Source organism: Anomaloglossus baeobatrachus, chromosome 2 (genome assembly GCF_048569485.1).
Source record: "Anomaloglossus baeobatrachus isolate aAnoBae1 chromosome 2, aAnoBae1.hap1, whole genome shotgun sequence".
NCBI lineage: Eukaryota > Metazoa > Chordata > Amphibia > Anura > Aromobatidae > Anomaloglossus > Anomaloglossus baeobatrachus.
This window is the reverse complement of record NC_134354.1, coordinates 258018220-258162398: the sequence shown is the minus strand read 5'-3', so window position 1 is coordinate 258162398 and position 144179 is coordinate 258018220. Positions and strand designations below refer to the sequence as shown.

Sequence of the window (144179 nt, the reverse complement as noted above, 5' to 3'; positions counted from 1 at the left end):
ATCCATATCCTGCTGAGGACACCTTTAGCTACTGTGTCAGACCCTTGTTTTCTGCTCATTCCCTGATTTTGAAATAAAGGTTTCTTCTCGCATAGTTGTTACAGAATCAGTAAAGCTCATTTTGGCCAACAAACTCCAAAATTATGTCTGAAGGGAAAGTTCACCTAAAACTTAGTTGGGTTTCTGCTTTATTGGGGGTTTTCTGTTGTCTTTCTGGATCAGCACACCATCTAATACAGTAGATTGACTTAATCCTTAACACTGCCACCTCATCATTTCATGGTGGGATTTATTAAAATGCCAGTTAGAAAAATCTCACCGCTGAGATGTATAAAATAATTGTGTAGGGTGCAATCCTATATGGTTTTAATTTTTAACTTGTATCATGGTATTTCTACTAAAGCATTTTCCCTGGACTCATTGGATTGTATCGTTTTTGCCTTATTTTACTCACGGTTGGTGAAGTCCGTGCTCCGATGCGCCATTACTGTACATCCTCTGACACCACCTGCCAATCAGCACCTATGGATTTTGCTCTCTGCCAATAAATTGCTTTCAATCCACCTGGCCATCCACAGAGAAAGTACTCCAGACTTTACTGTCATCACCTTGGTGCCCACTGTTGGTGGTGGACTTAATCATTTTATTAGAGACCCCCCCCTTCTTGACCGTTGGGTGCACTTCCCAGATGTTCTGTACTGTAAAATTCTGTTATTCATGTGTGCATCTACTCACAATGCCGCTTGTTGTGTGCATCTACTCACAATGCCGCTTTTATAATCTGTTTTACTATTTTAATTTTTTTTCCCATTTACCTTTTCCACAAAAGCCACCAGAGGGTGCTGCTTGTATTAAAGAAATACTGAAGGAAGCACATTGGCTTATTTATTCTATGTAAACATGACAATTTGTGTTCAAGTTTTATGCATACATGCATTTCTGTTTTTTAATCTATAGGGTAATATGAAACATGGTGTTTAAAGGGATTGTCCACTTCAAATAATAAAGCTTAAATGTTTCACCCATGTAAATTTATGGAACGTGCCTATATATTTTATATTTCCTATGGTTTCCCAATAGTTCTAGCATCTCCATTCAGCTTGTGCTCAACAGAAGAGAACGTTACTCTCCGAACAATCTATACTGTAAGAGGAGGATTGCTGTCTCTTACTTTTGACTATATCTCTATAGAAATAAGTATGTGGACACCTCTAGATGTTTCCTCCTGGTACATAAACTGCACAGCCATGGGCAATAATTGGTAGTAGAGGATAGATGCGATGTTCCCAGATGTTGGTGTGCTCGTAAAATCTCAGCATGCTAAATCTGCCTTTATCACCTGTAATGGCTAAAACTGTGAGGTGCAAGCATCTAAGTAGTTATAGCTCAGCCAAAACGTGTCAATCATCGAGATTCACAGAGCAGTGTCCAAGTCATCCAAATTGTCTATCGTCCGGTACATCGTTACGTAGTAGTTTCCATGGTCATACAGCTGCTCACAAGCTTGGGGTCACCATGCCCAGTGCAAAGTATTGACTAGAGTATTAGACACCTGTTCTCTAGTCTAGAGTAATCTGGTTTCGGCAGTCTGATGGATGATTCTGGGTTCGGTGCATGAATGGGAAATGCTAACTACAAGAACACATTGTAAAATTTTTGTATATTGGAATAGAGTTTAATTTTGTACCGTTTGTAATCTTTCAGCTTGACACACTATGCACCAAGTATAGTTCATAAGAATTTGATGTGGAGGATCTAGAGTGGCTTCACCAAGCCCTGACCTCCCCCAACCCCAATTAAACACCTTTTGAAATCATTGAAAACCTGTGAGTGAGCACAGGACATCATCTTCTCAAATCTTACGGAAATCTTGGTTGCAGACATAAAAAAGGACCCCCTCCCAAAAAATGCCCATGGTTCTGAACTGGTTTGCACAGCAAGCTAATAAACATGTTACTGGTCATTGGTCTGCATAATTTTAGTCATATGGTGTAAATGTATATCTGTGTATCACGTGCATTTAGATACTGCACCTACAGCTTCATATTAAAACCTCCTTCAGATGTCATTGATTTCACGGCCATACCACATACTCAATATAATCTAATCTATGGTGGTGGTCACATTGCGGACACTGACAAAACATCAGTTTTTGATCTGCGTCACCATTCCAAATTACCCATACATGTCTATGGACTGCTCTACCTAACTAGCACCCTGATTAGACTATAAAAATTGTATTAAGAGGCCCATATCTAAGTAACCAAATGGTGGATTAAAAACAAATAAACCCTGAATAATCTGGAGAAACAGAAATAAAACGAGTCAAAATTGACCTAAGTACAATAAATTACCATATTTTTCCCTTTGTAAGACGCACCGGATTATAAGACGCACCCCAAATTTAGACATAAAAAAAAGGTTAAAAAATAAAAATGGGGTCCGTCTTATACTCCGGTGTTGTCTTACCGGAGGGGGGCAGCAGTGGTGGTGAAGCAGGGTCACGGGAGGCAGAGGTTCTGCTGGCAGGTGTGGCGGGTCAGTGGCGGCGGCGTTCGTGGTGGCAGGTGCCACGGCGTCTGTGATGGCAGATGTGGTGTGGCAGGTGCGGCGGGTCAGTAGTGGCGGCAGCAGCGGCGGTGGGTGAGTGGTGCAGCAAGCCGGTGCGGTGAGTGTCCACGGTCCCGGTTCAAATGATGGCACCTGGAGCGGTGCATGCGCAGATGGAGCTCAAGTCCAAGGGCAAAATCTGCGCACGCGCTGACTCCTGGAGCAGCGCGTGCGCAGATGGCGCTCTCATCCAAGAGCTCCATCTGCGCACGAGCCCGCTCCTGGCGCCATTATTTGACACTGGGACCACGGACACATTGAGTAACCTGCTGCACAGCCGCCCGCACGCATAGAGTAGCAGCCAGGAGGCTGCCCGCCCACCCGCACAGAGGCGGCCGGCACTGACAGCCACCCGGCTGCCACCCGCACGCAAGCACAGGTACCCGGCCGCTTGCACGCAGCCACAGGCACCCGGCCGTCCGATCGCCGCATAGACAGGACCCCCAGGTAAAGCTATATTCGGATTTTAAGTCTATGTGCGCACTTTGCGTTTTTGTTTTTTGTTTTTTTTGTTTTTTTTGTGTTTCTGCAGCGTTTTCAACTGCAGCGTTTAAATGCAAAAATGCATTCGTTTTGATTTTCCAGCAAAGTCAATGTGAAATTGGGATTTCTTGTGCGCACTTTGCTTTTCGAAACGCAGCGTTTTTGTTGCAGAAATTTTTTTCAAAATCTCTGCGTTTAAAGAAGCAGCATGTCAATTATTTTTGCCATTTGGCAGCATTTTGGAAACATTAGAGTCAGTGAGAAATTTCAAAACGCATCCTAAATCAAAATTCCAGCGTTTTACATGCTTTTTTGATGCAGAAAACATGCTTTTTTGGCAAAATAAATGCATGCGTTTTTGACTTTATAATAAGGGCATGATATGTCTCTTTACACACACACATAGTCCGACAATTAAATTAATGAAAATCCATAATTTAATATTTTAAGCATGAGTATTAAAATATAGTTGTATTAATATAAATGGCTATTTTGTGTATGATTTTTCATCATGATATTTATTATCATTTTTTCCCCGTTTTTTTAAGTGTTTGAATGTTTAAACTTTATTTAGTAGGATATTTTGTATTCAAAACGCATCTGACTTTATGCAATGAAAAAGCATGTAAATCGCGGGTAAAACGCGGTAAAAACGCAAGCGTGTATATAGCGTTCTTGTGGTCGAAATCAAATTTGACAGACAATTTCTGCCAGAGGATGCGTTTAGAACTGCAACTACCTCGACGCAAAGTGCGCACATAGCCTAAGAGCACCCCTCATTTTCCTCCCAAATTTTTGGGAGGAAAAGTGCGTCTTATAATCTGAAAAATACGGTGTATAACAGTCTTAAAGATGATGGTGAAGTACATTAAGAAAAAAATGGGTTAACTTTAGTCGGGGACAAAGTAGAGCAACAAATCTGATTACAAATCTCATTTTTCAGACTCTTCAAAAAGGTCTATGAAACTTCTTCCCACGCTTCATACATAAGTAGACAGACCTATTAGCACATCTGTCACTAGGTCTGTGCTTCCCAATTAGCATGTTGTAGGGACAGAGACTCTGATTCCAGTGATGTATCACTTTAGAACATGTTGTGTGCACATACCCAGACACTAGTGTACACGCATCGTTTTTATACAGAAGACAATCTAGGATAATGTTGACATTCTGTTTTGTGTTTTGTTTTTGTTTTTTTTATAAAACGTTCCAGGGGAAATTTACCTTTTTAAAACGCTGTTGTGACGACTTCCTGGGCTGCTTGCTGCTGTCTTACTAAAATCACTGTTATATTATCTACTGCCGATCTCTGTATAACTCCGCCCCCACTATTGATTGACAGCTTTCTCTGTACACTGCGCATAGGCAGAAAGCTGCTAATCCTAGCTGGGGGTGGAATAATAAAGAGCTCATGAATATAGAAGACTGCATGGATTTCCTGCAGATACTGGAGTGATTTTATCAAAACTACAGCAAGCAGCCCAGTAAGTGACACATCAATGGATTCTGTGTCTTTGTCTCTACATCATACCACTCTCAGATTAGGTGAAAAAATCCTGATGTCATATTTCTTTTTAATGGCAGTCCTTATTTCTGAAGCACAGACAGCCCTGATGCCTATTCTTGCAACTGACTATAGCTCCAGTAGCAGAGCCCGGTGCTCCATAGTCTTCTAGACATCCTTATCCAGCAGCAAGATACTGTATCTAGCTGAATACATCCGTCTAGGAAACGAAACATGAGACTGTCTGCCACTGGAGAAACTTTTACAGCCTGATGCTGATATGTGCACCATGGTCTGAAACCTGGAAAGAAGGACTCAGCATATGATTTGAGAGTAACCGTCACTTTTGGATTCCCCCCCCCCCCTCTCTTTTAAGACTGTAGTGCACAAAAAAAGTAATATCTATTTAACTCTTTCACCCCCAGGATAATTTTCCATTTTTAATTTTTTCTTCCTCCTTTTATCAAGAGCCATAACTTTTTTTTTTTTATTTCCCTCCCCCATCAGTATAGCCATATGAGGGTTTTTTTGCAGGACAAGCTTGTACATTTGAATGACACCATTCATTTTGCCACATACTGTGCTGGAAAACAGGAAAAAAAATCCAAGTGTGGTGGAATTGCAAGAGAAAAAAAAAAGGGGGGGGGGGCGGTGGCAATTGTTCAATTTGTTTTGGGATTTATTATTTACCGTGTTTACTATATAGTAAAACTGACATGGCAATATGATTCCCCAGATCAGTGCGAGTTCATAGCTACACAACATTTATAGCTAAGTGGTGAGGAAAAGAAAATCAGGCGTTTGTAAAAAATAATTAATTAAAAATTGCCCTTTTGTCGCTGTTTTCCGAGACCTGTAACGTTCTCGTTTTTTCAGGATCTGGAGATCAATGACTGATTGATTACTTTTTGGGTCTTGAGCTGACTTTTTTAATTATACTATTTTTCTGTAGATACAATGTTTTGATCGCCTATTCTCCCCTTAGGGGACTTTATGCCTGCACTGTCCGATCGTTTCTGCTGTTCAGAGTGATGCTTCAACTTCACTCTTATCAGCAAAAATGCTCTTCTGTGAATGCTGGTGCTCTGAGGCATGAGTCATGTAAGTCATGAGAGCGATGGGTCATCAGCTGACCCCATGCTGTAATGGCAAGCCATTGGCACCCCGTGATCGTGTCACGGGGTCACCAATGGCAGCGAGGAACGGTGCGATTTTCCCACCAGAGCACATTAGATCAAACTGTCCGACTTTGACAGCGCGATGCAAAGGGTTAACAGGTGCTGGTGGATCTCAGATCCATCTGCACCTTAGCTGCAGTGCACATCTCTGCTGATCAGCCCATATTAAAGGGAGGGACGCGACCAAGACATATAGGTTGGTCGTAAAGGAGACTGCTAACTCATTCTCATAACTGACAGGTACAGTCTTTCTCATAACTGACAGGTACAGATTTTCCAGTTACGGAAATGGGAGATGACAGTTGGTATTTATAAAGTTCTATGGAGAGATGGAACCGTTTTTGAAGTCGCAGCCAAATGTCTGTGTCTGACTAGTTTCTTCTTCCCCTTTGAAAGAATTTTGAAAGCACCTCCTATCCCTTTAAAGAGAAAATCTGTCTTTACTGAAAGGGGTGGTTCACCCATTTTTTTTTATTTTCTGTAGGAGTTCTACTTGCCTTTCTAGGCGTTTTCTCCATTGGCTTCTGTTTCCAGTTCTGGCACTGAGCGGCGCTATCCTGCACGCTCAGTGCCGGTCACATGACCCCCTGGAGCTGTGGCCGCCAGCATCCTTTGACGTCCGGCATTTCCGGGCTCTCAAACAAGACGGGTACGTCAGAGGAGGCTGGCACCACTCACACTGAGTGACAGGGCTGTGGTCGGTGACTACCTCACATCACAGCCCAGTATCGAGGGGAGGATCCGGAGGACGTCAGTGTGGAGCCGGCGTCCTGCAGATGGTGAGGCACGGGGTGCCAGTGTGCAGTACGGGGGGGGGGGTGGTTCTTCAGCTGAATCCCCCCCCCTGCACGTAAGTATGTGCTCACACTTTCCACCCGCCCGCTCTGCTGCGATGTCAGGAGAGCGGCCGGTGTCGGGCAGTGTGATCATCTGCTCCTCCCAGCAGCAAGACACTGACAGGCATGTCACCGCTGTGCTCTGCCACCTGTCCTGCTGCATGGGACCAACTGTCTGCACACTGTCACCTGCACCACAAGTCACAGAGTGGAGACAGTTGGTGACATGTAGCATCCGGTCACCTGCACAACAAGTCCCAGAGTGGAGACCGTGACATGCTCTGCTCTGACACATAGTGTGCTGCATGTCACTATCTTTCTCCACTCTGGGACTTGTTGTGCAGGTGACCGGATGCTACATGTCACTAACTGTCTCCACTCTGGGACTTGTTGTGCAGGTGAGAGTGTATACAGTTGGTACTATGCAGCAGAAATCACAGAGTGGGGCAGTTAGTGACATGTATCATCCGGTCACCTGCACAACAAGTTCCAGAGTGGAGACAGTGACATGTAGCATCCGGTCACCTGCACAACAAGTCCCTGAGTGGAGACAGTGACATGCTCTGCTCTGACACATAGTGTGCTGCATGTCACTATCTGTCTCCACTCTGGGACTTGTTGTGCAGGTGACCGGATGATACATGTCAATAACTGCCCCACTCTGAGACTTGTTCAGGTGAGAGTGTATACAGTTGGAACAATGCAGCAGAAGTCACAGAGTGGAGCAAGTTAGTGACATCTATCATCCGGTCACCTGCACAACAAGTCCCAGAGTGGATACAGTGACATGCAGCACACTATGTGTCAGAGCAGAGCATGTCACCAACTTGCTCTGCTCTGTCATCTGCGGTGCTGCATGTCATGTTTTTGCCGCGATTTGGTGCGTTTTTTGCTGCGTTTTTGCTCACTGCGTTTTTAATCAGTGCACAATGCCATTAAAGATTGTTGATGAAAAAAAAAAAAAAGGTCTGATGTCATTTCTTTATTCAAAATGTTCATTGTATGCAGGAGAGCAGACAGCAGCTGCAGAACTACAAGGCTCAGCATCCTCCATTCACTAGTGTATGCAGGAGAGCAGACAGCAGCTGCAGAACGACAAGGCTCAGCATCCTCCATTCACTAGTGTATGCAGGAGAGCAGACAGCAGCTGCAGAACTACTTGGCTCAGCATCCTCCATTCACTAGTGTATGCAGGAGAGCAGACAGAAGCTGCAGAACTACAAGGCTCAGCATCCTCCATCCAGGACTGTATGCAGTTTTTTACCCAAAAAGAAAAAAAAAATGACATGGGCTTCGCCATATTTTTGTGTGCTAGCCGGGTACAGCAGGCAGGTACGGGCTGCCCCCAACCCCCAGCTGCCTATTTGTACCCGGCTGGGAACCAAAAATATAGAGAAGCCCTTTTTTTTTTAATTATTTCATGAATTTCATGAAATAATTTTAAAAAAAAAATGACGTGAGCTTTGCCTTATTTTGGTGTCCAGCCGGGTACAACTAGGCAGCTGGGGATTGGAATCCACAGTGAAGGGTGCCCAAGCTTTCTGGGCACCCCCACTGCGAATTGCAGTCTGCAGCCACCCCAGAAAATGGCGCTTTCATAGAAGCGCCATCTTCTGGCGCTGTATCCAACTCCTCCAGCTGCCCTGATGCCGGGTGGCTAGCTGGGTAATAATGGAGTTAGGGCTAGCTGTATATTATCAGCTAGCCCTAAGCCCGAAATTCATGGTGTCACGCCAATATTAGACATGGCCATCATGAATTTCTAGTAATGATAAAAAAAAAACACAACACACAGAAAAATATTTTTATTAGAAATAAAACACAACACAATTAGTGACTCCATCTTTATTGAAATAAACCTCCCTCCGCAGTAATCCTAGGTTAGGGTCCCGCGCCATCCAATCCGGATCCAATATCATCTGATCGGTTAGCTGGAAGGCAAAGCGATCAGATGATGTGTCAGGTTCTAGGGGCTGAATCACATCACACATCAGCTGATTGTATAAAAGCCGATTATACAATCAGCAGATGCATCGGTGCAAAAAAAAAAAAAAAAAAATACTCACTTATGTGCTGATTACCGGCAGCTCCTGCAGCGGAGTCTGATCCTGGCCCATCACTGCAGGAGTTGCCGGTAATCAGCTGATGAAGTCCCCTGACGGCAGGATCAGCTGATAGCTGGCCGCCGGTACCGCGAGAATCGATCAGCTGATGCGTCAGGTGACTGCATCAGGTGATCCACCGCCAGGTCCTGCAAGCTTCGTACGTGCCCCGGGGAGACTGCACACAGCCGAAGCGGCGGTACCGAGACAGGGGCTGGAAGCAGGCATGGCACCGGGACCCTGCAGACAGGTGAGTATGACATACACACACACTGTATATACGCACACACACTGTATATATGCACACACACTGTATATATACACACACACATACAAACACACTGTATATACGCGCACACACACTTTCTTCCCCTGGCTGTGTAGAGCTGTTGCTGTCTCTGTGTGATTGCTCTGTGCACATCCACTGGGAAGAGGCAGGGAGGAGGGTTTGGGTGGGAGCAGAGTGGGTGTATTAGACACAGTGGGTGTGTTAGATAAGCTAGACACCGCCCTAGAGCCACAAAGAATTCTGGGACTTGTAGGAACTGAACACAGGAAGTCAGAGGAGAGATTAACCACATCAGAGCTGGAGCCAGCAATGAGCATGTGCTGCTAGTGCACAATAAAAGGTAATTTTGCTGAAAAAACATAATAGATGTGTTGAGGGGCACATATTAGCAAGATTTATCAGAAAAAAAAAAATCAGTTTTGGTAACTGGACAACTTCTTGAATACAGTGAATTGAGAGAAAAAAAATCCAACCTAGGAGAAGAAACAGATTTATCTGATAAAATAACTCTGGAACGATTCAGATTTTTTTTTTTCTTCTACACATATTACACTTCATGTTGCAGTCTTGCAGCGCTGGGGTCCTGGGTTCAAATCCCACCAAGGACACCATCTGCAAGGAGTTTGTATGTTCTCCCTGTGTTTGCGTGGGTTTCCTCCGGGTTCTCCAGTTTCCTCCCACACTACAAAGACATACTAATAGGGACTCTAGATTGTGAGCCCCAATGGGGACAGTGTTGCCAATGTATGTAAAGCGCTGTGGAATTAATAGCGCTATATAAATGAATAAAATTATTATTATGTTAGTGGTACATTTTTGGCAAAGTAATTTACCTTTATAAAAATATTTTAAATTTGACAAATTTAAAAATTTCACAAATTTTGAATTTTTTTATGCACATAACTCTGGTTTATGTCAGACAAAATTATTAATAACATTTCCCACATGTCTACTTTATTAGAATACATTTTGAAACACAAACTTTAACCCCTTATAACGTTCTAACAAAAAAAAAAACTAGCAATTTCAAATTTTTCCAACAAAATTTACAAAACTTTTTTTTTTTTTTGGCACCACATCACATTAGAAGTGAGTTTGAGAGGCCTAGGTGACAGAAAATACCTAAAGTGAGACCAGTTTAAAAACTGCACCCCTCACACTGCTCAAAACTACATCCAAGATGTTTGTTAACCCTTTGAGTCCTGTGAAGCACCTAAAGCAATGTGGAAGGGAAGAAATGAATATTTTTAATTTTTCCCCACAAAAATGTTTTTTGGCCCTCATTTTTTTTTTCATTTTCACAAGGGTAACCAGAGAAAATGCACAGTACGATGTTTTTACACAATGTCTCCTGAATACGCTGATATCTCATACAGTTAGGTCCAGAAATATTTGGACAGTGACACAATTTTCGCGAGTTGGGCTCTGCATGCCACCACATTGGATTTGAAATGAAACCTCTACAACAGAATTCAAGTGCAGATTGTAACGTTTAATTTGAAGGTTTGAACAAAAATATCTGATAGAAATTGTAGGAATTGTACACATTTCTTTACAAACACTCCACATTTTAGGAGGTCAAAAGTAATTGGACAAATAAACCAAACCCAAACAAAATATTTTTATTTTCAATATTTTGTTGCGAATCCTTTGGAGGCAATCACTGCCTTAAGTCTGCAACCCATGGACATCACCAAACGCTGTGTTTCCTCCTGCTTAATGCTTTGCCAGGCCTTTACAGCCGCAGCCTTCAGGTCTTGCTTGTTTGTGGGTCTTTCCGTCTTAAGTCTGGATTTGAGCAAGTGAAATGCATGCTCAATTGGGTTAAGATCTGGTGATTGACTTGGCCATTGCAGAATGTTCCACTTTTTTGCACTCATGAACTCCTGGGTAGCTTTGGCTGTATGCTTGGGGTCATTGTCCATCTGTACTATGAAGCGCCGTCCGATCAACTTTGCGGCATTTGGCTGAATCTGGGCTGAAAGTATATCCCGGTACACTTCAGAATTCATCCGGCTACTCTTGTCTGCTGTTATGTCATCAATAAACACAAGTGACCCAGTGCCATTGAAAGCCATGCATGCCCATGCCATCACGTTGCCTCCACCATGTTTTACAGAGGATGTGGTGTGCCTTGGATCATGTGCCGTTCCCTTTCTTCTCCAAACTTTTTTCTTCCCATCATTCTGGTACAGGTTGATCTTTGTCTCATCTGTCCATAGAATACTTTTCCAGAACTGAGCTGGCTTCATGAGGTGTTTTTCAGCAAATTTAACTCTGGCCTGTCTATTTTTGGAATTGATGAATGGTTTGCATCTAGATGTGAACCCTTTGTATTTACTTTCATGGAGTCTTCTCTTTACTGTTGACTTAGAGACAGATACACCTACTTCACTGAGAGTGTTCTGGACTTCAGTTGATGTTGTGAATGGGTTCTTCTTCACCAAAGAAAGTATGCGGCGATCATCCACCACTGTTGTCATCCGTGGACGCCCAGGCTTTTTTGAGTTCCCAAGCTCGCCAGTCAATTCCTTTTTTCTCAGAATGTACCCGACTTTTTATTTCGCTACTCCAAGCATGTCTGCTATCTCTCTGATGGATTTTTTCTTTTTTTTCAGCCTCAGGAGGTTCTGCTTCACCTCAATTGAGAGTTCCTTAGACCGCATGTTGTCTGGTCACAGCAACAGCTTCCAAATGCAAAACCACACACCTGTAATCAACCCCAGACCTTTTAACTACTTCATTGATTACAGGTTAACGAGGGAGACGCCTTCAGAGTTAATTGCAGCCCTTAGAGTCCCTTGTCCAATTACTTTTGGTCCCTTGAAAAAGAGGAGGCTATGCATTACAGAGCTATGATTCCTAAACCCTTTCTCTGATTTGGATGTGAAAACTCTCATATTGCAGCTGGGAGTGTGCACCTTCAGCCCATATTATATATAATTCTATTTCTGAACATGTTTTTGTAAACAGCTAAAATAACAAAACTTGTGTCACTGTCCAAATATTTCTGGACCTAACTGTATGTGGTGGAAAACTACTGTTTGGGCACACGGTAGGGCTCTGAAGGAAAAGAGCGCCAGACTTTTTGGAACTCAAAATCATCTGGAATTGTTATCCGAAACCATATCGCTTTCGCTGACCCCATTTTGGAAACTACATCCCTCAAGCAATTTATGTGATGGGCACCTTGAACCCGCAGGTGCTTCACAGAACTTTATAATATTGAGCCATGAGAATAAAATATTCTATTTTTCCCAGATACATGTTGCATTGCCCCCCAAAGTTTCATTTTCACAAGGGTAACAAGATAAATTGCATTACAAATTTTACAGTAATTCGGCACTACAGTACATGTAATTGTGAACTACCCTTCCAGGCTCAGCACAGTGCTCACCCCTCATTAAAGTTACCTAGGTGTACAGTAATCATATTGACACCACAGTGTGTAACAGCGGTGAAGAAATAATAATTACATTTTTACCACAAAAATTTAGTTTTAGCTCCAGATTTTACATTTTCCCACAAGAAAATTGGTAAAAATGGCACCAAAATTTGTTACACAACTTCTACTGAATGTGGCCATATCCCATATGTACAGTTCTGCTTAGCCACTCGGCAAGGCTCTTAGAATAGTTTGGGGACTCCATATACAGAGCCCCTAAGTTCCAGAAGAGGAGAATCCCCCCCCCTTAAGTGACCCCATTTTGGATATTACACCCCTCTGAGAATCTATCTACAGATGTAGTTACGATTTTGACTGTTTCTTTTCCAGAAACAAGCAGCATTGGATGTTGCGGAGTGAAAATTGCAATCTGTCATTGTAGTGCTCAGTACATTGTAGTGTCCATAGATTCTGCCCAGCTGATGCTTCTGGAGATGCACACCCCATAAACTGACTACAGAAATGGCAAACGTAGATGCTAAATGTGGTTTAAGCACAGAAGGAGGGGGGCATTTGGGAGCACAGAATATGCTGGATTTATTTTAGGGGAACTATTTCGCTTTTACCAGTGTTATGGAAACACATTATAAGGCCCCCTTCACACATCCGTGCACAAACAAACGTTTTGTATGGTCTGTGGTGTAGGTTCGTATGTCCGTCCATGTTCTGTATGCTGTTTGTGTTACCCAGATAGCACATAGGCAGCACGGACTTGTATACCTGCCTGTCTCACTTGCTTCTGGGCCCAATCATTCTGCTTTTTCACTGCACTGACTGCAGACAAGCAAGTGTGACAGCAGCACCAGAGACAGGTAAGTATGATATATTTATTTCTCAGTCACATGCATTTCCTCCATTACGTATCACACGGATCACATCAGTGAGCGGTCTATGGGACATTCGTGCTGCCAGTAGAAAATGGACATGTTGCCATGTGGAGCACAAGCATGTCCGTGTGCTCCACACGGCAACATGTCCATTTTCATGTCAAAACAAGGACGTGTGCGCAAGCCCATTGATTTTAATGGGTCTACGTGTGTCCATGTCTCTGGCACGTGAAAACAGACGTCACACGTAACGGAGACATAAATGTGTGAATGAAGCTTAATTCTGTTAATACATGATAGACCTGAGTGGAGACTTGTATTTTTTTTGTGGATTGAGTTGAAGCTTTTATTGGGAATATTTCACATAAAATTTTTAATCACATTTATCCTGTCCTCTATAAAGAGCACTTACATTGGAGTTTCCATCTAAATTTCCCAATAACGTGATTCAGATGAAAATCCGGACGGATGCAATCTTTATTTAGGCAGCAGAGTTAGGCTATGTGCCCACTGGCGCTCGTACCTGCGGATGTATCCGCAGGTACGAGCGCATGTTTCCCGCAGCTGCCCGCCGGCGTCCGCAGCTATTTTTAGCTGCTAGATTACAGCGGCGGAATAGCTGTGGGAAACATGCGGAGATTCATGCGGCTTACCTGCGGATGTCCCGGCCTCTTATCTCCATAGTGGAGGGCCGGGACATCCGCAGGTAATTCCGCATGAATAATTGACATGCAATTATACATGCGGATGCCTACATCCGCAGCATGGTCGGCAGCTGCACTTTCCGCAGCGTGGACACAGCACTCCCCATGTCCCATAGGATAACATGGGGAGTGACTGTACATGCTAAAACCTGCGGATTTATCTGGAAAATCCAGAAAAATCCGCAGGTTTTCCGCGGCAAAATCCGCAGAAACAAGGTCCCGTGGGCACATAGCCTTACTGTGGATTGTGGTTGTCCTCACTTCAGTGGTGTCCTTTTCAGAAGTGCACAAATCTCTGGTCGACTGCGCTTTTATGGACGCTTAAAAATACAAACACCAATAGATCATAGGCCAAAGAGAGTCCACAGCATCTCCATCTGCTTCATTATAGGGAATCTTCTTTTCAGGATTCTGTCTGAATCACGTATTTTACAGATTTACACATAAACCTCGATGTAGAGCGCAGGATAAATGTGAGCTTCTCATTATTACAATCTTTGGGAGGAAGAAAAAACAATACAGCAGGTCAAGAATTGTTTTTATTTTTTACAATGTCCTCTGTGCAGAATAAATAACTGCTTTATTCTACAGGTCAGTGAGATTATGGCAATACCAGATTTATTTTGTTTTTTAGGATTTGTTACTATAACACACTAAAAAAACATTTTGTATTTTTAAAAAAAAAAAGTTTTGCATTGCCATATTTTAAGAGCTATAATTTTTCTTCATTGCTTTCGACAGAGTCATGTGGGGGCTTGTTTTTTGGTGGACGAGTTGAAGATATTTTTGGTACAATTTTTGGGCACATAACATTTTTTGATCACTTTCTATTCTGATTTTTGGGTGGCAGAATGAATAATTCATGATTTGTTTTTTATTTTTATATGATTTGCCGTATAGTAAAATTGATGAGAGAGCTTTATTTTTCGGTTTAGTTCGGTTACAATGATACCACATTTATATAATTTTTTATGTTTTGCCTCTTTCACACAAATAAAAGGCAAAACAAAAAGAAAAATAAATGTTTTTGCATCGCATTATTCTGAAAGCTGTAGTTTTTTTGTGTCTCCACTCAAAGAGCTGCGTGGGCCCTTGTTTTAGCGGGAGATGATGACCTTTCCAATGATACAATTTTTATTTACATTTGATTTGTTGATTGTGTTTTATTCCACTTTTTTTTGCCGGTAAGATCAAAAAGCATAAGAACAAAAAACAGCCACATAAGTATTAGCAACAACTCGAAACTGATAATACCCAAAGAGATAGAGTCTTTAAATTTGCCAGATATGAAAGACACTCAACCAAGCCATAGTTATAAATGTATAAAACATTTTATTTACATAATGCTGTGAATGTGTCAATAAGTAAATCAAGGTGATATAGAGAAAGGACCAAGGGGAAGAGGTGCTGAAAGGGGGAACACCCCACGTGTCCCGGATGAAATTAAGAGAGAAAGATCTCCCATGGATCCAAAAACCCCCTCCCAGGGTAATAAGTAACCACACAGAGGATGACAGCCCAAGGATATAGTGAGGCCTGATAAGTCAGATCCGGTCACAGATAAGTGACGTCGGTCCCCACGTGCTACCCCGGTTCTCTGGATCCATCACCCTGGTAAGTGCAGCGCCCTGGGCTTTACTTAGGTTTATCTGACTTATCAGGCCTCACTATATCCTTGGGCTGTCATCTTCTGTGTGAAGTAAAATATATCTTTGTACCGTGTTAGCCAGTAGAGATAAAAAAATTTGTTTAAAAGAACTGAGAGTCCTCAGTGGTTGATACCTTTTAATGGCTAACTGAAAAGATGGTAATAATTGCAAGCATTTGAGACTGAAGAGACCTGAGTAGTCTCGAAAGCTTGCAATTATTACCATCTTTTCAGTTAGCCATTAAAAGGTATTAACCACTGAGGACTCTCAGTTCTTTTAAACAAATTTTTTTATCTTCTGTATGCTTACTTATTACCCTGGGAGGGGGTTTTTGGATCCCTGGGAGATCTTTCTCTCTTAATTTCATCCGGGACACGTGGGGTGTTCTCCCTTTCAGCACCTCTTCCCCTTGGTCCTTTCTCTATATCACCTTGATTTACTTATTGACACATTCACAGCATTATGTAAATAAAATGTTTTAAACATTTATAACTATGGCTTGGTTGAGTGTCTTTCATATCTGGCAAATTTAAAGACTCTATCTCTTTGGGTATTATAAGATCAAAAAGCATAGTTTTTTTTTTTTTTTTTTTTTTTTTACGGTGTTCACTGAAGGGGGAAACTAGTGTGATAGTTTTATAGATTGGATGATTCTGGACGGGATCCTACTGAATATGTGTAGTTTATTTTTTTTTACATATATATATATATATATATACATAATTTAAATACATAATGTATTTATTAGTATAATATTTTTTCATTTTGTTTTTTTTGCTTTTTATTTTCTGATTTTTTTTATATTGTTTCAAATTTTTTTCTTCTTTTCACTGATTTTTTAACTCATGTCAGGATTAGACGTTATCTTTCCCTGGTCTAATCGCTGGTCTAATGCTCTGTAATGTGTAGCTTCGTTCATGCATGGCGGTTTGGAGGAATGCACCTCCCGTAGCGCCGTACATGTATGGCAGATGTCACAAAGGGGTCAATCCTTGTACACGGTGGTGCCAGTCTAACTGTATTCTGAGGGCTGGGGGATCTCATCTTTCCTTTACTTGTCTTAGCTATGAATAAGGAAGAAAGAAAATCAGTGTATAGTTCTTCTTTAGGAAATATATTGGCCTAATGTAGTTGAATGAGAGTGGAAAATGGCAAGTAGCACGATTCTGATACATCTGCGCCATCTTGTACCCGCAATACCATTTTCAACCTATTACAAAGAGGGGTGCTGTTTTTTTGAAAAAAAATAAAGAAATCCTGTTTCCTTATTTTCTAATCTCATGCAACTGCTTTAAGATATGCAATTAAGCTTATTCCGTAGTGGATGAAACTATGTTTCGATATCTTAATTTGTTTTGGTCCTCCAGAGAGGGGCAGATGCCTCAGAACGGCAATATTTACGCCTCAAGGTTCCTTTGAGATTTTATTAGCTCTCGGCCCCATAATAGTTGTTAAGATTTTAAAGGTCAGTAAACGCACAAAAAAATTTTCTGGGCCAGAGGATGATATGGAATATTTTATTAGCAGACAAATTAATTAAAATATTCTAATCGGCCGCTGCGTCTTAGTCCTCGGTGGTTTATATATCTGATTGGGTTTGGGAAAAGCAGAATTCCACCTGTTATCTAGATTTAGATTATCTCCATTTAATTTCCACCACTTGGAGACAAAAAAAAACAAAAAAAAAAACATTTAATGGACTTAATTATTTAAGTAAAGTAGAATGCTCTGAAGAATGTTTACCACGTTGGCGTTATTAGAGGTGAAATCAAATTTGACTCCATGATTAAACATAACTCGGTGCAATATTTGCTGCCAGGCTATTACAAACTGTCCATTATGTAAGTGTTGCCGCCGTGAGGAAATAGCACAATGAACAGACCGCCATGTACAATGAGACCGCTTGTACGGCATTTATTGGATATTGCACAGTATCGGTGTCATTCAGCCCCACATGTATGCAACATTGCATTTTCTATCTTCATAGGGGATGCTAATGAATTCACAGCTTACACTAAGCTAATTAGCTGCTTAATTACTTGGCATAACATAATTAGCAGGGTGCTTAACACTAATTAGTAATTAGCGTAATGAAATCTGTTGCCAGTGTTTAGTCGGTAAAAGCCGTATTGATGCTACATGCTGAGCTTGGTGTTGCTGTCCAGCTACGGTGGAGTAGTTTTTAGTAGCCGAGCGAGCGCAGAAATGGATGTAATAGAGAGGGACAAAGGCTTACTATTAGAATCCATATTGCTCGTTATGTACATGTGTAATGACGGCTTTAGCAGTAGTATCGCTCGCTAAATGCTCACGCATATGGCCATACTATAGCTACAGGCCCTGTAGATTTCTATGGGACTTTACTGTACCACTTTGTTGCCAATGTATGTAAAGCGCTGTGGAATTAATAGCGCTATATAAATGAATAAAATTATTATTATTATTTGATTTTATACAGTCAAGGCCAAAAGTGTTGGTGACCTTGAAATTGTGACTTCACAGTGCAGAAATATATGTTGCTCCTCATGGCTCTGTAATACAGCTTATAATATACAGTCATGGCTCCCTTGAAAAATGTTCCAGAAAATGAAGCATTTTTTCCCATAACATTTTTGAAATAACATATTTTTTTATACACGTTTTTTTCCTTTGTATTGGAGCAACACAAAAAAGAGAAAACAAAAGGGAAATTGGATAATTTCACACAAAATTCCAAAGATGGGCTGGACAAAATTGTTGTCCCCCTCAACTTAATATTTGGTTGCATCTTTGTTAATAAATAACACAACGCAATCGCTTCCTATAATCATTAACAAGATTCTTCCACCTCTCACCTGGAATTTTGGATCACTCTTCTTTTACAAACTGCACCAGGGCTCTCATATTTGAAGGGAGCCTTCTCCTAACAGCAATTTTACAATTTTAAGATCTCCACGTGTTCAATGGGATTTAGGTCCGGACTCATTGCTGGTCACTTCAGAACACTCCAGTGCTTTGTTACCCTCCATTTCTGGGGACTTCTTGAAGTATATTTAGGGTTATTGTGTTGCTGGAAGACCTATGACCTAGGACGCAAACCCAACTTTCTGACACTAGGCACTATATTACAACCCAAAATCCTTTGGAAATCTTCAGACTTTATGATGCTTTGCAGTCAAGGTACCTCCCGCATACTTGACTGTAGGTACTGTGTTCTTTTCTTTGTAGCTTCATTCTGTTTTTGGTAAACAGTAGACTTATGCACTTTACCAAAAAGCTCTATCTTGGTCTGATCTGTCATCAAGACTCTTTCCCAGAAGGATTTTGGCTTACTCATGTACATGTTGGCAAACTACAGTCTAGTTTTTTATGTCTTTGTCAGCAGTGGGGTCCTCCTGGGTCTTCTTCTATAGTGTTTCATTTAATTCAAATGTCGATGGATAGTTTGCACTGACACTGATGCACCCTGAGCCTGCAGGGCAGCTTGAAATTCTTTGGAACTTGATTGGGGCTGCATGCCCACCATCCGGACTATCCTGCATTGCAACCTTTCATCAGTTTTTCTCTGCTGTCTAGGGAGACTAGCTACAGTGCCATGTGTTCTAAAAATCTTAATTATGTTGTGCACTGTGGACAAATAACATCAGGATCTCTGAAGATGGACTTGTAATTGTAAAGTGCCAGGGAAGGGCAGTCGTGGGCGAGGGTCATGGCGGACCTCAACCCACCCCGACACAGTACAGACATGAGGGGGCAGAGTGGAGTACATGGTAAGTGGTGTGGAGGTGGTACCCGCCGACTGCTGCCGTTCGCCTTCTGGGTCCTGTTCACTCCTTTAGACTTTGAGCCTCACTCGGTCAGGAAGGAGACAGACACCGGGTAACATTTGCTTCACTTTAATAAACAGCTTGCAGGCAGACAGTTTCCAACCTTTTACAGCACACTCGTCATCATTATTATCTCTCAAGTACATTAACTTCAACATCCAGCTCGGCTTTGCAGGGACAGCTGTAATGGGGCAACTTAGCCTCCCGCTTCAGACCCACTACCCCAGCATGGTAATGGATCACACAGCTCTGCTCACAGACGGTGACTTACTTGATGCCCACTGCCGCAACTGCTTTCCCTCAGGTACCGGCAGATAATGCCTAAGGTAGGAGCGTTCCACTTTCTCCTTATGGCTCCATGACATTCTGGACTTATGTCCTGCTGTAATAGAGCCCCTTCTAACCACTTTTCTTCTCTCCTTCTTTCTGTTCTATCTCTGTAGCAGGGACCAGGGGATTGCAAAAGTTTGGGCTTCCTGTCAACTCCACCCTTCTGTACTCCACTCTGCTTCTTCTGTCCCTCCTGGACTTCTCTCTCTTGTTCTGCTCTGTCTCACAGTCTTTCCCTATCTGCCTGAACCAGGAAGTTCCTTCCCCTATATCTCCTCCTGTGCTGATGAGCCATCCTCTCAATAAACTCCTGCTGCCCCGTCATCTTCCAGTCCATCCCTTCTTTCTGAGGGACCCGGGACCCATGACCTCTGGTGGCAGCCGGCTGTATTACAGGAGGAAAAATACACATTAATACAAGGCAGTTAATACAAATACAATCCAGTGTCATTCCAACAATCACCACAGGGAAGTGGGTGCGGTAGGCTACTGGTCACCCTATTACATTTCCCCCCCACTTAAATTCGACAGTCCCCTGGTGACGAGACCTGTAAAAAAACAATATGGACAATATGCAGGACCTTCTTTTTCCACTAGATTCCTCTTCAGTGGATGCCTCCCACATCAGACCGGAGCTTTACTGTAGCACCTCTTTCCTCCATGGACAGCACACCTCCAGACCAGGTGCATTTTCATGAGCTCAGGCGCCATTCCCTCCCACGATGGGCTGCATCACCTCTCAGGCCACATGTCGCCGCCATCTTGGGAGTCACGCTGTCCTCCACCATCTTGGCCGCCATCTTTGCTTCTGTTTCACTTACAGTGAAAATGCTCTTCTGTAGCGCCGTTTCGGTCTCTGGTGCTGTCTTTACCTCAGTTTCTTCTGCAGACCCATCTTCCAGCTGCAGTGCCGCTTCAGGCCACTCAGCTTCAGGCGCCATCTTTTCTGCGCCCAGGGACAGAGTCTTCTCCCTGCTTGAATGCCAGATGTCCACATCCTGCCGACTACGCCAAATGTAAAGTGCCAGAGAGTGGCAGTCATGGGCGAGGGTCATGGCAGAACTCAACCCACCCCGGCACAGTACAGACATGGGGGGCAGAGTGGAGTAGGTGGTAACAGGTGTAGAGTTTGTACCCGCTGACTGATGCGGTTCACCTTCAGGGTCCTGTTCACTCCTATAGACCTTGAGCCCCACTCAGTCAGGAAGGAGACAGACCCCGGATAACATTTGCTTCACTTTACTAAACAGCTTGCAGGCAGACAGTTTCCAACCTTTTACAGCAGACTTGTCATACTCATTATCTTTCAAGTACATTAACTCGAACATCCAGTTCGGCTTTGCAGGGGCGACTTAACCTCCTGCTTTGGACCCACAAAGTGGATCACACAGCTCAGCTCACAGACGGTTGGACTCCCTTGATGCCCACTGCTGCAACTGCTTTCCTTCAGGCAGATAATGCCTTAAGGTAGGAGCGTCCCACTTTCTCCTTACGTCTCCATGACATTTTGGACTTTTGTCCTGCTGCAACAGAGCCCCTTCTAACAGCTTGGCTTCTCTCCATCTTCTTTGTCACCAGTCTCTGTAGCAAGGACCAGGGGATGGCGAAGGTTTGGGCTTCCTTCACCCTTGAATTGTGTCCCTGTCACCTCCACCCTTCTGTACTCCACTCTGCTTTTTCTATCCCTCCTGGACTTCTCTCTCTTGTTCTGCTCTGTCTCACAGTCTTTCCCTGAACCAGGAAGTTCCTTCCCCCTTCCAGTACTGATGAGCCATCTTCTCAATTAACTCCTGCTGCCCCGTCATCTCCCAGTCTATCCCTTCTCTCTGAGGAACCCAGAAGCCATGACATCTGGTGGCAGCTGGCCATATTACAGGAGGAAAGATACATATTAATACTAGGCAGTGAATACAAATACAATCCAGTGTCATTCCAAGCATCACCACAGGGAAGTGGGGGCGGTAGGGCACTGGTCACCCTATTACATAACCTTGAGATTGTTGATATTTTTCAACAATTTTGGTGCTCAGGTCCTCTGACAGTTCTCGTCTCCTCTTTCTGTTCTCCATGCTTAATGTGGAACACGCAAACACACAATGCAAAGAGTGAGTCAAGTTCTCCCCTTTTTATCTAGTTTCCGATGTGATTTTCATATTGCCCACACCTATTTGTCACAGGTGAGTCTGAATGAGTATCCCATACTGGAAACAAAGTTGTTTACCCACAATTTTGGAAGAGGTGCCAACAATTTTTTTGTGTTGATAGATGATTTTAAGGATTAAATAAAAATAATCTGTTTTTATTTTAAACTCTCCTGGAGACGCTGGAATTTTTTAATTTCTCCGTGCCAACAATTTTGTCCAGCCTATTTTGGGGGTTTTGTGTGAAATTATGCCCAATTTGCCTTTTTCTCTGTTTTTTGGGGTGTTGCTCCAATACACACTAATGAAATAAAAGTGTAGAACAAAACATAATTATCTTAGAGAAATACTTTATTTTCTGGAACAATTTCTAAGGTGCCATGACTGTATACTTTCAGCCACTTTTTTTGAACACTTTCTGCCATGACTGTATATTATAGCTGTATTACAGAGCCATATGGAGCGCCATAAGTCTCTGTAGTGTGAGGTAATAAAAAAAATCTGTATGCCTCAGTACAGCTGTCTGCACAAAGTCTGCCATGTACATGAGCCATAATAAGGATGATGACTCTTTACTTCCTTTATAGCTATGAACTTGGTAAACTTTAGCTGGCTCATAGAATCAAACACCATATTTATCCTATGCAATTACCTAGGTATGCTTGTTGAAGACATGAATATAATGGATAGTAGCTACTTCTTTTATTATTAAGTGTTTGCAATAAAAAAATACAGTAGTAAATATTTTTTTTTCTGCATCTGTCATAGACATACAGTTACAGCCCAAAGATATGTAATGTACAGTTACTTATAAAAGGTATAACATTCACCAACTATTCAATACTATTAAAGGGGTTGTCCAACTTCTCCTAAAGATTTTGGAAAGGCATGGCAAAAAAAGTAGAAATCATTAGTAGTAACCACCGTTGCAATGCCCTGCACATGAGATAAGCGACATAACTAATCATGAGAACCATACTACATTTCTAATTGAAGGTATTTGCTAATATTATTAATATTATTACACCTACTACATATCGGGATAGGATCTTGGAGATACCCCTATAAAGGGATTGAGTACTGTTATGGATAGGTTATGGATTAGAGCAAAGGTGTGGAACCTTTTTACTGCCGGGGTCCATTTGTAAATTTCTGCCAACCTTCGGGGGCAGCACAAAATTATCAATGTGAAGATTACCCAGCTATATTTGATCAAGCAATTAATTAACTCACCCCTACTGTGGTGGCTGGAGCTGCTTCTCTTTGGTGCAGCGGTTAATTTTCGGTGACATTGATCACGTAATATTGCTTTTCACAACTACTTTTCCAGGTTTGTCTCTTTCTGGAGCACAGTTGACTCTTTGTGATAATAAGATTGGTAAATCATATATATCACATGGGAGACATTGGGACTGGTGTATATGTGGCGCCCCTGAGTGTCAGGTGCCACAGGGTATTGCATCCTGTAGCAGGTGCGGTGCTAACCCCGGGATTCCAGGAAGACCAGTGCCAGTAAATACCATTCAAACCCAATCATCCATGCCCTTTTTCCCCAGACTGGGTAACAGGCTAGAGACGGATCTGATGCATGGCCACCTATTGGTCAGGACTTATCCAATCCGCTAGTCAGAAACCTGGGAGGGGGAGGGGCTAGTCAGGGCAATGGACAAGAGACGGACATCTTGACAGACAGTCAAGCAAGCAGTCAGTGGAAGTCAGTCAGAAGTCGACGTGCAGACTGAGAATGTAAAGTGACTTATTGGTCTAAAGGAGTACGGTTGCCAAGGGAGAGTAGGGTGTGAGTACTCACTGGACCGAGCACCGGCGGGCTGCAGAGCCCTAGTTCAGGAAGACGCTTCAAGCACACCTGATAAATCTGCCCGGTGAGGGATTCATCACGGTTCCTCACTAACGTTAGTGTCCTTGGCACAGCAGCAAAGAGGGAAGTCGGGAATGGGGACAGTGGTCCGACCCAAGAGAGGTTCAAGCTGCCTGCCATACGGGCAAGGACTGTGACAACAGAAGGGGACCCCAAAATGCTCCAGCCACGGGGACCCACCCGCAGAAAGGGTGCATGGATGTAAATCTCACCAGGTCACCACACTGGCACTGGTATCAAAGGAATACCGGATTACCTGAGTCCCAGATTGGTAGAGACCAGCACCAGCCGGGTTGCAGCTACTCAGAACCAGTGAGTAAAGCACAAGTTAAACCACAGCCTCTGTGTTGTCTGAATTCTTCCTACACTTCTACATCACCAACTCCCACCATACTACAACAACCATCATTGTCCTGTGGGGCTTAGTTCTACTTGTGCAGGGCCATAACATCCAAGCTGCTCAATACCACCAGCCCCAGCAGTGAGAGACTTTGCAGCGGCGGCTTTCCTCACATAGACGCATACTGCAAGTGGCGTCACGAAAAACTCTTTATTTTTATTTTTCCCTTTTTTCCCTTTTTTAAAGTGACCCCCAGGGTCACGGAACTGGGCACCGGTCACCCCCGTGACACGTCCCTGTGATTCAAGGCCCGGGACTGAGTACCCCAAGGCCCTGGGGTGTGTCATATACATTACAGGAGACATTGGGGGCACATGAATCACACGAGTGTCTGGGGACATGTACTGTTTATGCCCCAGCCCCCTGCATGGTGTGTATGCCCCAGTCCCTTCTGTGATGTATATGCCCCCAGCCCCTCCTGTGATATACAGTATATGCCCCAGCCGCTTCTATGATCTGTATGATGTGAGCCCCTCCTGTGATATATATTCCCCCAGCTCTTTCTGTGATATACTGTATATGACCACAGCCCCTCCTGTGATATATATGCCCCCAGCCCCTCCTGTGATATATATGATCCCAGCTTCTCCACTGTTATGTATATGTCTCAGCGTCTCCAATGTGATGTATATGCCTCCAGCCCCTCCTGTGATGTATATGTCTCAGCCCCTCCTGTGATGAATATGCCCCAACCCATCTTGTTATATATATGCCCCCAGCCCCTCCTGGAATGTATAAGCCCCAGCCTTTCCTTTGATGTGTATGCCCCCAGCGTTTCCAATGTGATGTATTTGCCCTATCCCCTCCTGTGATGTATATACCCCCAGCATCTCCAGTGTGATGTATATGCCCCAGCCCCTCCTACAATGTATATGCCCCCAGTCCACCCCTGGATTAGATAAATAAAAATATTTCTGGAAACCTGGCTCCTTCTCCTCCGTGAGTCCTAATTAAGTAAGCAAGGAGACAGCTAGATGAGACCAAAGGCTTTTTGTGTGTCATGACACTGGGATAAATGTGCTAAAAAATGCAGGGGGATATAATTGCTCCTGAGATAGACTGGTCATGTCTGGGTCATACCAGGGACACCACATGGCAATTAAAATACAATATTTTCAAGCCATACATATAATAATCTGATCTTGGCATAATTTATGTATCTGCGATCAGGAAACATAATCACTTCTCTGAGTTCAAACACCAGGATGTTTGGCTTTTAGAAAAACTAGAAGTTTAATATCATCTTGAATTATGGATATATCATAGTTATATCTTCTGTGTCTAGAATGGAGAAAGAATGCTTGAAAATGTGGTGGTCATATTATTTCACTAGGTGGCTCTTGTTGGTAAATATCACATAAATTATAATGATGTCCTTGCATCCATCTTTGCTTGCATACAATTAGCCATCGTGTCTTCATCTGACCAGGAGGAGGGGTGTGGATGAGACCCTTTATAACTCATCCAGAAAAGCTGATTGTCCGATCCATGAGAGACAGAATGAATTGTAGGTCTGTTCTAATGTCTGCAGTGATCTCCTCTGCCAAGACTCTCTCCCAGAACTAATTGTAAGAGCCTTCTGTATCTCTTTTTGTTTTATACTTTTTTTGCTGTGTGCATACTGTATATCTTTTTGTTATTTTATCCATTTGTTACGTTTTAAGCACTATACCCTTGTCGTATATTAAATAAAAAAGTTAATGAGTGGATGTGTGAATTGGCTGTGGAGTGCGCTTAGCCCATTGTCAGCCTATTGCAATAGATGAGTGGACAACTGTATGTGGGAAGTAGCTTCCCCTTTATAGTCGCATCTGAGACATTTGTGCAGCGAGTGGGCAGTGTTTAGGATTAAGTGCTTCCCAGAACTTTTAGATATGGCCAGATGCCAAATAATGTCCGCAGCAATTCTCTGGAAGTGCTTATCAAAGATAAGCAAAGGGACTAATGGGGTCTTGGGGATAGGCGCTGATTCCTCCTTCTCCCCCTTTTGCATGTGATACAAGAATTTCAGTAATTTGATATGTTGGTACCTATTATAGGTCAGTAAAAGTTGTAAGTGAGTCTGGGTTTAGTCTCTAGTACCCCTACATGTCCTGGAAGGGGAATCTCATGGGCGACCCTCAGTAGTTTGCCCACAACCTGGTAAGGCACAATGAGTTGCCTTTCTTTTAACCATACTGGTTGGGGGTCACAGTGAATAGTCTCCCAATGCAGCCTTCCTTGATCCTAAAATATACCATACTTTCTTTATGAGACGTGTCAGATTCATGAAAGGTCTTGTTAGCAAGGTCTCGTAGCCTTTCTAAACTGATATCAGCATTTGAAGGGATGATAAACATCTGGCTTTGAGTGACTTTGGGGGAATAAGAGACAGTCTCACTGGACACCTTTTCTTTCCCTGGGGTTTGACATAAGTGTTCATAAGACAGACTGATCTCAGAGGTATGGACGTCTACAGATCAAGAATGATATGTAGATGGATCCTGGCTTTCAAAGTTAGGTGGGTCACCATGAGGGCACACAAATTTACCATCATCCTGACATGTCTCTAGAGCACTCAAAAAGGGCTGGGTTCACGATTATAGTATGGTATAGTTACATGCATATGTGGCGCCCCTGAGGCTTCAGTCACCAAAGAGTACTGTACCTGATTTAGGTGTAGTGCTTAACCCAGATCCGGAGGAGGTCGGTACCGGTTTCACCACTTCAACTCTCAAATACTGATTATCGGTCTCAGGTGGTGAGTGTTGATTTTAATCTCATGTGTTCTATTTAAACAACCTAATGCGTTGTTACCCTACTTACTTTTTGCCCTTGAGAAAGTCACCTTAGTGTGACGATACGCGTCAGATAACGGTGATCCCCTGGACCTCTGATTCAGCCATGTGTTTTGCACCATCATTTTCTAGCCCCAGTTACTATGGTGTGCACGTTTTGTGAGTACAGCCTGGGATATCGGCGTCTGGGTTGAGATTTTCCATGGTCCTCAAATATATCTAGGGCAAGCTATCAGTATGCTCTAAATCCAGCATTCTTGTGCACACTTGCATCAGCACAGCTTGGGATGTTGTCTCCTGGAGACGTTGGGGTCTCTTTATTTTTTACTAGGCTGTTTCATCTTATAACATCATGGTTTATCGTGACCTTATGTTGAGCTGTGACTAGAGCCTAAACACATCGGAACTATTTGGAAAAATCTGAACGCATTTATTGTAATGTATTTTTTGCTAATTCATTGTGTGTTTTGTATTTCCTTAAAACATTTATTGTGTGTTGGTTTTATACACTAGCCAGCTTATTCAATTCTGGTCCATTCTTTATTGGGGATCACCTGGTTTTCTTGTGTGCTTTTGCATGTTTTAAATGTTTTTAATGGTTGGCTATGGTTGTTTCACACCATAGGTGCTGTATGACACAAAAATGTTTTTGAAATGTAATAAACTTATTTATAATTATTGATTTATTTGTTTGGTGATCCCTCATTTATGGCACTTCTTTTCTTCTTATTCTGTGGGTCATCATGAGGGCACACAAATTTACCATCATCCTGACATGTCTCTAGAGCACTCAAAAAGGGCTGGGTTCACGATTATAGTATGGTATAGATACATAAATAAGGACCACAGCCACACCATGATTAACAAGTTGGTATGTAATAAATTAAATAATTTAAATACATGGTGGGGTATAGGACCCAGACAGGTCGCTAATCAATATACATAAAGGAAAGAAAACGCGACCACAATGCCTCAGAGTGCAAGTGATATCTTTATTGAAATCAGGAAAGGTGAATTGCGGCACAATTACAAGTGAGACTGCAGGTAGGAGGAGGTCCAAGGAAATGAATATGGTAACTATTGTCAATCAAATTAAATGTTTAGACATGTAAACATAAATTACACAAGTACCGTCCCACTGGTACAGTGAGCAGATGGAGCGGTACAGTTAACCAACCAGGAAAAGGTGCATGTAAATGAAATGCCAGGAAGACAAGGTATATAGCGATAGGCAATTAGACACCCATAACGGATACAGAGTGAAGGAGCATGACTAAGCCGTAGCTATCCGCATGTAATGGATGAATACTAGCATACCTGGGAGGAAAGAGCCTTGGAGCACACCGTAACCTGCGTCACCCCTGGGTTATGGCTTAGTCATGCTCCTTCACTCTGTATCCGTTATGGGTGTCTAATTGCCTATCGCTATATACCTTGTCTTCCTGGCATTTCATTTACATGCACCTTTTCCTGGTTGGTTAACTGTACCGCTCCATCTGCTCACTGTACCAGTGGGACGGTACTTGTGTAATTTATGTTTACATGTCTAAACATTTAATTTGATTGACAATAGTTACCATATTCATTTCCTTGGACCTCCTCCTACCTGCAGTCTCACTTGTAATTGTGCCGCAATTCACCTTTCCTGATTTCAATAAAGATATCACTTGCACTCTGAGGCGTTGTGGTCGCATTTTCTTTCCTTTTGGTATAGTTACATGCATATGTGGTGCCCCTGAGGCTTCAGTCGCTAAAGAGTACTGCGCCTTATTTAGGTGTAGTGCTTAACCCGTATCCGGAGGAGGTCGGTACCGGTTTCACCACTTACACACTCAAATATACTACTAGGTTGCCTCCCTAATGGGAACTGGGCTAGGGTAGGGTCTTAAGGTAGCCTTCAAACATGGGGGGCACCCCCCCACTAGTGACTGGGACCCTGGGGAGGAGCAGCCACAAGAGGCAGTCAGGAGCCAACACAACAGTTAGGAGTTCTCCAGCAGGAAAGGAAAGGAGTGGACATGTCTTATCGGTGCTCTGGTGGGACATGGGAGTTCATGCGGTTGCCAAAGGGAGAGCGTCATTGCTCTCTCGGAACCAGCGCCATGCAGGGTGCAGGACCCTAGGGAAGATCATTCTTCAAGTTGGTTTTCGAGAATCTGCGCTGGTACGGGGAAGTTTCAAGCTTCCCTGGCCACACAGAGCCCGAAAGCACAGTTCCAGATAGGATCTGGGGCCTTGGAGACAGCCAGGCCCTACTGCAGAGCTGCGGCACCTGAAATAGGGAAAAGTACTACTCGAGAGGGACTGGGGTCCCCAAGTAGCTTTAGGCAATGGAGATCCAACACAAAAGGCGCAAGGAGGAAGGCACCCACCGAGCATTATACCGGACTGACCTCCAAAGGGATTCGGGTTCGATGGAGCCTATCACAGCGAGTGACCAATACTGCCCGGGCGAGCGGCACAAAGAGTGAGTAAAGACACCTGGAACTGCAGCAGAGCATGGGAATGTTGGGTGCTGAGGGAAAGATCCTTTTTCCCTCAGCACAAAAATTCCCATGCCATACTTGTATCTTTGTCCCCCCCTCATATATACCATGTTTTTCCAAAAATAAGCCCTACCTCAAAATAAGCCCAAGCAGGAATTTTAAGCATTTTCAGAGCAAGAAAATAAGTCCTAGTCACGGTTTAATAATGAAGTATCCATGCAGCTAAAAAAGATAAAGAATACAGCAGGACACTTCATTATAGACAGCGGACACTCCGCAATCACACTCACCAGACGCTGAGCAGCAGGACCTGCAGTGATCACACTCCCGCACACATCAGATCACACACACAATCACCCATCATATCACAAACACAATCACCCTTCAGATCGCTCACACACACTCACCACATCCAGCAATTGCAATCGTTCCAATCCTGAGACGCCGTGCGGTGGAGCACAAGGATCTGCGGATGGCATGCTGGCTTACAAGACCTGTGACAGGTGACTTCCTCCCATCCCTGTGGCCGGGGTAGATGCTAGAATGTACAGGCTCCTGACAGGTATGACGTAACGGACGCATTCTGTACCGCTGGATGTAGTGAGTGAGTGTGTGTGTGTGATATCTAATGTGTGTGTATGAGTGTCTGTGTAAATAAGTGTACGCCATGTGGTGGAGCGCAAGGACCTGCGGATGACATGCTTGTTTACAGGACCTGCAACACGTGATTTCCTCCCATCCTTTCGGCCGGGGTAGATGCTAGAATGTACGGGCTCCTGACAGGTATGATGTAATGGATGCATTCTGTACCGCTGGATGTAGTGTATGTGTGTGTGTGTGTGTGTCAGCCAGAAGCAGGGGAGGCAGCGTGCAGCATACCTGCTGGGAGCGCCCACCGGAGGTCATAGGGAGGGCTTGGGAGCCACGCAGATGTCCGGGGTCTGGTAAATATGACTATTCTGGGAAGGGGGCTTCTGTTTTTTTTGGGGGGGGGTAAACCTACCCCTACCTGTGTTTCTCCAAGAATAAGATCTACTCTAAAAATCAGTCCTAGTGCTTTTTTGGGGGCAAAAAAAGTATAAGACAGTGTCTTATTTTTGAAAGAAAAAAAAACAAAAAAAACGGTAGATTTGAATTAAAAAATGTCGTTTGCAGTATTCATAAAAAAGTTCTTGCATGCTAACTCCCCTATCCTGACAGGGCTTTCAAAAGTTCTGTCATCCAGACTTAAAATAACAGACTTATTTAATATAAAAAAGTAAACAAAATATTAACAAATTTATAGAGAAACAGAATAAATTTTAACACATTCTTTCAATGTCCTATACTTGTAAAACAAAATCCACCTGCATTGGGATTTTGGAGTAGGTTACACATCTTTAGTGATATAACCTACGATGAATTTGATGGGCGGACATGACCACACCTGTTCCCGCCCATGCGCTGCGCGTCCTATGCTTGTATTGGTGTAGCTGGCTGATACGGTGGTGTAAATGCCACATATCACAATGTTTTTGCACAACTTCCAAGTTGTGAAAACATTGCAACCTATTAAAGAGAACCAAGTGAAAAGGAGTAAATTTCAGCCTACCATAGCCATGTGATCCAAACTTAAACTTAAAGAGAACCAACCACTAGGATTTTGCTGTATAAAGTAAAGGCAGTGGCATACAGGCAGTAAGATGCTGAATCCAGGCATATCTGTTGTAGAAAGATCCAATGCTCGGTTGCAGAAATATCTTTAATCAGATAATCTTCCAGAAATGCCCTGCACTTTGATTGACATGTGCAACGGGGCGGGCCTTTGTGGGTCGGGTCCTCGGCATTTATTCCTCCTCTGGCATCCTCCTGGCTTTCCCCCTTTTCTTTATTTGAATATCGCACAACACCACCATTGCTGTTGTTGGCGGCATGTGCGCATTACCACAGTATTCTATATTCATTACAATGGCGCTGGAGTCTGCGCATGCGCGTACCGCAATCTCTGGCTCCATTTTATTGAAGACACTGTGGTGAAGACTATGGGCAGCAGGGGCGCATGCGCAGATGTAAAAAAAATAAATAAATTGCGCTCACACCAATGCCTCTCATAGTCTTCACTGCATGGTCTTCAATAAAATGGTGCCGAAGATCGCAGTATGTGCATGCGCAGACTCTGGCGCCTCGTTAATGAAGACAGAATAACTGTGGCAATGCGCACGTGCTGCCAACAGCAGCAATGGTGGCACAATATTCAAATAAAAAAAGGGGGGAAAACCAGGACAACACTGGAGGAGAAATAAACGCCAAGGACCCGACTCACAATGACCAAGTCCCCGCTGCACACAAAGTGCAGGGCATTTCTGCAACTTTGATTAAAGATATTTCATCAGCCAAGCATCCAATCTTTCTACAACAGGTATGCCTGGAATCAGTATCTTACTGTCTGTATTGCACTGCCTTTACTTCATATAGTAAATCCTTGTGGTTTGTGTCGCGCCCAGGGATATGGGGTACTCGGTCCCAGGCAGTGTATATCTTGGGAATGTCACTGTGGTGGCTGTTGCCCGGTTCCGTGCCCTGGGCCCTTTTTGTAATGGGGGTGTATTTACAGGGGAGTAGATTACTGTTCATACGTGACACCACTTGCGGTGTTGTGGCTATTTAGATTGAGCTGATGTTAATTGCAGCCTGGATGGTAGGTGTTGCGGGCGGGGGCTGCTGCCACTTCTCTCGGGGGCCTGCTCGGATCCGGGTTCGCTGCTGCGGCTCGAGTGGTGACTGGACCCGGGCTCGCACGGCCACCCGTTCTCACAACCATTGGAAAGGGGATATTTACAAGGGAGGTGTTGTGTTTGTGACGCCACGCGTGGGTTGCAGTGAGGGATGGTGACACCGCCACTGCCTGATGATGGGGCGCCCGGGGCTGATGGGATCCCCTCCACCCCTCCAAGATGGGATGCTCTCCACGGGTAGGGGAGGTGTAGTCCCGGGGCCCGCGGTCTGAACACGGGAGTAATGGCTGCTGGAGGTGGCGCGCCAGGCTGGACAGGGGGTCAATGGTGTACTCAAAGTTCAGTAATTTCACACAAGTCCAATAGTAAACCAAGTTGCCAGTGGCCGGCTGCCTTTGGTGGGTGTATTCGCATCTTGCACCCAGGTTAATGAACAGGTGTCCCTTCCTCCTGCACTCTGTGTTTGTCTGTTCTTTTCGACGACTTCGCATGAAATGGAGAAGTCCACTCCCGGTTCTGTGTGTATTTGGGAACTGTGGCCCGCGAAATCTGACCCTTGGGATCTCAGTGGGTTCTGACGAACACCCTATCCCCCGCGTTGGGCTTCCGTTTCGCTCCATCTGGGCAGTTAACGGCACAAAGTCGGGAACCTTGTCCCCGGCTGGTTGATTGGAGAGGGGCTTGCAACCTTCCTTGCCCTAGGGTCCAGGGACCCTGACTGTGCACGGCCTCTGGACCGGATTCCCACTGTCGGCACCGGTGGGCTACAACCCTGCCCCGGTCCACTTAAGGTTTCCCGTGACCGGATCTTTGTTCACTGTCTGCCACCTAGCCGGGTAGTTCAAGGGCTCCTACCCCTGACTACACTGCACAGTCTGTACTTGACTTCCACTCACTACTCCACTACAACTGTAAGCTTAAACTGTCAAAACTTCACTCTTGTGTTCTCGCCTCTGACACCTCAGGACCCCTAGGTGGGCGTTCTCATCCACCTGATCCCGCCCACTGGTGTGTCCTTATTATCACGAGGGGGTGGCTACGGTTTAATGGCTGTGTGTTGTACCTGAATGTGGGTTTCTGATGGTAACAAGGAGGATGTACACTTTTGTGACTACCTGGTTTTGCAGGGCGTCACATAGGCCCTCCACAAGCAGGGCCGGGCCCCAGAGGATGGGGGATGTGACGGGTAGTCCACACAGAGGTTTAGTGCAACTGGTTTTTACTCACTGCTGGTTGATGGTAACTGGTTACCCGAGGCCGGCTGGTTTCACCTCCGAGACCCCTTCATTCCAGTGCCAGTGTAGTGATCTGGTACCTTCTTCCCCTGCACCTGTCTCTGGTAAATGGGTCCCCGTGGCGTAGAGCAACTGGGGGTCCCCGTCAGGTGGTTTGTCCACTTCTGTCCACCTGACGGTAGCGTGAACCCTGTGGTGTTGGAGTCTCTGGTCCTGTCCCTGGTTCTCCCTTTGCTACTGACTCTTTGGATTCTTAGGGTCAGCGAGGTACTTGATGGTCCCCTCACTGTGCAGATGTTAACAGGTCGGCTTGGAGCTCTTTCATATCCTAGGGTACTCTACCCCGTCGGTGCGTAGTTCTGGGAGTACTCCACTGGCAACTACTCTCCTGGGTACCAGGTCACTGTTAACCCTGCGTCAGTACATCTCCTCACATCCACCTTTACTCTCCTCAAACTCTCTGCCCACTCTCCACAGTCTGCCCCTCCCACCTGGTCAGCTAGTGCACTGGAGTGGCTCCACCTCTAGGTGGCCATCCATTGGTCCAACCCTAGCTTTGTACCATTGTATGGGGGATTGCTGGGGAATTCTGGGATTATCTGGAGTTTTTGTGTGTTACCGGCACTGGTCTTCCGGGGCCCTAAGGGGTAGGCCCTGCATCCTGGTGAGGATGCAGAACCTTGTAGCACCCTGATGACTTCATGGGCGCTACATTTGCCCTCTTTTATATATATATATATATATATGTATATATATATATATATATATATATATAACTGAAATTTTTGATTAAATTGTTCCAAAGCATACAAAGAAAAAATAACATGGATATGCTCCTCCACAAGCATGTGAGCGATTAGTAGAAAACCATGTATTAGGATACATTAATATAAGAAAGACAAGGACTATAACAAGACAAACATTACAATACTAGACAAGAAGACAAGGGGAAAGGAGGTACAGAGAGTGCAGGTGAGTATATAGGATTTCCGTAAAGCCCATACAGATACATTATTCTCTATTAGCCCAGTAAATATCCCAATGGGGCCAAATACTCGCAAAGTATTTCTATCATGTTATTTGACATAGCCAATAGATACTCCAGTCTCCTCACTTCTTGAATCCGAGAATGGAGATCGTTGAGTGAGGGTGGATGAGCCAACCTCCAGCTATGAGCAATTAAACACCTGGCCGCTGTGGTTATGTGTAACAGTAACCGTTTCACTTTCCTACCCAAAAGAACAGGTGGAATATTTAATAGGTAAAACTTAGGGTCCAGGGGTATCTGGAAATCAGTTACTTTATAAATAACGGATTGTACCAACCTCCAAAAGCACTGGATGTTAGGACCATGGCCGGCTTTAGGCATGTGCGACTTGTGCGGTCGCACAGAGCGCTGACGGCCATGCTTCGGGGGGGGCGCCGCAGAGAGGTAAGAAGTAAATTTCCTGCCTCCAGTGCCAGCACTGCATTTTTATTGTAACCGCCGCTATGCAGGCAGAAGGCTTTGATGGGAGGAGCCGCAGGGAGACCCTCTGTGTGAAGCTAAATGTACTGTCTCCAGCGGCACCTCTCCATCCCTTCCTTGAAGCCTGGCAATCGGGCGCCCGCGCCATGCATTCAAACGGTGTGATTGGCGCAGAGACAGAAAGATGAGTTTTATCTACTGCCCCTGCTCCAATCAGTGAACGTGCGCATCCAGTCGCTCTCCCGTCTAGCTCCGCGGGCTCACCTCATCTCACATCCCCAGACCTCAACAGCAGAGAGAAGATCATGCCCTGTATGTGACCGCAGCGCAGGTGCAGTTTATTGCAGGCAGTCCTACCAGGTGTAGAATTGGCGTGGTAGCTGTCTGTGCGGGCGGCTAGGTGCCTGCCTCTCTGTGCGGGTGGGCGGCTGGCTGCTTCTCTGTGCGTGCGGGCGGCCGGCTGGCTGCCTCTCTGTGTGGGCGGCTGTCTGGCTGCCTCTCTGTGCGGGTGGCCGGCTGGCTGCCTCTCTGTGTGTGCAGGCGGCCGGCTGGCTGCCTCTCTGTGCATGCGGGCGGCTGCCTCTCTGTGCCGGCGGCTGTCTGGCTGCCTCTCTGTGTGGGCGGCCGGCTGGCTGCCTCTCTGTGCGGGCAGCCGGCCGGGTGCCTGCCTCTCTGTGCGGGAGGCCGGCCGGGTGCCTGCCTCTCTGTGCGGGCGGGCGGCAGGGTGCCTGCCTCTCTGTGCGGGCGGCCAGCTGCCTGCCTCTGAGTGGGTGGCTGGCTGTCTGCCTCTGTGTGAGCGGCCGGCTGCCTGCCTCTGAGCGGGCGGCCAGCTGCCTGGCTCTGAGCGGGCGGCCGGCTGCCTGCCTCTAATCGGGCGGCCGGCTGCCTGCCTCTGTGCGAGCGGCTGCCTGCCTCTGTGCGGGCGGCCGGCTGCCTGCCTCTGTGTGGGCAGCCAGGTGCCTGTGCCTCTGTGTGGGCGGCCGGGTGCCTGCACCTCTTTGTGGCTGTCCGGGTGCCTGCGCCGGCGGGTGCCTTCGCTTCTGTGCGGGCGGCCGGGTGCCTGTGCATCTGTGCGGGTGGCCGGGTGCCTGTGCATCTGTGCGGGCGGCCGGGTGCCTTTGCCTCTGTGTGGGCGGCTTGGTGCCTCCCCCTCTGTGCAGGTGGGTGCCTGCGCCTCTGTGCGGGCGGGCGGCTGCCTGCCTCTGAGCAGGCGACTGTCTGCCTGCCTCTGTGCGGGCGGCCGGGTGCCTGCGCCTCTGTGCAGGCGGCCAGGTGCCTGCGCCTGTTTGTGGCCGGCCGGGTGCCTGTGCCGGTGGGTGCCTGCACTTCTGTGCGGGCGGCCGGCCGGGTGCCCGTGCATCTGTGCGGGCGGCCGGGTGCCTGCGCCTCTGTGTGGGCGGCCGGGTGCCTGCGCCTCTGTGCGGGCGGCCGGGTGCCTGCCCTTCTGTGCGGGCGGGTGCCTGCGCCTCTGTGCGGGCAGGCGGGTGCTGTGCCTCTGTGCGGGTGGCGGGGTGCCTGTGCCTCTGTGCGGGCGGCCTGGTGCCTCCCCCTCTGTGCGGGCGGGTGGGTGCCTGCGCCTCTGTTCGGGCAGGTGCTGCGCCTCTGTGCGGGCGGCCGGGTGCCTGCGCCTCTGTGCGGGCGGCCGGGTGCCTGCCCTTCTGTGCGGGCGGGTGCCTGCGCCTCTGTGCGGGCAGGCGGGTGCTGTGCCTCTGTGCGGGTGGCGGGGTGCCTGTGCCTCTTTGCGGGCGGCCTGGTGCCTCCCCCTCTGTGTGGGCGGGTGGGTGCCTGCGCCTCTGTTCGGGCAGGTGCTGCGCCTCTGTGCGGGCGGCCGGGTGCCTGCGCCTCTATGAGGGCGGCCGGCTGCCTGCCTCTGTGTGGGCCTCTGCCGGCTGGATATCTGTCTGTGCGGGCAGCGGTGGCTGATGTCCCACATGCTAGTGGAGCACTGACTGTAAAGCACAGGCGGTTCCTGCACATCTCCTGTGCACAATAACTGATGTATAATTACAGTAGTTTGCAGTAAAGGGGATCTTTGGTGAAAGCAAGTGATCACCGATCCACAGGTTCGGTAGATGATCACTTATTGAATGAATGGATCAGGGGATGTGTCGGACATGAGCTCCACTTTAATGGGGATAAAAGTTGCATGATTGGTGCAGGTCCCAGAAATCGGTCCCCACAGATGAATAAGTTATTATTATTATTTATTATTATTTATTATTATAGCGCCATTTATTCTATGGCGCTTTACAAGTGAAAGAGGGTATACATACAACAATCATTAACAGTACACGACAGACTGGTATAGGAGGAGAGAGTACCCTGCCCGCGAGGGCTCACAGTCTACAGGGAATGGGTGATGGTACAATAGGTGAGGACAGAGCTGGTTGCGCAGTGGTCTACTGGACTGAGGGCTATTGTAGGTTGTAGGCTAAGTTATCACTTTTCCTTAGGCCACGGTCACACATTCAGTATTTGGTCAGAATGTTACATCAGTATTTCTAGGCCATAACTAGGAGTGGGTTAAAAATGCAGAGGTGTTTCTTTTATACCTTTCCTCTAATTTTACCACTCTTGGTTTTAGCTACAAATACTGATGTAACACCTTAATATTACCACATACAAGGGAGAAATATCTCAACCCTATGACCAGACCACATAAATGAAAAAATAATACCGCATACAACAGAGAAATACCACCACACTGTGACCAGACCACATATTACCACCACACAGTGCCCGAATAATACTACAATACTGATCATGAATAAAAACCACAATATTAATATTACCATCAGTGCCATTACACAGGAGCTCTGTATATAGTGTCAGTGTACAGGTAATACAGTGATCACCTGTGACATTAATTAGTGATATTATACACAGGAGCCCTGTATATAGTGTATACATGTAATACACAGACTTATCAGTAACCTCTCTAGATGAAGTTATTCATTTTCTTCTTCATCTGGCACTGACTGCCATCACTTCTTCCTGCCATGACCCGACTCTACAGAAAATAACACAGTCACCTATAGCTGATCACTCCCAGAGCACATTCCCCACTTTTTCCCCAATTTCTACACTACGTCAGACTTTTGTTCCCCCATGGAAGACAGTATCCTCAAAATTAAATTATATTACAGCAGTAATAATGTCCTCTAATTTGCCCCAACAGTAATTATGTCCACCATTTGCCACCATAAACCAATAATGTATGTTCCTCACTCTGTCCCCATATAGTAATAATATTTCCCATCCTGGCCCCCTTTATTTAATAAAGTCTCCCATCCTGGACCCCTATGTTTCCACAAATGATTGTTCATTCCTAAAGTGGGGAGACAGAAGCTTACAGTGATCGGACGTGGGGCTCCCGTGATGTCACAATGTAACGTGAGCCACGAATCGCGATTACTGACAGTACTGGAGGTGAATACAGGGTCTTTTATTTTAGCTGGAGGAAACAAGGGGAATCAGAAGGGGTTAATTGCTTCCTGCATAAAATATTGCTCCACAAAGTGCTCCTTTCCATAATGTCTCCCCAAAACTTGCCCTTTCTATAATATACTACATGCACTGCATAAAGTCCCCCCGCTCCTCATTATACTATGACGCGTTTCACAATCTCCTTCCTAATTGCCTCATTATGTCCGTTATAGCCCATAATGTCCACCAAAGCCCTACAATGTCCCTATTTGCTTCATAATGAAACAGGAGCAAATCCAGCGCCTTAGCAGGGAGACTCAAGTAATACTCCAAATTTTATTTAATCCAAGGTAAAAAGACAAAAATACAGACCACTTTGAGGGGGACAGAAAAAATAAGTGATCCACGAACATAGGAAAAATTCCTACATATTTCGACCAGTAGAGGTCTTAGTCATGGAAACTATCATGTCCCACATTGCCCTATCATGTCCCACATTGCCCAATAATGTTCCAATCAATTTTCTCCATAATGTCCTCCACTGCCCGATAATGTCCTTTATAAAGTAATACCGCTCCTCCCACACCATGGCCCCTGTATCTAAAATGATTCTCCATGTCATGTTCGGCTCCTCAGGAGCGCTTACCCAGTACCTGAGCGTCCTCTTCTTTCGAGCAGCCCCGGTAATTACGGCATTGTGGTGCGGGGCTGAAGAGCTCCTCCGCCTCAGTCCTGGAGCCACACTGTTCAAATGTATGGGTAAGTTCACACTGCGTTTTGTTAAGAGTTCAAATGCGAAAAGTTTTTCCTGTGGAAATCGCTTCCGAAATTGCTCCTTCTACGTAACAATTCTTGGGATTTTTTTGTCCTCGCACTTTTTTTGTTAGCATCTTCTTTACATTTAATGTAGCGTTTTGCTAATGGTTCCTCCAAATCGATGTCCGTTAACTTTTTTTCAACAATTTTTTAAGTGTTTCTTGTGGCTATTTTTTCTCATTTTTTCTCATTTTCTTTTCAATCTGTTAAGTAAGGAATAATACTCTAAAATTAGGCAAAAACACCCAGGCAACTTTGTGATTTTATTGCGTTCTTATTAACTTCTATTGTAAGTATGCTTACGTCTATTCTAAGTATACAGTGACTTCATAGTAGAAAATACCACAAGAATGGTCTGATCACTTCTTTTAAATGCTTGCCACGTATGGAAACCTGAAGATAAAAAAAGATTCAAAAGCCTGAATGTAGGAAATATGAAGTCATTTTAAAATGTAAATGAAAAAGTGTATTTCAAGCATATTATAGCAATTTCACAGGCCTCTATTGGAGCAGAGCTGCTTGATGATTTTAAAAGACTTTCCAAATGGACAACTGCAAACAAATTTGCATGAATCCCAATATTGGGAAACTTGTAATTGCTCAGAAAATATAAATGGGGGGAAAGGAGAGAGAGAACCCCACTGATCAGAAGGGCTTACACTCTACAGAAGACAGACGACCTCGCTGACCATAAGAGCTTACACTCTGCAGTATAGAGAGGACGCTGCTGACCACAAGAGCTTACACTATCAATTACACAGAGGACTCCGCTGACCATAAGAGCTTACACTCTACAGTATAGAGAGGATACTGCTGACCATAAGAGCTTACACTGTACAGGAGAGAGAGGACATTGCTGAACATAAGAGCTTACACTCTACAGCAGGGTTCCCCAACTCCAGTCCTCGAGGGCCGCCAACAGTGCATGTTTTCAGGATTTCCTTAGCATTGCATGGGTGTTGGAATCATCAACTGTGCAGGTGATTAAATTATCACATGTGCAATACTAAGGAAATCCTGAAAACATGCACTGTTGGCGGCCCTTGAGGACTGGAATTGGGGACCCATGCTCTACAGTATAGATAGGACACTGCTGACCATAACCGCTTACAATCTACAGCAGAGGTCCCCAACTCCAGTCCTCAAGGCCCACCAACAGTGCAGGTTTTTGGGATTTCCTTAGTATTGCACAGGTGTTTATGTAATTACCTGCCCAGGTGCTGGTTGCAACAGCAGTGCAATGCTAAGGAAATCCTGAAAACATGCACTGTTGGTGGGCCTTGAGGACTGGAGTTGGGGAACCCTGATCTACAGGACAGAGAGGACCCTGCTGACCATAAGAGCTTACAATTTACAGGACAGAGAGGACCCCGCTGACCATAAGAGCTTACAATTTACAGGACAGAGAGGACCCCGCTGACCATAAGACGTTACACTGTACAGAAGAGAGAGAACTCTGCTCACCATAAGAAGTTACACTCTACAGGAGAGAGACAACCCTGCTGACCATAAGAGTGTACACTCTACAGAAGAAGAAGACTTACCCAGTGACTCTGTACATAGAAAATTACTCTGCTGTAAAAACTGTGCTCCACTGGGAACTGCTGATTAATAATTGCCCAGGTTCTGACCACCACTGTAAAGGGTGTGATAATCCATAGGTGTCATGGAGTGTTGGAGGAAACCCATGCAAACATGGGAGAACATACAGACTCCTCGTAGATGTTGTCCTTGAAGGGATTTGAACCCAGGACTGGAAAGCAGTAGTGCTAACCACTGAGTCACTGTGCTGCCCATAACACTGAATAAGGGATTATGAGGGATTATAGTCCTCACTCAGTTTTTGTCTATTTACTCATACACCTGTATAAGTAAATAGACAAAAACTGGGTGAGGAAAAGCCAAAGTCAACTGCAAAGGTGAGGGTGATGAAGACAATTTCATGTCAAGACAGAGCACAGCAAAAAGTGGCAACAATTTCAAAGCAGACGGGGTTACAAGATTTGTTGTTCAAGTAGTTTTAAAGATGCATCAAGAAGTTGGCAATGTTGAGCACTGTACATACAGTGAAGGAAACAGTGCAGCAGATCCAAAACATAACATGATCACTTCCTTTCTGAATCAGAAAATATCCATCAGCTCCATCAGCTTAGATCTTATTGCAACCAATGGATCCCAGTTATGACACCTCGGCCGCAATCAGCTTCATTAATTTAAATGTCAGTAATGTAGAAATAAACATCAGCTGTGTGATAAAAAGAAAATTTTGTAAAATATCCTGTTCAGGAAGAGGTAATAGGAAATAACATAATTTATAATTAACGCCTTCATGCACCGATACTCTAATACTATGTAGAATATAATGTTCTGACGATATCGATAGTGACATTTGTATTGCTGTATATGAAAACATAAAGCTGTTCCCCCAGATTATCTTCATAGCTTCATATATAAAGCAGAGTTATAGCATATCTATATGAAATGCACTATAAAGAAATAAGAGCGTCCTGTCCCTTTAAATTCTGTGTGTTCCATGACACTGGTCAGAAGCCAATAAGATTGCTGGATTTGAATCTAGAAGAATAAACACTAACAAACTGTCACTCCTCTTCAGTCTGTTGCAGATAGTGACCAGTGGAGGTGGATGTCGGTGAGTAGATGCCATCACATTCCCTGATGACCTGACACTGATTTATCTCATCCTCAATGCTTCTTTCCTGTTATCTGGAATCCGCTGATGATTTTATCATTTCACCTAAACTCCAAATAGGCGAGAACACCGGACAGAGCAGAGAATTCTGCCACAACGGCTGCTGTCACCAGCCACTAGGGGGCGCTGTCAGTGCAATCTATATTTACTAGTGCACTGTGCTCCCCCTAGTGATGCAGGAAAGCAGAATTTTATGTTTAGGTTACACAGGACACTGCTGCTGGTATTATGTATTGGGGCATTATTTACCACTAATGTCAGTGGGATTAGTGTCCTGGCACTGTTATTGGGGGTTCGGCTCTATGTGCTGGTAATAAAGTCACTTTCGCTTTCATTTTTGTGTTGTTACCTGTATTTATTTGCATGAAGAGCATAGAAATCCATGTATGCCATAAATCTTTATTTACAGGCCCCAGTACAATCCAATGTACAATGTTTTCCATGTGGTTTTACCTATACTGGAGACTCTACAAACACTCAGTAAAGATTTTGCTCCATGTGATCATGTTGCCTCCATGTGTGGGTGTAATAGGGTCCGATACCTGGGAGGGACGCTCACTATCAATATGTGTATTAAGCTGCAGTGTTTGTGTCTTTATCAGATATGTGAAGAAAATATAGAGTCTGGCTCACTTTAGAGGGCTTGTGCCACTGAGAAAAAATAGCAATATAGAAGTCACTCGGGCACACATAAAAATGAAGTAAAGTACAAAGGTAATGCTTGAACTTTGGTCTGCTTGTTTTTATTGATGTGAAGATCAACAGAAGGAGTCGAAAAAAAAGGGAGGTACAAAATTCAAATTCTAACGTTTCGGCCCCCAATCTCGGGCCTTCGTCAGAGATAATCTATGTGCAACCGCTAATAGGGTGAATGAGTGTTCCCATATGTATGAGGTCCTGGACTGTATGGTGGATTCCTAGGAAGTGGATGCAGGTGTCAGATGTCTAGTGCCAGCGAGGACTCAATCTGATTCTTTTATTCTTCACCAATATTGATGATATGATGGGGGATCAAAGAATCAGAAATCGTCGGAATTATTCTGACTGACATATCAGAAGACACACTCTGCATGAAAAACACACGTATGCGTGAAAAATATGTATGAGAACAGTGGACAATCGTCCCTTCAGGCTAAAAGTGTACGGCAAGTGTGCTCCTAAAGTATGAATCGGTATGCGTATAAAGCGTAAGGTGAACAGGCAAATTGAACTGTATCATTTCAATACAGAGGCATATTTCAGAAATGTTCCTTAGGTGTGAATCGGTATATATATGTTGAGGAGAGCCATAAAATGAAATACTTAATTAACCTCTGGACATAGAACATTGTGGGAAATATATCGATTTGCCTTACATGATTCAGGTTTCAGATCATATACATGACACAGATATAAAGATGGCCACCATTTCCTGTTATCCACACCTTGCTTGGAATGCAAGGAATGTCCAGATGAAAGAAGACCACCATATAAGGGAAGACCCTTGGTCAAGCTACAAGACATCACAGACCAAACCATCAGCATGGATGCACCAGATGACGTCCCTCCCATCGTCATGGTTTCATCCACTGGAGTCAGACCTGCCCATCAACAGCAACACGGATCTCCCCATTCGCTAGCCCATGAACTGTCCCACTAAATGGGCATATCTGAACTTGTGTACGCCCCTAGCCTATATCAGAGGACGCATGAGTCTCCTCAGTCTGTTTGGTGTCATCTTTACTGTGACCAAGAAGAGACTTCATATCCGACTGTGTCTGGTGTGAATTCTTTTATGCATGCACTTGGCCCATATCAATTCGGCCAGGCAGTAGGCAACTAGTGATCTCTGGTTAAGAGTTCACCTTAACATTATTGGTGCCCAACGTGGAGCCCTTAGACGGAGACACCTGAAATCCTGATGAACCGGCAACTGGAATGGCATGACGTGCTGGACACCCCAGGAAACTGATCACTTCCTAACGAGAGTATGGTAAGTCTGCTGATTTTTTCATAATCTGTAGTCTTCCCGTGGTCTCGGTGGGGTGTGTGGCACTGATTGCCTGACTGTGTCCGGTTTGTTGGGGTATCTGTTGACGGGCAGACAGGTCTCACGGCTATTGGCCATATTAATCTCGGAAGAACCGTCACGTATTCAGTTGCCTGCTGCCTGTTGTGTGTATTTGTGAAGAGGGGAAATTAAGAGAGCATGTGGGTTTGTGAGTGATGTCTGTAAAACGTGTAAAGTATATGGTTTGTGGTTGCCTGTGATACGGTTTGTGGTTTTTGTAGTGCCAAGCTCAGACTGGGTGCAGAGCCTTTTTTGTAGTGCCAAGCTCAGACTTGAGTGCAGAGCTTTTTGTAGTGCCAAGCCTAGACTGAGTGCAGAGCTTTTTGTAGTGCCAAGCTCACTGAGTGCAGAGCCAGATGTAAGTGCCAAGATCAGCTAGACTTAAGTGCAGAGCCATATGTAAGGGCCCAGCTTTAGCTAGACTGAGTGCAGAGCCTTACGTTATACATAAATCTAACCTTTTTAAAGTGTTTTCCTGGAGTGAATCAGCCGGTATAGACTCCTTGTAGTCAGGGGTGATACTAGGTATTTTTTTTGTATATTACGGAACGCAGAAATCAGACAGGGACCACGTGGCAGAATAAGGAAGGATTTGGAAGTGTGTGCTGCAAACTGCAGGTTTTCTTTAGTGTTTCAGTTATTTGTCATCTCCCCTGTCTTTTTGTTTGTCTGTTTTTATCTGGTATGCATAGAGAAAGATTGCTTGTTTGGTGTTGTTTATCTTGAGAGAAAGATGGAAAAATTGATGAAGCGGTGTCTAGTTGTGCCGGAAAGATCCGGATGAAAGTGGACTTTGTTGGGATGTGGGGACTCTAGGCCGCAATCCTGTGATAAACCATGTGCTAGTCATGGAGGCAGACATTTTAGGTAAGATTTTAAAATGGTGGACGAAGCACATGGCTACAGCATGATTGAGACAAAGAAAACAAAGTGAGTCAGGGAATGTGTGAAGAAGACCATGTGCTCTGTAAATGTTTGAGCACTGGATTGGATGGAGTACTATATACTTAGGGTTCCTTCACACTTAGCGATGCAGCAGCGATCCGACCAGCGATCTGACCTGGTCAGGATCGCTGCTGCATCGCTACATGGTCGCTGGTGAGCTGTCAAACAGGCAGATCTCACCAGCGACCAGTGAACAGCCCCCAGCCAGCAGCGACGTGCAAGCGACGCTGCGCTTGCACGGAGCCGCCGTCTGGAAGCTGCGGAGACTGGTAACTAAGGTAAACATCGGGTATGGTTACCCGATGTTTACATTAGTTACCAGCGCACACCGCTTAGCTGTGTGAGCAGGGAGCAGGGAGCCGCGCACACTGAGCGCTGGCTCCTTGCTCTCCTAGCTACAGTACACATCGGGTTAATTAACCCGATGTGTAATGCAGCTACATGTGCAGAGAGCAGGGAGCCGAGCACACTGCTTAGCGCTGGCTCCTTGCTCTACTAGCTGCTGTACACATCGGGTTAATTAACCCGATGTGTACAGCAGCTACATGTGCAGAGAGCCGGAGCCGGCAGCACAGGCAGCGTGAGAGCTGCAGAGGCTGGTAACTAAGGTAAATATCGGGTAACCACCTTGGTTACCCGATGTTTATCTTGGATACAGCTTACCTCAGCTGTCAGACGCCGGCTCCTGCTCCCTGCTCGCTTCATTTGTCGCTCTCCTCGCTGTCACACACAGCGATCTGTGTGTCACAGCGGGAGAGCGGCTTTGAAGAAAACGAACCAGGGCTGTGTGTAACGAGCAGCGATCTCGCAGCAGGGGCCAGATCGTTGCTCATTGTCACACACAGCGAGATCGCTAATGAGGTCACTGCTGCGTCACAAAAAGCGTGACTCAGCAGCGATCTCGGCAGTGAGCTCGCTGTGTGTGAAGCACCCCTTAGACCGAAAAATAAGTGTTTTTATCTATAATTAGACTTAGATCTAGGACATATGTGTGTGTATAAATATATATATATATATATATATATATATATGTATGTATAAGTACAGACTATAGAAAATGGGGAGACAGAGTTTGAGCAGATGTGAGGTTAGTTTTCCCTTTTCTCTGCCACATGTTCCTACAGATTTTAAAATGGTGGATGAAGCACATGGCTGAATGGAGTAGTACATAGTTAGACAGAAAAATTAGTGGTTTTAACTGTAGTTGGACCAGGACTGTGGATATGTAAATCTGTGTGTATATGTATAGAGTATGGAATATAGGCAGGAAGGATAATTGGTTAAACTTGTAAGTTTAGCAGAAGTAAAATCAGTTTCTCCCTTCCCCCTCTCATGTGGTTCGACCGCCCTTACACAAAGAAGCCATGTGCTATTCTGGCAGTGGCCATTTTGTTAGTAAATCTGTATGGAGCCCTTCAGTGGAGCTGACAAAACTGCAGCCACTGAATAACATGAAGTGTTAGTAAATGTTTATAGCACTAAAAGATGGAATATTGTATGATTGGGTAGTTGTGGAAGACACTTAATATAGATCCAGTGTGCAGGTTGGATTGAGTCAGGACAGTCACAAGGAGCAATATCTTATTAATTAATATGCAATAAAAGAATAAGAGAAAAACCTTAAAATAAACGTACCTTTGCGGCAGATGTCATGATAAATAATACATATTCCAATTACGAATGTGGCAAATAATCCTGAGAGTTGAATGTTTTAAAAAAAATAAATAGATAAATATATCCATGGGATATCCATGTCTTGCAGAAAGGAAAATAAATAAATAAATAATAAGAAAATCCTACAATCCTTCGTGTCCAGGGAAAATGAACAGTGTGCTTTTGGCTTTTGGGGGAAGTAGCAACTTTTAGAAAAAAAAAACAAAAACCTGTAGGGCAGGCTTTTCATCTCACCTTCGATCTATTGTGAGAGCAGCCCAAGAGAAAAAAAGGGGGGCTTCCTGCATTTAATTCATTGCAAATTATATTGGAAAAAGGTCATTGACAATAGTTTTATTTTACTAATTTTATCCCAAAGAAATAAAAGTTAACTGTGGACATGTTTAGATTCATTGATAGCTTTTCAAGCATAGAAGTCTGTTAGATAATGTTTCTATGGCAAATCAACATTTTGTTTTCCCACATGGCCAGTTTATTTGTTCTAGATTCTTTTATCCCTTCAAGTTATAGGACAGTATCACAGAGATGCTGATAATCTCCTCAATGTTTCAAAAATTAACACCTCTACATCCAATATCCAGAGGTTGTGCTACGTTATTATTATAGTTATTAATAATAATAATCATAATAATCATTTATTAATAATTACAATAATTTGTTTTAAGGAATGTGGATTATTTATGGAATTCTGTGTTTTATATTTAATGTATTGAATAATCTGCTTTCTTTTTATAGAAAGAATGATTGCAATGCAGATTTCTGTGGTCCAAGCAAAGGTTATAAAAGCCATTGAAAGGGTTTTCCATTATTACGTTACAGATAAAAACAATATTTCTGGTGTTTCCGATTAGGTACAATCTACACAATGTGACTTTTATGCCTAAATGTAGAGCTCCGGGGCCACACACTTTTTGAATCTAATTATGTTTTGGATAATAGATTCAAAAAGGGGGGGAAAGATGATGTGGAAAGTCACACATTATTTAAGGTTTTAATTTGTTCATCGATTGAGTTTTTCTATTAAGTTGTCTTTATATTTTTATCTGTAAGGAGGATACAGCAGACACACATATATCTCATGATTGCTCTGATGTAACAAGAATCGTCAGGTTTTGAACATGTCTCAGATGAGGCCATTGCTAATGCAGATTTTGAGTTTTTCCGTAGATGGATCCAGATACCAAGATGCTGGTTCATTCTGCACTGGATATGCTGAGGTTACGCAACATGAGGTATTAAAAAATCAAACCACTCCTCTCTCATAGGAATAGGAGAACGAGATGAAGATTTGCGATCACTGTGGTTTGTAGAGCGGAAAGGGGTAAGATAGTCAAAATGTGGATATAGGCAGCAGCCGGAGGAGATGCTCGCACAGGTGCACAACAAAGAAGCAGTGAATGGGCCTAGAGTTGAGAGTCCTTATACAAAGCAGACCAGTACCTCGGTGGCTCCTGTCACGTCGTCCGTGACATTGGTCACTCCTTGTATTCTTAAATCCTTACAGGAACAAGCGATTCAGCAAGGAACGGAGTGTGAGGCGCAGGGAGCCAGTGACTGAGGAAGGTCTGTGGATAAAGGGCGGTAAGCTTTCTCTGCCGTGAGCGTTCTACTCAATAATGGCCCAGGTAACCCATGTGACAAAGGTGTTGGGATGGACAAGATATGGGCGGCACCACTGCTCAGTACCCAGGTGGCCAGACACCTCCAGTCTTGTAAGACGTGTGCCTATTAAGGTAGAAAAACTGTAAAGACCTCGTAGCAACACCCCCCTCATCCGCTCTACTGCTCCGGTGATTGCAGATTAGTCATATACATCTACCATGAGTAGGTTTATATGAGTTTTGTGCGTGTTGTGTGAATTTCTTTTCAGGCCTGCTCTGAAACATATCCAGTATGGAAAACATTACTGCTGAAAAACTCATGGTGCTGGTGGTATGTAAAGATGGAGTTCCTAAAAAGCCACTGCGAAGAGGGGAGAAATGCGTTGCGCTTCTTTCATGCTAAGTGTCTGATAAATATGCGTTTATTTTATTAGCCTGAGTGTGAATTGGACAGTGGAGGGTCTGTGATTGGACAAGATCTCCTCATGACTTTACCTGGCCTTATTATTGTATTTATACAGTGGGTACATGTTATACATGTGAGATATTTAATTTATTTTAGGGTTTGGTCCTTCAATTTTGCTGTATCATATTGATTTAAGCTACCAAACAGCTATGTAAATACAGAGTGTGAATATTTAATCTTTTGGAAGGAATTGGATATGTATAATTGCATATAGACGCCTCTTTATCCCCAGTATCTCACGGTTTCTATATTCCCTCACTGACATTAGCAGCACGTATTAGCTTAGCAGTGTAGGGATAGAGAGGGTGAGCCGTCGGTGAGCGGGGGCACCAATTCGCCTTATAGGGTGCCGACCTCTGCTGCGAGGTAGGGAGAGTTTAGGGCTATTGCCCCAATCCCTGCCCCCTCCTTTATTGGAATATTTAATTGTGTCTATAGTCACATGGGTGTATGTTGTTTGGAATTTTAATGATTATAACATAAACATGTAACGATCCACAAGATAATGGCGAACGCTGCAAATCATGTAACAAATGTTCGTTTTCCTTAATAATTCGATCTTTACATAAGGTATTTTTGGTTTAGCACCTACAATGTGATTATATTTCTCACAGATACTGCAGATACAGTGTGATATCCTGACCAGTGATGTATGAGCCGTATACAACTGCCTATATAGTGTGTTAAACATGTGTATCCTCCAATTCTAAATCCTAAATCAGTGTCAGGAGCACGTGGTCTCCAGCCAGGAGACTGGGTGATCCTAAAAAGACAAGTCAGAATGATCCCTGAGTCAGAATCAGGTGGACCGATCCAGCTTATCCCAACCACAGCAACTTCCATGAAGCTTGAGGGAAAACCCATCTGGAGACAACAACCACTGTAAAGAGTCCATCGTACCAGCAGAATGAGGGTCGCAACACACATAGTGCTGGAGTATCTCACATAGAACCTTATGGAGAATTTCTAGATTGGGGATGATACATGGGAAATAACCATAAGGGAACAATGGGTACAGGAACATTACGCAAATAAGGGCTCATGGGGGGAAAAACATTATCTGACCTGAACCAATCAATTATTTTAAGGGTTTAAGTGACTTAAGGATAACATACACTTATAGGTAACTGGTATTTGTTTTATTTGTTGGTATTTGAAGCCGTAAAAGTGCTACTCTGTGTTACTGAAGGTAATCGGATCCATGTGTAAGGGAAATCTTGTTAAAGGCCTCCTGGTGGTAGATTATAGACCCGAGACAAGAAGAGATCCATTAGAGTTGTGATACAATCAGGTGTATTCGGGTAGAAAAGTCTCGAAAACGCGGACAGCACTCGGATACTGACTGAGAATCAGCCTTTCAGAAATAGTAATGCTAAAAGCTGCAGCATAACAGTAAGAAGCTTATTCTTACAATTGCCTTACTCTTTCTAATCGATTAATCTCAAATTCTGAGTAAGCTCTTCAGCATTAAATAGTCTGTTCTAGTTACCTATACCTCTGTGAACTGTGTGTGCGGGATGTGATCAACTCTCTGATCAGCAGTCTGTACCAGCAGGGGTAAAAGCTTAGTATTGCTTGTATAGCAGATAGGAAAAATGAAAAAAAGGTTGCAGTTAATGTCAATAGTCAACAATGTTCAAATAAGCCGTTAGGCGAATCCTACTGTGAACTACGGTATATATAATGTAAGAAAAAGTTGTCCAATAAATAGAGGGGGGGGCAAACCATTTCAGCCTCACATTACCCCTCAATTGGCAACAATCTGACCTGATGTGCTCTTAGACCTCCCAACGCGTTTCATAATTCGGTTTTTCCTCAGGGGACTGTGGTCAAGTAAAAAAGAGCTGAAAAAATGAGCAATATGGTCAGGATGAAACACCTATACACATATAAAGAAAGTCACAATTAGAGATGAGCGAACCGCTCGCGGTTCGGCTCGAGGTTGGTTCGCCGAACGGACCTCCCGTTCGAGTTCGGTTCGTCGAACGTTCGACGAACCGAACTCGAACTGCATAGGAAACAATGGCAGGCAATCACAAACACAGAAAAACACCTAGAAAACACCCTCAAAGGTGTCCTAAAGGTGACAAACAACTCAAACACATTGGAAAGTGACAAGGACATATACTCATGCGAAAACAAAACAGCTGGACAAGGAAAAAGAGGAGGACACACAGATATAGGCATGGCACGCCCTTCTAAAATCATGTAAAACACCGCAAGGTGACTCCAAGCGGAGTCTCCATTTTTTCCAAAAATTGGGCCACACACACACCCACCCCTTCAGTGGCAGCAGTTGTGCCCCAGTTGTACACTTCACAGCTACATTTGCATCAAGCACATTCAAAAATACGCCATTCTTATCCATCCCCAGGATGACACCGGGGTAGGTAGCAAAGTCTTTGCTGACCCATGACTTGTTCATCTTGGCTTCTTTTAAAAACAATGTAAGCAAGGGTTACTCCAAGCGGAGTCTCCCTTTTTTCCAAAAATTGGGCCACACAGACACCCACCCCATCAGTGGCAGCACTTGGGCCCTAGTTGCAAACAGGATGTTTTGATTTGCATCAAGCACATTCAAAAATACGCCATTCTTATCCGTCCCCAGGATGACACCGGGGTAGGTAGCAAAGTCTTTCCTGATCCCAGCTCTGTTCATCTTGGCTTCTTTTAAAAACACATCAAGCAAGGGTTACTCCAAGCGGAGTCTCCCTTTTTTTCCAAAAATTGGGCCACACAGACACCCACCCCATCAGTGGCAGCACTTGGGCCCTAGTTGCAAACAGGATGTTTTGATTTGCATCAAGCACATTCAAAAATACGCCATTCTTATCCGTCCCCAGGATGACACCGGGGTAGGTAGCAAAGTCTTTGCTGATCCCAGCTCTGTTCATCTTGGCTTCTTTTAAAAACACATCAAGCAAGGGTTACTCCAAGCGGAGTCTCCCTTTTTTTCCAAAAATTGGGCCACACAGACACCCACCCCATCAGTGGCAGCACTTGGGCCCTAGTTGCAAACAGGATGTTTTGATTTGCATCAAGCACATTCAAAAATACGCCATTCTTATCCGTCCCCAGGATGACACCGGGGTAGGTAGCAAAGTCTTTGCTGATCCCAGCTCTGTTCATCTTGGCTTCTTTTAAAAACACATCAAGCAAGGGTTACTCCAAGCGGAGTCTCCCTTTTTTTCCAAAAATTGGGCCACACAGACACCCACCCCATCAGTGGCAGCACTTGGGCCCTAGTTGTACACTTCACAGCTACATTTGCATCAATCACATTCAAAAATACCCCATAATTAACCGTCCCCAGGATGACACCGGGGTAGGTAGCAAAGTCTTTGCTGACCCATGACTTGTTCATCTTGGCTTCTTTTAAAAACAATGTAAGCAAGGGTTACTCCAAGCGGAGTCTCCCTTTTTTCCAAAAATTGGGCCACACAGACACCCACCCCATCAGTGGCAGCACTTGGGCCCTAGTTGCAAACAGGATGTTTTGATTTGCATCAAGCACATTCAAAAATACGCCATTCTTATCCGTCCCCAGGATGACACCGGGGTAGGTAGCAAAGTCTTTCCTGATCCCAGCTCTGTTCATCTTGGCTTCTTTTAAAAACACATCAAGCAAGGGTTACTCCAAGCGGAGTCTCCCTTTTTTTCCAAAAATTGGGCCACACAGACACCCACCCCATCAGTGGCAGCACTTGGGCCCTAGTTGCAAACAGGATGTTTTGATTTGCATCAAGCACATTCAAAAATACGCCATTCTTATCCGTCCCCAGGATGACACCGGGGTAGGTAGCAAAGTCTTTGCTGATCCCAGCTCTGTTCATCTTGGCTTCTTTTAAAAACACATCAAGCAAGGGTTACTCCAAGCGGAGTCTCCCTTTTTTTCCAAAAATTGGGCCACACAGACACCCACCCCATCAGTGGCAGCACTTGGGCCCTAGTTGCAAACAGGATGTTTTGATTTGCATCAAGCACATTCAAAAATACGCCATTCTTATCCGTCCCCAGGATGACACCGGGGTAGGTAGCAAAGTCTTTCCTGATCCCAGCTCTGTTCATCTTGGCTTCTTTTAAAAACACATCAAGCAAGGGTTACTCCAAGCGGAGTCTCCCTTTTTTTCCAAAAATTGGGCCACACAGACACCCACCCCATCAGTGGCAGCACTTGGGCCCTAGTTGCAAACAGGATGTTTTGATTTGCATCAAGCACATTCAAAAATACGCCATTCTTATCCGTCCCCAGGATGACACCGGGGTAGGTAGCAAAGTCTTTGCTGATCCCAGCTCTGTTCATCTTGGCTTCTTTTAAAAACACATCAAGCAAGGGTTACTCCAAGCGGAGTCTCCCTTTTTTTCCAAAAATTGGGCCACACAGACACCCACCCCATCAGTGGCAGCACTTGGGCCCTAGTTGCAAACAGGATGTTTTGATTTGCATCAAGCACATTCAAAAATACGCCATTCTTATCCGTCCCCAGGATGACACCGGGGTAGGTAGCAAAGTCTTTCCTGATCCCAGCTCTGTTCATCTTGGCTTCTTTTAAAAACACATCAAGCAAGGGTTACTCCAAGCGGAGTCTCCCTTTTTTTCCAAAAATTGGGCCACACAGACACCCACCCCATCAGTGGCAGCACTTGGGCCCTAGTTGCAAACAGGATGTTTTGATTTGCATCAAGCACATTCAAAAATACGCCATTCTTATCCGTCCCCAGGATGACACCGGGGTAGGTAGCAAAGTCTTTGCTGATCCCAGCTCTGTTCATCTTGGCTTCTTTTAAAAACACATCAAGCAAGGGTTACTCCAAGCGGAGTCTCCCTTTTTTTCCAAAAATTGGGCCACACAGACACCCACCCCATCAGTGGCAGCACTTGGGCCCTAGTTGCAAACAGGATGTTTTGATTTGCATCAAGCACATTCAAAAATACGCCATTCTTATCCGTCCCCAGGATGACACCGGGGTAGGTAGCAAAGTCTTTCCTGATCCCAGCTCTGTTCATCTTGGCTTCTTTTAAAAACACATCAAGCAAGGGTTACTCCAAGCGGAGTCTCCCTTTTTTTCCAAAAATTGGGCCACACAGACACCCACCCCATCAGTGGCAGCACTTGGGCCCTAGTTGCAAACAGGATGTTTTGATTTGCATCAAGCACATTCAAAAATACGCCATTCTTATCCGTCCCCAGGATGACACCGGGGTAGGTAGCAAAGTCTTTGCTGATCCCAGCTCTGTTCATCTTGGCTTCTTTTAAAAACACATCAAGCAAGGGTTACTCCAAGCGGAGTCTCCCTTTTTTTCCAAAAATTGGGCCACACAGACACCCACCCCATCAGTGGCAGCACTTGGGCCCTAGTTGCAAACAGGATGTTTTGATTTGCATCAAGCACATTCAAAAATACGCCATTCTTATCCGTCCCCAGGATGACACCGGGGTAGGTAGCAAAGTCTTTCCTGATCCCAGCTCTGTTCATCTTGGCTTCTTTTAAAAACACATCAAGCAAGGGTTACTCCAAGCGGAGTCTCCCTTTTTTTCCAAAAATTGGGCCACACAGACACCCACCCCATCAGTGGCAGCACTTGGGCCCTAGTTGCAAACAGGATGTTTTGATTTGCATCAAGCACATTCAAAAATACGCCATTCTTATCCGTCCCCAGGATGACACCGGGGTAGGTAGCAAAGTCTTTGCTGATCCCAGCTCTGTTCATCTTGGCTTCTTTTAAAAACACATCAAGCAAGGGTTACTCCAAGCGGAGTCTCCCTTTTTTTCCAAAAATTGGGCCACACAGACACCCACCCCATCAGTGGCAGCACTTGGGCCCTAGTTGCAAACAGGATGTTTTGATTTGCATCAAGCACATTCAAAAATACGCCATTCTTATCCGTCCCCAGGATGACACCGGGGTAGGTAGCAAAGTCTTTCCTGATCCCAGCTCTGTTCATCTTGGCTTCTTTTAAAAACACATCAAGCAAGGGTTACTCCAAGCGGAGTCTCCCTTTTTTTCCAAAAATTGGGCCACACAGACACCCACCCCATCAGTGGCAGCACTTGGGCCCTAGTTGCAAACAGGATGTTTTGATTTGCATCAAGCACATTCAAAAATACGCCATTCTTATCCGTCCCCAGGATGACACCGGGGTAGGTAGCAAAGTATTTCCTGATCCCAGCTCTGTTCATCTTGGCTTCTTTTAAAAACACATCAAGCAAGGGTTACTCCAAGCGGAGTCTCCCTTTTTTCCAAAAATTGGGCCACACAGACACCCACCCCATCAGTGGCAGCACTTGGGCCCTAGTTGCAAACAGGATGTTTTGATTTGCATCAAGCACATTCAAAAATACGCCATTCTTATCCGTCCCCAGGATGACACCGGGGTAGGTAGCAAAGTCTTTGCTGATCCCAGCTCTGTTCATCTTGGCTTCTTTTAAAAACACATCAAGCAAGGGTTACTCCAAGCGGAGTCTCCCTTTTTTTCCAAAAATTGGGCCACACAGACACCCACCCCATCAGTGGCAGCACTTGGGCCCTAGTTGCAAACAGGATGTTTTGATTTGCATCAAGCACATTCAAAAATACACCATTCTTATCCGTCCCCAGGATGACACCGGGGTAGGTAGCAAAGTCTTTCCTGATCCCAGCTCTGTTCATCTTGGCTTCTTTTAAAAACACATCAAGCAAGGGTTACTCCAAGCGGAGTCTCCCTTTTTTTCCAAAAATTGGGCCACACAGACACCCACCCCATCAGTGGCAGCACTTGGGCCCTAGTTGCAAACAGGATGTTTTGATTTGCATCAAGCACATTCAAAAATACGCCATTCTTATCCGTCCCCAGGATGACACGGGGGTAGGTAGCAAAGTATTTCCTGATCCCAGCTCTGTTCATCTTGGCTTCTTTTAAAAACACATCAAGCAAGGGTTACTCCAAGCGGAGTCTCCCTTTTTTCCAAAAATTGGGCCACACAGACACCCACCCCATCAGTGGCAGCACTTGGGCCCTAGTTGCAAACAGGATGTTTTGATTTGCATCAAGCACATTCAAAAATACGCCATTCTTATCCGTCCCCAGGATGACACCGGGGTAGGTAGCAAAGTCTTTCCTGATCCCAGCTCTGTTCATCTTGGCTTCTTTTAAAAACACAGCAAGCAAGGGTTACTCCAAGCGGAGTCTCCCTTTTTTTCCAAAAATTGGGCCACACAGACACCCACCCCATCAGTGGCAGCACTTGGGCCCTAGTTGCAAACAGGATGTTTTGATTTGCATCAAGCACATTCAAAAATACGCCATTCTTATCCGTCCCCAGAATGACACCGGGGTAGGTAGCAAAGTATTTCCTGATCCCAGCTCTGTTCATCTTGGCTTCTTTTAAAAACACATCAAGCAAGGGTTACTCCAAGCGGAGTCTCCCTTTTTTCCAAAAATTGGGCCACACAGACACCCACCCCATCAGTGGCAGCACTTGGGCCCTAGTTGCAAACAGGATGTTTTGATTGGCATCATGCACATTCAAAAATACGCCATTCTTATCCGTCCCCAGGATGACACCGGGGTAGGTAGCAAAGTATTTCCTGATCCCAGCTCTGTTCATCTTGGCTTCTTTTAAAAACACATCAAGCAAGGGTTACTCCAAGCGGAGTCTCCCTTTTTTCCAAAAATTGGGCCACACAGACACCCACCCCATCAGTGGCAGCACTTGGGCCCTAGTTGCAAACAGGATGTTTTGATTTGCATCAAGCACATTCAAAAATACGCCATTCTTATCCGTCCCCAGGATGACACCGGGGTAGGTAGCAAAGTCTTTGCTGATCCCAGCTCTGTTCATCTTGGCTTCTTTTAAAAACACATCAAGCAAGGGTTACTCCAAGCGGAGTCTCCCTTTTTTTCCAAAAATTGGGCCACACAGACACCCACCCCATCAGTGGCAGCACTTGGGCCCTAGTTGCAAACAGGATGTTTTGATTTGCATCAAGCACATTCAAAAATACGCCATTCTTATCCGTCCCCAGAATGACACCGGGGTAGGTAGCAAAGTATTTCCTGATCCCAGCTCTGTTCATCTTGGCTTCTTTTAAAAACACATCAAGCAAGGGTTACTCCAAGCGGAGTCTCCCTTTTTTCCAAAAATTGGGCCACACAGACACCCACCCCATCAGTGGCAGCACTTGGGCCCTAGTTGCAAACAGGATGTTTTGATTTGCATCAAGCACATTCAAAAATACGCCATTCTTATCCGTCCCCAGGATGACACCGGGGTAGGTAGCAAAGTCTTTGCTGATCCCAGCTCTGTTCATCTTGGCTTCTTTTAAAAACACATCAAGCAAGGGTTACTCCAAGCGGAGTCTCCCTTTTTTTCCAAAAATTGGGCCACACAGACACCCACCCCATCAGTGGCAGCACTTGGGCCCTAGTTGTACACTTCACAGCTACATTTGCATCAATCACATTCAAAAATACCCCATAATTAACCGTCCCCAGGATGACACCGGGGTAGGTAGCAAAGTCTTTGCTGACCCATGACTTGTTCATCTTGGCTTCTTTTAAAAACAATGTAAGCAAGGGTTACTCCAAGCGGAGTCTCCCTTTTTTCCAAAAATTGGGCCACACAGACACCCACCCCATCAGTGGCAGCACTTGGGCCCTAGTTGCAAACAGGATGTTTTGATTTGCATCAAGCACATTCCAAATCCACAAGCATTTACTCTCCCCAGGATGACACAGGGGTAGTAAATTCCTTCTGGATCCATGACTTGTTCATTTTGATGAACGTCAGTCTGTCCACATTGTCACTGGACAGACGCGTGCGCTTATCTGTCAGCACACACCCAGCAGCACTGAATACACGTTCAGAGACAACGCTGGCAGCTGGACACGACAAAATCTCCAAGGCGTAACTGGAGAGCTCTGGCCATTTTTCTATGTTTGAAGCCCAAAAGGAGCAAGGCTCCAGTTGCACAGTCATGGCATCGATGTTCATTTGGAGATACTCCTGTATCATCCTCTCCAGCCGTTGAGTATGTGTCAGACTTGTTGTCTCTGGTGGCCTTGCAAAAGAGGGTCTAAAAAAATTATGAAAAGATTCCATAAAATTGCTGTTACCGGCACCAGATACGGTCCTACTGGTACGGGTAGACTGGTGAAGATGACGAGACCGTCCCATGTTTGTCAAGTTACAACTGGGAGATTCCCTCCCTGCACCTGCACGGTTGTTTGGTGGAAAAGCCGAGCTAAGATCGAGTAACAGCTTCTGCTGATACTCCTGCATACGTGCGTCCCTTTCTATGGCTGGAATTATGTCACAAAATTTGGACTTGTACCGGGGATCTAATAGTGTGGCAATCCAGTAGTCATCATCACTTCTAATTTTGACAATACGACTGTCATGTTGGAGGTAGTGCAACAAAAAGGCACTCATGTGTCTTGCGCAGCCATGCGGACCAAGTCCACGCTGTGTTTGTGGCATAGAGGTGCTACCCGTTCTTTCTTCCTCTGACATCTCCCCCCAACCTCTTTCAACTGAAATTTGACCAAGGTCTCCCTCATCCGCTGAGTCTTCCATGTCCATGGACAGTTCGTCCTCCATTTCTTCATGTTCTCCTGCACCTTGCTCAACATTTCGCCTGCTACTATGCGCCCTTGTCGATCCCTGTTCCCCATGGTCCCATGCCTGCTGCGTTGGTGATGATGAACGTCTGGACCTTGGTGATGTTGTTGTCCCTTGCACATATGAATCCTCCTGTAGTTCCTCCCCTTCATGTTGTCCCACCCCCTGACTCCGAATAGTGTTTAGCGTGTGCTCCAGCATGTAAATGACTGGAATCGTCATGCTGATAATGGCATTGTCAGAGCTAAACATATTCGTCGCCATGTCGAAACTGTGCAGAAGGGTGCATAGGTCCTTGATCTGAGACCACTCCATCAGGGTGATCTGCCCCACCTCTGCATCTCGTTGGCCCAGGCTATACGTCATGACGTATTGCACCAGGGCTCTGCGGTGCTGCCACAGTCGCTGTAACATGTGGAGAGTTGAATTCCAGCGTGTCGCCACATCGCATTTCAGGCGATGAACCGGCAGGCCGAAAGACTTCTGTAGCGATGCAAGTCGCTCAGCTGCGGCGCTTGAACGCCGGAAGTGAGCAGACAGTTTTCGTGCCCTGTTCAGAAGGCTATCTAGGCCGGGATAGTGTGTTAAAAATTGCTGCACGACAAGGTTCAACACGTGAGCCATACAAGGTACGTGTGTCACCTTGCCCAGGCGAAGGGCCGCACCCAGGTTTGCAGCATTGTCGCACACGGCCTTACCAGGCTGCAGGTTGAGTGGAGACAACCATTTATTAAACTCGGACCGCAGAGCTGACCACAACTCCTCAGCTGTGTGACTCTTATTACCAAGACATGTCAAGCTAAAGACCGCCTGATGCCGTTGCGCTCGGCTGCCAGCATAGTAATGAGGCGTGCGTGATTCCTTCTGCGCAGTGAGAACGCTGGTGGCCTGACCAGGCAGGCTTGGGGCGGAGGTGGAGGACCCAGATGAGGTGGAGGATGCAGAAGCTGTGGCGGAACTTGGACAGACAGAGGATTGACACACAAGTCGTGGGGACGGCAAGACTTGTGCAGCAGACCCTTCACCATCTATCACCATAGTTACCCAGTGCCCAGTCAGCGACATGTAACGTCCCTGTCCATGCTTACTGGTCCAAGTATCGGTGGTGAAATGCACCCGTTCACACACAGAGTTTCTCAAGGAAGCGGTGATGTTGTGTGCGACATGCTGGTGTAGCACGGGCACACCTTTCTTAGAGAAGTAGTGGCGACTAGGCATCTGGTACTGGGGCACAGTGACAGACATAAGGTCTCTAAAATCCTGTGTGTCCACTAGGCGGAAAGGCAGCATTTCGGTAGCCAACAGCTTACAGAGGGATAGAGTCAACCTCTTAGCTTTGTCATGGGTCGGAGGAAGTGGCCTTTTATTTGACCACATCTGAGGGACAGAGATCTGGCTGCTGTGTGTAGACAGTGTTGAGTAGGGTGTCCCTGGAAAAATGCAGGTTTGTGAGGAAAGTGCAGGCGGAGACATGATGTTGCCTTCATCCAACGTTGGTGCTATCGATGTCTGAGAGAGCTGTACACACTCACTTGTTTCCCCTTCCAAACCAACTGACGACCTTACAAGCAAACTGCCTGTTGCGGTTACAGTGGTGGAAGTTTTGCGTGGAAAAACAGGTGTGACAGCTGTCCCCACAGTCCTAGAAGATGAAGAGCGCGCGGATGCACTGGAAGGGGCGGGCGGTGGATGGTTCGCTCCGCTAGCCGGCATTGCAGCACGGTGAGCTTCCCACCGGGACTTATGATATTTATTCATGTGACGATTCATGGAAGAAGTTGTCAAACTGCTGAGGTTTTGACCTCTACTAACAGAATCATGACAAATGTTACATATCACATGAGTTGGGCGATCTTTTTCGATGTGAAAAAAGGCCCAGGCTAGGCAAGGCTTAGAGGCCATGCGACCTATTGATCCACCCCGAATAATGCTCATAGGCAGAGTGGTGGCTGAGGATGCAGTTGTAGACGTGCTACCAGTGCTCCGACTCTGTCCAGGAAGGCGCAAGGTAACTTCGTCGTCGGTTGCATCCTCCTCCACCGCCTCTGTTGACCTCCTCGAGTGCCTGACTGGGGGTTGACAGTAGGTGGGATCTAGAACGTCATCATCAATTGTTGTGTTCGCACTCCCCTCCCCCTCAGACCGAGCCTCTTCTTGCCCTGACCGAATATTTAAGTTGTCATCCCAATCGGGTATCTGCGTCTCATCTTCATCAGTATGTTCCTCATTGTCTATAACCACAGGTGTTACAGTTTGTGACAAAGGGTCAACATTATGCTCAGAAACTTGGTCCTCACGGCCTGAATCTGAGTCACAAAGGTTCTGGGCATCACTGCAGACCATTTCCTGTTCTGTACTCACTGTAGCTTGGGAGCAGACCTCTGATTCCCAGGCTATAGTGTGACTGAACAGCTCTGCAGACTCAGCCATCTCAGTTCCACCATACCGTGCAGGGCTGATGGAGACTTCAGAGCTGGGAGAAATCAAGTGTGATTGGGATGACAACTCAGAGGAATGGTGTTTTTTGGATGCGGTACTTGAAGTGGCTGAGAGGGCACTTGTTGGACCACTTGAGATCCATTCAAGCATTTTCCTTTTTTGCCCATCATCTACCTTTGTTCCTCTTGTTCGTGTCCGTAAAAAAGGGAGCACATCGGATTGTCCACAATAAGTAGTAGACATCTTACTTTTGCTAGTAGATGGTCTATCTTCAGCAGATGATAATGGAGCTTTGGCACCTTCCCCACTGACAAAACCTTTTTTGCCTTTTCCACCACGCCTCTTCCCCTTTCCACCAGCATCTGTCATTTTGCCACTCATGTTGATTGCGACAAGATTGTGGACTGAAAATGTGGTAGTAAAAATTGAGAGGTGGTGAAGATTGCAGTGGTGGTCTAGCTTTATTAACAGCAGAATAATAAAGAATAAATATCCCTGACAATGTAACTTAGTTATAATTAGTTGGAGTGTGCAACGCAGGCAGACGTGCTGCAAATGTCTTGGCACTAGTGGGACTATAGCAAAGTCCAATAGCCACTTATAGGATGCCACTAGGTACACTGAGTGTGTGCTAGTATAATGGCTTAGTTATAATTAGTTGGAGTGTGCAACGCAGGCAGACGTGCTGCAAATGTCTTGGCACTAGTGGGACTATAGCAAAGTCCAATAGCCACGTATAGGATGCCACTAGGTACACTGAGTGTGTGCTAGTATAATGGCTTAGTTATAATTAGTTGGAGTGTGCAACGCAGGCAGACGTGCTGCAAATGTCTTGGCACTAGTGGGACTATAGCAAAGTCCAATAGCCACGTATAGGATGCCACTAGGTTCACTGAGTGTGTGCTAGTATAATGGCTCAGTTATAATTAGTTGGAGTGTGCAACGCAGGCAGATGCGCTCTGCAAATGTCTTGGCACTAGTAGGACTATAGCAAAGTCCAATAGCCACGTATAGGATGCCACTAAAAAACACTTAGTGTGTGCAAGTATAATGGCTTAGTTATAATTAGTTGGAGTGTGCAACGCAGGCAGATGCGCTCTGCAAATGTCTTGGCACAAGTGGGACTATAGCAAAGTCCAATAGCCACGTATAGGATGCCACTAGGTACACTGAGTGTTTGCTAGTAAAATTGCTTAGTTTAAAAAAGTTGTAGTGTGCAATGCAGGCAGACGTGCTCTGCAAATGTCTTTGCACTAGTGGGACTATAGCAAAGTCCAATAGCCACGTATAGGATGCCACTAGGTACACTGAGTGTGTGCTAGTATAATGGCTTAGTTATAATTAGTTGGAGTGTGCAACGCAGGCAGACGTGCTGCAAATGTCTTGGCAATAGTGGGACTATAGCAAAGTCCAATAGCCACGTATAGGATGCCACTAGGTACACTGAGTGTGTGCTAGTATAATGGCTTAGTTATAATTAGTTGGAGTGTGCAACGCAGGCAGACGTGCTGCAAATGTCTTGGCACTAGTGGGACTATAGCAAAGTCCAATAGCCACGTATAGGATGCCACTAGGTACACTGAGTGTGTGCTAGTATAATGGCTTAGTTATAATTAGTTGGAGTGTGCAACGCAGGCAGACGTGCTGCAAATGTCTTGGCACTAGTGGGACTATAGCAAAGTCCAATAGCCACGTATAGGATGCCACTAGGTACACTGAGTGTGTGCTAGTATAATGGCTTAGTTATAATTAGTTGGAGTGTGCAACGCAGGCAGATGCGCTCTGCAAATGTCTTGGCACTAGTAGGACTATAGCAAAGTCCAATAGCCACGTATAGGATGCCACTAAAAAACACTTAGTGTGTGCAAGTATAATGGCTTAGTTATAATTAGTTGGAGTGTGCAACGCAGGCAGATGCGCTCTGCAAATGTCTTGGCACAAGTGGGACTATAGCAAAGTCCAATAGCCACGTATAGGATGCCACTAGGTACACTGAGTGTTTGCTAGTAAAATTGCTTAGTTTAAAAAAGTTGTAGTGTGCAATGCAGGCAGACGTGCTCTGCAAATGTCTTTGCACTAGTGGGACTATAGCAAAGTCCAATAGCCACGTATAGGATGCCACTAGGTACACTGAGTGTGTGCTAGTATAATGGCTTAGTTATAATTAGTTGGAGTGTGCAACGCAGGCAGACGTGCTGCAAATGTCTTGGCACTAGTGGGACTATAGCAAAGTCCAATAGCCACGTATAGGATGCCACTAGGTACACTGAGTGTGTGCTAGTATAATGGCTTAGTTATAATTAGTTGGAGTGTGCAACGCAGGCAGACGTGCTGCAAATGTCTTGGCACTAGTGGGACTATAGCAAAGTCCAATAGCCACGTATAGGATGCCACTAGGTACACTGAGTGTGTGCTAGTATAATGGCTTAGTTATAATTAGTTGGAGTGTGCAACGCAGGCAGACGTGCTGCAAATGTCTTGGCACTAGTGGGACTATAGCAAAGTCCAATAGCCACGTATAGGATGCCACTAGGTACACTGAGTGTGTGCTAGTATAATGGCTTAGTTATAATTAGTTGGAGTGTGCAACGCAGGCAGACGTGCTGCAAATGTCTTGGCACTAGTGGGACTATAGCAAAGTCCAATAGCCACGTATAGGATGCCACTAGGTACACTGAGTGTGTGCTAGTATAATGGCTTAGTTATAATTAGTTGGAGTGTGCAACGCAGGCAGACGTGCTGCAAATGTCTTGGCACTAGTGGGACTATAGCAAAGTCCAATAGCCACGTATAGGATGCCACTAGGTACACTGAGTGTGTGCTAGTATAATGGCTTAGTTATAATTAGTTGGAGTGTGCAACGCAGGCAGACGTGCTGCAAATGTCTTGGCACTAGTGGGACTATAGCAAAGTCCAATAGCCACGTATAGGATGCCACTAGGTACACTGAGTGTGTGCTAGTATAATGGCTTAGTTATAATTAGTTGGAGTGTGCAACGCAGGCAGACGTGCTGCAAATGTCTTGGCACTAGTGGGACTTTAGCAAAGTCCAATAGCCACGTATAGGATGCCACTAGGTACACTGAGTGTGTGCTAGTATAATGGCTTAGTTATAATTAGTTGGAGTGTGCAACGCAGGCAGACGTGCTGCAAATGTCTTGGCACTAGTGGGACTATAGCAAAGTCCAATAGCCACGTATAGGATGCCACTAGGTACACTGAGTGTGTGCTAGTATAATGGCTTAGTTATAATTAGTTGGAGTGTGCAACGCAGGCAGACGTGCTGCAAATGTCTTGGCACTAGTGGGACTATAGCAAAGTCCAATAGCCACGTATAGGATGCCACTAGGTACACTGAGTGTGTGCTAGTATAATGGCTTAGTTATAATTAGTTGGAGTGTGCAACGCAGGCAGACGTGCTGCAAATGTCTTGGCACTAGTGGGACTATAGCAAAGTCCAATAGCCACGTATAGGATGCCACTAGGTTCACTGAGTGTGTGCTAGTATAATGGCTTAGTTATAATTAGTTGGAGTGTGCAACGCAGGCAGATGCGCTCTGCAAATGTCTTGGCACTAGTAGGACTATAGCAAAGTCCAATAGCCACGTATAGGATGCCACTAGGTACACTGAGTGTGTGCTAGTATAATGGCTTAGTTATAATTAGTTGGAGTGTGCAACGCAGGCAGACGTGCTGCAAATGTCTTGGCACTAGTGGGACTATAGCAAAGTCCAATAGCCACGTATAGGATGCCACTAGGTACACTGAGTGTGTGCTAGTATAATGGCTTAGTTATAATTAGTTGGAGTGTGCAACGCAGGCAGACGTGCTGCAAATGTCTTGGCACTAGTGGGACTATAGCAAAGTCCAATAGCCACGTATAGGATGCCACTAGGTACACTGAGTGTGTGCTAGTATAATGGCTTAGTTATAATTAGTTGGAGTGTGCAACGCAGGCAGACGTGCTGCAAATGTCTTGGCACTAGTGGGACTATAGCAAAGTCCAATAGCCACGTATAGGATGCCACTAGGTACACTGAGTGTGTGCTAGTATAATGGCTTAGTTATAATTAGTTGGAGTGTGCAACGCAGGCAGACGTGCTGCAAATGTCTTGGCACTAGTGGGACTATAGCAAAGTCCAATAGCCACGTATAGGATGCCACTAGGTACACTGAGTGTGTGCTAGTATAATGGCTTAGTTATAATTAGTTGGAGTGTGCAACGCAGGCAGACGTGCTGCAAATGTCTTGGCACTAGTGGGACTATAGCAAAGTCCAATAGCCACGTATAGGATGCCACTAGGTACACTGAGTGTGTGCTAGTATAATGGCTTAGTTATAATTAGTTGGAGTGTGCAACGCAGGCAGACGTGCTGCAAATGTCTTGGCACTAGTGGGACTATAGCAAAGTCCAATAGCCACGTATAGGATGCCACTAGGTACACTGAGTGTGTGCTAGTATAATGGCTTAGTTATAATTAGTTGGAGTGTGCAACGCAGGCAGACGTGCTGCAAATGTCTTGGCACTAGTGGGACTATAGCAAAGTCCAATAGCCACGTATAGGATGCCACTAGGTTCACTGAGTGTGTGCTAGTATAATGGCTTAGTTATAATTAGTTGGAGTGTGCAACGCAGGCAGATGCGCTCTGCAAATGTCTTGGCACTAGTAGGACTATAGCAAAGTCCAATAGCCACGTATAGGATGCCACTAAAAAACACTTAGTGTGTGCAAGTATAATGGCTTAGTTATAATTAGTTGGAGTGTGCAACGCAGGCAGATGCGCTCTGCAAATGTCTTGGCACTAGTGGGACTATAGCAAAGTCCAATAGCCACGTATAGGATGCCACTAGGTACACTGAGTGTTTGCTAGTAAAATTGCTTAGTTTAAAAAACTTGGAGTGTGCAATGCAGGCAGATGTGCTCTGCTAATGTCTTTGCACTAGTGGGACTATAGCAAAGTCCAATAGCCACGTATAGGATGCCACTAGGTACACTGAGTGTTTGCTAGTAAAATTGCTTAGTTTAAAAAAGTTGTAGTGTGCAATGCAGGCAGACGTGCTCTGCAAATGTCTTTGCACTAGTGGGACTATAGCAAAGTCCAATAGCCACGTATAGGATGCCACTAGGTACACTGAATGTTTGCTAGTATAATGGCTTACTTAGAATGAGTTGGAGTGTGCAGAGGACAAGAGGGTACAGTGGCAGGATTGTGGTGCTCTGGGTAGAGGAATGGAAGCCTGCCTTTCTATTCCCTCCTAATGGTGAAATGCAGGGAGGAAATCCCTGACCTGGGCTACACAGACGCTGTTGCTGTTTGCAGGACCTGTCACTTATGGCTCTCTGACCCTGCCGCTTTGAGCCCTTAAAAGGACTGCTAGAATGTGCTCTCCCTAAGCTGTCTAACGCTGTGTATGCAGCGCATACAGCTGTATCGGCTATAGGACTCAGGAAGACGGAGCTGCGACAGTGATGTCTGACACCAAAGACGCAGAAGGCAGATAATGGCGTTCGTGAAGAAAATGTCCGGTTTTATAATGCAGGGACATGTGACATGCAGATCCTATCACACATGCCGTTGCTTCTCTGGCTCAAAGTCCACTTAGGTGTGTGTGTGTCTGTGATTGGCTGACATGCTGGCCCGCCCCACAAGACGCGCGCGCTTAGGGAAGGAAGACAAGAAAAAAAAAATAAAAAATGGCGATCGCCATTATAGAAACAGCAGTGATCTGAAGGCGCTGTTCACGCACACTATACACTGAAATGTGATAATAGTTTGATTCACAGAGTGACTTACACTATTACAGCAGAAACCAAGCTAGGATTTAGCTGTTTTTTGGCTGCTAGAACCGTTCTCGAACGTTTCTAGAACTATCGAGCTTTTGCAAAAAGCTCGAGTTCTAGTTCGATCTAGAACATGCCCCAAAATCACTCGAGCCGCGAACTGGAGACCCACGAACCACGAACCGCGCTCAACTCTAGTCACAATGTATATTCCAGAGAAATGTTTCTACCTTAAGTAAACGGACTCCCAGCATGTAGTGTTCGGGCCTGGCATGGAGCACAGAGCTTTAAAAGTGCCGCCCTTAAATATCCTATGGGTGGTTTAGGGGCCGCCCCCTTAGCATAATGAGGCCGGCTGTAACCACTCATCCCAACAAGGAGATAAATGCCCCCCAGAGTCGGGGGCGGAGGGGAGACACCCACCGCAATGTCACCCAAACCTGAGCAACATACACCCCCTGAACTGATGTCACAGGGATGACACCCCCCATGGCACAACCAAGCTGAGCGACGTATACCAGCGTGCCACTCATCCGGTCGGGCGACCCATCGATGGGCGGTAAACATTATCAGGGCACCGCCCACCATGTTGTTGCCCATCCGGTCACATGATCAGAGCGGCGTACAAACACGCGACGCATTTCCGGTTGCGTCAACAGCACGCTACCCATCATGCAATTGCCCATCCGGCCACACGATCCGAGCGGCGTGCATAACCGTAACCCATATCCGGACATGTGGCTATTCGGAAGGAATTAGATGTCATCCGAGCGCCACCCACCACCGCGTCATGCGTCCAATCACGTGGTCCGCTCTCAACCTGTAGCCCATCCGGCCACGTGATCCGAGCAGCGCGCATAACTGCAACGCATATCCGGTCACGTGGCTGTTTTAAAGGCACTGGACGTCATCCGAGCGCCACCCACCACCGCGTCATGGGTCCGATCACGTGGGCTGCTCTCATCCTGCCCATGACAAACCCATACCAACGTGGGAGTGGGCTGCTCCCAACAAACATCTAAGACGCCCCTAACTACGTGGGGGTCCTGGTCCAGGACTATACTCCCACTAACCATGTAAAGTACGCCCACTTTATGCAAGGGCTAGAAAAATGCCCATTAGTGTATCTCGCATCTGATCACAGATGTGATTAAAGCAATAAGAGTGAACTAGCCAAGACATGAAAAACTATAATAGTGCGCGTTATTTAGTATGTAGGTAGATGTCTAATCAGGCAGGTTTATAGTAGGTTAAACAACCTGCCCTGGGCATTATTGGTAAGAGCAGAATTGGAGGGTGGGGTGGGTGCGGGGGAGGGGTGTGATGTATGGTGATGCCCTATGTATATCCATGTAACATACCAATAAGGGGAGAAGGTTGAATATACACTGGACTAAATTTGTCCTGGAGATTAAACCTATATTGAGAAGACACTCTGATTGGATTGTAGGCAGGCATCCACAAGAGTACAATGATACGGGCACGGGGGAAGGGGGCAAGGGGGGGGACATCCAAGCAGCCCACTCCCACGTTGGTATGGGTGTGTCATGGGCAGGATGAGAGCAGCCCATGTGATCGGACGCATGACGCAGTGGTGGGTGGTGCTTGGATGACGTCCAGTGCCTTTAAAACAGCCACGTGACCGGATATGCGTTGCAGTTATGCGCGCTGCTCGGATCACGTGGCCAGGTGGGCTACAGGTTGAGAGCGGTCCATGTGATCGGATGCATGACGCGGTGGTGGGTGGCGCTCGGATGACGTCTAATGCCTTCCGAATAGCCACATGTCCGGATATGCGTTACGGTTATGCACGCCGCTCCGATCACGTGGCCGGATGGGCAATTGCATGATGGGTAGCGTGCTGTTGACGCGACCGGAAATGCATCACGTGTTTATACGCCGCTCTGATCATGTGACCGGATGGGCAACAACATGGTGGGCAGTGCCCTGATAATGTTTACCGCCCATCGATGGGTCGCCCAACCGGATGAGTGGCACGCTGGTATACGCCGCTCAGCTTGGTTGTGCCATGGGGGGTGTCACCCCTGTGACGTCAGTTCAGGGGGTGTATGTTGCTCAGGTTTGGGTGACATTGCGGTGGGTATCTCCCCTCCACCCCCGACTCTGGGGGGCGTTTATCTCCTTGTTGGGATGGGTAGTTACAGCTGGTCTCATTATGCTAAGGGTGCGGCCCCTAAACCATCCATAGGATATTTAAGGGCGGCACTTTTAAAGCTCTGTGCTCCATGCCAGGCCCGGACACTACATGCTGGGAGTCCGTTTACTTAAGGTAGAAACATTTCTCTGGAATATACATTGTGACTTTCTTTATATGTGTATAGGTGTTTCATCCTGACCATATTGCTCATTTTTTCAGCTCTTTTTTACTTGATCACAGTCCCCTGAGGAAAAACCGAATTATGAAACGCGTTGGGAGGTCTAAGAGCACATCAGGTCAGATTGTTGCCAATTGAGGGGTAATGTGAGGCTGAAATGGTTTGCCCCCCCCCTCTATTTATTGGACAACTTTTTCTTACATTATATATACCGTAGTTCACAGTAGGATTCGCCTAATGGCTTATTTGAACATTGTTGACTATTGTTGAAATATCAACTCTTGCATATTTGTGTGAGATAACTCTCGATTGTTGTCTTGATTATCATCATTACGGTGGGGGTTTCCCCTCCCGTGTGAAGTTTGTCCTAACTTGGTAATAGGAGGAGCTTAACATCAGCTCCATTCTTATAGGTTGGTTTTACAACCATTTATGTTGTGTGGTTCATGATTTTTAACTATTAGCCAATAAAGGATATATTTTAATTGTCACCACAGTTTTTGATACTAATTTTGCTTTGCTGTTTATGATTATTGGTAAGCAATGACCCTATTATATATTTGTAATTGATTTTCAGCCAAAATGTTGCATCATTTGGCTATTTCGGTCCTTTTTATTTTTACAGATTCAACTTTGATGTGGTCTGTAGTAATAAAGCAATCTGAGAGGCCCCTTTAAAAATTAGTTACAAACTCTCCAATGAAACTGCCAGGTGAAGCTCACTGACGAATTCTCAGTTAACTCATTGGTTAATCTATATGTTTGCATTTTAGGATTCTATAACAGTTTACGTGTTGTACAGCGCAATAATATAGTGGTCATATTAAATAACAGTATGACGCTGTATTTCTTGTGGGTTTTTTTATATTTTCATCTTCTGTCTTCTCTGCCTTCTTAATACATGATTAGAAACTGAAAGTGAACACTGTATTGAAAGAAATCAATAAGCACATAAAAGCCAGGTTGGGCAGTTTTGGCTGTTTAGAGGGTATAGGTCAGTTTTTTATTTTGTTAACCGCAGTGTTACTGTATACCATCTGCTTATGTAAGGGTCTGATACCATATAGTATAAAATAGAGTAGGTTTGCATGTTATTCAGTGAATCTTTATTATTTGAAAGCTAAAAAAAATACAAAAGTTTTTCTTGCTATGACAGTTAACCCATTTCCACAGAATTTCAGCCCTGACAGAAAATGATCTGCTTATGTGCCGTCCCCGTGCCAGCAGCTCTAGATCTACAGTGCGGCTTGAGGGGTCCTCCGGACCCGGGGGTCGCGCGGACACTCAGAATAAAAGGTTCCGTATTTGTACAGGATTATTTGTAAGATGTCTGTGACGCCACCCATGGTATGTGGTGAGATGTAGCACCACTGCTGCTGTTACGGGGCTCCCGGGGACGTTGGGCTGGCAGCTAGAAGTTAACCCCTCCGTGGGTAGGGATGGATGTCCCGGGGCCCAATATCTTTGGGTTGAGGATGGTCAGGTCAGTGCAGGGGCCAGCGCACCCGGCCAGGCCGGGGATGTTACTCACGGTCAAATAAAGCACAGTCCTGTGGTAAACCAAGGTGATGGTGGCTGGCTGCCGCAGACGGGTGTATCTGATCCCACACCCGGATTGGTAGTCAAAGTCTCTCTCCTCTGCACTCAGTGTTTTGTAAGTAGGACTTCCCGGTGTGAAACACGGGAGTCCGCTCCCGGTCCTTTGGGTGGGAGTTGTGCCTGTCTGACACTGACCCTTGGCATCTACGGGCCCTGGCGGTTGCCCCTATCCCTCTCGGTGGGTGGTTGTCTACTTTTCGGGACAGGGTTGGGACAGAACCTAAAATCTTGCCCTCAATTGATTAATTAGCTAGGCCGTTGGTGCCGGTCCTGGCTTCAGGGTCCAAGTACCCCCTCTGTGCACACGGTTTCCGGGTCGGTTCTCCGGTGTCGGTACCGGCGAGCTCCAACCCTGTCCTGGTCCACCTCGGATCTCCGGCTGCCATCTTCCCGTCTCCTGCAGACTCTGGCTACCGTCTGCCACCTAGCCAAAGTGTCAGGGCTCCGACCCTGGCACCTCCAGACTTGAACTTCAGGCCTTGACTGCCTGAGCTCGCCTCCTCCACTCCACTCTAAACTTATCTGACTGTTTTCCCGCCCCGGGCTCTCCAGATCCCTAGGTGGGCGTTCCCTATCCACCTGGTCCCGCCCACTGGTGTGTCCGTCCTTCCCTGAGGGGGGTGACTAGGGTTTCAGGTCGGCTGATTTAACCCTTCGTGGATGGGTATTATGCGGGGGCCTACATGTTCAACTACCTGGTTTTCCAGGGCGCTACACTTACATAATTTCAGTTATCTACTCATTAGTGCAAGAGAAGGTGTTAATGAGCATAAAGCAGCGGATAACATTCTGCTAATTGAATAAGAGCAGACTGGTTACTTTAAAATAGGTCTGATGCTTAAAAATTATTTTCTTCTCTTAACCATGATTACCTCCAAGGAAAGATATGCAGTAATCATTGCTTTTCATCGGAAGGATCTTTACAGGCAAGGACATTCCCACTTGTAATATTGCGCAATTGAACCTCTTTGTTTAAAGTTTTTGATAAATGGTTGATTAATCATTTATTGGATTATCAATAACTTTAAATAAAGAAGTTCAATTGATGAGAAGAAGACTTCTGGGTGCCCAAGAAAGTTCAGCAACTTCCAGAACCATCTCCTACAGTGGATTCTCCTACAGCATCAGTTGAACACCAATGCAGAGCTTGCTTTGTGATGGCAGCAGGCAGGTGTTAGTGCATCTGTGTGACCAGTAAGGCAAATACTTTTGAAGACTGTTCTGATATCAAAAAAAATTGCAAAGAAGTCACTTCTATTCAAGAAAATCATTAAAGACAGGCTGACATTCTACGGGAAGCACAGGGATTGAACTGTATAGGACTTGGGTAAAGTTATTTTCTCGAATGAAGCTCATTTCAAAGAATGATTATCTAGAGAAGAATGGATAAGCACTACCACATGTCCTGCATCATGCCAACAGTAAAGCATTCTGAGATAATTTATGTAAAGTGGGTACGGAAAGTATTTAGACCCCTTTAATTTTTTTACTCTTTGTTTCATTGCAGCAATGTGATAAATTCAAAAAAGTTCATTTTTTTTATTAATATACACTCTGCACCCCATCTTGACAGAAAAAAAACTGAAATGTAGAAATTTTTGCAAATTTATTAAACAAGAAAAACTGAAATATCACATGGTCAAAAGTATTCAGACCATTTTCTCAGTATTGTGTAGAAACACTTTTGAGCTTGTACAGCCATGAGTCTTGATGCAACAAACTTTTCACACCTGGATTTGAGGATCCTCTGCCATTCTTCCTTGCAGATCCTCTCCAGGTCCATCAGGTTGGATGGTGAACGTTGGTGGACAGCCATTTTCAGGTCTCTCCAGAGATGCTCAATTGGGTTTAGGTCAGGGCTCTGGCTGGCCCAGTTAAGAATGATCACAGAGTTGTTCTGAAGCTACTCCTTTGTTATTTTAGTTGTGTGCTTAGGCTCATTGTCTTGTAGAAAAGTGAAGCTTCGGCCAAATTTGAGGTACAGAGCACGCTAGAAGAGGTTTTCTTCCAGGATATCTCAGTACTCTCCCACATTCATCTTTCCTTCAATTGCAACCAGTCGTCCTGTCCCTGCAGCTGAAAAACACCCTCATAGCATGATGCTGCCACCACCATGTTTGACTGTTGGGATTGTATTGGGAGGTGATGAGCAGTGCCTGGTTTTCTCCACACATACCGCTTAGAATTATCTCCAAAAAGTTCTATCTTCATCTCATCAGACCAGAGAATCTTATTTCTCATAGTCTGGGAATCCTTCATGTGCTTTTTTGAAAACTCTATGTAGGCTTTTATTTGTCCTGCACTGAGGAGAAGCTGCCGTCGGGCCACTCTGCCATAAAGGCCCGACTGGTGGAGGGCTGCAGTGATAGTTGACTTTGTGGAACTTTCTCCCATCTCCCTACTGCATCTCTAGAGCTCATATCAAAACAGGAGGACAAGAAGAATGCGTACCAGTATGAAATTGAAAACAAAAATCAATTTAAATAATTTTATTAGCAAATTGCAAAAATAATTAAAGTACAAACAGGACAGGTAACAGAGAAGGTATAAATGACCCATACATGTGATGACAAGGACAAAGAGTACAAAAATCCACCCCCCACAAGTAAAGTGACCAACAATATATTATGTAAATGACTAATAGTGGTTGAAGAGACCAGGTCCTCTGCTGGTCAATAATTAATGTAATCATATAGGAAATAAAATTATTCAATAAATAGGACCAGGAGCAGAGGGGCCACATGAAAAAGTCAAGGAGGAAAAACAAAATTTAAAAAGCTCACTGATGCTGATGATCCGGGTGGGATATGCCATAGCAAAGTGCATAGTGCTTGTAAAAGATGTTTCAGCAATGATGTATATGATAAATAAATGAAACCCACTGATGGTAAGTATGAAATAAGAGCATGTACAAGAAAAATTAGCTGATTAACAATTAGAGCCTACACATCAGTGGGATCACAACAAAATCAAGCAGGAAAAAGGGAAACTCTATTCCATGGCAGTCTAATACGGACCCGACATTGTAAATGTGGAGCAGTTACCTCAAAGACAGTGTGGTCACAAGGGATGAGAGGGGGAGAACCCCAACAATCGTTTTGCTTGTGGCGCTTTTTCTCTAGAGCTCAGCCATAGAGATCTTGGGGTTCTTCTTTACCTTTCTCACCAAGACTCTTCTCCCACAATTGTTCAGTTTGGCAGGGTGGCCAGGTCTAGGAACAGTTCTGGTGGTCTCAAACTTCTTCCATTTAAGGATTATGGAAGCCACTGTGCTCTTAGGATCCTTGCAGAAATTTTTTTGTAACCTTGGCCAGATCTGTGCCTTGCCACAATTCTGTCTTTGAACTCCCTGAGCAATTGCTTTGACCTCATGATTCTCATTTGGTCTGACATGCACTGTGAGGTCTTATATAGACAGGTGTGTGCCTTTCCAAATCAAGTCCTATCAGTTTAATTAAACACAGCTGGACTCCAATGAAGGAGTAGAACCATCTCAAGAAGGATCACAAGGAAATGGACAGCATGTGACTTTAATATGAGTGTCTGAGCAAAGGGGTCTGAATACTTATGACCATGTGATATTTCAGTTTTTCTTGTTTAATAAATTTGCAAAAATTGCTACATTTCTGTTTTTTCTCTGTTAAGATGGGGTGCAGAGTGTACAGTAATTAGAAAAAAATGAACATTTTTGAATTTACCATATGAAAACAAGGAAAGAGGGAAAAATTTAAAAGGGTCTGAATACTTTGCGTACCCACTGTATGTAGTGTTGCTTTTAATCCAAGGGAGTTGGCTGACTAAATTTTGTCTAAGAACACTGCCATGAATAATGAATGGGATCTAAACATCCTCCATAAGCAACTTCCCCCCAAAAAATGTAGGCCCAATTTGTGATGAACAATTTTTTTCCAGCATGATGGAGCAACATTTATCAAAGCTAAAATAATAATAAAGCGGCTTGGTGAACATGGACATTGAGTCAATGCTAGGAATCGCTTCAGGTCTCAATTACTTTGAGAACTTGTGGTCAATCTTCAAAACCAGGTAAATAAACAAAAACACAAAAAATGTGATAAATTCCGAAAACACTGATTACACAGGAATGGGTTACCATCTGTCAGAATTTGGCCCGTAAACTGATATCATGGATGCCGTGGCAAATTGCAGAATTATTGAAAAATAATGGTCAATACTGTATATTGATTTTTTACAGAATCAAATTATTTTTTTTCACACCACAGTACGTTTATTCTTACTATAAGTTCAACATGTTTCATTTTATACCTTTATTCTTTTTCATCTCTATTCGCTCCTCAGTTTCGCATAGCAGAAAGGGCAGTCCTATTCTTATCTACCAAAACGATATTTCTCAGCAGCACTTGCTTCTGCTTAGTGCTGCAGACCCTTCCCCTCCTTTGTGTGCTCATGAATAGCCTCACCTCTCTGAGCTATCATGAAGTTAATATCAGCATAGAATTTACCTAATTTTGTGTTTTTGTCTGCTCCTATACTGTAACCAACCTGACCAATATTATCTTTTGCCATCTACATCAGTAAAGCTGCCTGTGTGCTTTTCATCATTGCCAGTTCTAGCAGAGCTCAACTGTTGTCTACTCCTCCACAATGACAATGCAGAATTGTGTTTGTTGCCTGCGGCCGATAGGTCAGCAATGGGAAATTTCAAATGCTGTTTTGTTGATGTATATAGCAGAAGACAATCCTTAGTCATATGCATCAATAGAGTGACATTTTCTATTACTTATCACTAGTCTCCCAGTAACAGGCAACAAACACTGCTCAACTAATCTTAGCCCCTGTATACAGCACCATCCTGCATTATATCTCTTTTTTCAGCCTTTCTAAACAGAACCTCTTACTGCAGTTTATCTTCTCAGCTCTTCTATGGAGAGCACCCTCCTACAGTATATCTTTCCTTTCTGTCACCTCTACATAGAGCCCATCTTGCAGTATATCACTCCTTTCTGTCACTCCTCTTATTTACCAGCATATTTACACCTCTGCCTCCTTATATGAGCTCCACTTTGCCACTTTTTGTGACAGAGCAGTGAGACTATGGAACTCTCTGCTACATAATGTGGTAATGGTTGATTCACTACTAAAATTTTAGAGGCCTGGATGCCTTTCTTGAAAAATATAATATTACTGGTTATGTGAACTAGATTCTGTTATTGGGCGTTGATCCAGGGACAGGACCGGCATCAGTGTCCAGGCAAGTGCCAAGGCCCTCGACCACCGGGGGGGCCCCACTGACTGTTAGCAGGGGTGGGGATGTATCCTGCGGCCCCCGGCCAATTTCCGCGGACTGCAGTGCTCAGGCCGGCAGACACACTTTCCTGGCTGCCGACTTTTTAAATCCACACTTGTATGCAGCTTTCACTGCTGTATGTCCCCCCACCCCAGTGCTGTATATCCCCCAGAGCTGTATGTCCCCTGATCCCAGTGCTGTATAACCCCCCAGACCTGTATGCCGCCCTTTGACAGTGCTGTATACCCCCCAGAGCTGTAGGTCCCCCTTCATCAGTACTGTATTCCTCCGTGAGCTGTATGTTCCTCCACCAGAGATGTATGTTTCTCCACCACAGAGCTGTATGCCCCCCATTGCTGTATGCCCCTTCAAGAGTGTATGCTGCCCTGCACAGTAATGTGTTTGTCCCCAGTCCCTCCTGTGATCTTTATACAGCAATGTCAGTGTGCACAGTGCGCAGCCATGTCTATTAGCGATGGCCACTAATCAGCATGGCACAGCCACATGCCCAGTAGGAGCTGGATGGAGCTGGATCTTTAAATATCTATATATACACGTATGCCTGTATGTGTATGTATCTGTGAATGTGCATGGGGTCCACTGAGATTCTTTCGTCCAGGGCCCATAAAAACCTGGAGCCGGCCCTATCTAGGGAACTAGTCTGATTACTGTATTTGGAGTCGGGAATGTATTTTTTCCCCTAATGTGGCACTTATAATCCGTCGCATGTTTTTTTTGCCTTCCTCTGGATCAACATATTAGGTTAGGTCATGGTTTGAATTCAAGGGACTTAAGTCTACCTTCAACCTTAAACACTATGAAACTATGAAACACTATGAAACTATCATTCCTAGCAATAGAAGCTCTATTCTATACACAGCATAGCTATACTGGCAGCTAAGAGAGAGACTACACATTGTGAGATCGACCATGACCCTTGGAACTACAGGATGGAATTGATCTTAACTGATGGATAAATAGAGCCTAAAGAGTTGTCCATTGGATGGATGAAATGTGCAAAAACGGTTATAATTAAAGATGGTTTGAATTGACAAAAATAATTAAATATATGTGTATGTTATGACCACACATAACCCTTTAAAGGGAATTTATAGACCGTTTTTTGTTTTGTAATGTGGGATCAGCATGATGAAAAGGCTTTAGACCCTTGTTCCAGTATCACTTACTAGGCTATGTGTTAACAGTTGGTGTTTATAAGATTCTATGGAGAGAGGGGGAGGGATGAGCTAGATGCAGGACATGGACTTTGTGCTACAAGTTCTCCATAAACAACAGTTATAGATCTCAATAGAACTTTATGAGCACAACTGTCAATAATTTCTCAGTAATTGCAAAATCTGTATTCACTGAAAATATATTTTAGCTGTGAATTGGTCATTTTTAGACTGAATGATCAGTCCAGGAGGAAGAAATAAATTTTAATTTTCTGTTAAAATACATTACAAAGTTCTTATTTTTACGTATACTATTGAAAAAGTAAATAAATAAAAGGACGGTAATTTGTTAAATATGCTCTAAATACTCTTAAACTTGTTCACTCTCTTGCTGTGGTCAAACTTTCTTAAAGGATTATACAACCTTTCTCACATTTTCAATGCATAAAGTTGTAAAATATGGTGACAGTCCCTCTTTAACCCCTTCACGATCGATGATGTACATGACATGTCATGACATGACATTAGCATGTTAGTACGCTCCTGTGGGCGTGCTATCATGCTAATGAATGCACAGCATCAGAGGATGATCTCACTCACCTCTCCACTGCCATCGCATCCGACGAGGAATTTCAGCTCAGTGCGCATGACCCCGGAGTTTTGGTCATGCGCACTATGAAGCTGGGTGTACGCATCCTGGCTTCAAACTGAAGTAGTGCCCATGACCCAAACTCCTCTCTGCCAAAATCCAGCGTCGGAGGCGATGGCAGCGGAGAAGTGAGTGAGATCTCCTCTGACACTGCACATTCACTAGCATGATAGCACGCCCACAGGGGCCCACAGGGATGTACTACATGCTAATGAAGCAGACTGGCCAGGGAAACTAACACCCTTGTGACTAGTCCCTGGCCTCATTAGCATATACTATAAGATCTTTAGAAATACTCTCTTTATCTATGCTAGTGTATACAGGGACGGTTAGGCAGGGATTAGCAATATACACCCAGAACTGCTCATGGTTCTGGGTGCATATTGGACCTGACAGGTTCCCATTAAGTACCAATCTAGGCATCATCCTTAAAGGGGTTTTTCAGACTTAAGACATAGATGATCTATCCCAAAGATGTCATCAATATCAGATCAGTGGGAGTCGGACAACCAAGACCACCACAAGTTATTTTCAGCTGTTTTCGTTAGCATCCATCTAAGATTGGAGAGATTCATTATGAAAGTCTCCTCCCATGATTGATGAAGGGACTGAGGATCAGGATTGCTCAGCCAGCTTGTAGTGATTATGTTATATTCTCTGCAGTTGAGTTACCACAAGGCTCACTAAACCATGGCAAAGTTGTGTATTATTGGCAGCCATGATGGTTTACCACTTTAGCATTCCTATAGGTAGAAGTCCAAGACAGATCAATGGAAAGCAAAGTTTTAGTAGTAAAATGACTGGTTTATAACATTTTACCCTACATTATGTCTTTACATGGCTTATATATAAGACATAACTAATGGCTCGGACAGCAGAAGGTTTACATGGCTCAGGTTTGTACCATTCTAATACAATTTCCTTTTCTTGCTAAAAAATGTTCCATTTTGTGGTATATACTATATATACATTGAATACAATAGATGAGTCGACATTTGCAGGCATCTTCCCCCTCGCCTTCTGTCCATGACACTTTGTTCACATTTCAATGTCCCATTTGTAAATGTCATGACTTTATCTGCTCAGCTTAGGAGGAGAAGCACAGACCGCAACATTCCATGCAAATCTCAAGGCAATCTGCAGATTCACAGCAGGCATCTACAATGCCACAGTCTGTGCTGCAGGAGTCGGCACAGTCTGGACACCCACCCATCGAGCAGCAGGAGCAGCAGAACCCGGCAGAGTCAGCAGAACAGGCCCCACAAGTCAGGACATCCAGCAGCAAGTTACATAGGGAAAAGAACTGGCAGAACAGCAGGGCCAGGGTACAGTGCACGCAGCAATCTGGGGGAGAGAAAATACAATTCAATTTTATTTACATGGTAAAATAAATGAGTATTTTGTAAGCTTATATAGTTAGGTTGAAGAAAACCTAACTGTAAAGAACCCTTTACTATTTAGTTGGTAGAATTACCTTTCCTCCACATGTAATGAATGTCCTCTTTAAGGTCTTTGGTAGGAAGGAATAAGGGCCGCTTTACACGCTACGACATCGCTAGAAATTGCTAGCGATGTCGAGCGCGATAGCACCCGCTCCCGTCGTACGGCCGATATGTGGTGATCGCTGCCGTAGAGAACATTATCGCTATGGCAGCGTCACACACATATACCTGTTCAGCGACGTACAATCCCTCCTTCAAGGGGGAGGTGCGTTCGGCGTCACCGCGACGTCACAGCAACGTCACTAAGCGGCCGCCTAATAGAAGAGGAGGGGAGGAGATGAGTGGAACGAACATCCCGCCAACCTCCTTCCTTCCTCATTGCTGGTGGGACGCAGGTAAGGAGAGGTTCCTCGTTCCTGTGGTGTCACACGTAGCGATGTGTGATGCCGCAAGAACGACATCGTTACTGCAGCAGCAACGATAATTGAGATTAGGGGGGATGTCACCAATTAGCGATTTTGAATGTTTTTGCAACGATTCAAAATCGCTAATAGGTGTCACACACAACGACATCGCTAACGCGGCCGGATGTGCATCACAAAATCCGTGACCCCAATGACATCGCTTTAGCAATGTCGTAGCATGTAAAGCCACCTTAAGTCTTGTGCTTTGTATTGACCACACACGTATTTATACATATAAGGCCTGTTTCACACGTCAGTGATTCTGGTACGTTTGTGCTTTTTTTTCTACGTACCAGAATCACTGACATACGCAGACCCATTATAATCAATGGGTCTGCTCACACATCAGTGATTTTTCACTGACCTTGTCTCCATGCGGCGTACCCGCGTGTCCGTGATTGCCGCACGGAGACATGTCCATTTTTTTCTGGCATCACTGATGTCCCACGGACCATGCAGTAGTGTGATCCGTGAAACATGTGCCAGAAAAAAACGTGCATATAAAATAAAAATCATTTTTACTCACCCGGCTTCAGCGGCGCTCTGTGCAGCCTGTTCTGTTCTGCCTGCTGCTTCTGAGCCGGCTCATTACTGTCGTGCATATTCATGAATGCACAACACAGCCGACACGGAAGCAGCTGCTGCGGGGGTCAGCGCCGGCCGGATGCTGCACCGCGGGAGCGTTCAGCACCATGGCGCGCGTGAGCGGGCACAGGTGAGTTGATCTCTATGTGCAATCACGGAGAACGGAGCCCGGATTGTGTTAGGGCCAGATGGACGGGCAGACCCAGGAGGTGGATCCACTGGGCCGAACACCTTCCTGAAGGCAAGGAGTCCGGTAGCCGGAGCACTACAGGTAGCAGGACAGTCCGTGCAACAGAGTAGAATGGAGAAGTCCCTGGGACCACGGAGTCACTGATGGTAGTCCGGGTGACGGAGCTCAGGTTCGGAGGCCGAGGTGTTGTCAGGCAGAGTCCGGAACCGATGGAGCGAGAGGACGGGTCACCACAGGGATCAGAGATGGAACGGACTGACGGGATGGCAGATAGTCAGCGTTCGGGGTTCGGGAGTCGGCAGGACCGGATGGCGAGGTAGGAGCAGCTCTAGAAGAGAGATAGGTGAGTATATCACAGAGACACAAGGAGACCTGACTCCTAGCTTAGGAAACACGAAGAACAGGCCCCGCCCACTTGGACACTAAACCCCTTTATACCCTGTACCTGTGTGTTCAATTTCCTGTCAGTGGACGCTGGCCCTTTAAGAGAGGGTCAATGACCGCGCGCGCGCCCTAATGTGCATGCGCGAGGCCCGGGTGCCAGAAGCCAGGGCAGGGAGCGGTGAGCAGGAAGCAGGAGAGCCGGGCTGGGGCTGAGTAGCCGACGGGCGCCGGGAGCGGGGACCAGGACGCCTGGGGACCGCAGGCAATGGAGGCTGGAGACCGGGGAGCGGCGGACGCTGGACAGAGGAGCCGGGGAGTGACGCAGGGAAGCCGGGGAGCGTGGCAGGTGAGCCGGGGAGCAGAGCAACCCGGGGAGCGTGACAGTACCCCCCCCACGCCCCCCTCCCCGCAACCGGGACGAAGACACGGATCAGAGGAGTACCCACATTCTCCCGGGGTTCCCAGGACCTATCCTCAGGACCATACCCTGCCCAGTCCACCAGGAAGAACTGTCGGCCCCGTACGGTTTTCATGGCCACGATATCCCTTACCGCATAGATGTCATCATCGGCAATAGGAGGCGGAGCCGGACTGGCAGCAGCGGAGAAGGGACCGAGGACAACCGGCTTGAGCAGGGAGACGTGGAAGGAGTTGGGTATCCTCATCGTGGCCGGGAGCTGCAGCTTGTAGGAGACCTCATTGATCTTGCTGAGGACTTTAAACGGCCCGATGTAGCGAGGACCCAGCTTGTAGGATGGTAGTTTCAATCGGACGTACTTGGAAGCAAGCCAGACGAGATCTCCTGGAGAGAAACACGGAGGATCCAGACGCCTCTTGTCTGCGTGTCTCTTCATCCGTAGGGAAGCACGTCCAAGGGACGCCTTGACAGAGTCCCAAATTGTTGCAAAGTCACGGGCTACAGCACCAGCAGCAGGAACATCCGAGGAAGAGGATACAGGTAATGGGACGGAAGGCTGAAGTCCGTAAACGACATGGAAGGGAGAGCTGGAGGAGGACTCACTGACATGGTGGTTATGGGAGAATTCAGCCCAAGGAAGAAGCGTGGACCAGTCGTCATGATGGGCGTTGACGTAGTGGCGTAAGAAGGAGGTCAAGATCTGATTGACCCGTTCCACTTGGCCATTCGACTGAGGATGGTAGGCTGAAGAGAAGTCCAGAGTCACTCCCAGACGTTTGCAGAGAGCCCTCCAGAAGCGGGAGGTGAACTGAGTTCCTCTGTCGGACACAATGTGTGATGGAAAGCCATGCAAGCGGAAGATGTGTTGTATATAGGCGTCAGCGAGTTCCTGGGCAGAGGGCAGTCCAGCCATAGGGACGAAATGAGCCATTTTGGAGAACCGATCCACCACGACCCATATGACTGTGTGTCCGGAGGACAGTGGCAAGTCCGTAATAAAGTCCATCGCAATGTGTTGCCACGGAACTAAGGGTATAGGCAGAGGCAGAAGACGGCCATATGGCAGATGTTTGGGCGTCTTGTACCTGGCACAAGAGGAGCAGGCTGAGACAAAAGAAGCGACATCCGTGCGAAGGGATGGCCACCAGTAATGACGTACAATCGTACTCCATGTTCTCTTCTGACCAGCATGACCGGCTGTTTTCGAGGCATGGCCCCAGTGCAACACTTTTTGTCTGTCAGTCTCAGAGACATAGGTCTTCCCGGACGGTATCTGGGCCAGGGTGACAGGAGCCACTGGAATGATTTTACTAGGGCAGATGATGGGCTGGGATGTGTCCTCCTCCTGCTCCATGGGCATGAATGACCTGGACAAGGCATCTGCGCGTACATTCTTGTCCGCGGGTCGGAAATGGAGCTGGAAATCGAACCTGGCAAAGAACAAGGACCACCTGGCTTGCCGTGGGTTCAGTCGCTGAGCAGACCGCAGGTATTCCAGGTTCTTGTGGTCCGTGTAAATGATAACGGGGTACACTGCTCCTTCCAGAAGGTAGCGCCATTCCTCCAGAGCCAGTTTGACTGCCAATAGCTCTCGGTCACCGATGGTGTAGTTGCTTTCAGGCGCTGAGAAGCTCTTGGAGAAGAAACCGCAAGTAACCATCTTCCCGGAGGAGGACTTCTGCATGAGCACTGCTCCGGCTCCCGAGGAGGAGGCATCCACCTCCAAGGTGAACTGTCGGTTTAACTCCGGACGGTGGAGCACAGGGGAGGAAGCAAGCGCCCGCTTCAGGGAGCCAAACGCGGCGTCGGCCGCAGGTGACCAGTCTTTTGGATTAGCCCCCTTCTTGGTCAAGGCGGAGAGAGGTGCAGTCAGAGCAGAGAAGTGAGGGATGAACTGACGGTAATAGTTTGCGAATCCCAGAAAGCGTTGGATTGCCTTCAGTCCAGAAGGAGGAGGCCAGTTGAGAATGGCAGAGACCTTCTCCGGATCCATCTGCAGGCCGGTATCGGAGATTACGTAACCCAGGAAGGGAAGAGAAGACTGCTCGAAGACACACTTCTCGTACTTGGCGTACAGACGATTCTCCCTCAGTCATTGTAGTACCAGCTGCACGTTCTCTCTGTGGGTCTGGAGGTCCGGAGAAAAGACCAGGATGTCATCAAGATACACCACCACACAGACGTAGAGAAGGTCTCGGAACACGTCGTTCACCAATTCTTGAAAGACTGCTGGTGCGTTACACAGGCCGAAGGGCATCACACAGTATTCATAGTGCCCATCGCGAGTATTGAACGCGGTCTTCCATTCGTCCCCTGAGCGGATGCGGACCAGGTTGTAGGCACCCCAAAGATCCAACTTGGTGAACACACAAGCTCCTCTAAGCCGATCAAACAATTCGGGGATGAGCGGCAGGGGGTACTTATTTTTCACGGTCATTTGGTTCAATCCCCGGTAGTCTATGCATGGGCGTAGGTCACCCTCTTTCTTCTTGACGAAGAAGAAGCCTGCTCCAGCAGGAGAGGAGGATCTCTGAATGAATCCCCTTGCCAGGTTCTCTGTGATGTAGGTAGACATGGCCCTTGTTTCGGCAGGAGACAGCGGATATATCCGTCCTCGAGGTGGTGTAGTCCCCGGGAGCAGGTCGATGGCACAATCGTAAGGACGATGTGGCGGAAGTACCTCTGATTCCTTTTTGTCAAAGACGTCCGCGAAGGACCAATAGGCCGAGGGCAGTCCCGGTAGGGATTCTGGAACCGGAGGTCGTCGGATGGGTTGTATGGTCTTCAGACAGTTCTCGTGGCAAGAGGAGCCCCATCAGGTGATTTCACCAGTGCCCCAGCTGACTGACGGTTCGTGTGTCCGTAGCCAGGGGAGTCCCAGCAGGATTTGATGGGACATGTGTGGGAGGACATAGAGAGCGATGTTCTCGGTGTGCAGGGCACCGTTACGCAGTTCCACCGGCTTGGTGATCCACGAGATGGTGTCAGAGAGGGGTCTCCCATCCACAGAGGCAATCACGAGGGGTTTGTCGAGTGGAGTAACAGGCACCTGGTACTTGTCCACCGTGGCCTGCTGGATGAAATTGCCTGCTGCCCCGGAATCGAGGTACGCCTCAGCCGTGAACCGCGTCTCTCCCGTTGTCACTTGAACAGTCCACGTAACCGGGTCTGAGAGAGTCCCAGCACCTAGGGTGGCCTCTCCTACCAACCCTAGGCTTTGGAGTTTCCCGGCCTCTCTGGACAGGAGCGTAGAAGGTGTGTGCCCTCTCCGCAGTAGAAGCAGAGGCCCTTGGCGTGCCGTTCTGCTCGGCGTTGTTCAGACTGCCTCAAACGGTCGATCTGCATGGGCTCGTGGACGGAGACACCAGATGCCGTTGACTGAAGAACGGCGGGCTTCTGCGGAGGAGAGGAATGCCGTATCGGACGTCTCTCACGGGACACTTCCTTGGATCGTTCCTGAAAGCGAATGTCCACTCGAGTTGCTAGGGCAATCAGGGCATCCAGGGTGGACGGCACGTCACGACCAGCCAGCTCATCTTTGATACGACCTGAGAGGCCTTCCCAGAAGGCGGCGGTTAGAGCCTCATTGTTCCACCCGAGTTTCGAAGCCAAGGTGCGAAAACGGATGGCATATTGACCCACCGTCAGAGTCCCCTGACGTAACCGGAGGAGAGATGAGGCAGACGCGGCGGCGCATCCGGGCTCGTCAAAGGTGCCACGAAATGCCTGCAGAAACTCCTGGATGTTAGTGGTCACAGGGTCCTCCTTCTCCCACAAGGGGTTCATTCACGCCAGTGCCTCACCCTCTAGATGGGACATCATGAACGCGACCTTGGCTTGGTCGGAGGCAAACAAATGCGGCAGCTGCTTGAAATGGAGGGAGCATTGGTTTATGAATCCCCTGCAGGTCTTGGGATCTCCGGCGTACCGGGGTGGTGAGGCCAAACGAAGCCTGGAAGCATCCGAGGAGGCTGCCACGGGAGCTGGGGCCGTGGATTGTCCAGTGGAAGCTCGAGATGCCGAAGATGTAACCGACGCTTGTAGCGTGTTCAGGCGGGCGTCCACAGAAGACATAAAGTTCAGCATGCGGGTCTGGGTCTCACGCTGGCGTTGGAGTTCCTCCTGCAAGGCCGCTAGTGCTTCGGCGGGATCCATGGCCTGTTCTTACTGTTAGGGCCAGATGGACGGGCAGACCCAGGAGGTGGATCCACTGGGCCGAACACCTTCCTGAAGGCAAGGAGTCCGGTAGCCAGAGCACTACAGGTAGCAGGACAGTCCGTGCAACAGAGTAGAATGGAGAAGTCCCTGGGACCACGGAGTCACTGATGGTAGTCCGGGTGACGGAGCTTAGGTTCGGAGGCCGAGGTGTTGTCAGGCAGAGTCCGGAACCGATGGAGCGAGAGGACGGGTCACCACAGGGATCAGAGATGGAACGGACTGACGGGATGGCAGATAGTCAGCGTTCGGGGTTCGGGAGTCGGCAGGACCGGATGGCGAGGCAGGAGCAGCTCTAGAAGAGAGATAGGTGAGTATATCACAGAGACACAAGGAGACCTGACTCCTAGCTTAGGAAACACGAAGAACAGGCCCCGCCCACTTGGACACTAAACCCCTTTATACCCTGTACCTGTGTGTTCAATTTCCTGTCAGTGGACGCTGGCCCTTTAAGAGAGGGTCAATGACCGCGCGCGCGCCCTAATGCGCATGCGCGAGGCCCGGGTGCCAGAAGCCAGGGCAGGGAGCGGTGAGCAGGAAGCAAGAGAGCCGGGCTGGGGCTGAGTAGCCGACGGGCGCCGGGAGCGGGGACCAGGACGCCTGGGGACCGCAGGCAATGGAGGCTGGAGACCGGGGAGCGGCGGACGCCGGACAGAGGAGCCGGGGAGCGACGCAGGGAAGCCGGGGAGCGTGGCAGGTGAGCCGGGGAGCAGAGCAGGGGACCCGGGGAGCGTGACAGATTGCACTTAGACAACCCACGTGTGCCGTGATTCACGGCACACGGAGGGACTTGTGCTATTTTTACACGTCAGTGAAGAACGTCTGTGTTTTGCACTGATGTGTGAAACAGGCCTAAAAGAGATCATGCAACTTTTCAAACCTCTCATATGAGAGGCCTTCAATTGTAATAATCTAGTTGACTGCCTTTGAACTGACTTTAACTTCCGAATATCCTTTTTAAAATGTGGAGCCAAAAACTGGATCCTATATTCCAGATGTGGTCTTACAAGTGATTTATAGAGGGGTAACAATACGTTGGGATCATGGGATCTAATCTCTCTTTTTATACAACCTAAAATCTTTTGCCTGGCATTGAGTGCTGCTGCTCAGATTACATGTAACCAGAATAGCCAATTCTGTTTGTTCTGTAGTCCATACAATATTTCCATTTAAGGGGCACATTTCTATGGAAGCCTGAATTGAATGATCAGGAGGTGTGTCCTGATATTTAGTCCATATGGTGTGTGTTTAAATGAAACCTGTCAAGTCCCATAACATTACTGACCTGCAGATATAGGGTTATATAGTGCTAATTAATAGCACTATGAAGCCGCCTGGGCCGCAGTACTGTTAGGCTATGTGCACATGCTGTGTTTTATTGATGCTGCGTTTGTGTGCGTTTTTGGCTGCTAAAAACGCACCCGCGGCAAAAAAACGCGGCAAAAAACGCATGCGTTTTTACCGCATTTTAGTGCGTTTTTGGCTGCATTTTGCTGTGTTCTTGATCTCTGCGTTTTTCCAATGCATTGCATGGGGGGAAAACGCAGAAAAACGCAGGAAAGAATTGACATGTCCATTTTTTTTAAGCTCAAAAACGCAGCTTAAAAAAAAAGTTGTGTGCAGACAGCAAAAATGAAAACTCATAGACTTTGCTGGGGAAACAAAGTCATGCAGTTTTGAGGCCAAAAACGCACAGCGAAAAACGCACTTTGTGCACATAGCCTTAGAGTGACAGCAGGGGAAAAAATTACCCTTATTTCCTTCTGGGAGCCACCAACTTTCAGTCATGCATTAAGTGTGGTCACCGCTCACAGCTCTGCGAACAGTGACAGTGCCCGCCTTGGTACTGATTGACAGCCATCTCAGCAGTGCATTACTTGCTAGAGTGTGCTTACAGCCACTGCTCTCAATGCTGTGAGTGGTGACTGTAATTGTTCCAGACATGCCTTTATGTGTAACAGCCGGTGGCTTCCTGGAAGAAGAAAGTATATTTCCTCCCAGGTGACGCACTTTTAGTAACTTCCTAATGCTTTGTTTGTGTTTCGTGTAGTTTTAGCAGTTAGCTCCTGTTCACACTTGCTATATTTGGAGATGCAGTTTTTTTGTTTTTACCTTCAAAATGCTATTAACCTTCAGATTAACCCTATATCTGTAGGTTAATAGCGTTATCGGACCTGACAGATTCTCTTTAAAGGCTAAAAAGCAATGGAAACAACTTGCAAAACTAACTATAAATAGAAAATACTGTATTACAACTAATGTGTACGTGAGTTTAACCCTTAAAAAAGCTAAGATAAAACAACACAAGTTTGAGTATTAAAGTAACTATATTAAGCCTTTTGCAAAGAAAAAAAATCACAGAAAAGTGTTTGTAACATAAAATGCCACGCAAACACAAAGTGATACATAAAACCTCAGCAGACGTACAAGTTTAAAACGTTGTTGACTTACTTACGGTATGTCTAGTCTGCTCGCAAAAAGCCTCGTCCACAAATATGCATAAACATGAATAGCGAAATCATGCCAAAGCCATAGATCTGCTCTTTCAAACCCTATAATAGTTGAGGTGGAAACTGTATAATGTAGCTTTTATAGGTTTAGTTTTATAGCAGTCGTCCAAACTAATGATACTGATGACCTTCCATACGATGGGTCATCAAAATCAGATCGTTGGGGGTCCGGACCCTTAACCTATCAGCAGAGGCTGGATCTAAGTGGTAAAAGGAGCTCTGTTCACTTTGTAGTGTATGCTGCCAAGAGCTGCTGCATAGCTCCTCAGGGGTGGACAGTTTATCTAAAGATATCATTCATATGTCACCAAAAGATATGCCATCCCCTTTAACATGATATAAGGGTTTCTAAAGTCACTAATTTTTGTTGGGAGGGAATTGATAAAATATTAAGTGTTGATTATTACAAATATAAGATGTAAAAATGTTTTATGCAAATGTGCTTTATTGTGAATAAACTACATATATAGGAGGCTAGTTGTATAAAAATGGAATATACCCTCTTGAGCGCCAGGAGGAAGATATGGAGGTTCACTACCATCATTACTCGTTAGGCTGGTCTGTTTCTGTAGCGATGGCTGGGAAGACGCCTTTTTCTTAGAACTGGTCTTGGGAATGTGAGTAAAAGCAGCTTCTGGGTAATGATTACATTGGGTCCCATTGTTAATGTGATGATCTTGGGTCACAGGAGAAGACACAAAAGATTGACCTGCCAGAAAAAGGCAAACTGGTGTTCAAATGCTGTATATCATCATGTACATTTACTAATATTTATCAATCCAACTATTTATCTATAGTCTTTGTGAACAAATCAGACACAATACAGCCAAATATACATGCACACCTCAGTATCACCAGTGGCATAACGTGAAGCTCATGGGCCCCAGTACAAAGGCTCCAATGGGATCCACAATTGATGCAAGTCTTTATACCATTGGTCTTTTCATATGGGGCAAAGGAACTTTTGGGGCACCCCTAGGCTCCAGGGCCCAGGTGTGATTGCAACCCCTAAACCTATTCTAATGACGCCCTTGAGCATCACTCCTTACATGAGCTTGTTGGAAAGCCAAAAACCATGGGCATTCAATTTAAACAATACGAAGAATTACAAAGTTGGAAGCTTACAGTTGAAGAGAACCTGTCATTAGATTCATGCTACTGAAATGACGGGTAGCAGGAATCAGAGCCCAGCTGCATGATTGTGGAGTGTCAGAGAAAAAAAACTTTAAGAAGCCAATGAGGATACATAACCAGAGACTTATCAAGTCCAGTGTACTATAGAGAATAAAAAGTAGAGGATACTGGACAGCGCCTTTCTACTGAACCCAAGAAATACAAACCAGTGGTGCTTCTTTTCCTTGCTATATAATTAATCAAGGTGTTCAGTAAAAAAAACCAAAACATTTTGGGGGCGGCATGAGTTAACAACATCAAGTGAGTGCAGTGGCTGTGCTCACTTCCTGTTGATTGTTCAGTTGGTCAGAAGTCAAGGACAAGGAAGCCAGCACTGTTTGGATGCGGGGCTCGCATAGCATCGCAACCCCATGTGATCCTCAGCACTGCGAGCTGTGGCACCGCTGGAATGGCGCTGTTACAGGAGCTGTAGGCTGTAGGTATAGGCTTTCTTTATTTTACTTGGAGGAAACGTAGAATTTAATAGGGGTTGTCCTAGTAGTGGACAACCACTTTCATTTTAATATGCATTATTATAGGTAGGAATCTTTAGACACCAACAAAACTCAGATTTGTCCCTCAAGCTTCCAAATGAAAATAAAAGGTGATGTGTTCACTCCATCGATCACTTCATTCATACCAAACCCTAGTGACAAAGTGTTTTACCCCGCTCCTGACAATACTTGTAAGCACATATGGAGATCTTAGACATATTACATGTAGTTTTTGAACAGAAAAAATATTTCATGCCGCTCCTAGTGCACAGTTTGAAACTAGAAGAACAGAGAAGGCAATTTGTATGTCCCCAACGCTTGTGCACTTGCTGAATTGGTTCTGAGTTTGCATGATGTGTTGCTTTGACGATGAGAGGTTCTTACTCCTGTAAACTTCCACTTCAATAACATTTGCAGATGACCAGAGTAGAAGATCAAAAATTCCATAAATTATCTTGTGACTGTGCCACATCTGAGGTCATTAGGTTGAGAACAGAGTATGTCTTTGTACGTTTATTCCCATAGAATATCATTATTTGATCTTCATTCAAAAAATGTATTAAAATAAAAGTGTACTTGCCTGCTCTTCCAAAATGTCTGAGGGCTGCATAAAAAAGGGACTGTAGACGTGCTAAAGTCATTTATTTTCGTATGGAGGAAATTAATGAACAACATTTTAAGCGTTGCTTATTAAAAGTTAGATTTTTTAGGATTTTTTAAAAATGATATATTTGAATTTGCTACTTTGTATAAAGTATAGTTGGTATATAGAGACTGAACATACCCTCTTCAGCACTAGGGGGAAGGTACGGAGACTCGCTTCCTTCATGATTTGTTTGACTTGTCTGTTTCTCTAGCGTTGGCTGGGAAGACACCTTTTTCTTAGAACTAGTTTTGGAGCAGTGAGTAAAAACAGGATCTGTGTAAGGATTACACTGTAAACCATTGGTGAAACGCGGAGCTTGGGTCACCGGAGGAGGCAGAGAAGATTGACCTGGGAAGGAAAGACAAACTACTTCACTGCAAGTTCAAATATATAAGTTACATTGACTAATATCTAACTATCTACTGTAACTTTTTATAGTTTTCTAAAAGAAAAATGAAGCACACAACATGGCAAAAAGTGAACACCTAACCATCACACTAATATAGGATTTTTTTTACACAGCTAAGAAACCACATGACTGATCTCAATCCTGATGAAGAAGTGAGTGCACTTCGAAACGCATAGAGAATGAATCCGCATCATCTATTCTACTTCAAGTGGTTTCTGGAAATTTCTATCTGTTGAAACGCCATCAGCACAGCATATCCACTTCTCCACAGCCATTCATTTCTAAGTTTCATCTATCAACCTGTGGAGCAGCAGAAGGTGGACCCTTATTTGTGAGCCAAACCAAGTGTTGTGCTTTCTCACAACCCACCAGGTCAGCAATTTCCACATATTTAGATTGCGCGCTATTTTGTGCTCCTATGCCCTTTTAGTTTCTATTCAGATGGTTCTATCACTCACTTTTCGACCTTTTACTATTTCAATACGTTTGCACTCTGTTATTATATTTTTCCCAATATGCAGTGCAATGAAATGAATAAAATGGAAAGAAAAATAATACTATAAAAACTAAAAACAAGCATGCATGTTACACAGCATTTACACATCTTATTAATCACAAATGCACTTTGGACAAATGTCTTGCAAAGAAAAGAAAGAGAAAATGTCAGGCAACATAAATTAATAAATATACAGTTGCATGTTAAAGTTTTGCCACCCCTGGTCAAAATTACTGTTATTGTGAATAGTTGTTTAGAGAGTTGAAGATGAAATGATCTCTAAAAGGCATAAAGTTAAAGAGGACATATTTCCTTTCTATTTTAGGCCCAAAAAATATTTTCATCTTTTACATTTGAAAAATTACAACAATAATAAAAATAGAGGTTGATGCAAAAGTTTGTACACCCACGGAGATGTGTGTGCTCAGATACATTTGACCAAGGTTTCAGACCTTAATTAGCCTGTTAGGGATATGGCTTGTTGTTCACTATCATTGTTAGGTAAAGGCAGGTGATGCAAATTTCAGTGCTTTATAAAAACTCAGCCTCCTCTAACTCTGTCATAAAACAGCAGCCATGTGTTCTTCTAAGCAGCTGCCTAGCACTCTGAAAATGGTGAAGGCCCACAAAGCAGGAAGAGTCTATAAGAAGATATCAAAGCATTTTAAAGTTGCTCTTTCCTCAGTTTGAAATGTAATTAAGCAATTACAGTTAACAGGAACAGCGAAGGTCAAGATAAGGTCTGGGAGACTAAGAAAAAATTCTGTGAGAGCTGCTTGTAGGTTTGGTAGAGAGACAAATCAGAACCCCTGCTTGACTGCAAAAGACCATCAGGAAGATTTAGTAGACCCTGGAGTTGTCGTACATTGTTCAACTGTTCATAGACACCTGCACAAATATGGCCTTCATGGAGAGAAGTGTCAGAAGAAAACCTCTCCTGCATCCTCACCATAAAATTCAGAGTCAGAAGTATACAAAAAAATATCTAAACAAACCTGATGCATTTTAGAAAAAAGTCCTTTGAACTGAAAAGTTTCAAACATAACTCTTTGGCCACAATGATAAAAGGTACTTGTGGAGAAAAAAGGGCACAGAATTTCAGGAAAAGAACTGGTCGCCAATCATTAATCATGGAGGTGGTTCAGTCATGCTTTGGGGCTGTGTTGCAGCCAATGGTACGGGGAACATTTCATGGGTACATAGAACAATATAGAACAATAGATTTTATGAAATTTCAATAAATTCTTGACGCAAACATAACACCATCTATAAAAAAAGCTGAATTTGAAAAGAGGATGGCTTCTACAAATGGATAATGATCCTAAGCACACAACAAAATCGACAATAGACTACCTCAAAAGGCGCACGGTGAAGATTTTGCAATGGCCTTCACAGTCCCCTGATCTGAACATCATTGAAAATCTGTGGTTAGACCTAAAATGAGCAGTGAATGCAAGACAACCCAGGTATCTCACAGAACTGGAAGACGTTTCCAAGGAAAGATGGATGAAAATCCCATAAAAAAAGAATTGAAAGATTCTTGTCAGGCATAAAAAGCATTTACAAGCTGTGATAGTTGCAAAAGGGGGTGCTACTAGCCATGCTGGGAACTCAAATGTTTGCATCTGCCCAATTTTCTTTTTGTTACGTTTAAAATGTAAAAGATGAAAATACTTTTTTTTGCCTAAAATAAAATTGAAATGTGTCATTTTTAACTATGTCTTTTTAGAGATCTGTTCACCTTTAACTTGTTTTTGACCAGTGGTGCCCAAATTAGATGCGTGTGTGTGTGTGTGTGTGTGTGTGTGTGTGTGTATGAAAATTCAACCTAATCGGAAACTATCAGCAGGTTTTTGCTACCTCATCTGAGAGCAGCATGATATAGGCAAAGAGACCCTGGATCCAGTGGTGTATCAATTAGTTTACTGGGTGCAGTGGTTCTGACACAGAGTTTTGATATATAGCATAAATCTGCTCACACCAGACTCTCTATATACAAGTGCATCTCAATAAATTAGAATATCTTCAAAAAGTACATTTATTTCAGTAATTCAAAACAAAAAGGGAAACACATATATTATAAAGTCATTACAAACCGAGTAATCTATTTCAAGTGTTTATTTCTGTTAATGTTGATGATTATGTTTTACAGCCAATGAAAACTCAAAAGTTATTATCTTCGAAAATTAGAATAATTACCACCAAACACCTGCAAAGGCTTCCTAAGCGTTTAAAATGGCCCCCTAGATTGGTTCAGTAGGCTACACAATCATGGGGAAGACTGCTGACTTGACACATGTCCAGAAGTCAGTCAATGACACACTCCACAAGGAGGGTAAGCCACAAAAGGTCATTGCTAAAGAAGCTGGGTGTTCACAGAGTTTTGTATCCAAGCATATTAATGGAAAGTTGAGTGGAAGGAAAACGTCTAGTAGAAAAAGATGTACAAGCAACCGGGATAACTGCAGCCTTGATAGAATTGTTAAGAAAAGGCCATTCAAAAATTTGGGGGAGATTCACAAGGAGTGGACTGCTGCTGGAGTCAGTGCTTCCAGACCACCACACACAGACGTATCCAGGACATTGGTTACAACTATCGCTTTCCTTGTGTCAAGCCACTCATGATCAATAGACAACACCAGAAGCATCTTACCTGGGCCAAGGAGAAAAAGAACTGGACTGTTGCTCAGTGGTCCAAGGTGTATTCAGATGAAAGTAAATTTTGCATTACATTTGGAAATTGAGGTCTCAGAGTCTGGAGGAAGAGTGGAGAGGCCACAATCCAAGCTGCCTGAGGTCTAGTGTACCGCCCCGCGCTCGGCTGCAGCCGAGCCACTCGGATCCGGGGTCGTTGGTGGGTGGCTCGTGCGCCTCCGGACCCGGGGTCACTCCGCTCTGAAAGGGGATGCTGGCACTTTTGGTGGGGGGTTAGGTAGGTGCACGGCCAGAGCCACGCTTGAGTTCGTGACGCCACCCACGGGTTGTGGTGAAGTTGGACACCACCGCTGCGATTACTGGGCACCTGGGGGAGATGGTGGTGCAGCAAGATGTTAACCCCTCTGTGGGCGGGGATGATAGCCCCGGGACCCGTTGGGGATAGATGCGCGGTGCAGAGCGGTGCACTGTTGTACTCACTGTTATTGACACACACAAGTCTCTGGTAAACCAAGTTGATGGTGGTCGGTGCCCGCAGCCGGCTGCGTCTGGTCCCCCACCCGGTTTGATGGTCTTGGCCTTTCTCCTGCACCGCGTTGTGTATCTGTGGACTGCCTGCGCTTCAACGACGGGAGTCCGCTCCCCGGTGTTGTGAATGTCGGGAGAGCCCTTTTGCCCGCAGACGCTGGCCCGTGGGATCTCTCTGCCTGTGCGGTGGCTTTCTATCCCCCTCGGTGGGCTGTTGTCTTCAGTCGGGACTTGGGTGGGAAAGGACCTATAGTCCAGACCGCAATCAGTTAATTATCTCAGTAGTAGTAAGAAGGATTTGCGGGGCACTACTTTCACTGAGGACTGTCCACATTAAACAATCAGCAGCTAGTTGTGAAAAGCACACACAGTGCTATTGATCTCTGCTGCGACCAGAGGAGACTTCCAGGTCGGACTATACTGAATACAGCTGCGGGGTGCTTGTTCCAAAAGCATCAGAGCATAGAACATTAAGCAAAGGAAGAAAAAAGGAACGGCACTCACCGGTAATTGCTGTGAAGTGTTCAGATTTATTTCATGGTCAGAGGATACATGCTTCGGCGTTACAGGGAGGGAATGAGGATTGTTAGCACAAAAAGACTACGGCCGTTTCGCCCCTGTAGGTGGGGCTTCAACAGGTCTTTCAAGACCTGTTGAAGCCCCACCTACAGGGGCGAAACGGCCGTAGTCTTTTTGTGCTAACAATCCTCATTCCCTCCCTGTAACGCCGAAGCATGTATCCTCTGACCATGAAATAAATCTGAACACTTCACAGCAATTACCGGTGAGTGCCGTTCCTTTTTTCTTCCTTTGCTTAAAGTTAATTATCTCAGTCCAGTGGATTCTGGACCTCGTTTCAGGGTCTGAGTACCCCCCTGTGTGCTCCGGTTTCCGAGTCGGTTCCCTGGGTCGGTACCAGCGGGCCACTACCCTGTCCCGGTCCACCACGATTCCACCCAGCCATCTTCCCGGCTCCTGCAGGCTAAGGCCACAGTATGCCTCCTAGCCAAGGTACCAGGGCTCCGACCCCGGTACCTGTCAGCTCCACTCACTACTCCACACTCCAACTCCACTGATATGCTCCGACTAAAAACAACTGACTTCTCTTTCCTGCCTCAGGCTCTCTGAACTCCTCGGTGGGCGTGGCCAACTGCTGGGCTCCGCCCCCTGGTGTGTCCATCAAGCACTGAGAGAGGTGACTAGGCTTTTAATGGTTGTCTGATGACACCTTTTTGGGGGACAGGTGTAGCGCGGGGGTCTATCTGTGACTACCTGGCTAGTGCAGGGCGTCACACTCCCCCTTGGTTAACTACAGACCGTCCGTGGGCTGTCTGACCACCACCGTTTATTTTGTAACTGGAAAAGATAAAAACAGTTAACAAGCATAATAACATATTTACAGGTATGATTACTTCTGATTCATCCCAAGACAGGAGGCACTATACTTTAACATTGCAAACATATATAAAAACATTTTTATTAAACGGGAACGGGAAGGGACCGGGTCCTTTCATTTGCCCACCCAAGCAAACCTAGCCCTGATGCTGCCTCTAGGAACCAGGTCAGCACCCCTTTTCCCCAGTCCAGGAATCGGGTTCAGGTCCGGGTATTGCCCATACGGGCCGGGTAATAAGTTCCTTACCTGGCAGTCTCTCAGAGGCCCCACGTCCAGGGGACCCCTGACCCAAAGGGTTGTCGCCGGTCTGCATGGTGATGGGACCTCGGCCTCCTCTGCCGCAGGCCCTTCCTCCATCCAGCCTCCCCGGGGACTATGGGACCTGAAAGGGTGGTCCGGGATTATTTACAAGACATTAACTCCGCTGCCGGCGCAGCCTCCTCCAGCCACTTTTCCTCAGTCCACCACAGGGCAGCACGGGTCCCCAATGCCACATTCACTCACGGTGACACTGTCCAGAAAGACCCCGTCTTCCACTGCCTGCAGTGCGGGTACGGTAGACCGGGCTCTGTAGCAGGAACTGTCCTCGCTCCAACTTAACTCACTTACCGTCCTCCACCGGGGCTCTGACCCCTGATGGCGCCCTCAGCGACTTCGACCGCAGTGGCGTTCAACAAGTCGGGCAAGGTCCTCTTCTTTCAACCCAGTATGCTGGATGGCACCCCCGGGAACTTAGGTGCGTTCAACAAAGGTCGAGGTGTCACGGGAGCGAGTCCTTTACTTAAAACTGTTCAACTTTGAAAACTTGTAACTTCAGGGGTTAACTTACAGATGCGGCTACCATTGCAGGGGACCATACTGCGCTATCCTCAGACGGGTTATCGGGCTCCCCTTCCAGGTGCAATAGATCCCTGGGCTATGGACCTCCATCGTGAATGGCGGCGAGGGCAGCGTAGACGGTACCTCTTCTTCCATGAGCTGCGTTATACCGGGCTCATTTGTCGCGGTACTGGCGGGTTCCAGCTCCCAGCTGATGAGAGACGACATGAGGGTCTGCGTGGCTTTGTCGTGGCGCGGCACGGCGGATGCGGCCCTCTGTTCACGGGCCCACACCACGGCACTGATCTGCTCCGACTAAAAACAACTGACTTCTCTTTCCTGCCTCAGGCTCTCTGAATTCCTTGGTGGGCATGGCCAACCGCCTCTCTCTGCCCCCTGGTGTCTCCATCAAGCACTGAGAGAGGTGACTAGGCTTTTAATGGTTGGCTGATAACACCTTTTTGGGGGACAGGTGTAGTGCGGGGGTCTATCTGTGAGTTACCTGGCTAGTCCAGGGCGTCACACTTGTGTGAAGTGTCCACAATCAGTGATGGTTTGAGGAGCCATGTCATCTGGTCCTGTAGGTCCACTGTGTTTTACCAATGTCAGCACATCCGTCTACCAGGAAATTTTAGAGCACTTCATGCTTTCCTTTGCCGACAAGTTTTTTGGAGATGGAAATCTCTTTTTCCAGCAGCACTTGGCACCTCTCCACAATGCCAAAAGTGCCAATACCTGGTTTAATAACCATAATATCACTGTGCTTGATTGGCCAACAAACTCACCTGACTTAAACCCCATAGAGCAGGGGTGGGCAATTAATTTTCCCATGGGGCCGCATGAGAAATTGGGATTGGTTTAGAGGGCCGGACTAATATAATTACCTCAGTTCTACCCAATATACTACATTAACTACACCCCCTCCATATACTACACCTGTAATAAACTACACCACTACACCCCTATATACTACACCTGTATTATACTACACTCCCTCCATATACCTGTAATATACTACACCTGTATTATACTGCACCACTATATAATACACCTCCGATATACTACATCATTACACCCCTATATACTACACCTGTAATATACTACATCACTACACCCCATATACTACACCTGTAATATAGTACACCTCCATATAGTACACCTGTAATATACTACACCTCCATATAGCACACCTGTATTATACTACACCTCCATATAGTACACCTGTAATATACTACACCCCTATATACACCTGTAATATACTACATCACTACACCCCATATACTACACCTGTAATATAGTACACCCCCATATAGTACACCTGCAATATACTACATCACTACACCCATATATAGCACACCTGTAATATACACCTCCATATAGCACACCTGTAATATACTACATCACTATACCCCCCATATACTACACCACTATAGACACCTCCATATAGCACACCTGTAATATACTACACCCCCATATGTCACACACCCTGCTCCCCATACAGCCTGCACCCCCATATCACACACACTACACCCCATACAGCCTGCACCCCCATATCACACACACTACACCCCCATATGTCACACACCCTGCTCCCCATACAATCTGCACCCCCATATCTCACACACCCTGCTACCCATACAACCTGCACCCCCATATCTCACACACCCTGCTCCCCATATAGCCTGCACCCCCCAGATCACACACACTACACCACGATATGTCACACACCCTGCCCACATATCTCACCCTGCCTGTACACCAACTTACCCCTGTCAAACACTCTGCACCCCTTCACATCCTTCTGTCAGTCTGCAGCCCTCATATGCCACTCACGCTGCAACTCCATTTTCCCTCATATGCCACTCACCCTGCAACTCCATCTTCCCACATATGCCACTCACCCTGCAACTCCATCTTCCCTCATATGCCACTCACCCTGCAACTCCATCTTCACTCATATGCCACTCACCCTGCAACTCCATCTTCCCTCATATGCACTCACCCTGCAACTCCATCTTCCCTCATATGCACTCACCCTGCAACTCCATCTTCCCTCATATGCCACTCACCCTGCAACTCCATCTTCCCACATATGCCACTCACCCTGCAACTCCATCTTCCCTCATATGCCACTCACCCTGCAACTCCATCTTCCCTCATATGCCACTCACCCTGCAACTCCATCTTCCCTCATATGCACTCACCCTGCAACTCCATCTTCCCTCATATGCACTCACCCTGCAACTCCATCTTCCCTCATATGCCACTCACCCTGCAACTCCATCTTCCCACATATGCCACTCATCCTGCAACTCCATCTTCCCTCATATGCCACTCACCCTGCAACTCCATCTTCACACATATGCCACTCACCCTGCAACTCCATCTTCCCTCATATGCACTCACCCTGCAACTCCATCTTCCCTCATATGCACTCACCCTGCAGCTCCATCCACCCTCATATGCACTCACCCTGCAACTCCATCTTCCCACATGTCACTCACCCTGCAACTCCATCTTCCCACATATGCCACTCACCCTGCAACTCCATCTTCCCTCATATGCACTCACCCTGCAGCTCCATCTTCCCTCATATGCACTCACCCTGCAACTCCATCTTCCCACATATGTCACTCACCCTGCAACTCCATCTTCCCACATATGCCACTCACCCTGAAGCTCCATCTTCCCTCATATGCCACTCACCCTGCGACTCCATCTTCCCACATAAGCCACTCACCCTGCGACTCCATCTTCCCTCATATGCCACTCACCCTGCAGCTCCATCTTCCCACATATGCCACTCACCCTGCAACTCCATCTTCCCTCATATGCCACTCACCCTGCAACTCCATCTTCCCTCATATGCCACTCACCCTGCAACTCCATCTTCCCTCATATGCCACTCACCCTGCAACTCCATCTTCCCTCATATACCACTCACCCTGCAACTCCATCTTCCATCATATGCACTCACCCTGCAACTCCATCTTCCCACATATGCCCCTCACCCTGCAACTCCATCTTCCCTCATATGCCACTCACCCTGCAACTCCATCTTCCCTCATATGCCACTCACCCTGCAACTCCATCTTCCCTCATATGCCACTCACCCTGTGACTCCATCTTCCAACATATGCCACTCACCCTGCAACTCCATGTTCCCTCATATGCCACTCACCCTGCAACTCCATCTTCCCTCATATGCCACTCACCATGCAACTCCATCTTCCCTCATATGCCACTCACCCTGCAACTCCATCTTCCCACATATGCCACTCACCCTGCAACTCCATCTTCCCTCATATGCCCCTCACCCTGCAGCTCCATCTTCCCACATATGCCACTCACCCTGCAACTCCATCTTCCCTCATATGCCACTCACCCTGCGACTCCATCTTCCCACATATGCCACTCACCCTGCAACTCCATCTTCCCTCATATGCCACTCACCCTGCAGCTCCATCTTCCCACATATGCCACTCACCCTGCAGCTCCATCTTCCCTCATATGCCACTCACCCTGCAGCCCCCTCCCTCTCATGTCCCCTCTTTTCTTATTACCAGTTATCATGTGTCCACATCTCGTTCAGGATTCAGTATCTTTGCTTTCTGCCCGGCATCCCGTGTCTCCTCCCACACAGTCACATGGGCGTGACGTCATCGCAGGTCCTGCAGCATGAATTATTCCGTCTGCTGTGCTGCTCCTTCTCCTGCAGGGCGGGCGGGAACTTTTGAAATGACACACGCAGCGCAGTACTGACAACGTCAGAGCGCGCGCGTGTGTCACTGACAATTAGTGCCGGCAGGGAACAGAGGAAAGACTCCTGCGTTCCGCTGACTGCACTTACTGTGCGGACCTGCACAGGATCTCTCCCTGCTCGGCACGCTGCAGCCCGGCTCCACTGCACCGGCTGATGACGGGCGGGCCGGTCACAGAGAGTAGGCGGGCCGGATGTGGCCCACGGGCCGCCCCTTGCCCAGGTCTGCCATAGAGAATATATGGGGTATTGTCAAGAGGAAAATGATATACACCAGACCCAACAATACAGACAAGCTGAAGGCTGCTATAAAAGCAACCTGGGCTTTCATAACACCTCAGCAGTGCCACAAGCTGATTGTCTCCATGACACGTCGCATTGATGTAGTAATTCATGCAAAGGGAGACCCGACCAAGTATTGAGTGTATTTACTGTACAGACATTTCAGTAGGTGCCAACATTTCTGAGTGTAAAATCATTTTTTCAGTTGGTCTTATATAATATTCTAATTTTCTGAGATAATGACTTTTGGTTTTTCATTGGCTGTAAGCCATAATCATCAACATTAACAGAATTATACACTTGAAATAGATCCCTCTGTGTATAATGACTCTATATAATATATGCATTTCCCGTTTTGTATTGAATTACTGAAATAAATTAACTTTCTGATGATGATCTATTTTATTGAGATGCACCTATACAATGGCTATAGATAGCTACTAATCACAGCAGGATGCATGGCTGACTAGCTGACCTTTAGTTGACCTAGTCTGACAATGATAATCTCCTGAAGTTAAAACAAACATTAAACAGGTAAACCACTGCACAGAGTGGGAGAAGTGAGGCATTAATGAAATCTATGTGTTAACCTATGTTTTCTTCAGAATACATAGCAACAACTTGCAGATTCCCTTTTGGGCTAAATTCCGATGATGAGCTTTTGATGTTGCATATTTTCTGCATATATTATGTAAATTAGGTTACTTGCGTTTTTTTTGTTTGTTTGGTTTTTTTTTTTACAAATTTTGACTACAGTTTTTGTTCGTTCTTTGGTATGTTATGTTTAAAGGGAACCAATCACCAGGATTTTCGCATATAACCTAAAGCCAGTGCTATACTGGCACTATCAGGCTGATTCTGTACATACCATTAGTGGTCAGCTCGGATGTTTAGGTATTGATATCCAAGAAAGTTTATAAAATAGCTGCTTGTTGAGTGACAGTAGCTGAGGATCAGATCATATATTCATAGTTATCTCTGCCCTCTGTTAGAATTAGCATAACTATTATTCAAACGATTCACTTTGTCTCTTGCAGGACCTGTGTGAGGTCATACCCATGTGACCTGGTATTCAGCTTTGGTGGCTGAAGCCCCGCCCTTTCTGGTCACATGGGTATGACCTTACCACAGGTCCTTCACAGACAAAGTGAATAGTTTGTATAATACTAATTCTAACAGGGGGAGGGGATAACTATGAGCATATTATCTGCTCTTTTGCTGCTGTCACTCAACAAGCAGCTATTTTATAAAATTTACTGTTTTGGATTTCAAAACCTATACATCCGAGCTGACCACTGCAGGTATGTATAGAATCAGCCTGACAGTGCCAGTATAGCACTGGCTTTAGGTTATATACGAAAATCCTGGTGACTGGTTCCCTTTAACATAAACAATTCCTGGTAAATAGCTTTGACAAAACTTCATGTGTAGATTACATTATTTTGCAGGGGAACACACTAAAAACACACAGGTCCACTGTCAGGGCATTACAACCATGACTGGTGTATGGGGCCTAGTGAAGAGGGGGGCCCGAGGTAATTACTTAGCTTTATGAATCCCCGGGCCAGGGCCCCCTCTTCACTGGGCCTCAGTCACGACCGCAGCAGAGGGTCCCAGCAGTGTCACTTCAGTCACTGCACATGACTAAGGTGCATGTGAAGCCCTTCTAGGGCATCGCATGCAAATTAGCCATGTGGTGGGAAGCAAAGTGAGTGGAGTAGAGCATGGAGACGGCGCATCATTCTGCGGCCCAGCGTGATGAGGTCATCACTCTGCGACCTCATCACACTGCTGCGTGCAATGCAAAGGTGGTGAGGATGCAGCATTCAGCGGGGAAAGGTAGGTGCTTTGTGAGCTGAAGATCACTGGGGGTGTTCGGGGCCCACTGACTCCAGCTCCTGCCTTGCTTCAGCAGATATGTGCATTGCAGGGCACACATCCAGCTGAAATGCATTGTGGCTCACAGAGGACACCGCACGACATGGGAGCAGAGGAGAGTGAGTAAAATGTTGTGTTTTTTTCTTGTTGCTTTGACAAATATATGAGGAGAGGCACAGGAAGGGGACATATATACTAAGAAAGGACCAAAAACTGTGATGGGGACATATATACCAGAATGTGCCCAGGAGGGGGATATATATATACACCAGGAGGAGCCCAGGAAGGGGACATATACAGGAAGAAGAGCATATATACCAGGAAGAGGACAAAAACCATGATGGGGACATATATACCAGAATGTGCCCGAGGGAATATATATACACACCAGGAGGAACCCAGGATAGGGACATATATGCTGAAAAGGGGACAAATAAACCAGAATGTGAACATATATACCAGGAGGAGGAGATATATGTGTGTGTGTATATATATATATATATATATATATATATATATATATACATATACCAGGAATGGGACAGAAACTAGGGGGGGACATATATACCAGAATGTGCCCAGGAGGGGGATAGAAATACCAGGAGGTGCTTAGGATGGGACATATATGCCAGGATGGGGACAAATAAACCAGGATGGGGACATATATGTCAGGAGGGTCCCAGGATGGGGACATATATACCAGGAGGAGGACATACAAACCAGAAAGGGCCCAAGATAAGGACATATATACCAGTTTGGGGACATATTTACCAGGATGAGGACATATATATCAGGAGGATATTATCTAGAGGGACAATGTGTGTGGGGGATAGTATACAGAGGTGTAGTGTTTGTGGGGGGATATACAGAGGGGCAATGTGGGTGGGAGGATATATAAGAGGGGCAGCTTGTGTGGGGTGATAGTATGCAAAGGGGAAGCATACATGAGGGATATTATACAAAGGGGCAGAGTGTGGGGATATTATACAGAGGCCCAGTGTGTGTGGGAGCATATTATACAGAGGAGCAGTGTGTGAGAGGATATTATACAGATGAGCAGTGTGTGTGAGAGGATATTATACAGATGAGCAATGTGTGTTGAAGGATATTATACAGAGGAGCAGTCTGGGGATATTATACAGAGGGTCAGTGTGTGTGAGGGGATATACAAAGGAGGAGTGTACGTGTGGGGCTATTATACAGAGGAACAGTGTGTGTGCGCGAGGATATTATACAAAGGAGCAGTGTGTGTGAGGGGAAATTATATGGAAGAGCAGTGTGTGTGGGGATATTATACAGAGAAGCAGTGTGTGTGGAGGGATATTATACAGAGGAGCAGTGTGTCTGTGGAGATATTATACAGAAGAGCAGTGTCTGTGTGGGGATATTATACAGAGGAGCAGTGTGTGTATGGGGATATTATACAGAGGAACAGTGTGTGGGGAATATTATACAGAGGAGCAGTGTGTGTGTGGGAGATATTATACAGAAGAGCAGTGTGTGGGGATATTATACAGAGGAGCAGAGCAATGTGTGTAGGAGAGATATTAAGATATTATACAGATGGACAGTGTGTGAGGATATTATACACAGGGGCATTGTGTGTGGTGTATATTATACAGAGATGCAGTCAGTGTGTTAGGGGGGACATTACACATGGGGCAGTGTATGGAAGAAATATGCAAAGGAGCAGTGTGTTGGTTGATATTATACATAGGGCAGTCTGTGTGTGAGGGATATTATACAGAGGAGCAATATGTGAGAGGATGTTATACAGAGGAGCAGTGTGTGTTGGAGAGATCTTATACACAGGGGCAGTGTGTATGTGGAAATATTATACACAGGGGCATTGTGTGAGGGTGCATTATACTGAGGGGAAGTGTGTTGGGGGAATGTTATACATAGGGGCAGTGTGGGAGAGATATCATGGAGAGGACTGGTGTTGAGGGTGTATTATGGAGAGTGACAGTGTAGGGGGTGAATTATTAATTTTCCGAGGGAAATACTTCCTTTTCTGGAACAACTTCAAGGGTGCTAACAGTTTTGGCCATGACTCTGTATGTTTATGTATGTATAATATACATATACATATATTGTATATGTATATATATATATATATATATATACACACATACATACATATACACACAGTGGGTACGGAAAGTATTCAGACCCCTATACATTTTTCACTCTTTGTTTCATTGCAGCCATTTGGTAAATTCAAAAAAGTTAATTTTTTTTCTCATTAATGTACACTCTGCACCCCATCTTGACAGAACCCCCCCCCCAAAATGTAGACATTTTTGCAAATTTAGTAAACAAGGAAAACTGATATATCACATGGTCATTGGTATTCAGACCCTTTGCTCAGTATTAAGTAGAAGCACCTTTTGAGCTAGTACAGCCATGAGTCTTCTTGGGAATGATGCAACAAGTTTTTCACACCTGGATTTGAGGATCCTGTGCCATACTTCCTTGCAGATTCTCTCCAGTTCAGTCAGGTTGGATGGTGAACGTTGATGGACAGCCATTTTCAGGTCTCTCCAGAGATGCTCAATTGGGTTTAGATCAGGGCTCTGCCTGGGCCAGTCAAGAATGGTCACAGAGTTGTTCTGAATCCACTACTTTGTTATTTTAGCTGTGTGCTTAGGGTCATTGTGTTGTTGGAAGGTGAACCTTCGGCCAAGTCTGAGGTCCAGAGCACTCTGGAAGAGGTTTTCTTCAAGGATATCTCTGTACTTGGCCCTATTCATCTTTCCTTTAATTGCAACCAGTCATCCTGTCCCTGCAGCTGAAAAACACCCCCATAGCATGATGCTGCCACCACCATGTTTCACTGTTGGGATGATGCAGATGCAGACTGCAGATGATGAGCAGTACCTGATTTTCCCCACACATACCACTTAGAATTATCACCAAAAAGTTATATCCTCATCTCATCAGACCAGAGAATCTTATTTCTCATAGTCTGGGAGTCCTTCGTGTCTTTTTTTTGCAAACTCTATGTGAGCTTTCATATATCTTGCACTGTGGGGAGGCTTCCATCAGGCCACTCTGCCATAAAAGCCCGACTGGTGAAGGGCTGCAGTGATCGTTGACTTTGTGTAACTTTCTTCCATTTCCCTACTGCAGGCCAGGTCTAGAAAGAGTTCTGGGGGTCCCAAACGTCTGCCATTTAAGGATTATGGAGGCCACTGTGTTCTTAGGAATAGAGTTGAGCGCGGTTTGAGGTTCGCCAATTTCATGTTAGTTTGATTTTGGGGGGTGTTCTAGATCGAACTAGAACTCGAGCTTTTTGCTAAATGTTTGGCAGCTCGAGTTACATTCGAAAACGGTTCTATCAGCAAAAAGCCTAGCTAATTACTAGCTGGCTGCTCACTGCAATAGTGTGAGTCACTCTGTGATTCACACTATTAACTAATTTCAGCGTATAGTGTGCGGGGGGGACGGGGTTTAGATCTGTGTTGCTGAGAGAATGCCGATCGTCATTTTTTTTTTCTTCCCTAAGCGCGCGTGTAGTGGGGCCAGGCCAGCATGTCAGCCAATCCCAGACACACACACAGGTAAGTGGACTTTTTGCCAGACAAGCAAGGGCATGTGTCATAGGTTGTGAATGTCACATGTTCTTGCATTATAAATACAGCCATTTTCCCTCACGGCGCCATTATCTGCCTTCTGCGTCTGGGTGACAGTCACCGCTCACGCAGCTCCTGTCGCCGGTCCTGCTGTGTACCCTATACACAAGCGCTTTACAGAATAGGGACAGAAGTTTATTTCAGCCCTTTTCAGGGCTCATTTTCTCGGGCTCAGAGCCATAGGTGACAGTCAGGTCCGTGGAAACGCTGTATACAGCTTCAGATAACAGCGTCTGTGTACCTAAGCTCAGGGAATTCCTTGCTGCATTTCACCATTAGGAGGGATAGAAAGTGAGGCTTCCTTTCCTCTACACTGACCCACAACCCGGCCACTGTACCCTCCTGCCCATTTTTGCAAAGCTATTTTAATAGCAAAGAGTGCTGCCAGTTAGTGCCATCCAAAAAGTGGCTGCTGTACTCCATTAGTGTCCCACTTGTGCCAAGCAAGTCCCACCACCTCTGCATTGTACCCTGCTGCCCTTTTTTGCAAAGCTATTTTAATAGCAAATAGTGCTGCCAGTTAGTGCCATCAAAAAGTGGCTTCTGTTCTCCATTAGTGTCCCACTTGTGCCAAGCAAGTCCCACCACCTCTGCATTGTACCCTGCTGCCCTTTTTTGCAAAGCTATTTTAATAGCAAAGAGTGCTGCCAGTTAGTGCCATCCAAAAAGTGGCTGCTGTACTCCATTAGTGTCCCACTTGTGCCAAGCAAGTCCCACCACCTCTGCATTGTACCTGCTGCCCTTTTTTGCAAAGCTATTTTAATAGCAAAGGGTGCTGCCAGTTGTAGGGCCATAGTTGCATTGTCAGGGATAGTCAGTGTTGTTTCTTCTGCTGTCAGTAAAGCTAGACCACCTCTGCAATCTACACCACCTCTCAATTTTTGCTACCACATTTTAAGTGGCCAATCTTGTCGCTAACAAAATGAGTGGCAAAAAGACAGATGCTGGTGGAAAGGGGAACAGGCGTGTTGGAAAAGGAAAAAAGTTTGTGTCTGTGGGGAAGGTGGGAAAGCTACATTAACATCTGCTGAAGATAGGCCATCTTCCAGCAAAAGTAAGATGTCTACTACTTTCCGTGGACAATCCGATGTGCTCCCTTTTCTACGGAACAAAACAACTGGAACAAGGGTAGATGATGCACAAAAAAAGAACATGCTTGAATGGATCTCAAGTGCTCCAACAAGTGCCCTCTCCTCCACCTCAACTTCTAAATCCAAAAAACAATAGTCCTCTGAGTTGTCATCACAATCGCACTTGCTATCTCCCAGCTCTCAAGTCTCCACCCGCCCTGCAGAGTATGGTGTAACAGAGATGGCTGAGTCTGCAGAGCTGTTCAGTCACACTATAGGCTGTGAATCAGAGGTCTGCTCCCAAGCTACAGTGAGTACAGACTAGGAAATGGTCTACAGTGATGCCCAGAAGCTTTTTGACTCAGATTTAGGCCCTGATGACCAAGTTTCTGAGCATAATGTAGACCCTCATTCACAAACTGTAACACCTGTTGGTGGAGACAATGAGGAGCATACTGATGACGATGAGACACAGATACCAGATTGTGATGACAACTTAAATATTCGGTCAGGGCAGGAAGAGGCTAGGTCTGAGGGCGAGGGGAGTGCAAACACAACGCTTGATGATGAAGTTCTAGATCCCACCTACTGTCAACCCACAGTCAGGCACTCGAGGTCAACAGAGGCGGTGGAGGAGGATGTAACTGACGACGAAGTTACCTTGCGCCTTCCTGGTGTGAGGTATCAACCGGCTGTATTACAAAAGGCCGGTATGTTTTGCAGAAGCGTGGGTGCTCTGCAATGTGAAACTGGCTGGGACCTGTGGTTCCACAGGATTGCATTCATGCAGAGCCATGGAAGGGTGTGTGATGCTGATTACACACTCCTTACCACCTGTGGGTGTGGCTCCAGGGGTTAAAGCAATCCTGTCTCTGAACCTGGGTGGAGAGTGTCGAGGGCAGTCTAGGGAGAGACTGGCTCTAGACTTCCAGTGTGTGTGCTGGAGATGGAGAGAGCAGAAGCAGGGTGTTTTGCACTCCTCCGGAGACCTTCTTCTGAAGGAAGGGGCTTTTAGGTCCATGTGTAAAGCCATGTGGCTGGAGCCAGGGGGAACCTGGAAAGGACACTAGCCACCTTAAGAGGAAGGTAACTGGGATTGGACCTGGGGTCTGGATACTGACAAGGGTCAGTGACACCTGGGTGGCAGTCCAAAAGTGTGTGGACTTTATATTAGGTGTTGGTCTTTGAGGAGAAAGCCAACGAACGGCATCTTTATGTTATGTGACCTGATATGGTTTATGGACCTGTTAATAATCCAGATGGTCTGTTAAAGAGACCAATTACTCTGGCGTGCTTTAATCCCGCTACCTGATGTGTGGCCCACATACACTTGGGGCCCACATTGTCACATTATGGTGGAGAATGCGGGCATATGGCCTGGTTGCTAGGGGCAACGCAGCCTGGTTGCTAAGGGCAATGCAGCCTGGTTGCTAAGGGCAACGGCCTAGGACATATTCCTGTGGATACGGACTGCTTGCGGTGGATCGGCGGGTCCACGAAAATTTTTTTGAAGCGGTTTGCGGTGGATCGGCGGGTCCACGAAAATTGTCTGCGCACTCAAGCAGCTGGCGGTGGATCGGCGGGTCCACGAACAGGGACAGCGCTCTCAAGCACCTGGCGGTGAATCAGCAGGTCGTTGGGGACCTGTGCTGCAGTGGCGAGAGTCAAGCGACTGGAGGTTCCAGGCCAGCCGGAATTGCGAGACCCTGCTTGGTGAGCAGTGATACACCACAAGCTGGAGACCCTGGTTGTACGGGCGGTACAACCCGGAAAGGTTAGTGGTTCTCTAACCCCCCCCCCTGTCTTTGACCACCGGGTATTACCCATTGGAGCGCCCCTCCTGTTCCTCTTTTCGTTGCAGCATGGAGGAGCTCCTGAACCAGCTGCTGCAGAGCCAGCAGCACCAACAGCATGTGCCTGGAGGTCCAGTGACAGCAGTGGGGGCTAAAAGCCAAAAAGAGGGAATGGTCCCTGCAGACGTTGGGGAGGAGCTGTACCTGGTCCAGGGACAGCAGGAGCTGTCAGTGTGTAGCGATGTCGCAGCCATGGACCAGTTTGAGCGTACCCTTCGGGGGCCAGTATGGACACTGGGTGCCCAGGGAGACAAGGGCAAACGGTGTGAACTGGGGGCTAAGGACATTGCATGGAAACCGCAAAAGGGGGCGGAGTCCCAGAAGGGAATAGTTGCCCATAAGGGGGTGGAGTCCCATAAAGGGGTGGTTGCCCATAAGGGGGTGGTTGCCCATAAAGGGGTGGTTGCCCATAAGGGGATGGAGTCCCAGAAAGCGGTGGTCCCCCAAAAGGGTGCGGAGCATCCCAAATCCAAGGGTGAAGTGGCGCAGATGGACTGTAGCCAGGGACAACAGTGTTCATGCCACAAGTGTCCTGTTTGCAATATAGACCACCCATCCGACGAGAAGCCACGTCTGTGTTCCGTGGAAGTGGATGGGGAATCTGTAACAGGAGTCGTAGACTCAAGGAGCTTGGTGACCCTGGTGAGGGCCACCTCTGATGTCCACTTGATTCCTGGAAGGAAGATCCACGTCGGCTGCACCCACAGTAATGAGACAGAATACCCGGTCTCCAGCGTGGTCATTAAGACAGCCTGGGACAGTGGTTCTCATGATGTTGGTGTAGTCTCAGATTTACTGCACCCAATTATTATAGGTTGGGACTCTAAATTATTTGTGCACTTGTGGAAGCAGGGGGACGTATACGGTTGCTTGTGTAAGAGCCGGAACAGCCCAAAGGAAACCCCACCACATTGGGAGGTGAAAAGGGGTCCTTGTTGTGCAGTTATGTGTGGTAAGGAGGCGATAGCACCTCCTAAAATTGACTGTCCTAAGTTAGGGGTGACCAAAGAAAATGATGGACGGACCCAACTTAGTGACATAAGGACTAAGGGAATAACCGATAGTGTGACCGTTAAAAACGGGGTAGCTCCAGAAAGGGAGGCAGATATCTGGTTAAGTGGGGACATGATAGTCCAGGATACCAGGGGGAGCGATGATGACTCCAGTAAAGACACTGACTCTAGTAAGGTGACAAACGAGTACAGTGTGGTACAGATGGGCGAGAAGGGCAAAACTTCCTCCCGACGCCGAAGACGTAATAAGCGCCGAGAGGGGGCACAGTGTAGGCCGTCTGAGGGTGCAGAGAAAGTGACATGCCTGATTAATAAAGACATGGTGCTAATAACACCTGCTACGGTGGAGTCAGACGGTGATATCCTACAAAAGACTGAGGAATCAGAGATTGAACTGACACATTGTGACGACAGAAATCAGCGCGCTGCAAGTGCAGAGAAGGAGCCAACCAAGGACGTAATGGTGGTGGTCCCTATGATTTCAAAGTGTGAAGTTGATAGTCTGTCAGGCGAGAATGGTATAGGAAATGGAATCCTAGAGAGTGTGGGGGAAGGAATAATCCCCAACAGTCGTGGTGAGCAGACTGGTGAACTACCAAGTGCTGGGGTGGATGACAGCGAATTTAGCCCCAAATCTCTAAAAGGAACAGAGTGCCATGTTGAAGGGTGTGACACCCAGGCTGAGGGTGACACTGCAGAGACCCCAGAGGAAGTGGAAGATAATGCAGTGAAGAACCAAGAAACAGCTGGCGCTGAAGTGAAGAGAGCCTCTGAGGAGGTGAAGCCTGGACCAGAGGTCTCATCCAGGACTGGGAGCCTGCCTGACCTGCTTGGTAAAACCATGATGGAGGATATAGAGAAGGTCGTGGGTAAGAAGAGTAAGAAACCCAAATGTTCTGAAGCTGAGGTGGAAGAAGCCTCAGAAATAGTGTGTCATAGACCAGAGAGGTCCGCAAGTGAAGACTCATTCAAGAGGATGAGCAAAGACCATCTGCAACAAGAGATACTTCTTAGGCAGGCTACTGAGAGTCGAGTAAGGGAGCTGGAGAAAGAAGTGGCTGAGCTCCGAAGTCGCTTGGCAGAGTACCAGTCCAAGTCCCAGGGAGACTTGGAGCAGATGGAGCAGCGAGTGTCACTCCTGACCAAACTTGTTGAAGCAGGGGAGGCCCAAAGAGAGCTAACTCTGGAAGCTAAACTTGACAAGCATGTGGCAGGGATGAATGAGACTTCTGTAGTCAAGTGCATGGTGGATATACCTGAGGACTTAAGAGAAGCGTGTGCCACCGGGTGCATGCATGACGAATTTAAGAGAGCTGTGGAAGCGTGTGAGGTCTACTGTACCCCAGGGGCTGAACAGTTAGTGATATTGTCTACCAGTAAAATTACTGGGCAGCGGGTGGCTATTCTAAAGGACATGCACTTCAGATGTGTTCGTATGAAGTGGCAGGCCCAACTGCAAAAGGAAGAAGCCACTAGACAGCTAGAGTATAAAAGGAAAGCGCAGAGTCTGGCGGAAGATATTGTCCAAGTACCCCGGGCTCTGGTGGGGAGAGTCATTGGAAAAACCGGACGAGTCATGCAAGACATGGTGAATAAGTCGGGATTGGTGAGATTAAGAATCCCTGCTGCTAATGAGAGCAAGATACCCAGGGAAGCTGGTATGGTTCCGTTTGTCTGTGTCGGGACTGTAGAGAGTCTTGGAACCATTCGAAGCCTTATTGAATATCGGGTACACCATGTACGTGACATGGAGCGGTTGTGGCAAGAAAACCTGAAAATTAAGGAGCAGCTTCGCCAACTGTGTGGGGGACAGCAGCCGTCTTCCACCCGTTGTTCAGGGGAAAGAAGTGGAAGATGGCGTGTCGGTCCAGTAGTTCAGACGCGCGATAAAAGGAATCGCCGACAGAGTGGTAACCTACGATGTACGGTAGATAGTGGCCGCTATGAGCTTAGAGTTCCCGACAGTAGCCTTGGGGGTACTCGAGAAAGCCTAGGTTCGGACAAGACTGTAGGTTTGACTGGGGACATGGCTCTCTACTACGGTGACCCTGGGAGGGGGTCAGGGAGAGAACGGTCTGGAAATGGGACGTCCTTTAACCCTAGGTTGACCAGACAGGGTTTGGTGACAGTGTCGGGCGATGCCTCAGGGACTACTGCTCTTGGACGGCCCTCTCGACTGGTGGGGCATGGCAGCGGGGATGCCCTATCTCGCGGCCCCAGGTCATTGGCAAGTGTTCTCCCCTACGGGTTTGAACAGAGGGGGAGGGTATGTGAGGTATCAACCGGCTGTATTACAAAAGGCCGGTATGTTTTGCAGAAGCGTGGGTGCTCTGCAATGTGAAACTGGCTGGGACCTGTGGTTCCACAGGATTGCATTCATGCAGAGCCATGGAAGGGTGTGTGATGCTGATTACACACTCCTTACCACCTGTGGGTGTGGCTCCAGGGGTTAAAGCAATCCTGTCTCTGAACCTGGGTGGAGAGTGTCGAGGGCAGTCTAGGGAGAGACTGGCTCTAGACTTCCAGTGTGTGTGCTGGAGATGGAGAGAGCAGAAGCAGGGTGTTTTGCACTCCTCCGGAGACCTTCTTCTGAAGGAAGGGGCTTTTAGGTCCATGTGTAAAGCCATGTGGCTGGAGCCAGGGGGAACCTGGAAAGGACACTAGCCACCTTAAGAGGAAGGTAACTGGGATTGGACCTGGGGTCTGGATACTGACAAGGGTCAGTGACACCTGGGTGGCAGTCCAAAAGTGTGTGGACTTTATATTAGGTGTTGGTCTTTGAGGAGAAAGCCAACGAACGGCATCTTTATGTTATGTGACCTGATATGGTTTATGGACCTGTTAATAATCCAGATGGTCTGTTAAAGAGACCAATTACTCTGGCGTGCTTTAATCCCGCTACCTGATGTGTGGCCCACATACACTTGGGGCCCACATTGTCACACTGGACAGAGGAGGAGTACTGGTAGCACGTCTACAACTACATCCTCAGCCACCACTCTGCCTCTGAGCACCAGTCGGGATGGCTCAGCAGGTCTCATGTCCTCTAAGCCTTGCCTAGCTTGGTCCCTTTTTGACCTTGCAAAGGATCGCCCAAACATGTGATCTGTAAAATATGTCGGGAATCTGTAAGTAGAGGCAAAAACCTCAGCAGTTTGACAACTTCTTCCATGAATCGTCACATGAATAGCTATCATAAGTCCCAGTGGGAAGCTCACTGTGCTGCAATGCGGCCTAGCGTAGCGGGCCAACCACCGCCTGCCCCTTCCAGTGCATCCGCGCACTCTTCATCTTCTATGACTGTGGGGACAGCTGGCACATCTGTTCTTCCACGCAGACCTTCCACCTCTTTAACCACAACAGGCAGTTTGCTTGGCAGGTCGTCAGTTGGTTTGGAAAGGGAAACAAGTGCGGGTGTACAGCTCTCTCAGACATCGATAGCACCAACTTTGAATGAAGGCAACATCATGTCTCCGCTTGCACTTTCCTCACAAACCTGCATTTTTCCAATGACACACTACTCACCACGTCTCCACACAGCAGCCAGATCTCTGTCCCTCAGATGTGGACAAATAAAAGGTCATTTCCTCCGACCCACGAGCTAAGAGGTTGACTTTATCCCTCTGTAAGCTCTTGGCTACCGAATTGCTGCCTTTCCGCCTGGTGGACACAGCGGATTTTCGAGACCTTATGTCCATCGCTGTGCCCCAGTACCAGATGCCCAGTCGCCACTACTTTTCTAAGAAAGGTGTGCCTGCGCTATACCTGCATGTCGCACACAACATCACCGCTTCCTTGAGAAACTCTGTGTGTGAACGGGTGCATTTAACCACCGATACTTGGACCAGTAAGCATGGACAGGGATGTTACATGTCGGTGACTGGGTACTGGGTAACTATGGTGATAGATGGAGAAGGGTCTGCTGAAAAAGTCTTGCCGTCCCCACGACTTGTGCATCAATCCTCTTTCTGTCTTAGTTCCTCCAACGTTTCTGCCTCCTCAACCTTGTCTGGGTCCTCCACCGCCGCCCCAAGCCTGCCTGGTCAAGCCACCAGCGTTGTAACTGCACACAAGGAATCACGCACACCTCATTACTATGCTGGCAGCAGAGCGCAATGGCATCAGGCGGTCTTTAGCTTGAAATGTCTTGGAAATAAGAGTCACACAGCGGCTGAGTTGTGGGCAGCTCTGGAGACCAAGTTTGGTAAATGGTTGTCTCCACTCAACCTGCAGCCAGGTAAGGCCGTGTGCGACAATGCTGCAAACCTGGGTGCAGCCCTTCGTCTGGGCAAGGTGACACACGTGCCTTGTATGGCTCACGTGTTGAACCTTGCTGTCCAGCAATTTTTAACACACTATCCCGGCCTAGATGGCCTTCTGAACAGGGCACGAAAACTGTCTGCTCACTTCCGCTGTTCAAGCGCCGCAGCTGAGCGACTTGCATCGCTCCAGAAGTCTTTCGGCCTGCCGGTTCATCGCCTGAAATGCGACGTGCCGACACACTGGAATTCGACTCTCCACATGTTACAGCGACTGTGGCAGCACCGCCGAGCACTGGTGCAATACGTCATGACATTTAGCCTGGGCCAACGAGATGCAGATGTGGGGCAGATCACCCTGATGGAGTGGTCTCAGATCAATGACCTATGCACCCTTCTGCAAAGTTTCGACATGGCGACGAATATGTTTAGCGCTGACAATGCCATTATCAGTATGACAACTCCAGTCATTTACATGCTGGAGCACACGCTAAACACTATTCAGAGTCAGGGGGTGGGACAACAGGAAGGAGAGGAAGTACAGGAGGATTCATATGCGCGAGGGATACCAACATCTACAAGGTCCAGACGTTCATCATCACCAAGATGGCAGGCATGGGGCGGTGGGGGAGAGGGATCAACAAGGGCGCATGGTAGCAGGCAAAATGTGGAGGAAGGTGCAGGAGAACATGAGGAAATGGAGGACAAACTGTCCATGGACATGGAAGACTCAGCAGATGAGGGAGACCTTGGTCAAATTTCAGTTGAAAGAGGTTGGGGGGAGATGTCAGAGGAAGAAAGCACGGTTAGCACCTCTATGCCACAAACACAGCACGGACTTGGTCCGCATGGATGTGCAAGACACATGAGCGCCTTCTTGCTGCACTACCTACAACATGACCCTCGGATTGTCAAAATTAGAAGTGATGATGACTACTGGGTTGCCACACTATTAGATCCCCGGTACAAGTCCAAATTTTGTGAAATAATTCCAGCCATAGAAAGGGACGCACGTATGCAGGAGTATCAGCAGAAGCTGTTACTTGATCTTAGCTCGGCTTTTCCACCAAACCCCCGTGGTGCACGGAGTGAATCTCCCAGTTGTAACTTGACAAACATGGGACTGTCTCGTCATCAACAGTCTAACCGTACTAGCAGCACCGTATCTGGTGCTGGTAACAGCAATTTTATTGAATCGTTTCATCATTTTTTTAGACCATCCTTTGCAAGGCCACAAGAGACAAGAAGTCTGACACATAGTCAACGGCTGGAAAGGATGATACAGGAATATCTCCAAATGAACATCGATGCAATGACTTTGCATTTGGAGCCTTGCTCATTTTGGGCTTCAAATCTTGAAAAATGGCCTGAGCTCTCCACTTACGCCTTGGAGATTTTGTCGTGTCCAGCTGCCAGCGTTGTCTCAGAACGTGTCTTCAGTGCTGCTGGGTGTGTGCTGACAGATAAGCGCACGTGTCTGTCCAGTGACAATGTGGACAGACTAACGTTCATCAAGATGAACAAGTCATGGATCCGCAAGGACTTTACTACCCCTGTGTCATCCTGTGGAGAGTAAAGGCTTGTGGATTTGGAATGTGCTTGATGCAAATGTATCTGTGAAGTGTACAACTGGGGCACAAGTGCTGCCACTGAAGGGGTGTCTGTGTGGCCCAATTTTTGGAAAAAAGGGAGACCCCGCTTGGAGTAACCCTTGCTTGCAGTGTTTCTAAAAATGATCCAAGATGAACAGATCTGGGATCAGCAAAGACTTTGCTACCTACCCCGGTGCCATCCTGGGGACAGTTAAGGATGGCGTATTTTTGAATGTGCTTGATGCAAATCTACTTGTGAAGTGTACAACTGGGGCACAAGTGCTGCCACTGAAGGGGTGTCTGTGTGGCCCAATTTTTGGAAAAAAGGGAACCTCCGCTTGGAGTCCCCTTGCAGTGTTTTGCATGATTTTAGAAGGGCATGCCATGCCTATATCTGTGTCTCGTCCTCTTTTTCCTCTTCAAGCTATTTTGTTTTCTCATGAGAATTTGTTCTTGTCACTTTCCCATGTGTTTGTGTTGTCTTGTGAGTTGTTTGTCACCTTTTGGACACCTTTGAGGGTGTTTTCTAGGTGTTTTTATGCGTTTGTGATTGCCTCCCATTTTTTCCTATGGGGTTCGAGTGGTTCGTCGAACGGTTCGCCGAACCGAACTCGAACGCGGCCTCCGTTCGGCGAACCGAACTCGAGCCGAACAGCGACCGGTTCGCTCGTCTCAACTTAGGAACCTTGAGTACTGCAGAAATTCTTTTGTAACCTTGGCCAGATCTGTGCCGTGCAACACTTCTGTCTCTGATCTCCTTGGCAGTTCCTTTGACCTCATGATTCTCATTTGGTCTGACATGCACTGTGAGCCGTGAGGTCTTATAAAGACAAGTTTGTGCCTTTCCAAATCAAGTCCTATCAGTTTAATTAAACACAGCTGGACTCCAATGAAGGAGTAGAACCATCTTAAGGAGGATCACAAGGAAATGGACAGCATGTGACTTAAATATGAGTGTCTGAGCAAAGGGTCTGAATACTTATGACTATGTTATAGGTCAGTTTTTCTTGTTTAATAAACTTGCAAAAAATTATACATTTCTGTGTTTTTTCTGTCAAGATGGGGTGCAGAGTGTACGTACAGTAATGAGAAAAAAATAAACTTTTTTCAATTTTCCAAATGTCTGCAATGAAACAAAGAGCGAAAATGTAAATATTTTCCATACCCACTGTATGTATATACATATACGTACATATACGTTTATATACACACGTTTTTCCAAGAATGGCGGTGAGAGTGTGAAAGATTTGAGGGGTGGCAGGTGAGCTGTGGTGGAGCCTGGGCAGAGTCTCAAGGAGTCCAAAAATTTTGCAAGTATGGGGCCCTGAAATTTCTAGTGGCGGCCATGAAAATACATATGTAATTTTTACCAGAGGATTTTACGCATCTAATGCAATTCTATAGTGAAAATCTGCACATAATACTCAGTTCCCCCGCATGAGATACTGATGTTGTGGATTTGAAACACGCACCAGAGATCAGTTTATACTAACTAAGAAAAAAGCGGTGAGCATGAAATTTCTATAAATCCCATCCACTTTGCTGCAGCTACATATTTGATGCAGCAAAAATGTGCAGCTTCAAAAACTCACTAAAAACTCATCATGGGCACGCATTAATACAGTATTCTTAACCCCCTACCGACATATGACATGCTGATATGACTTTGAAGCGGGTCTGAATCTTTCCCAGCAGATGATGACTGATTTAATTAGCCATAATGTGCTTTTAATAGCTGCTAGTGCAACAGAGCTCCAACCTGGCTAATAACTAGTTAAATGCCACTGCAACATATAACACGCGTCAGCAGGGGTGCTGATGGGTGGTCCTGACAGCTGAGGGTCTGCTGTAGACCCCCTTGCCTGCGAATGTGATACTTCTGTGAAAGCCAGCATTTAGCTGGTGTTCATAGGTTACCGTAATTTTCACTACACATAGCAGTGCTTATACACTGCTATGTATAGTAAAAGCGATCAGACGATTTCAGCTTCAAGTCCCCTAAGAGGACTATTTAATACAGTAAAAAGTAAAGAATTTTTTTTTTTTAAACCATGAAAAATAAAAAATAGTTCAAATCACCACCTTTTTTCTCCATTAAAAAAATAGTGGCACAAACAAAATTGCTTTTTGTATTTTTTTTTATAAATTTTTGAATTTTTTTCACTACTTAAACAAATAAAACTATGCATGTTTGGTATCTACATAATCATACTGACCTGGAGAATCATATTGCCAGGTCAATTTTACCGTGTATTGAACATGGTAATTAAAAAAATAAAAAAAAAATTGGGAAATTTATTCAAAAGTGCAACCCGTCCTGCAAAAAAACAGGCCCTCGGATGGCTATGGGGACAGAAAAATAAAAAAGTTATGGCTCTTCGAAGTAAGGGAGGAAAAAATGGAAATGAAAACACGAAAAATAGATTGGTCATGGAGTGGTTAATGAAAATATTTTGCTTTGCACTGAGGCCCACAACACCCTCAGTTGTGAAAGATGTACTTTATGGAGATGCAATAAAATGGTGTACTGTAATGGTCTCATCTAGGAATAGCTGGAAGTTCTGGAAGAAGGTCACCTCTAGTTGGTGGAAGCTCAAGGGAAGTTGTTAATTTTGAGCTCCCTATTTACCCTGTAAATAAAGTGCCGATATAAAAACTAATTCTAATACCTGATAATTGAACGGGCTCCACAAATTCCATTGACTCGGATGCCACATTTATTGATTCTTTCAGTTTTATTTGCTCCATTGTTACTCCATGGATTGTTCTTAGGGTTTCTAAAAAAACAAGGAACATAAAATTTACTTTACCTAGATATGGACATACCATATTTTACAAGGAACATAAAATTTACTTTAGATATGAACATACCGTATTTTTATGTTATTGACTTTGTATAAATCTACTATAGAGAGAGACAAGATGTCCAAAACTAACAGGAGGCATTTATTTTTCCATTAAAAATGACTTTTCTATTCATTTTAGAGCAATGATTTGCTTAAGGCCGCTTTACACGCAGTGCTATCGCTATCGATATCGCTAGCGTGCGTACCCGCCCCCGTCAGTTCTGCGTCACGGGCAAATTGCTGCCCGTGGCGCACAACATCGCTAACACCCTTGACACATACTTACCTGCCTAGCGATGTCGCTGTTGCCGGCGAACCACCTGCTTTCTAAGGGGGCGGTTCGTTCGGCGTCACAGCGACGTCACTAAGCGGCCACCCAATAGAAGCGGAGGGGAGGAGATGAGCGGAACAAACATTCCGCCCACCTGCTTCCTTCCTCATTACGGGTGGCCGCAGGTATGATGTTGTTCCTCGCTCCTGCAGTGTCACATATAGCGATGTGTGCTGCCACAGGAACGACAAACAACCTGCGTCCTGCTACAGCAATTATATTTGGGAAAGGGACAGCGTGTCAATGATCAACGATAAGGTAAGAAAATTTACTCGTTAACGGTCGCTCGTGAGTTTCACACACAACGACGTCGCTAACGAGGCCGGATGTGCGTCAGGAATTCCGTTGCATGTAAAGCGGCCTTTAGTTGTGCTGTGAAAAAAACTCTAAGGACATCAACTTTGTAGGTCAGTGTTAGTATATTGAACTGAATTTTCTGGGCAATGAGTAAAAAGTGAAAGAATTGGGGAAAAAAATTTGAAGGCCACATCTACAATATGGAATAAAATTTTGGGCTCCACATTTTAAAAAGGATATTTGGAAGTTAGGGTCAGTTCAAAGGTGGTCAACTAGATTATTATATGGGCTGGAATGCCTCTCCTATGATGGAAAAGTTGGTCTACTTTAGATTGGAAAAAAGAGGTCTCAGAGTTAATTCACCTTATATGTATAAATACATGTGTGTTCAATACAAAGTACAGATAAATGATTTATTCACTTCAAAGGACTTACAATAGACCAGGGACAATCATTCCAGTTAGAGCAGTCAGACTGTGGAATCCCCTACTGCAAGATGTAGTAATGGAAGATAATACCGTATAACAGCATTTAGTATTGCGTGTATTTCTATAACATATAACATTGTGGGTTATAAATAATCTAGAATGTATAGCTACTGGAGAAATGTTAAACCTGATGGATGTGTGGCTTTTTTCATCCTCTATAAGTATGTAACTATTGCCTGTGCAGCAGAGTTATGGGTGGATTGGAGAGTCTCAGGAATGTTCGATAAAGAAAATAAGCATATGACTAGATTACTATCCTAAGGGTTCACTCACCTCACTGTATACATCGGACAAGTTCTATCTGCTACTTTATCGGATAGCACTCGGGCCAATAGTATGTAATGTGGTAGTGCTGATTACTGATTTTTTTTTCTTAAACAAAAAATCACAGCATGCTGCAATTTGACTTACAAATTGGATTCCTCTCACCCATTCAAGTATATAGATGTGTGGAAATAATTTTACTGCACTCAGATAACATCACAGAATGGGGAAGAATTTTTGTTCTGTATTAGTGATGAGCAGACTTGCAGATAAATTGGGACAGGCTTATCCATGTTATCTGGTTTTTAAAATCCAGTTCCTGGCGGGATTCTTGTCCCCATATATATGTCTATGGGGACCAGAATCCGGTGAATAAAAATGGTGGTAGAAGGGATACGGGATAGGAGCAAATATGCAGTGCTTACCAAGGCACCGACGCGGCTGTACGCTGATTCCAGGCCGCGCATTCACTCCTGGGGACGATAATTTACCTTCATTTTATATGCCTTCCCCATCCACCAATGCCTGTAATTCGTTGCAGTCAGACGCGCCCCCACCCATAGTGACAGCGTGTCTGATGCTTCCAGTCACAGGTGCTGCCTGAGTCTACCATGGTATAAAAATAAATAACTAAATAAACAAACTGGCGTAGGATTCCCCCATATTATGATACCCAGCACAGATAAAGCCCATGGTTACTGGCTGCAGCCCCCAGCCATGCACTTATCTTGGCTGTGTATCAAATTAGGAGGAACTGCATGTGACTTTTTTTTTTTAATTATTTTGATTCCCCACCATGATAAAGCCCAACAGCTGGGGGTTGGTATTCTCAGGCTGAGGAGACCAATGGTTATTAGGAGCCCCAGGCTAAGAATAGCGACCTGCAGCCACCCTGGAATTGTCGCATCCTGTAAGTATGAAGCGCTTGCTTCATTCTTATTTTCTTTATTTTTCCTTTATTTTATTTTTTTCATTCCCCGAGTTGCCGGGCCCAAAGCAAACACCCGGAATACAGGGCCTGGGTCCGGCACCTGGGTAAGTTTGAAACCGCATGGATCTCGACTTTTACAGTCCGGGTTCGCCTATGACTATTCTCACAGCTCGGATTCTCTAATTTCACACAAAGCTGACACTCAGGTCAAATTCTGATCATAGTCTCATGAGCATAATTGACCCTATTCTCTCGAAGGAGAATCTACCGTCTTGTTTCCCTGGCCTAAGGGTGAAAATTTTAGTGTATATTTCTCTTTAACTCCTTAAACTCTGCCGATACACATTATAATGGCAGCCGATTAGGGGTCTAATTCCCTCATTGCTATTTTAAAATGATGATAAGGAATAAGTCAATAGAGTTTTTGATAACATCAATTATAATCGCGGGTGCAGAGGTCATCTGATGACCCCAGGGTACGATGGTACAGTCAGTCACATCAAACATTACGTTGCATTTTGATGCGATTTATTTGCCAGGAGCTGTAGATTGATGCAGGAATATGGTGTAAAAAAATCGTGGTTTTCTCCTAGCAGGTGCAAGTCTGTGAACTCAATGATTTCACTGAGGTCACTGAGTTTAATGAGCTTACCTGAGGTCAGGTTACCTGCAGTCACAGGTGGAGAACAGTGGGAACCTCCAGCTGTGACTGCATATAAACTGAGTGATGTCAGCGCTCCTTTTTGAAGCTCAGTTTCTGCCTGAAGCCTACACAGGGTGGTCTTGTTCTATTCCCACACGCTGTGACTTCAGTAATGTAGCAGAGCTGTTATTGTTGTGGAACCTCATGTGTATTATGTCGGACATGGGTATTTTGAGGGTTAATGAAGGGGTGTAAGAGGATTTTTTTGCATTTTATTTCAAATAACGGATTGTTTTTGTGTTTGTGTTTATTTGTTTTCCCTTATAGATTAGGAATGGTTGGTCTCATAGACCCTCCTCATTACTAATCTAGGGCTTAGAGGCAGCTGTGAGCTGTCATTAACCCCTTAGTACCCCAATTGCCAGGCCGAGATTGTTGTATCTAAGGATGCTATTTTTAGGCTGGGGGCCCAATAACAATGGGTCTCCCCATCCTGAGAATACCAGCCCACAGTTGTTGGCTTTATCATGTCTGAATATAAAAATTGGGGGGAACCGCATGCTGTTCTTTTCAATTATTTATTTACATAATAATAAAAAAGCTGTTTGTGGTCTCTTTTATTTTGATACACAACAAAGAGAAGCACACAGCTAGGAGCTGCAGACTATAGACGTATGCTTTATGTGTTCTGGGTATCATAATGTGGGGGGACCCTACACCAATTTTTTATTTATTCATTTATTTTTACGTCAATATAGACACACACAGCACCTCTGATGGAAAGCAGTCAGACATCCTGTCACACAGAGTAGGGGCAAGTCTGACTACCACCAATCAGAGACGTTGGGACTGCAGTGAGTAGGGGAAGCAGTGCATATGCATGAAGGATAATCAGCGGCCCCGGAAGTAGCATTACAGCTGTGAGGCAGACTGGTAAGAATAAGGTGGCTGCTCGAATCCCCCTATCCCTTCTACCACCATTTTAAAGCACCAGCTTCTGGTCCCCATATGGGGATTGGCGTCCGGGCAGATATTTGGGAACAATTCCGGTCTGGACCCAGGTTTTCTTTTTAAACCTGGTTGGACCCACTGATCCCGAGTATCTGTGTTTCCACCCATCGTTAATGGTAAGGTAATTTTTTTTTGTTTTAGGGAAAACATAGTATGAATAGCTGGCCGGAGACTATAAGGAGCAACATTACTAGTCCAATGTAACTCCCAGCTGTCTTCTTCCCGCCCCTCACCAGTTGATTGACAGGTTTATCCCTTGCGTGTACATACAGTAAGTGAAGACCTGTCAATAAACTGTACCCGGCCAGGGAGAAGCCAGCCGGGGGCTGTGCCAGAGCAGTTACATACTTCCTTCTGGTTCCTGGCCTTCAGGCTCTGATTCATGCAGTCGTGATTTGGTCACATGAATCTAGTGACAAGTTCACTTTAAAGACTAGTATAAAATAAGGGCAAAGTGTGTAGAGTTGCTGACCCTGAATATAATACTATGTTGACATGAAGTAATAGTAGGATAATACATTTATTTATATAGCGCCAACATATTCCGCATCATTTTACAATTTAACAAGGACATGTACAGACACTAAAGACAAAACAAAGTAACACAATTCAACAGTTACGGGAACAGCAAGCTGTAAGGAATTAGACAACAGGTAAACAGTGCTAGCCAGGTATAGTCCAGCCATCATTATAATTAATGAGGTATTTCAGAGAAGCTCCATGATCATGTCATCATCCAGAGTATGACTACATACAGTTAGAATTGTAATGTATGGGTATATGTACATATTTTACATTACATTTTTGACCGCAGAGGTTAAAGGTAAATCAAACACTGCATTAAAAACCATCCGCGAAGTAGAGTGGCTTCAAATTGTGGTTTCTAGCCATGTGTTTTCTAAGTAAAACACATTTATTGTACGTTTCACCAGTAAAAAACACATTTCTGAGCAGCTGCAATTTACAGTGAAACCGATGCGTTTTTGATGCGGTTTTAAAGGCACCAAATACTTTATACAAAGAAGTCAAAGCCATACAGAGTATTGAGTTTCGGAATATATTCAGAAGTGACACAGTAAATGAAAGAAAATAGTATTACTCAGTCGAGTATTTACTTTCATACATCTTCTTTACATAAGCTTCGCCAAAAAAATGCAAACAAAATTCCTCTGTGCCGTATACGCATATGACAATCATTATATGGGCAGCGCTCGTTTTCTGTTTATGCCATCACTCACCTCTCTGGTTCCAGATCCTTACGTTGAGCTCTTCTATGTCATTTCTGGCTCCTTTTACTAAGGTTTAAATTCTTATTTAGTTATCTTTGTATGTTCTTCCACATTTCGTTCAGCAAGGTAATACTCTCATATGGATCCTGTCAAGTACCCCCTCTCTGTGCCGCCTGCCTGCATCATCTTAAGTCTCCCCTCCCCCTGCCTCTCTGAATTCCAATTAGTTGTGTCTTCAGACTATTCTAATTGACTGCCTTTCTACATACCTTCACTTCTCTTGGTTCTTCATTCAGGGCTGTTTTTCCCCCCTCACATTGCTTTGCCTCCTTTTCCTCTTCTGTGGACCTCTTTACTCATGAGACGTCTACCTTCTTTTAATGCTTATTCTCTCGCTTTTTCTCTTTTCTTGGTTTTGGAAGTCTCACTAGAGTCGGTCTGTGCGTTTCCTCCCTGGGGACAATGTGGGAGTTTGTGTGACCTTAATAAGCAGGTTCTGCAAACAAGGTCCATAAATATACGCCTGTATTCACAAATGTAAGGTGCTATTTTAATTCCCTGGCACTAAGCAATAAGCTTTCAATTTTATTGAGAAAATATTCATCTTTTTCTAAAAAGTCAGAATTTTTTCAAGCAAAATGTAAAGGTTACTTTCATTCTGTATATGATTTTTATTTATTTGTTAAAATGTACAAACTCCCTTTATGCACATAATTTAATCATTTATTGTATGAGACAGATGTCATGTGGATGTTAAAAAAAAATTGTATCATTGAAAGATGAGCAGATAACAACATAAAGATTTATATCAAGGACAGTTACAGACTATGTGTGCAAATTGCCTCTTTAGAGGACAGGAACTCTATTTCAACCCTTTATAGAGCCACGTGACTGAGGGCTCATGCGCACGTAACTGCTGACATTTCTGCAGTGATTTGGCAGTGCATGTGCGCGTCAAATCGCTGCAGAAACACTGCATTATTGATGAAGTGTTTCAGCAGAATAAATCCCGATTTCATGCGCTATGGCTGCTGCCCCCACCATAGACAGAGTGGGAGCTGCATCCATAGCGCACTGAATAATTGACATGCTCATTTTATGAACGCACGGATTTGAGTCAAAATTTTAGCACCCAAATCACTGCATTCATAAAAGCAACGTGCGCACGTCTCATACACAATCTTCATAGATTGTGCAGGGGAAGCAGAACGCATGTATTTACGCTACAGTGCTATACGCAGCATGAATGCATGCAATTACGCAACGTGCGCACGAGCCCTTAAGTTTAGGAGCCAAACCAGAAAATCCATGTACAGACACATGGATCGGGGTCTTTGCCCCTCATTAGTTCAAAGCAGGAGAACTGATATGGATCAGTGAGAGGCCTCTTACAGGGGGACTTAGGGGCACTTTGCACACTACGACATCGCAAGCCGATGCTGCGATGCCGAGCGCGATAGTCCCCGCCCCCGTCGCAACTGCGATATCCTTGTGATAGCTGCCGTAGCGAACATTATCGCTACGGCAGCTTCACATGGACTCACCTGTCCTGCGACCGTCCCTCTGGCCAGCGACCCGCCTCCTTAAGGGGGCGGGTTGTATGGCGTCACTGCGACGTCACACGGCAGGCGGCCAATAGGAGCGGAGGGGCGGAGATGAGCGGGATGTAAACATCCCGCCCACTCCTTCCTTCCGCATATCCTACGGAAGCTGCAGTGACGCCGGTAGGAGATGTTCCTCGCTCATGCGGCTTCACACACAGCGATGTGTGCTGCCGCAGGAACGAGGAACAACATCGAACCGTCGCGTCAGCGTAATCATGGATTACGCCGACGCTGCACCGATGATACGATTACGATGCTTTTGCGCTCGTTAATCGTATCATCGAGCCTTTACACATTACGATGTCGCATGCGATGCCGGAAGTACGTCATTTTCAATTTGACCCCACCGACATCGCACCTGCGATGTCGTAGTGTGCAAAGCCCGCCTTAGGCCATGTTCCCACTAGAAAATTGAATTTTCTTAAGAAAATTCTGGACCCTCTGAAAGATTTCCGCACCCGCGGCAGAAACCGCACGCAAATTCCGCATGGATGTTGCGGATTTGCTGCGGAATTGATGCAGAATTTCTGCGTTTTTTCTACAGGTTGGTCCCTGCGGGTTTTTCCGAATAATTAATGGTAAAACCTGCAGAAAAGAAGTGACATGCACATTAATTCTGCAGCGGAAATTCCACGGGTAAATCCGCAGGTATAAAAAAACGCAGTGTGCGCACAGCATTTTTTTATTCTCATAGATTTTGCTGGAGAAGGACTGTAGAAATGTTATAAACATTTTCTGCAGCGAAATCCGCGGTAATTCAGCGGTAATTCAGCAGCGTGCGCACATGGCCTAAGTTTCTCCTCCTGGAGAGTGCCAAGTTGGGGTAAAGAGATTTGTAAGGCATACAATGATCAATTGAATGGTTAATATGCCACAAGTTATATCACTCATCACACATAACCTTTGATAAATTTAATAGAGAATGGTTGTCAGCTTTAAACCTTATTGAGGCATAATATAACTATACATAATATGTCCCCTCATGAGTACTAACTATATATACTGAAATGAATGGACGTCCATTGATTTTAACGTGTAGCAAACAATTTGTCATTTAGGGTAGTTTCACATTTGCGTTGTTTTGACGGAAACGGGACCCGGCCGTCACAAATGCAGTACAGTTCATTTATTTACAGTGGAAGCGCGACATCATGTGGACACATGCGGGTTGTGTATGAAGCACAGACCCGCATGGTGTCGCGCTTCCACTGTAAATAAATGAACTTACTGCATTTGTGACGGGTCCCGTTTCCGTCAAAACAACGCAAATGTGAAACTACCCTTACTTAGTGTTATGCACATATAGTGACGAGCAAAATGTTAATAACGTTTTGAACTTTTGACTTTCAGGCTCCATATCTACCATAAACTATAGCTTCGACAGTGAGACTACCATAATCTTATAGATAAGCCTCTTGGCTATCTCATACAATCCGTGTTGGTTGCCAACCCAAACTGCCCCTCCCGGAAAGATTTTCTGGGGAGCGCAGCCAATTTGTTTCCTGCAGGGAAGCATGCAAATTGTATTTCCACCTTCACCCTCACTCATTTGGTTGTGAGACACAGTGGGTGGGAATTGTGGTCTCACCCCTGACTGGGGACTCACAAGCATGAGATTTTTCCTTATCCACTGAGTCACCTGTGTTTTTGTCGGTGGACGGATTTTTCACTGCACTTGCTCTTAGCTATGATGATCCAAATATGGTAACTTTAGATGAGTCTAAGGGGTACTTTGCACGCTGCGACATCGCAGGCCGATGCTGCGATGCCGAGCGCGATAGTACCCGCCCCCGTCGCAGCAGCGATTTCCTTGTGATAGCTGCCGTAGCGAACATTATCGCTACGGCAGCTTCACATGGACTCACCTGTCCTGCGACCGTCGCTCTGGCCGGCGACCCGCCTCCTTGTTAAGGGGGCGGGTCGTGCGGCGTCATAGCGACGTCACATGCCAGGCGACCAATCGGAGCGGAGGGGCGGAGATGAGTGGGATGTAAATATCCCACTCATCTCCTTCCTTCCGCATATCCTACGGAAGCCGCAGTGACGCCGGTAGGAGATGTTCCTCGCTCCTGCGGCTTCACACACAGCGATGTGTGCTGCCGCAGGAGCGAGGAACGACATCGGACTGTCGCGTCAGCGTAATCATGGATTACACCGACGCTGCACCGATGATACGATTACGACGCTTTTGCGCTCGTTAATCGTATCATCGAGCCTTTACACACTACGATGTCGCATGCGATGCCGGAAGTGCGTCATTTTCAATTTGACCCCACCGACATCGCACCTGCGATGTCGTAGTGTGCAAAGCCCGCCTAAAGGCCCCGTCACACACAGAGATAAATCTTTGGCAGATCTGTGGTTGCAGTGAAATCATGGACATAGTGTTCCATTTGTAAAAAAGCCACAAACCTGGCACTGATTGTCCACAGTTTCACTGCAACCATAGATCTGCCGCAGATTTATCTCTGTGTGTGACAGGGCCTTAAGGCGGGCTTTACACGTTGCGACATCGCTACTGATATATCGTCGGGGTCACATCGTTAGTGACGCACATCCAGCGCCGATAGCGACATTGCAATGTGTAAATCCTAGGTGCAACGATGAACGAGCGCATCAGCGTAAAAAAATCGCTGATCTGAGTAACGTTGTTCATTTCCATAATGTCGCTACCTCTGCAGATACGATGTTGTTTGTCGTTCATGCAGCTCCACATATCGCTGTGTGTAAAACTGCAGGAACGACAAACATCTCCTTACCTCCGTCCACCGTCAATGCGGAAGGAAGAAGGTGGGCGGGATGTTATGTCCCGCTCATCTCCGCCCCTCCGCGTCTATTGGCCGGCCGTTTAGTGACGTTGCGGTGACGCCGAACGCACCTCCCCCTTGAAGGAGGAATTTTTCGGCGGTCACAGCGACGTCGCCGTCCAGGTATGTGCGTGTGAAGCTGCCGTAGCGATAATGTTTGCTACGGCAGCAATCACCAAATATCGCATGTACGACGGGAGCGGGTGCTATCACACTTGACATCGTAACAATTGCTAGCGATGTAGCAACGTGTAAAGCCCGCCAAAAATCTATTCACTGCACCAGGGGAATCGTCCGGCAGCGGATTAATGTGCTGTATTACAGCGTTGGTCCGTGGACATTCAATGGAATGATCCTGCACTCAAAAAACTGTTTTTTCAGGGTGTGTCCAAAAGGGTAAAAGAGGTATTGGTAATATACAAAATTTCCCCTTCTCTTGAGTGTGCCATGTCTCTTGTAATCCATATAGATTACCATTTCTGACAGAGGTCTCATAATACCAAGACTTTCTAGGAGGGGGTTAGTGTTTCAACACTGCTTCCCGAGGCTTCACCTGAGGCCATGCAGCTTGGAGGGACAACCCATTAGAGGAGAAACTCCTCGACTCCTAAAAATGGAGGAGTTTGTTTTTATTGTGGTAAAAGGGACACTTTATTTGCACCTGTCCCTTGGTGACCAAGAAAAAGTGGCAGTCATAAAACTGTTAGACCCAGGTGGGTTGGGGGATTCCAACCTGGGTCTACGTATTTCCTCCACCATGGTGTCTTAGTGTATAATAACTGCCAAGGTATTTTTGTGAGCTCAACGAAATTACGGTTCGTGACCCATGTCCTATGCTGCTCATTTATGACCTATTTAATTAGATTTGTGAAATGATTTTTCAAACTAGATTTTAGGGAGGCCTACAATCTTATTCAGTCCAACAGATGGAATAAGGCCGCTCAAGAGATCTCGTTGGGGTCACGGAATTTGTGACGCACATCCGGCCGCTTTAGCGATGTCGTTGCTTGTGACACCTATGAGTGATTTTGCATCGTCGCAAAAACGTGCAAAATCGCTAATCGGTGACATGCCCCCCTATTCCCAATTATCGTTGCTGCTGCGTGTACGATGTAGTTCGTCGTTCCTGCGGTAGCACACATCGCTATTTGTGACACCGCAGGAACTAGGAACCTCACCTTACCTGCGGCCGCCGGCAATGCCAAAGGAAGGAGGTGGGCAGTATATTACGTCCCGCTCATCTCCGCCCCTCCGCTTCTATTGGGCGCCCGCTTAGTGACGTCGCTGTGACGCCGAACAAACCGCCCGCTTAGAAAGGAGGCAGTTCGCCGGTCACAGCGACGTCGCTAGGCAGGTAAGTAGTGTGATGGGTCTGAGCGATGTTGTGTGCCACGGGCAGCGATTTGCCCGTGTCGCACAACCGATGGGGGCGGGTACCTATGCTAGTGATATCGGTAACGATATCGCAGCATGTAAAGCGGCCTTTAGTGGAAGATGGAATTCAATACGCCAGAGGGTCACTTTGAAAATTTGGTGCTGCTGTTTGGTCTGACCAATTTGCCTGCATTTTTTTTTAGCACTGTTAATGATGTATTTACTCAAATATTAGGGAAATTTGTTATCATTTACCTGGATGACATTCTCATATATTCACAGGATTTTGGGTCTCATATGAAACTTGTTAGATAGGTTTTCTCAGAGGGAATAAGTTGAATGCAAAATTAGAAAAGTGTGTCTTCACTGTTCACGAACTTCCATTTTTGGGTTACATAATTTTCACTTCTGGTCTGAGGATGGATCCCACTAAGTTACAGGCTGTATTGAAATGGGACAGTCCTAAAAGCCTTAAGGCACTGCAACGTTTCTTGGGGTTTGCAAATTATTACAGTAAGTTTATTAAAAATGTATCTGCCATAGCAATACCTCTGACTGACATGATAAAAAAAAGTTACATACTTTTCTAATTTGTCTGAAAATCCTTTGTACACATTTGCTTCACATCGGCACCCGTATTAGTACAGCCTGATGTTTTTCAACACTTCACGGTGGAGGTTGATGCATCAGAGGTGGGGGTGGGAGCTGAGTTTGTCTCAAGGTCCGTCTGTTGGTAAACTGGCTTCATGTGCCTTCTTTTCTAAGAAGTTATCTCCAGCTGAATGTAAATATGATATTGGTAATAGGGAATTATTTCTATCACATTAGCATTTGAGGAAAGGCGACACGTTCTGGAGAGCGCTATCCATTTTGTTACTGTAATTACTGACCATAAAAATCTCCTTTACCTTGAGTCTGCTAAACGTCTTACATCGAGACAAGCTCAATGGTCATTATTTTTTAATAGGTTTAACTTTTTTGTAAATTACCATTCAATGTCTAACAACACTAAAGCTGATGCACTGTCCAGGAGGGAGTTTTCTGGAGGGTAATTTTGGACCTTGTGAGGAACCTGTTCCCATCCTTTAGAAGGGAGTGGTGGTGTCAGCGCTCAGTACTGATGGTGGTTCAGTATTGAGGGTGAATCTGAGATTGCTGATGCCCAAGGTGAGGCGCCATCTGGGGTTCCAGCTAAGAGGTCATTTCTTGCCCTGAAAATTCGCCTTAGAGTTTTGTGGGAGCATCATGATTTTGTCCTTACTGGTACTCTGGATCTCAAGTTGTGTTGCTTTTGGTGGCCCAGACTCCTGAGGGACGTTGTTGTCTTATGTGTCTGCGTTTGCGACTGGTGGGCGCTCAAAGGTATTGCATTCTCATCCGTCAGGTTGTCTGCAGGCTTTGAGTGTCCCTAGCTAATCTTGGATGGGCATCTCCATGGACTTCATTACGGATATTCCTTCCTCTGCTGGTAATACGGTCATTTTTGTTGTGGTGGATAGGGTTTCTAAAATTACACATTTTATTGTCTTACCGTCGTTACCCAATGCTAAGACTTTAGCCCATGTAATTATTTGTGAGAGCGTCAGACTACAAGAAGTCCCATCTAATATTGTTTTTGATAGAGGAACTCAGTTCATTGCCAACATTTGGAGAGTTTTCTGCTCTTGGTTAGGGTTTAAACTGTCTCATTCTTCGGTGTTCCATCTGCAGTCTAGTGGACAAACGGAACCCATGAATCAGAATTTGGAGCAATACTTGCTCTGCTTTGATCAGATAATCAGGAGGAGTGGTCCTCATTCCTTCCTCTTGCTGAGTTTGCTATAAATAATCGCCACCATGAATCCTCTGGTGTATCTCTTTTCTTTTGTATCATCTTTTTGGTCATCAGTCCCAGTTCTGTAGTTTTCTGAAGGGGCACTCATCTGGGGTACCTGGGGAGGACCAATTGGTCTCAGCACCATCGACTACATGGGAGAAGGTTCAGCAGCATTTGCGTTACATGGGCTCTATGTATAAGCATGCAGCTGACTGTAAATGTGTGTCTGGTCCAGACCTGTGTGTGGATGATCTGGTGTGGTTGCCCATGATAAATATTTAGCTTAAAGTGCCTTCACTTAAGATAAGTACTTGGTTCATTGGCCTATTCAGAATCACTGCTGTCATCAATCCGCTGACTTTCCTCCTGGTATTAGCAGCATCATATAAAATCCATAATATTTTTTTACAAATCTCTGTTAAAGAAATTTGTGAGTTCGGGAGCTTCTCTTCCTGAACCTCCACCTCCAGTCTTGGTTGATGGGTATTTGGAGTTTCAGGTATTGAAAATCATAGATTTTTGTGTCATTTGCGTTTTTTACAGTATTTGGTTCACTGGCGGGGTTATGGTCCTGAGGAGCGGACTTGGATACCAGCCATTGATATCCATGCGGACATCTGGTTAGGGCATTTCATCACCATCATCCGGAAAGATCTGGTCCTGAGGGTCAAGAGGCCCCTCATAGAGGCTTGGGTACTGTCACATAGTTTTACTAAAACTCGCGTAATGTCATGGCAGCATCAGAAGCTGTGTACACTGCAGATTCTGATACTCCACACTATGGTTTCTCTGGTGTTTCTGAGTTACACAGGCAGGCTCAGGCATCAACCAACTGTGTGCTCATTAATAGTCATGATATCAAGAGTTAACCTCTGCAAACCTGCTGGTTACCTCTGGGATCACATGTTTTTAAAAACCTATCACATTTACTCCCTGCCCTTTTAAGATGGTGGAATCTGTCTTCCCACTCCGCCTATAGTTTATTGCTGTGCTGGTTTGTGTGCTGTTGTGTCAGCACTAAATTTTATTGCATAGTGCTTGGAGTTGTTGGGAAATTCTCTTGTTGTCTTCTTGTTTCCTCCCTGCTCTTATATTCCTGATTACCTCTTATTGTCTAGCCTTTATGCTAGCGTGCCATGAGATAGTTTTGGTTTCACCTGTTTGTCTGTCTCAGTTGGTTTTATTATACTCCTGTCCCGACCCTCCCCTGGGGTAGGGGAGAGGGGGGGAGGGGTATAAGACAAGGCTAGGAGCCTTTGTCCCTTGTTTTCCCCGATCATCGTGACAATCATCCAGCTGATTGATAGCGGTCTCTCAGGCCAAAAAATTGCCAAACTGCATCATATGAGTGCCATGACAGTTGGAAGAATACGTAGTGAAGTCCATCCATCATTCAAAATCCAAGAGGTGGATGTCCAGGTAAAATATCAAAGTCAACAAATTGGCTCATCACAAGGTCTATCAGTAGTGCCGAGACAAAGATGGCAGTGGAGGTGGCCTGTATGCTTCATAATAGAGAGATCAAAGATGTCCATACAAGCACCACGTGACACATATTACATAATTCTGGAATGGTGGCCCGAAGAAAGGTGAAGAAGCCTCGGCTATAATTCCGTCACAAAAAGTGTTGGCTCTAATTTGCAAAAAAGTCCAAGAAGAGGACAATAGATGATTAAAAATGGGAGATTTAGACTGATGAGATGAAAGTCAATAGACTAGGCTGGGTGCAAATGGGTCTGGTAGAAACAAAGAAAAAAGGGGCTAACGAATCAAGAAATAAAGGAAATGTCAAGTTGGGTAGAGGAAGCCTGTTAGTATGGGGCTGTTTTAGAGCCAAATGCATTGGATACTTGACCAGTATCGATGGTAGTTTCAATGCTGAGTTAATACGAGTATGATAGAAGATGGGTTACTTCGTACACATGAGTACTGTGGATTTGAAAAGGACAACATAGTATTCCAGCAGGACAACAACCCGAAGCATGCGTCAAGATTGATGAAAATTTTAATTTTGTTTCTCTCACTGAAAGCAATCAATCATTTTTGAACTGGCTAACACGGTACCAAAACCTTTTTCTTTTAACTAAAGATTGTTGAAAAAATGAAAGAATGATAATGAAGTAAAGATGCTGCACTGGCCTCACAGTCCTCAAACCTCAACCCAATTGAACACTTGTGGGTAGAATTGAAGAAAAAGCTTTATACATATCCAAGTGAGTCGACCAGTATACACCAACATTGGGAACATGTTGAAGAGACTAAGGGGCCCTTTGCACACTACGACATTGCAAGCCGATGCTGCGATGCCGAGCGCGATAGTCCCCGCCCCCTTCGCAGCTGCGATATTTTGTGACAGCTGCCGTAGCGAATATTATCGCTACGGCAGCTTCACATGCACTTACCTGCCCTGCGACATCGCTCTGGCCGGTGACCCGCCTCCTTCCTAAGGGGGCGGGTTGTGTGGCGTCACAGCGACAATACACGGCAGGCGGCCAATAGAAGCGGAGGGGCGGAGATGAGCAGGACGTAAACATCCCGCCCACCTCTTTCCTTACGCATTGCAGACGGGACACAGGTAGGAGATGTTCATCGCTCCTGCGACTTCATACACAGCGATGTGTGCTGCCGCAGGAACGAGGAACAACATCATACCGTCGCTGCAGCCAAAATAATGAAAATGACCGACACTACACCGATCACACGATACCAACGCTTTTGCACTCGGTAATCGTAGTTAAAACGATTTACACACTACAATGTCGAGAGCGACGCCGGAAGTGCGTCACTTTCGATTTGACCCCACCGACAACGCACCTGCGATGTCGTAGTGTGCAAAGGGCCCCTTAGGATCAGATTTTGGTCGAGACATGCTTGAATCTAATAAAGAGTATGCCCAGAAGGATTCAGGCAATGTTGAAAGCCAAAGGTGAATTTACAAAATACTAACTAACACTTCTTCATGAATCAGGAACACTTGAGTCCAACATGCCCCCTGATCAAGAGTAGTGTGAACAATGCCAGTCTTGAGAATTGGGGTTATGTGTATAAAGGGTTACTCTGGGCTCAAACAAAAAAGTTTGTCTTTGGCCAAAGTGTTGGAGCTATATATGTACCTAAATTTTCAAATATCTAAATGGTGGTATTACAGAGATTCCCTGCTGCCACATATTGGTAACAGAAATATATTCAAACAGCAACACATGTTACAAGACCACAATTGCCAACTGGGCAGAAGAATGTTTGGGAGGTCCATTTGGGACCTCCCAAATGGACTGGGCTCTGCAGAAATCCTCTGCATTGTAGCACTTCGCCACCATTTCTCTATTCAGACTTAAGTTGTGCAAAAAGACACATAATCAGGGGCCAGGAGAACTTGGAGGCTCATAGGAACTGATCACAGCAGAGTAATCATTTTAACAGAACAGTTTAAAAACTAAAGGAGGACTGTGATTGGTTAGTATAGGCAACATCGACAGTCCTCATGAACCTACCTCAAGTTAACATGCATTTTATGCCTGCACATAAACAGGGTCAGATCTGTGGGGAAGGTAGGCCATATACCTCGGTAGCAGTGGGCAGGGGGCACCATCGGGCCATCTAATGCAGTGGTCCGGAGTGTCTTCCAGGAGGCCTTTTACTAAGAGTCGGCCATGTTAGTGTGACACCCAGGAATACTCAGTTCCGGGCAGTGTATGTCTTGGGAACATCACACTGGTGACCGTTACCCAGTTCCGTGCCCTGGGCCCATTTTGTAATGGGGGTATTTACAGGTGATGGTTGAATATAGTTTATACGTGGCGCCACTTGCGGTGTTACGGCTAATTGTAAGGATCCGCCGCAGCAGAATATGTCTATTGGGGCTGGTGGTATTGGCAGCCAGTATGGTAGTCCATCCGTAAGTAGGGTATTGCCCCAGCGGGTGTTTGGTGCGGTGGGCGTCGGAAGAAGGAGTCCAGACAGGTATTCAGTGCAACTGGTTTACTCACTTTAGATGTTAACTGGTTGCCTGAGGCCGGCTGGTTTCGCCTCCAGGTCCCCTTCGTTCCAGTGCCAGTCTGGTTTCTCTGGTACCTTCTTCCCCTGCACCTGTCTCTGGTAAGTGGGTCCCCATGGTATAGAACACTGGGGGTCCTCGTTCTGTGGTTTGTCCACTTCTGTCCGCCTGACGGTAGCGTGAACCCTGTGGGGTTGGAGTCTCTGGTCCTGTCCCCGGTTCTCCCTTTGCTACTGAGTCTTTGGATTCTTTAGGGTCAGCAAGGTCCTTGATGGTCCCCTTTGCTGTGCAGGTGTTAACAGGTTGGCTTGAAGCTCTTTCCTGTCCTAGGGTTCTGTACCCCGTCGGTGCGTAGTTCTGGGAGTACTCCACCGTACTCCACTGGCAACCACTTCTCCTGGGTACCATGTCACCGTTAACCCGAGTTAGGTTGTCACTTCTCTTCCACCTTCACACTCCTGCTGTCTGACACTCTCAACAGTCAAAAATGTTCTGACTACTGTCTCTCCGACTACTCTCCACAGTCTGCCCCTCCCACCTTGTCAACTAGTGGACTGGAGTGGCTCCACCTCTAGGCAGCCATCCATTGGTCCCATCCTAGCTAAGTACCATTGTATGGGGGATTTGTTGGGGGAAAACTGGGATTACCTGGGTTTTTGTTGTTACCGGCACTGGGGTTCTGGATCCCTAAGGGAGTAGGCTCTGCATCCTTGTAGGGATGCAGAACCTTGTAGCACCCTGATGGTTTCAGGGCGCTACATTAGCTCCCTTCATCAATTGCATTTGCGTCTACAAGGCGTGAGTAGAATTGAAGCTCTGATCGCCAGCACTTGCAGGGTCAGATGAAGTCATGATGAGGTCATCACAAGATCACAATTCTGACATCATACCTGCGCTGCAATGGAGTAAGCAGCACTCGTCCTGTGCTAACGATGATCATGCTAAAATAGAGCTGAAAATACACAGGAGTTTTATATGGAGGGGACTTTTGAGGGGACAGAGTGGTGAGCTGAGGGGAAAGTACAGTATATGGAAAACATGCAAAGAGAAGATGAGTTGGGAAAAGTGTGAGGGGGCACAATTTAAAGACTAGGTAGTATGGGCTGTGCAGTATAGAGAGGGGACAGCAAAACAGTGACAGTATACAGAGGAAGGGGTGTGAAGAAGATGCATCATATAGGGAGTCAGTATAAGCATATAGGTAGTTAAAGTGAAACAATGTGAGGGGGCCCAGAATGGAAAGGGGCAGTGTGGGGGGCACACTTAAAGGGAATTTGTCACATCCCCAAATGCTATTACCTGCAGATACTGGGTTAATCTGCAGGATAGGAGAGTTCTGAAGCTACCAAATATGAGCTTTCTTTCTCTTGGCAGTTTCCGACTTTAAAGCGGGCTTTACACGCTACGATATCGTTAATGATTTATCGTCGGGGTCACATCGTTAGTGACTCACATCCGGCGTCATTAACGATATCGCAGTGTGTGACACTTATGTGAGACCTAAAACGATCGCAAAAGCGGCCAAAATCGTTTGCCGCGGAGAGGTCGTCCTAAAACAAAAAATCGTTCTGTTCTAATTAGCGATGTTGTTCCTCGTTCCTGCGGCAGCACACATCACTATGTGTGACACCGTAGGAGCGAGGAACATCTCCTTACCTGCCTCCACCGCTGATGCGGAAGGAAGGAGGTGGGCGGGATGTTACGTCCCGCTCATCTCCGCCCCTCCGCTTCTATTGGACGCCTGTCGTGTGACGATGCTTTGACGCCGCACGACCCGCCCCCTCAGAAAGGAGGCGGATCGCCGGCCAGAGCAACGTCGCAGGACAGGTAAGTCCGTGTGACGGGGGTAAGCGAGGCTGTGCGCGACGGGCAGCGATTTGTCCGTGTCGCACAACTGACGGGGGTGGGTATGATTGCTTGCGATCTCGCTAGCGAGATCGCAGCGTTTAAAGCCCGCTTAAAGGCCACTTTACACACAGAGATAAATCTACAGCAGATCTATGGTTGCAGTGAAATTGTGGACAATCAGTGCCAGGTTTGTGGCTGTGTACAAATTGAACAATATGTCCATGATTTCACTGCAACCACAGATCTGCCAAAGATTTATCTCTGTGTGTGACGGGGCCTTAAGTCATAGAGTAGTGCTGGTGTGGCTTCAATCACCGCTCAGTATACAGTCAGCAGTGGCTGTGAGCACTCCCCGGTACTGAATGACAGACAACACTGCACTGGTGCACTGTAGTGACAACTGTCAATCAACTTGGATGTTCAAATATTAACAATAAAGTTATATTCCTACTAGTAGCCGAGCTTTCAATGCAGCAGCTGGGCAGGTAAGAGCATTACAGGTTCCCTTTAAGATAGGAACAGTATGGCAGTTATAGCAGAGAGGACAGTGGCAGTTATAGTTCATAATGACAGACAGTGTAGAGGCAATATTTTATAGGAGAGAACAATGTAGAGGACATGTACCATAAGAGGAACAGTGTGTGGTATTATATTTTGTGCGGGGAGCATAGAGAGGGGCAATTATTTATTTAAGGGCACAGAGTGGGTCAGATATTTTTAATCGGGGACATTATAATGACACTGGTATTTTTCAGGCACCATGTCAGGATACCTTGATGTTCGTTGACATAGCCGTGCGAGAACTTATTTTTTGCAGGGCGAGCTGTATTTTTGAATGACACCATCCATTTTATCATGGGAGGTACTGGAATGTGGAAAAAAAAATCTCCAAGTGTGGCAAAATAGCAAAAATTACTTGGTAAAAATCACCTGGAAATATAATTATTTGCTATATACAGCTTGTTAGGTGTATAGCAAAAAACAGTCTCCTATGAATGTCAGCCACAGGCACAGGAGTTGTCAGCACATCTCTGATTGTCATAGCAACCCATTGGCATCCTGCGATCATGTGACACCAATTAGCAATTAGAGCAGCTTTCCCCCCACGCTGGTGCGTTATAAATACCGCTGTCACAGATTGACAACATCATTTAACAGGTGAACAGCTGCAGCGGAGCTTTGATCCATCCGAGACTATTAGAGACAGATGATGGCTGATTATCACAGCTATAGTCTGCTGGCAAAGATGCGGGCTTGGCTTTTGAACCCACCTGAAAGTCATGGAGCCAGCATATGACATACCCAGTACAACATATGTCGTTAATGGATTAAAGTACCTGAATGTAAATGTTTATTTGTGCTACTGCTTGCGTCTCATGTGTTAGGTTTCCTGTATGGTCCACAGCCTAATGATGACTGGTAATAACAACTCTAGTATCTCTTTACTATTACCAGGACATATTGGGATTAGTAGGTTCATGCAATATAATTGTATATGGGTCTGACTTGACATTACAATTCATTGCGGTACTAAGCTTGACAAAGTATTAATGTAGTCAAAAACTGATGATTGTTCTTGTGATATATTTCTGTACTGTTGGTAGTTCTGTATTTCTGCACTGTTGGTGGTTCTGGTAATGTACTCATGTACTGATGATGCATCTGGTGATGTATTTCTATATTGATGATAGTTCTCAGTCTATATTCTTGTACTGTTGGTGGTTGTAATACTATATTTCTGTACTGATACTTGTTGTAATGCTATTTTCCTGTACTTATGATGGTTCTAGTAATATAGTCATGTACTCTTGGTGTCTGTGATGCTGTATTTCTGTACTGATGGTAGTTTTTGAACTATATTCTTGTACTGTTATTGGTTCTTATCCTGTACACATGTAGCAATCAATAACTTGTCATATAACATGATACATGGCTATGTTAATAAAGTATTGTGTTGTCTGACCAGTTAATGGTTACTACATCCACATCTATGTTAAGAAGATTAATTTTAAAATTAAGCACTGTAGCATGACCAATCTTCACAGTGTTTAATATAATCAGCAGTAGAAAAGAAAGCAGGGCACTTCCAAGATTATATTTATTTAGGTGAGATTTTATTTGTACAGCAAGTCCAGTAAATGGTGCAAAAAAAAAATTCGGTCTTGAAGCAGACCTTCATCAATTTAACTGGTAAAAAAAGTTAAATGATATAAATAAGAATGTAAAGAACATGATTTGCTAAGTGATAATAAAAAGAACCAATACCCACATAATTGAAACCCACTGCAGCTATATACAACATGATATACAGTACAAGGATATACAGATTTTATATTAGAATTCATATCACTGTATTGTATAAAAAGGACATAAGCCATATAGAATAAAAAGTGGATGAAGGACCACCATTCCGTCATGCACAATATCTTAGATAGCAATGTCGTGGAGGAAGGCACACACCATTGGGAAGAACTATAAGAAAAGAAAATTGAGAAAAAAAGGAAAAAGAGAGAGGAAGAGTGGGAGGTAGCAAGTGGAGAAGTATGGTGTGTGGAAAAACAGAATATTTCACATTGTAATATAATCACTGTCAGGATTTAGCTGTGCTTGCCGATTAATGAGAGCGCAGCAGCCAGCAACAAAGCCTTTTTTTTGCTGGGTTCCGGTCATGGTTTTGCCTCCCCGTCCACATGGCTAGGGGGCGGAGCCTTCTCTCGGGCATCACTTTCGGAGCTTGGATGCTTTAAATACTGTCATCTCTGGTGAACCAGCGTCGGCTATAAGCTTAGCACTGCTTTGCCTGTGATTGCTGGCCCCTGTATGTGTGATCCTGATCTGTCCCCTCTCTGTGCCCTCGTTCTCTGTCTGTGTGTTGTCCCCTAGTTGTTCCTCTATTCCTCTGTCCCACCTCCTTACTTCCCACAATAGTCCAGTTGTTTCCCTCTCTCTTACCTCCCCACTCGATTGCTTCCTCTGGTATTGACCTCGGCCTGACCTCGACCCCCGTCTCTGCTCGTTCCTCAGGTCTTCCTGCTCCTGTACTGTGTATGACCTGGCCTGTCCGACCATCCCCTGCACACCCCGTGGCTTCTGCTTTCCTGCTGATGCTGCGAGACACTGCACCAGCACACACTGTGTGTGCACCTCATTGTTTTGCCCTCAGGCACAATCCGGCTTGTGCCTGATGAAACGGATAAGTCGCAGATTGTGTAAAAACTGAAGCAATGGATCCAGCAAAAAACTGATGCGTTTTTTTTTTTTTCATGAGAGAGAGATTCCACATCATCACCGCGCACACACAGGCACTACCGCCCCCATCATCACAGAAGACACCCAGGCACAACCGCCCCATCATCACCGCACACACCCAGACATTACCTCCTCCATCATCACCACACACACCAAGACACTACCTCCCCCATCATCACCACACACACGCAGGCACTACCTCCCCAATCATCACCGCACACACCCAGGCACTACCGCACTCATCATCACCGCACACACGCAGGCACTACCACACCCATCATTACCGCACACACCCCGACACTACCGCCCCCATCATCACCGCACACACCCAAGCACTACCGCACCCATCATCACCGCACAAACTGGCACTACCTGAGGGATGTCATCGCTGACAGCACGACTCACTTCAGTTGCTGCATGGAGCTCCCAGGAGCGGTGCTGTTCTACTGCCGCTCCTGTCAGCTTCCGATGTAGCAGAGCTGAAAGCGTCGTGGGACCTCGTGTGGATTATGTTGAACCTGGAGGGGTATTTTGGGGTTAATAAAGTGGTGAAAGAGGGTGTTTTTTTGTCTTATTTCAAATAAAGGATTTTTCTGTGATTGTGTTTATTTTCTTTAACTTATAGGTTAATCATGGGGGGTGTCTCATAGACGCCTGCCATGATTAACCTAGGACTTAGTGGCAGCTATGGGCTGTCCCTGCAGAAATTTCTGCAGTGATTTGAACAGCACACGTGCACTTCAAATCGCTGCAGAAAAGAAAAATGAAAAAGCCGATTTCATGCGCTCTGAGTGCAGCCCCTCCCATAGACCGAGCGGGGGGTGCATGCAGAGCACACGAAAGAAGTGACATGTCACTTCTTAGAACGCACACTTCGGGCAGCAACCGAAGCGCTGCACTCTAATAAGCCACGTGCGCACGTCTCCTGCATAATCTTCATAGATTATGCTGGGGACGCAGGACGCATGCAGTTACGCTGCGATGCAGATCACAGCGTAACTGCATGCAAATACGCAACGTGCGCACATAGCCTTAGGTGGTTTTCAATTTAGCAGGTTCTTGTCTGCCCATAAAAGTGTAGACTTTCAGCCTCGATAGAGGCATATTATGATAAGGACCCAGCAATTACATAAACCTTATCACTGGCTGCTGGTCTCTCCTAAACTGGCCAATAAGTATCTCAATTTTTCTATTTTCTATAGCAGTAATGCAGGACCATGATTGATTCCCTTATTTAATGTGTGCATGCTTTAGCACTACAGAGTTCAGCTGTCTATTGTATTTATGGTTTGCACCTGTTCACATTTGCTGGTTGATGTGGTCATTACATGTTCACATGAAATTTTCTACTCACGGTCACGTGCTGACTTGCTTCTCTTCCTGCTTTTCTCATTGAAGCACATTCTGTAGTTTTTCACTGAACATTGAGAGAATTAGTGAGAGAAGCTAGTTGGCGCAGGACTATAAATATGCAAATCGTATATGATCGGTCACATGATGACTGCTCAAACCTGTATATGTGGCGCCCCTTAGGCTCCATTCGCCACAGAAGTACTGCACCTCAGCAAGAGGTGTGGTATCCAATTCCCGGGTAAGGAGGAGGTCACAAGTCGTTACACAGACACCCACTCTTAATTTAGAAACCCTCCATTAGGCCGAGGTAAGGGCAAGTTGCACCTTAGGGAAAGCACAGTCCTGATGCCAGTCTGGATGTGGAGTTTAGTTAGTGGAAGCAGACTGTAGAACATTAGTCAGTCAGGAAGTGGACGTGGAGGAGACAGATCATAGGGTCTGGAGCTGGTGCAGCTTGTCCCAGGATCAGGGAAGGAGTCTTAGAGCTATTGGAAGTTGGCCATCCACCCATGGGTATACTGGTGTGGAGGGACTTGGCCGCAGCGGGGAACTGGTCCCTAGACTAGTGGAGAACTACAAGGCTCAGCTAGTAAACCGGAGGCTGAGGTTACTTCAAATACTGAAGCCACCACTGCACATAACCCGCTGAAAAGGTGACCACATAGGACCAACAGACAAGGCAGGAAAGCCACCCATACAAAGGATCCTCGGACACCAGCTCAGGGCATTGTGTGTGAGGTGCGGAGCAGGCGGTAGAGGCCAGCGCAGGAAGACGAGCAGGGAAGGAACACAGAAGGGTGTACCGGGTTGTGTCTCTGAACTATCTGGGGATTAGCTGGGGCCCATCACAGCAGGATTCAGCACTCCGAGGGCAGCCTCTGACTAGTTGTGATAACCTGGAATTATCAACAGTGAGTAAAGAACTTGTGACTGCACTCCTGTGTTGCCCAGTTATTGTCTGCGCCTCCGGCCATGCACCCTGCCATTGCATCTCAACACCATAGACTCTGTCCCTATCGACAGCCCTGGGGCCCAGCTTTACCTGTGGAGAGCTATATCAACTCAGCTGCATCACCACCGACCCCAGGAGAACCGAATAGCAGCGGCGGCACCCATCTTGCCGCATACCACAGTTGGCGGAACACATCTCCCCTTGTAAATAACATTTCTCCATTTTAAGAACGACACTGCCAGGGTCACGGAGTCAGGCCAGCTGCCGTGACATTCCTAAGGACAGAACCGACCCGGTAACAAGTGCCCCACAGCCCTGGTGGGCGTGTCAACTATAGGAGGGCCCACCAAACTGAATATTTCCCTGAGTACAGAAAAGCCTACATTCGCCTTTACACAAAAACTCACCACGACTAATGCGGGCGTCACACGAGACGATCTATTGTGTGATGCATCGTCACGATTTTGGTATGCACATCCAGCATCGTTTGCGACGTTGTCCCGTGTGACACCTACGAGCGATGCAAAACGTTTGCAAATTGTGTGCAAATCATTTATCTGTCACACGTCGCTCATTTTTAAAAAATCGTTAATTTATCTTTGCGCTGGTTGTTCATTGTACCCGGGGTAGCACACATCGCTCCGTGTGACACCCCGGGAACGATGAACACAGCTTACTTACGTCCCGTGGCACCCGCCGGTTATGCGGAAGGAAGGAGGTGGGCGGGATGTTTATATCCCGCTCATCTCCGCTTCTATTGGCCGACCGCTGTGTGACGTCGCTGTGACGCCAAACGTCCCTCCCCCTTCAGGAAGAGGATGTTCGCCGCCCACAGCGAGGTCGCTCAGCAGGTAAGTACGTGTGACGGCAATTTAACGACTTTGTGCGTCACGGGCAGCGATTTGCCCGTGACGCACAAATGATGGGGGCGGGTACGATCGCTTGTGCGATCACACGATAGATCGTACCGTGTGACGCCCGCATAACAGTTGCATTTTTTGCTATGTCTTCCTCTGTTATAGACAATATAATGTTTCAGTTGCTATAACTAAATTACCCTCCTTGGTATTCTACATGACAGTTTCAGGCAGAGATATTTATGAGCCGTTGTTTTTGTCTTATTTTAGCTTTATACTACACAGGTAGAGTTTATTGGTGTCATGATTATGTTCGGTGGGTGCCTCTTTTGCCTGCAGATCGGGAGTTTACACTACATCCTGGCTGTGTGAGGTTTTCACAAAACCGTCTTTGTTCCCCGTACTGCACACAGTCACATGACTTAATTGCTACCAACTCTGTATTTGTTTTTTCAAGTTTTCGGAAATGTTTTTTAATGCATTTTTCTCTAAGAGGCTCTGTAAGAGTAAAACGAAGCAGATGATATATTTCAGTGATTGATTTTTCGGCATGAAATGTATGATTGTTTATACGAACTTGCTATTTGATATGAGAAATACTGCACAGGATGTAGATTTAACCCATAATTCAGTGACAAAAGTACATAGAACATGCTATGTTACAGAATTTATATTTGATATTCCTTAATATGTCCCCTTCTATGCCAAATAATTTCCA

At 45.8% G+C, this 144179-nt stretch overlaps 2 protein-coding genes across 4 annotated transcripts in view; one reads left to right on the top strand and one right to left on the bottom strand.

Annotated features, from left to right (window-relative positions):
* Positions 1-1031, top strand: part of TFEB (transcription factor EB) — a 102119-nt gene extending 101088 nt beyond the window's left edge. For all 3 annotated transcript variants that reach the window (XM_075335775.1, XM_075335773.1, XM_075335774.1), the window contains exon 9: positions 1-1031. This exon is cut by the window's left edge and continues 1544 nt beyond it. The gene's annotated coding sequence lies outside the window, so the exon portion shown is untranslated.
* Positions 1032-78226: 77195 nt separating this feature from the next.
* On the bottom strand, positions 78227-123940 carry MDFI (MyoD family inhibitor). The gene is made up of 5 exons (XM_075333733.1): positions 123877-123940; positions 118237-118344; positions 90061-90270; positions 88109-88318; positions 78227-78745 (listed from the first exon to the last, which is right to left on the bottom strand). Exons 2-5 carry the CDS (start codon positions 118313-118315, stop codon positions 78489-78491), a joined length of 756 nt encoding a protein of 251 aa, XP_075189848.1. The 5' UTR covers positions 118316-118344; positions 123877-123940; the 3' UTR covers positions 78227-78488.
* Between the last annotated feature and the right edge of the window lie 20239 nt (positions 123941-144179).

Bases quoted from the DNA above. Each gene is read 5' to 3' on its own strand.
- MDFI (XM_075333733.1), bottom strand. From the start codon at position 118,315: ATGGAGCAAATAAAACTGAAAGAATCAATAAATGTGGCATCCGAGTCA. The intron at 90,271-118,236 runs GTATTAGAATTA...TTTCCTTCCCAG, and splicing joins GGAGCCCGTTCAATTATCAG to GTCAATCTTCTCTGCCTCCT. The intron at 88,319-90,060 runs GTATGTTCAGTC...TTTTTCTGGCAG, and splicing joins TCCCCCTAGTGCTGAAGAGG to GTCAATCTTTTGTGTCTTCT.